Source organism: Capricornis sumatraensis, chromosome 8 (genome assembly GCF_032405125.1).
Source record: "Capricornis sumatraensis isolate serow.1 chromosome 8, serow.2, whole genome shotgun sequence".
NCBI classification, from domain to species: Eukaryota; Metazoa; Chordata; class Mammalia; order Artiodactyla; family Bovidae; genus Capricornis; species Capricornis sumatraensis.
The window spans coordinates 257,567-391,887 of record NC_091076.1 but is presented as its reverse complement, the minus strand read 5'-3'; the positions used below and the strand labels follow the sequence as shown (position 1 = coordinate 391,887).

Below are 134,321 nucleotides of genomic sequence, written 5' to 3'. Positions count from 1 at the left end.
CCAGCCCAGCATTTCGCATGATGTGCTCTGCATAGAAGTTAAATAAGCAGGGTGACAATATACAGCCTTGACGTACTCCTTTCCCAATTTGGAACCAGCCCATTATTCCATGTCCGGTTCTAGCTGTTGCTTCTTGACCTGCGTACAGATTTCTCAGGAGACAGGTAAGGTGGTCTGGTATTCCCATCTCTTGAGGAATTTTCTGCAGTTTTTTTGTGATCCACACAGTGAAATGCTTTAGCATAGTCAATGAAGCAGAAGTAAATGTTTTTCTGGAATTCTCTATGATCCAGAAATGATCCAATGGATATTGGTGATTTGATCCCTGGTTCCTCTGCCTTTTCTAAATCCAGCTTGAACATCAGTTTTCAATTCACATACTATTGAAGCCTGGCTTGAAGAATTTTGAGGATGACCTTGCTAGCATGTGAGATGAGTACAATTGTGTGGTAGTTTGAGGATTTTCTGCAATTTCCCTTCTTTGGGATTGGAATGAAAACTGACCTTTTCTAGTTCTGTGGCCACTGCTGAGTTTTCCAAATTTGCTAGCATATTGAGTACACCACTTTAACAGCATCATCTTTTAAGATTTTTATATAGCTCAGCTGGAATTCCATCACCTCCACTAGCTTTGTTTGTAGTGATGCTTCCTAAGGCCCACTTGACTTCACACTCCAGGATGTCTGGCTCTAGGTGAGTGATCACACCATTGTGGGTATCCAGATCATTAAGACCTTTTTTTGTGTAGTACGTCTGTGTTTTCTTGCCACCTTTTCTTAATCTCTTCTGCTTCTGTTAGGTCCTTACTATTTCTCTCATTTATCACGACCGTCTTCACATGAAATGTTCCCCTGGTATCTCCAGCTTCCTAGAAGAGATCTCTGATCTTTCCCATTCTACCGTTTTCCACTATTTCTTTGCAGTGTTCATGTAAGAAGGCCTTCTCACCTCTCCTCGCTATTCTCTGGAACGCTGCGTTCAGTTAGATGCTACTGTTGTCAGTATATGTGTCCCAAGGCCCCTTACCATGGCTCTAGTGCTGTGGGTGAGCGCCAGGAGGGAGGCTTCTGTACTGGGGGTTAGGCAAAGGCACAGCAGTCAGTAAGGCAAAGGGGCGGGGGAAGGCATGGAAGGGGGCCCGCTGCTGGCCAGAGCGCAGCAAGCCGCTCTCCCGGGTCCTCAGGGCTCTCCCCTCCCTTCCCCCAGATGGCTGGGCCCCAGTGAGGTCGCATGCTTAACAGAGCCAGCCTTCCACCCTGTGGACACGCTCACAGAGCAGCAGTGCCCCCAGCACCCGCCGACTGCCATGGTCAGCCAGGGAGGGCCCACGGGAGCCTCCCCAGGGCTGGCTGGGGCTGTTGAGCTGAGCGGGTGATGGTGGCAGGCCCTGTGGGTCACTCTGTGTCCCCTGGGTCTGCTGAGGTTAGCTGGGCTGTCGGTCAGCCCCTCAACAGCTTCTCCTTCAGGCTAGACAAGGATGGGGCCAGAGTTCACCTGGGGCCCTGGTCTGGGTCTCCCTGGAGGCTCCTGGTAACAAACAGCCCCTCCCCTCTGTCTGCTGGTATCCATGGCAACCCTGTAGAGCCTTTCTCGCCCCAGGCCTGCTTGGACCTCAGGCCTCAGGTGAGTGTTGGGGAGGACCCTGGCTCTGAGGGGACAGAGCCCGCACCAGTGAAAGACCAGCACCTTTGGGGGCCCATGCTCTAGGCTGGGGGAACAGGCGCCCAGGTCCTGGAGGCAAGGGTGACAGGGAAGAGAGGACAGGGAACGGCCGAGCACCCACCGACGTCATGCCAGGGGTGGGGGTGGCCTGCTGCCTTGGCCTGCTCAGAAACGCGCAGGTGTAGACACTCAGGCGACTGGTAGCGTGCCATTCACACGCACACTCACACACACGCACACCCCTTCTTGGAGAGTGGCACCCCGTGAACCAGCAGTGCCGTCTGGGGCCGGCATACACAAGAGTGGCTGCGTAAGGAGAGCCCTGCAGGGTGCAGGGCAGGCCCGGTGCAGCCCCAGCAGCCCTCCTCCCAGCGCCCCCAGCGGCATCAAGAATGGCCCGCAAGTCTTGTCAGGAGGCTGAAGACGCTGAGGAAGAGGCTCTCCCATCCCTGGTGGACCGAGAACCAGTGAGTGGCCACATGGGGCCTCCAGCAGGCGCCGCTGCAGACCTGGTGGCTCCCACACGCCCCCAGAACGCCAAGCCCAGCTCCACCAGGATGGTCTCCTCCATCAGCCTGCGGTAAGGAGGGGCGGGGTGCGGTCGGCGGCTCGGGTCAGGCCAGCCAGACAGTAGGGCCTGACCGAGCAGCGAGGGGGGCTGGTGTTTCAGGCCGGCCTTGGAGTCCCTGGACCCCCGCGCCCTGCGGCTGCTCTGGGGGCAGAGGGAGTTGGAGATCCAGGCCCTGCGGTGGGCCGTCCAGAATCAGCATGCAACCCGGCGCTGCCGCATCCTGCAGGAGGTGGCTGGGCTTCCAGCCGAGAGGTCAGTGGTGTGCACTGGTCCCCCACCCACTCAATCCCCGGCCCGGCCCTAGCCTGGGGTTTATGTCTGATTCCAACGTCAACTACCAAGCCTGACCCCAGCCCTGACCCTGACCTACGCCTCTGACCCCAGTCCTTACCTGGCTCTGATCCCCTGCCCTAACCTTGCTGCTGCTGCTGCTAAGTCGCTTCAGTCATGCCCGACTCTTAGTGACCCCATGGACTGCAGCCTACCAGGCTCCTCCGTCCATGGGATTTTCCAGGCAAGAGTACTGGAGTGGGGTGCCATTGTCTTCTCCGCCCTAACCCTAAAGAAGTTAATACACTGTGAACCACCCAGACCCTAGCTCCTAAGCATGTCGATGGGTGTTGAACCCAGCCTAGACCCGGCCTCTGACCCAGACCTCTTCAGGGCCTGACCCGCCTGCCTGGCCCGGGCACCCTAATGAGTGATGAGGCTGCGGACCCAGAGGTGGGGCTGCTGAGACTACCCCTCCCCCAGGAGCTCAAGAAGTCAGGAGAAGTTCCTGCAAAACCAGGTCCAAAAGCTGACTTTGGAGTTGAAAGCACAGAAGGAAAAGGCCCAGCTGGTGAAGGGCAAGAGGGATCAGGGAAGGGGGTGGGGTGGGGGGTGAGGCCCAAGCCAGGGTGGGGCAGGCTGGGGTCGGGTCGGTGGAAGGCCCCACCCACTGCTGACCCGTCTGAGCAGGAGAAGAAGCGCCTGGAGGAGCGGCTGCAGCAGGCCGGGGCCGCGCTGCCGCCGCTGGAGGCCGAGCTGCAGCAGGCCGGGGCCGCGCTGCCGCCACTGGAGGCCGAGCTGCAGCAGGCCGGGGCCGCGCTGCCGCCGCTGGAGGCCGCGCTGCAGCAGCTGGAGGCTGAGCTGCAGGCCTCCCAGAAGTCCTGCCTCCTGCAGCTGGCCCGCTCCTCCTGGGTGGGCCGCGTGCTGCGGTCCTCCACGGGCAGCGTGGAGGTAAGCCTGGCTATGGGCAGCCCCCCAGCCCACCCTCCTTGGTCGGCTGGCTGTCCCCTTCAGACTGGTGCTTCCACTCAGGGGCCTTGGCCTCCCTGGAGGCCTGCCTCCTGGACCAGGGACGAGCAACCGAGCCTGTGGTCCCTCCCACCTGGCTCTTAGCAAGCGTGTGCCTCAGGTGTGGGGAGGCTGGAGGGCAGAGTGGCCTTGGGCAGAGGGGTGTGCTCCCCACCCCCAGTCCCTGCCTGCTGGCCTCCTGTCCCCTTTGCAGGTGGTGACCGCAGAGACCCTGATGGACCTCAGCGACTTCTCTGAGAACGATCAGGCCCCCACTGCTGGGGAGGTAAATGAGGCCCTCCAGGTATGTTCTTGGACCTGCAGTCCTGCAGGAGGGTCAGGTCACCTGCCTGTTGCTCCCTGGCCAGGGTTTCCGGCTGGAGGACGTGGACTGGAACAGCATTGCCCACCGGTACCCCAACCTCTTCACCAACCTCGAGTCCAACTCAGATCAAAAGTAATTGCCCTGGATGGGGACCCCTCAGGGGGGAGGGAGAAGAGGGGAGGGCCTGCCTTGGCTGGGACGAACCAAAGTCCAGGTTCCATCCTTTAGTGTCCATGGACAGGTCATCTAAACCTTCCAAGCGTCAGTTCTCTGACCTGCAGCTTGTAGTCAGGGATGAAGGGAAATCGTTCTGGGGCCATCTCTGTCTACCCATGAGCCCTTTGCCCAGGTGGGGTCCTAGGGGCTGAGGCCACAACTTGGTGGGCCCTGCCCCCATCTGAGCCAGAGGTCTGGGCAGCAAGTTGGTCATGACCTGCAGGCATACCCGGACCCCGCAGCTCCCAGCAGCCTCACCGCCTGACCAGTGGAGCTCAGAGCTGTGCTGTAGGCACCAGGAGCACAATCTCAAGAGTGTCGAGTGGAGTTCCCTGCCCTTGGCGGGCACCAGCAGCTCCGGGGGTGCCGACTCCGAGTCCAGCAACAGCCAGCTGGTGGCGCATAATCGCATGCCTAAAGTCACAGGGGACCGTCCCCCAGTGCCTGGCCGCACTGCCAAGCAGGTGGAGGCGCAGGCACAGAGCCTCTGCAGGGATGGTCAGGCCACATCTGAAGGTGGAGCGGGGCGGGTCTCCCCTGGTTTCTTCCCCTTCCCACGCCTGCAGGACTGTGCTCTCTGCCCCAAGCCCCGAAGGACACCCCCTAACCTCCTGGCTTCCAGGTTCCCAGCTGGAGGCAGCGACCTCCTGGCTTCCAGGTCCCAGCTGGAGGCAGCGACCTCCTGGCTTCCAGTCCCAGTTGGAGGCAGCGACCTCCTGGCTTCCAGTCCCAGCTGGAGGCAGCGACCTCCTGGCTTCCAGGTCCCAGCTGGAGGCAGCGACCTCCTGGCTTCCAGGTCCCAGCTGGAGGCAGCGACCTCCTGGCTTCCAGTCCCAGCTGGAGGCAGCGACCTCCTGGCTTCCAGTCCCAGCTGGAGGCAGCGACCTCCTGGCTTCCAGGTCCCAGCTGGAGGCAGCGACCTCCTGGCTTCCAGTCCCAGTTGGAGGCAGCGACCTCCTGGCTTCCAGTCCCAGCTGGAGGCAGCGACCTCCTGGCTTCCAGTCCCAGCTGGAGGCAGCGACCTCCTGGGTTCCAGTCCCAGCTGGAGGCAGCGGGGACCCCAGCCCTGTCCCCGGGTTAGGGTGGGCTCGGAGGGCTCCTGCCGCTGCCTCGGTGCCCTGGCTCCAGCCCACTTGCCACCCCAGCCCCCGCCAAGTGCTGCAGAGTGTCTCTCTGCTTCTCCCAGGGGCCGGGGCCCACCACCCCTCCTGCCCGGACCTGATCCCTACTGCTGCTCCTCTCCCACATGGACCTTTGGGGCACTGCGAGCCGGGTCCAGCCTCACAGGAGATGTCCTCGGTGGACCCTGGACCCTCCAAACTGGGGTTCCCCTCCCAGGCAGTCCACCTCCCCGTGCATCTCCAGAACACCCACTCAGACGAGCAGGGCGAGAATGGCCAGAAGCCTGAGTCTGGGGTGGACTCCCATCTCTGGCATTCCAGGCGCTGTCCAAGGTGAGGAGGGGACCCAGCTGGGACTGCAGGGTCGGGTCTCCTAGAGGGACCATTGGCGGGAGGGACCCCACTGACTTGGCACAGCGCCCCTGCCTGCGCTCCAGCCCCAGCCCCACGGGCTCCTGCCTGAAGATCATGGCGGTTAGCCGCCGCCAGAGGTTCGTGCGCATCCTCAACCAGTCGCTGGAGGAGACAGTGGACCTGGGCGGCTTCGTGCTGCAGCAGCTGGTGCTCGACTTCCCCGTGTGCCTGTACCGCTTCCCACCCAGCACCCTGCTGGCTCCGCGGCACCACATCACGGTGCGCCCCGCTCCCCGCTCCCCCCGCCCCTCAAGGCCCAGCCCTCCAGCGGCCAGCCCTTCACCCAGTGCCCCCTGCCCCTGGCTCTTCCCAGGTGTGGGGTGAGGGGCCCTGCAGTACCAGGCGGCAGCAGCCCTCCTCCTTGGGCCAGGAGCCCGTCCACTTCTACTCCAGCCGAAGTTGCGTGACCCTCCTCCTGAACCCCCAAGGCGAGGTCAGAGCGGGTCCCAGCGCGGGTGGGGGAACGGGGGTGGGGGAACGGGCGGCTTTGTGGAGTAGGGGTGATTTCCGTGTTTCCCACGGCCTCTTAGGTCCTCAGCGAGCACCAGTCCCCACACTGCGTGACCCCAGTGTCCAGGATCTTCGCAGACAACACCGACTTGTCCATCGACTGTTTCCCACTCTCAGAGGCCCGGCCTGGAGCTGACCTTGCGGAGCATCAGCCCCAGCCTCGACCCCTGCGCAAGGGTCGGGTGCGGGAGGCCCGGGCTGGGCGCCGGAGGCCGGGGTGGGGACCACGGGTCCCTCGGTGCCTGCTTCCTCCCCAGGCCCGGACTGGCAAAGACCCCAGACTCCCTGCTGGGACTGCCCCCCACCACCCCAGGTCCCACCCTTCCGCCTGTTCTGCACTCCCCTCAGGTCTTCCACCGCCCCAGGCCGCGTCTGCCCCGGGACCACCCCTTCCCGCTGGCAGGCTGTCTCTCACGACCCCTCCCTACCTCGCCAGGCCAAGGGTCCAATTGCCCCGCCTGAGTACCATCAAGCTCCTCCGCCAGCGGGAGGCGCCAGTATGGCCCGAGGACGTGGCCCAGACCCACCCAGAGCTCTTGCCCGCCATCCCCATCCCCGGTGAGTCCGCAGCTGGGAGGAACGTGGAGGAGGGGCGGCCGGCAAGGAGGGGGCGCCCGGCTGACCCCACCCAACTTCTTCCCAGCAGAGGTCGGGGTGGGCCTCCAGGACTGCCAGGGTAGGAAGGAGCACAAAATCCGGGTGAGTGCTCCGCCCTGCCCCGCCCTCAGGCCCCGCCCCATCGCCGGGCCCCGCCCTCAGGCCCCGCCCCTCCGCCAGGCCACGCCTGCCCTCAGGCCCCGCCCCTCCGCCAGGCCCCGCCCTCAGGCCCCTCCGCCAATCCCCCCTCCCTCATACCCCTTCCCACCCTCCGGCCCCGCCCCTCCGCTAGGCCCCGCCCCTTCCCATCCCGCGGCCTCTCGGGCTCCGCCCCCCGCCAGGTGTGCCGGAAGAGGGTGGACCGTGGCTGTCCCATGGTGGCGCTGTCGGTGCAGAGCACGGCTGAGAGCAGGTACGGCTTCCGCTTCCTCAGCTGCCCGCCCATCACCGCGGACACTCGCTGGCCGCTGTAAGGCCGGGCCTGGCGGCAGTATCGGCACCTGCGCCCCCACGTCTCCACGACTGTGGCGGTGGGGCAGGAAGAAAGCACGGGAGGCAGACGGTGCCGGCTGTATAATTTACTGAATGCCGCCTACTAAGTAAACCGCATTTCTGTATACCTGAGAGTCGAAAATGATTCCTTTGGTTTCCGGGAGGAGGGAGCTGGTCGTCCCATCCCCACGCAGGGAACCCCACCGGTCCACCAGGGTTGGCCGGCGGCAAGTGCCTCTACTTGGGACCGCAGCAGCCCAAGGGTGGCTTAGAGCCCTGGGTGGCTGGTGGGCTGGCCAAGGACTGGCCAGGGCCCAGTTCCAGCCACCTTGGCCAGGGCCCAACCTGCTTTCTCTCAGGCCTGCTCCTCAGGGAAGGCCAGGCCTCACGGAATAAGTGGGCGGCTGGGCCAGTGGTGGGGACTTGTGCGTTCTCTCCTGGGCTCAACCTCTTACCCCCTTGGTGGTCCCAGCTCCTGACTTCCCTCCACCAAGAGGGTCCTCTCCTGTACCAGGCCCACTTCTCCCCCCCAAGCATGCTCGCCCAGGCGCTCTGGATTCTGTGAGGCCAGAGTGCACGCTGGGCCTTCCATGATTGCCCTGGGGCCCTTGGCCACTAGGCAGGCCGGCCTGGCAGTGGGTAGGGGTGTACACGAGGGTGGGGTCGGGCTGGGGTGGTGAGTGTCAGGTGCGGCATGCACCGGAGGCTGGGGGTCTGGCTGCTGAGTCTGGGGCTGGCTTTCGGCCTGGAGATCCCTCTGCTTGAGGACTGGGGCCCAAGGTCAATTCTTGGGCTCTCAGAGCAGTCACTGGAGCCAGCCCCTGACCCAGGCCAGGCCCCAAACTACGCAGGGTTCTGAGCCTACGTCCCCGGAACTGTAGATCTGCGGACCCCCAGGAGTTGCGGCCCTGGTCTGGCATGAAGGACTTGGGGGGGCAGGGGATCAGGTTGTACCCCGAGGTCCTGGAAGACTCTGGGAAAGGAGGAAAGACAGCAGGTTAGACAGAGCCACCGGGGTCACCGGGGCCGGGCTGCACAGCAGGGCCGTAGTGTCTGCTCACAGGCAGGTGGCCCCGGGGTCGTTCCCAAACCTCCCCCAGGCAGCGAAGCCCTGGCACCCACCTGAAGGCAGGCTGGGTGGGCGTGTTCGTGGTCACCCAGTGCCCACCTGGACCCTGACTGGAGTAGGAGGTCCTAGCACCTCTCAGTCCCTCACTGGCTGGCGCGCCTCCAGCCACTCCTGCTGGCTGCCTGCCCGCGCTCCCCTCTCCTCCGCCCTCAGCTCAGCGGGCTCAGTCAGGTGCTGAGGGCCCTGGCTGTCTCAGGACTGCCTTCCCCAGCCCCTGCCCCAGGCACAGCAGCAGCTCAGTGAGTGCAGAGCTTCGGCCCTGTCCCTGCTCTGTCCTGGCTTCTTTGGTGCGCCCCCCCAAAGCTCCCTCTCCGCAGGGTCATCCAGCCGACCTTGCAGCCCCTGCTCACAAAGGCCCCCTCCCCAGGGTTGCCTGCCCAGCTGTTCTGCAAGTCGGCCCAACCCTTTCCTCCAGGAAGCCCCCTGCGGCCCTTCTCTCTGCCTCACAGCCCCTGCGTTGGCTCTGCTCAGCCACGGTTCCTCGAGCCAGTGTCCCTGAGGGAGGGTCTTGCCCGGCTTAGTTCTGTCCCAGCCCAGGACAGGCCCTGTCTGCAGAGGAAAGGCAGTAGCTGCCACCCGCCAGCCCCCACTGTGGTCTCCTGCCCACCACCTGGGGGCCTTGCTCCCTTCGCTGGGCTTGCACTGTGCTCCGGGGAACCTCTGCTGGTCTGCCCCGTGTTGGCCCTGGCCCCTCCCCGGGCCACTGACTGTCGTTCGGGGCCCCTGCACTGCCCTTGTCGGGAGGGCCTGCCCTCTCCCTCTTTCAGCCGGCTGACCCGGCTGCCTGGCCCCTGGGCTCAGGGGAGGGGAACTTCAGCCCCCACCCCCAGGAGAGGCCCTCCCTGCCCCTCCCGCCTCAGCCCAGCGGTGCTGGCTCTGTGGGGCAGGCTACCTGGGGCCAGGCTTAGGGGGCTGCTGTGAGGCTTGGGCCCAGCCTTGTCCTCTTGCTCTTCAGGGCCCCTCTGTGGGCCCCAGGGGGCTGCGGCCCTCTCCTCCCAGGACTCTGGGCACCTACTGGGAAGGGGGCTGGGGTGTGGGTGGGGGAGGTTGCAGCCTACTCCTCCTTTGGAGCAGATCCCAGAGGAGTGTGACTTGGGGCAGCCTTGGGCTCCCGTGACCCGACCCTCCAGCCACCCAGGGACCAGGGACCACTCAGCCAAGGCAGGTCCCAGCCACAAGCCCCGCCCCCCCCACCCCGATCAGAGCACATAGGGTGGCAGGGCTGGGGTGTGGGGCAGGGGGCACCCACCGCAGGCGCAGCTCCCTCAAAGCCTGAAGCCCAGCCCAGGCCAGGAGGTCGCGATCATCGGCAGGGTCAGGCCTTGAGGCGGAGGCCCTGGGAGCCAGCTGTTCCGGCCTGGGAGAGGGCAGCTTCTCTGGGTGCACCCCAGCCTGAGAAGGGAGAGGGCTGGCTCAGGGCACGGCCTGCCGGGGCTGGGGGCTGGGTGTCGCCTGCCGTGGGGGCAGGCTGTACCTGGCGCCGGTGCTGACGCTCCCGCAGGCCTTTGGTGGGATTCCCACAGAGGACCCGGCCGGCGCCTGGAGAAGAAGAAGTGGCTGGGCCTGGTTTGGGGCTTCAGGGCTTTAGGGCCAGCTTCACACTCTTGGTGGGTCACCTACCGTGGGTGAGGTTGCTGGCGTCATCCTCTGGGGCCGGGCCCTTGGGAAGGAGGCCTTCAGGCAGGGGCACCCCGGGAACCAGCAGGGAGAGAGGCCAGCGCCTGGGGGCCCGGGGCTGGGTCTCAGGCAGGCACAGCTCAGGGGAGCAGTGGGTTCGATCTGCCCAAGGGTCAAAATCAGAGGTCACCAAGGCGCACGCCAGTTGGTCAGCCAGGAGTCCCCCCAGCTGAACCCCATCCACAGAGCCCACCGCCCTGCGTCAGTGTGCCTGAGGCCCCAAGTCACAGGGTGGCAGGTTTCTCCCTTCCCGCTGCGGATGGCGGGGGAGGCCTGCACCAAGGCTGCTCCCGGGGAGGGTGTGCTGGCCTGGGATTGTGTGTGTGCAGGACTCTGGGGACAAAGGGTCAGGTCTGAGAAGGGACGCAGAAGGCGGCCTCCGAACGGGACCGGGGTGCGGCCCCTCCTGGGGCTCTCAGGGGAGGTCCGCAGGCCGGGCGGGGTGGCCCCAGCCCGAGGCCCCTGGGCGCGGCTGCGTGTACCCGGCCTGGGGAGCAGGCTGTCTAGGGTGCAGCCCTCCTTGATGGCCTCCTTCACCAGGAGCCAGTCCTGGTCCAGCTTCCGAGAGGCCAGCAGGCCCGTGTGCGCGGCGGGCAGCTCGTCCAGGACCTGCAGCTGGGGGATGAGCTTCCTGACCTCTGCCCTGTAGTTGTAGCCCTGGGGCACCTGCGGGTGGGGGCGGGCCTGAGTCAGGCCAGCCCGGGCCTGAGCTGCTCCTCCAGCCCCTCTGTGGGCAGGGCAGGGGAGCCGGGATTTGCTGGGGCCAGGCCTGCCTGGGTCACTCTGGAACCTCGGGGACTGCTGGGGCCCTGGGCTGTTGCCCACTCGTGATCACACTCTCCGGGCTCACTGCCAGGGCCCAGGGCTGCCCTCTGGCCTGCAGGGCTGCCCTGAGTTCACAGCTTAGCCCCGTGGGGGGCAGAAGCAGCCGGGTGGGTGGAGGGAGCTCTGGCTGAGGTGGTGTGGCCCCCAGCATTGGGGCACCTCTGAACGGGGCCTGCAGGGTGTGCACACCCGACTCCACGTGGAAACTGCGCTCTGCATGGCGCATGCATAGAGCTCTCCCAGGAGCACACGTGAGCCAGGGCCTGGCCCGGGTATGTGTGGCCCTTTGGAGTTCAGTTGTGCGTGGCCCAGGGGGGTGTGGGGGTGGCCGCCAGGCCCCCAGCAATATGAGAAGGAGCTCCCGTGAGGAGGCCCTGACGTGCCCTGGGTGGGTCCCCTGGGATCTGCTGAGATCTGGCCCATTCAGGCGGGCAAAGCGGTTCCCCAGTCGGCCAAGGGGCTGGCACACAGATTGCCTCCCGCCCGGCGGTGCGCACCTGGTGAGTTGGGCTGGAGCCTGGCCGCAGGCAGAGTGGGTTGCCCTCCAGGGTGAGCGTAGCCAGCCTCGGGCACAGCTGCAGGTAACGCAGCTGCCCCGGGTCCTCCACGCAGTTGCCTTCTAGGTCCAGCACCTCCAGCTGCTCCAGCAGGCACAGCGGGCTCAGGTCCCAGATGTTGTTGTAGGAGACGTAGAGCTCCTGGGGGGCCCGGGAGGGGAGGGGTGCTCAGCCAGGGCCGCCCCGCCTCCTGCCCCCTGTCTGCTCCCGCCTCCCCCCGACAGGGCAGTGCAGGCCCACCTTCAGGGCAGGAAAGGAGCTGATGCCATCCAGGTCGGCCAGGCCGCAGCGGGCCAGCCAGAGCACCTGCAGGCGGCCCAGGGAGGTGCCCAGGTCCCTGCAGAGGGCGGGGCGGAGTCAGTGCTGCCCGGGGCGGGGGGCTGTGTCGGTGACTGCCCAGGCCCTGTGCCCTGCCTTGTGCCCACCGCCACCCACATCTGCTGTCTCCAGACGCAGGGGCCGCTGGGACCAGCTTGTGTGGCCTCCAGGCCAAGGAGGAGCCCCAGAGCGCCGAGCCGCCTGCCTTCCCTCCTGGCTGCAGGCGCTGGAGGGCCCAGGCCTGGCTGCAGGTCGCCCTTGTGCTAGACGGCTGCTGCGGTGGACCTGGCCTCCCCAGCGGGGCCAGCGGGGGCCCTCCCTCCCGCTCCCCCCAGGCCTTTCTTGTGGCCCCTCCCCAGCCCAGCTGTGCCTGCAGGAACACCCCTCCCTGCCGGGACTGGTCTGTGCCACCTCCCTGTGGTGGCCGCTCCCCGTGGGCAGGCAGGCCAGGGCTCTCCATCGGCTCCTGGGACGCACTCGTCTGTGCTTCTCTCCCAGCGTCCCCTACTCTCATGTCCGGAGCTTGGCCTCGGGCGTGTGGCCTCGTCATCAGCCCTTCTCTCTCCTGTTTCCAAACCTGCACCTTTCCTCTGCTTTCTGGGAGGTCCCCTTGTCCTCCCACGTTGCTGTTAACGTCACACATTTAATTCCTAAGCGCCCTTAGCTGTCCTCTCATCTTTTCCCGTAGAATACTGTTTTTGTTTTGAGGGTACAGAGAGGGCGCATGTTCTTTTGCGCCTCTCAGAACGTTCCCTGGAGGCACCTGGACAGCTTGCTCTCCCTTGGCACTGTCTGCAGCCACTGAGCCTGCGGCCGCGTGCCGCATCTCCCGAAGCCCGCGTGCCCAGGAGCCCGCGCCGGGCATCAGGAACCCACTGCGGTGAGAAGGCCTGCACACCTAGAGAGCAGCCCCTGCTCACACCAACTGGGGAAAGTCCGCACACACACCTAGAGAGCAGCCCCCGCTCACGCCAACTGGGGAAAGCCCGCACACACACCTAGAGAGCAGCCCCCGCTCACGCCAACTGGGGAAAGCCCGCACACACACCTAGAGAGCAGCCCCCGCTCACGCCAACTGGAGAAAGCCTGCACTCAGCAAGGGAGACCCTGGCAGCCATAAATGAGTTATCAATTTTTAAAGTTGTTGAAGATGTCAGAAAAATACTAGTAATAACTAGAAAAATCAGAGAAGATGAACAGAGCCCAATGCTGACTCTTCAAAAGCTTACAGACAACCCTTCGGCAAGACTGATCAAGGATGAGCAGAGGGACCGTGCAAACTAATGTATCGGACTTAGAAAGAGGGATAGTTATGGTCTTGGCAGCAATTTAAAATAGCAAAAGACCATTAAGAACCACCTATACACCAATATCCTTGAAAACCCAGAGAGCTGGCATCGAAAGACAGAAAACTAGGGCGTTCCCTAGCAGTCCAGTGGTTAAGAATCCAATTTGCAATGGAGGAGACAAGGGTTCAACCCCTGCGCCGGAAACTCAGGTCCCACCTGCTTCACAGCAACTAAGGCCACACACCACAAATACTGAGCCCACACGCCCCCAACTAGAAAACCAGCACGCCGCAACGAAAAATCCCACGCGAGGCAACAAAGATCCCATGTGCCACCCGAGGCAGCCAAATAGGTGAATACTTTTTTAAAAAAGGAAAGAAAGTACATTAATAGCTGCTAAAGAAATTAAATCGTCACTAACACCCCTCCCTCCTCTCTGCCCCTGCCAAGTCCCCAGATTTGGATCAGTTTTAAAGTACATTCTATTATGGAATAGTCAACATCTTCTACAATAGTTTCTTATACAGAAGTTTTTTTAAAGACAAATCAGGCAATTGAAAAGAACAGTGAAAGTGTGGGTCTGAGTCAGTCCTCGATTCCAGGACCAGAGAAGTACCAACTGGACCATCAGCGGGCTGTAGCTGACAAAGATAGATGTGAAAATTGTGGAGCGAAGATTGTAATGTTACAGATTTAAAAATAGCTTGTCAAGTAGTGTTCCTGCAGGACTGTAAGGATGAATTGCAAAATCTGTCAGTGGAATCCAGTACACAAGCAGACTAAAGGAGAAATATCACTTTATGATCATGTCAACAGATGGAGGAGAACCCAGACACATATCCGTTAAGATCAGGAACAAACCAAGGACCCCTGCTGCTGTTATCGCCACTGTTTAAATCATGCTGGCTAGCAGGTCCTGGCCAAAGCATACGGCAAGAAAGAGAAGCAGGAAGGTTAAAGTGGAAGGCAGTGCTCGTAGCTTGCTGACGACGTGACCATCAGTATAGAAACCCGACTGAATTAACAAACTATCTGACTAACAGGAGAGTTTGGCAATAACGTTTAAATACAAAGCAAAGGTACAAGATTGCCAGAGGTAATAGGCTCGCTTATGAAAATCAATTGCTTTATTGATTAGAAAAATCTATCCCCCCCCAAAAAAGAAAAATCTATCCCAAATCAGCATAGTGTTTTTCTAAATTTGCAATGACCAAACAAGATACCGCAGAGACAGGGCCTCATCCATGATTTTATCAAAACACTATGAATATGTGGGAAGCGATTCAGTTCTGGTTTCAGGGAGCCTAGCCTTCAGGGGAGGCTTGTGTCCTGCCCTGTCCCAAGTGGCAGTGGGGTGCTCAGGCGGGGGTCCTGGTTAGCCCACTGCAATCACAGTTCCATCCCCTGGAGAGTGGCTAGTGTAAGAAAGTGCACACCACACACACAATTCTGGCCGAAGAAACACAGGAAGAACGCTGGGAACCTTCTTGTTCTTACCAACCGATGGGCACAGAAGGTCACATTTCCTGCTGTGGGATGAGCTGCGTCCCTGCAAATTCGTGTGTTGAATCCTGACCCTCAGGACCTCAGAATGTGCCTTGCTGTGGAAACTGGGTCTCTGCAGATGTCATTAGTAGAGACGTGTGCATATGTGCTAAGTTGCTTCAGTGGTGTCCAACTCTTTGCAACCCCATGGACTGTAGCCAGGGGGCTCCTCTGTCCATGGGATTTTCCAGGCAAGAACACTGAACTGGGGTGCCATGCCCTCCTCCAGGGGATTTTCCTGACCAAGGGATCAAACCTGCATCTCTAATGCCTCCTGCCTTGGCAGGCGGGCCCTAGTCGAGGTGCTGCTGCTGCTGCTAAGTCGGTTCAGTCGTGTCCCACTCTGTGCAACCCCATAGAGGGCAGCCCACCAGGCTCCTCTGTCCCTGAGATTCTCCAGGTAAGAGCATTGGAGTGGGTTGCTGTTTCTGTCGCCAATGCTGCTAAGTTGCTTCAGTCGTGTCCGACTCTGTGCTACCCCATAGAGGGCAGCCCACCAGGCTCCCCTGTCCCTGGGATTCTCCAGGCAAGAGCACTGGAGTGGGTTGCCATTTCCTTCTCCAGTGTATGAAAGTGAAAAGTGAAAGTGAAGTCGCTCAGTCGTGTCCGACTCTTAGCAACCCCATGGACTGCAACCCCATGGACTGCAGCCCACCAGGCTCCTCTGTCCATGGGATTTTGCAGGCAAGAGCACTGGAGTGGGTGCCATTGCCTTTTCCCTAGTGGAGATGAGGTGGGCCCTAATCCAGTATGACTGACGTCCTTTTAAAAAGGGGAAACTTGGATCCTGACACTAGGAGAAGAAGGCTATTCGAGGTGAAGGCAGGGACTGGGGCCAGGAACGCCAAAGGTGGCCAGCAAGCCCCCAGGAGCAAGGAGCAAGCCAGGTTCTCCTTCTGCCTCAGGAGACACACCTTGATCATGACCCGTGACCCCCAGACCTGAGTCAGTTTCTGCTGTTCAAGTTGCCTAGTTTGTGATGCTCTGACGAGGCAGAAATAGCCTTTAAACATTTTCTTTAAAGTTTATCAGTTGGAATGCTTTCAGCTGCAAGTTACAGAAACCTGTGTCCAGTTGGCCCTAAGCAGTGAGAAACCATTTATCCCTTCAGTGGGCAACTCAAAAGGGAGGGGGGATGTGTATACGGGGCCTTCCCTGGTGGCGCAGTGGTAGAGAGTCTGCCTGCAGCGGAGGGGCTGCATGCAGGAGACACAGGCTTGCTTCCTGGGAGGGAGGCGTGGCAGCCCGCTCCAGTGTTCTTGCCTGGAGAACCTCATGGACAGAGGAGCCTGGCGGGCTACGGTCCATGGGAACACAAAGAGCGGGACACGACTGAGGTGACTTAGCGTGCACGCACGCGTATACAGAAACCTGATCCACGTTGTTGCGCAGCAGAAACTACCAGCCCTGTGAAGCAATCACGCTCCAGTTAAAAACAGAGCCTACGAGAAACACAGACGCGCGCAGGAACGGAGAGCCGCGCCAGAGTCGCGGGTGGATGTGACTCGAACGTTGACTGGACACGTGCCTTTAAAAAATCCTCCCCTCCCCTCCAAAAAAATGCAGAAGGATTAGGACGTGTGAAACTCAACCAAGTGACTGTAAAACTGCAAGGCAAGAATAAGTGTCCAGGGACAGCTAGGTCAGCTCGGAGAAAGGAAAGCTCCGAGGAGGGTCGCGTGTCGCGCAGAAGCACAGAGCCACACCACGAAGACAGAGCTCTCAGCTCCCCCGCACGCCCATGCGGCCTGGGGAACACGGGGCCACCAGGCGCTGAAGAACAGAGCTGGGTCTCACACCAGGAGTGGGGGCAAGCTGGAGACCAGCAGGATTAAAGACCCAAAGTAAAAAGCGGGCGCACAAGTGAGGAGAAGAGAATAGAAGGCTGTCTCCAAGAACTTGCAGGGGAAGAGGTGGACGGGCCTCCTAAAAGGCTGCCCTAGCGCCCGCCAGAGCTGGTAGAAAGTCAGAATGAAGGGCTTCTGCTTGAGTTAGCAGGGGAGCCAGGGTGGAGAGTCGTAACGTCTCCAGGGCACCCAGGCTACACAGACAGCCACAGACACGGACAAGGAGAGGGCAGGACTCACCTGAAAGGGCAGCACAAGGGGACACACCCCTGGTCAAGGGGTGTGAAGAGCATCCCTGCGGTTACTGTAATCGCCCCCAAGTTAGTTGTGTTACTGGGATTCCCCACCCAGCAGTTCTGGCGAAGGAGGGGCGTGTTGGATGCTGCAGAAGTCGGCCCCGCCAGGCCTCATGTCAGGACACTCTCAGGGGCCGAATTCTCCCTTAGCTTCGGATGGAGTGGCAGTCACCACACAAAGGCCATCTCCCAGCCTCGTAACGCCACGGAGGCTCTACAGCCTTGCCACCCCGGTGCCAGCTAAGCTGTAGCGCCGCTCCACTGGGCCGTCGTGCGGAACCAGGCCCCTCGCACAGGCGTTAGTCGCCATCACACCAGGGAGATGTGCAGACAGCTTTTGGCCAAGTTTCGGGATTTGATAACAAAGCTTTCTTCCATTTTGCACTATTGTCATTAAGGAACAGAAGGCGTTTTTACATAAAATTTACGACGCAATTTTTCCTGGAATTGATTTTTCTTTTCTTTTTTTGTTTTCCTTGAAATCCAATATTCTGCTTTGTCACGAATGCGCATCGTATTTGATTTTCTATCTTCCACGTCTCTTTACAGGTTCCATTCTTCATAGGTTTTCTATGTATTTTTGTTGCTCTTTGAGCTAATGTGTGAGCCTTAATGACGGAGGAAGTATGACTTTTTCTCTCTGCTAACTTACAGGATTGATGTCTTCGTCACAATTTGGCTGAAGGTGAAGTGAAAGTGAGAGTCACTGAGCCGTGGCCGACTCTTTGCGTGGACTTCATAAAGTCCATGGGACTCTCCAGGCCAGAATACTGGAGTGGGTAGCCATTCCCTTCTCCAGGGGATTGTCCCAACCCAGGGATGGAACCCGGGTCTCCTGTATTGCAGGCGGATTCTTTACCAGCTGAGCCAGACGGGAGCCTTATATGAATAGCCAGCAGTATAAATAGGCAGTTGCTCATGAGTTACTTCATTTTCTCCCCTGAAAATAACTGGACACTCACAGCCCATTTAAAACATCAGGAGAACTTTCTAGATTTGCGGCTGGCCTCCTGTTGCCTCAGGACAGCTGTCTAGCTGCATAAAACACTCCGTTTGCTCAAACACGCAAATAAACTCTGATATTACTTCAGGATCATCCTTTCCAGCCCGACGAAGTAAGTAAAAATTTTACCCTGTCCTTCATTTTGCACTGTGACTTTTACGCTAATTATCAGGATGTTCCTGTGTGTCACGTGGGGCCTGAGGCCCGGCTGGTGCTGAGGGGTGGGAGTGTCCCATATCCCGGAGCCGGATGGTGATGCACCCTCCAGCCTCGCGGGTGGGGGTTTCTTTGCCGAAGGTCGGTGGGCATTTCTGAGGACCACACAACCTGGAGTGACCAGCCCAAGCCAGCCCGCAGGCTCCAGGCAGAGTGCGTCAGCCTCAGCGGGGCCAGGAGGCGGGATTAGAGCCAGAGACGGCGGGATGGCGGGGGACCCCAGGCCGAGACCACCGGGGCACTCACCTCAGGGAGCCCAGGCAGCTGCCGTTCAGCTTCAGCTGGCTGAGGTTGGGCAGGTGCAGCCCTGTGGGGCACAGGGGGAGAGGTCAGCGCCGGCACTGCCACCCTGGCACCCTTCGGCAGCACCAGTGCCCCGGTCCCTGCTGCCTGTGGCTGCTGAGGCCTAGGGCGGCCTTGGGGCCACATGCTGACGCCTGAGGCCCTGCTCGAACGAGGCGGGCCAGGGTGTACAGGGCGCCTTGAGTGGGCAGGGCCACACAGGAGGCTGTGGAAGCCCTGGGCTCTGGCGGGAGGGGTTCCGGCTGGCGTCCACGCACCACGCGTGGGTCTTGCCCCCAGGCCACTCCCACGACTGGCCCCCGGGCCCTGCAGGCATAGCCAGGCCACAGCCTCCATCGGCTCACACCCTGGGCTCTAGAGCAGGGGACCCCAGGGCCCCGGGGGGAGGCTCTGAGTCCAGACTGCCTCGGAGAACAGGACGCCGACACAGAGTCTCTGTCCTCAGTCCCCGGAGAGAGGTGTGCAGGGCGGGCCGTGCAGAGGGGCCATCCAACGACCAGGGCAGGGTCCGAGCAGGCAGGCCCTCCAAGTGCAGCCTGGCCAGGATGGTGGTGGGTGTGTGTGGGGAGGGGCTCTCACCGAAGCTCCCCAGGCTGTTCTCACGGGTGTTGACACACATCTCCAGCACGCTCACCAATCGGAGGTCATCGACCTGGGCCAGGGCCTGCTGCAGGGGTCAGGGGCGTCAGCCCTGGAGCCTAGACCATAGTCACATGCTCTCCATCCCAGCCTCCCAGTGAAACTCCTGCTTTTGGCCACAGGCTGGAGCAGGTGCGGGCGTTTGCCTGCCTCACTCACGTCAACTCCAGCCACGGTCGGCTCTGGCTGGCCCCTAAGTGCGATGTGGCAACAGTGGTGGGGTGGACGGCCACTGCCTTCTCCAACAAGAGTGGAGATGGTGACCCCACGTGGCTGGGGGGCCTTTGCCAGAGAAGGGCCTGGCCGGCGGCAGGGGGCTGATTCCAGCGAGACCCACGGAACAGCCCCAGTGCAGCCTGGGGCCTGAGCCTGGCCCCACTGAGCACGGCCAAGCCCTAGCCTCCCTCACACCCGGGGAAAGTACCCTTATACTGTAAGCTGTTGAGTCTGGGAACTGTTTGTTACACAGCATCACTATAGCAATAGCTGACTCATACAAAACTTGAGACGTCGATGAAGCTCCAGCAGCGGGCTGGGCACTGGTGGCAGCGCTGGGGCTGGGGGACCACTAACGAGAGTGTTGCTGAACGTGAGCAACGTCTAGTGACAAGAGTGTCACTAAAACTGGGAAGACGGAGACACAGGTCAGGGGGTGGTGCGACTTTTTGGTAAAGAGTTTCCAGTAGAAACCCGGCTGGCAGAAAGTGCACAGAGCGGACTCGTGGCGGTGGGGAGAGAGGTGCCCAGCAAGATGTGGGCAGAGTGAACCGGCCACGGCTCACTGCGTTTGATGAGGTCTTGCAGGAGGCAAACTTCAGCTGGAATGGGGAGAGCTCAGGTGTTCTGAGACCTGTGACTTGAAAAATACAATGGCTTCTCAACTCAAATCAGTGAAAAGAAAAATGAAGAAAGGCTTGGAGTTAGAAAGACCCTGTGAGATTTGGGAGAAAGCGGTTGCCAGGCACTTGCTGCCCTTGGGTGGTGCTAGGAGGACCGAGGCCTGAGGCCCCTGGTTCCAGTGATCGAGTCAGCAGGGGCAGAAACGCTGCAGCAGCCACCAGGGGGGCGGCTTTGGCACGGTGGGCGCTGGACACAGTGTGCTTGGAAGCACGCCCGCCAAGGGCCACGGCCCGGACCGAGGCTGAGCGTGGCCGCCAGAGGCCAGGAGTCCAGGCTTCTCTCACACAGGCGGCGAGTCTCCCCAGCCAGAAGCTGGTGGAGGACGGTAGGTTCCAGGGTGGGCGGGGTGGCCCTGGCCAGGGCAACCGCCCAGCGCAGGGGCTGGTACAGCAGCTGGCCTGACGTGCCGGGTCCATGCTGGACCCAGACCTTGGGCACGGCTGTGCTGCAGGCCCGGCTGGAGGGCAGACACACAGGGGCCATGGGGGGTGGGGAGGGGCACACAGGAGTGTCCCATCCAGCAGCAGCGAGTAGACAGTGTGAGCCCTTCACGTTGGTCGGAAAGGTGGGTGGGGTCCCGGGCGCCCAGGCTCCTTCTGCAGAGTTCTGGTGGTTATGTTGCCCCGGGGTCGCCAAGGCTCCCCTCCCGTGCGCCTCCCACACGGGTGCAGGCGTGTGTAGGGGTGGAGGGCACTGGACCGCACCGAGCCCTCAGCATGGCCAGCGGTGGGTAGGTGAGCGTGTGGCCAGGAAGGGGGCGGCCCCGCTGCCCGGAGTGCAGGGCTGTGCCCTGGGGTCGCAGGCGGGAGCTGCAGTCAGAGGGTCTGCGGGGCCTGCGGGCCCTCAGGGTGCGGGGTGACTGCCATGAGCACCCCGGGTTTGGGAGGAAGGCTTCCACAGCCGGGTCAGTGGGGCGCTGAGCCACCCCACCGGAGCAGCCCCCACTGCCCATCCCTGCTTGCAGCTGGTGAAGTCTGCATGCTGTGCGCTCCAGGGGCCTGCCACCCTGTATCCACAAGGATGAGGGCCCTTCTATCTGGTTCAGGGTCCCTGGAGCCTCCTGCACAGCAAATCTCTGGAAGGGCCTGGCTTGGGCCCTTCTGGCCTGAATGCCGAAGGACTTCTGCGCCCCCAGGCACCTGGGCTTGGTCCCCAGGGGCAGCAGGGCATCTGGCAGCCAGCCGAGCCCAGCCCCGCACTCACCAGCCTGGCGGGCGACAGGTACTCCTCCGCCAGCTGCTCGCTGTGGCCATGCCCACGGTGGCCTGGGGCCTTGCTCCAAGGCTGGGGGTTGTGCAGGCCTTGTGAGCTCAGCTCCCGCACTTGGATGCTGGGTGTGCTCGGCCGAGGCCCGCGGTCTCCATCCCAGGCCTGGTCCATTCACACCCAACCTGCTGGGTGTAGGCAGAGAGTGAAGCCGGTCAGCCTCTGCTTCTCCTCTGACCCACAGCCCAGCGGAGACCCTGCAGAGCTGCTGACGGGTTGGTGCACGCAGCAAGCCCCCAAGCCCCCCTCTGGCCCAGAGAAGGCCCGACAATGAAGCCAGAGCCTGCCTGGACCCTTACAGTCCCTCCCTCGGCCTGGACTCGTGCCCCGGCCTGGGCAGGCTGCCCTCCTGGTGCCTCTGCCCACCCTTCAGGGTCCTGGGGGGGTGGGTGCCGGTGCCAGCCTGCCCCTCTGGAGCCCCATGGAGGTCGCGAGCCTGGGGCGCTGCCTCCAGGTCCCGTTTGCTCCTCTGCCATTGGGAGCAGCAGCCAGCTCTGCCTCGGGCCTCGTGTTGGCCTCCACCGATGGTCTCTGAGCCTGGGGCCTTCAGGACCAGGGTCTTGGGCACTCCCCCCGACCCCTGTGCCCACCGAACCCCCTCACCAGGAGGCAGCTGCCTTTTCCCACCGAGGGTCAAACATCTGGGCACGAGGGTGGCATCTGGCCCCAGGCGGCGCCTGCGAGAGAGTCGAGTCGGCCTCCCGGTCAGGTCACTGTGCCCAAAGGACCTGGGACAGGCTGGGCCAAGACCACAGGGCTCAGAGTGAGCAGGCGCAGAGGCGGTGGGGCTGTCAGCCTGGGCCCTGGCCCCTAGGTCCTTTCAACGATCCCAGCTGATGGGGGAAGACAGCCGTGTGGGTGGCAGGCACCGGGGTCCCTCTGGGTCCCTCCAATGCAAATGCTTGGTCTTCATTCAAATCCCCACTTCCCTCCATCCTCAACTCCACTCTCTCCAAAAGGGGTGCTTGGCCTGTTGCTCTGGACCGTCCCTTGTGGGCTGGTCTCCCTAGGACCCTGCCCATCTTTGGTGTTACCCCCCAGGCTGCAGAGGAGGGGGCCCACCTGCACCAGCCTCAGCTGGCATTGCCCCTTCAAGACCCAGGTGCCTGTACCTGGCTCCAGACCCTGGAATCCTCTCTGAGAGTAGAGCCAGAAGGCTGTGTGGGCCATCTCGGCCACTGCTGTCCACCCGGGTCAAGGTGTCCCCCACGCCTGTGTTCCCTTCTCCCTTCCTGGACTTATTCCCATAAGACAGCCCTTCCTGCAGCCCTAGGCGTTTTATGACTCAGTCAGTTGAGTGAGTGCCTTGCCCGAGACAGTGTGGGCTCTTGTGCGGGTAGAACCTGGCTCACCTGCCATGTCCAGTGTGCAGAGCAAGGGCTCTGGAACGTTCCCCCCACATCAGTCAACGCGGCAGATGCAGCTTCCAGCCACTGCCTGTGGGTGGTCACAATTCACCCTCCACATCGCGTCCGGAACCACCCACCCCGGCCAGGGTGGTGAGGGGTGTCACCCTTTGCCAGAGAGGGTGGCAGGCAGTGATGGGCCTTGGGAGAGGTTGCCTGGGCTACCAGATGCCCGCGTGTGAAGACTGACCACACCGAGGACCCAAGGAGGTGAAGCCACGCAGAGGAGCCTCAGGGAAGAGATTCATGAAATCTCTGGCCAGAATTTCTTTTCAAAAGTTCTTCTGCTGCCCGCTTTTCTCCAGCTGGTGAAAGGCCTTGAGCCTCAAAGGATGACCCCAGCACCAGGCCCCCCGGGAAGATGCTGCCCGGCCCCCCACCCGGGATGCCAGCCTGGGGCTCTGGGAAAGGTCTGGGCTGGCCAGGCTGCAGCTTAGGAAGCCAGTGGGCCACCCTCTTCCCTCTGTGACTGGGAGCAGCTGACCTGAGGTCCTGCCCACGACCTGGCCCAGGGTATGGTCCCGTTTAGCCAGAGGTCCTGTGGTCCAAGGAGCAGGGCCTGGGTAGGAGGCTGAGGCTCTGGAGACACTGTCCCCTCACATCCACTCATTGGCCTCGACCTGTCCACTCTGTTGATGGCCTTGATCCCCTCCTGCCCTGCCACTCCCTGAGGCCCCAAGCTGGAAACCTGGGGGCCTTTCTTCCTCTATGGCGCAGGCGAATGTCAGCTTCTGGCCAGACTCGCTGCCTCTCTTGGTCCCCTCCACCTGCCACCCCTCTGAGGTCAGGGCTTGGGGTTCCTCCTGTCCTGGTGACCTCAAGATCCTCAGCAGGGCCAGGGATTATGGGATGGGCCCCAGGGAAGCAGATCTGACATGTGGGGCATCACAGGGACCCCCCTGCCGTGGCCGCTCCATCCTCGGCCTCCGTTCTCCCCCTGGCATGGGGAAAACCGTGGCCCTGCGGCCCCAGACCCAAAGGTGCGCTCGGCTCTCACCTGAGGGGGTCGGCCCCCGTGCCCCGGCCGAGGCCCCGGGAGCCCTCCTCTGCCGGGCGTTCCCTTCGACTCGGTAGTTCTCGCGGCTGCGGGGTTGAGGGGCCTGGGCGCCAAGGCAACGGGGGCGGGGCCTCAGCTGAACCTGCAAATATTCATGGGCCAGCGGAATCCTCAGGCTCCGCGCGGTCGAGCCACGCCCCTTAGCGACGGTTGCTGGGGCGCGGGGGGCCAGCCTGGTGGCGGGGTTCGCGCTGGTCTCGCCCCGCGCGGGCGCGCGGCAGGGCCCCTCCCACAAGGAGGGACGCTGGGGAGCGGAGACGCCGTCTAGCCCGCGGGGCGCAGACGAGCCCAAAGTCTGCACCCACAAAGGTGGCGTGGGGTGGAGACTCGCGCCCACCTTTCTCAGGTGGGAGGCGCCCCTGTCGGGCGGTCCCTGAGACCAGGGCCCTGCAGGGTTCACCTCCGCCTACTTGTGTGGCCCACGCCACGACAAAAGGACCCCCTGAAGACGAGGGGACTGCACACCTGGAGGGGGAGTCCAGAGTGTCCGCGCCGGCGAGGGGCGGGCCACCCGCTGTCACTTATGCGCCTTTACTGCGCGTCTACGGCCGTCAACGGGACACGGAGGCGGGAGCGGCCCCCAGGGTCCCGCCGGGGTCGAGGCCGGTAGCGGGATGAGCTCCCGGGAACTGCGCGGAGCCGGAGCGGGAGGGGGCCGAGAGGCGCGGAGGGTGGGGCTGCCAGCTAGTGCCTGAGGGGCAAAGGTCAGGGCTCACGTGAGACGCACCGTTCTTTCCTGTAAATACGGAGGATGTTTTTATGCGTTACTGTGAAAATCTTTTTAAGGTTAAAAACATGCATTTCTGAGCGTCTTTAAAGGAGATACAATGTGCACACTTACGCCTGGGAGGCGGTAGACTTCAGTTTAGCCCTCCATAGCAACTTCGGGGGTGAATTTGCTGGGCATGGGTTGTTAGCTAAGATTCCGCAGGGCTGGGACCTGGGGCTTCGGGGAAGCTCGATGGGGAGGGAGTCTGCAGGGGCTGCCCAGGTTTTGGGAGGCTAGCGGTGATGCTCTGCGGAGCCCGCGGCGGGGCTGCGCGCTACGTGAGCGAGAAGCAAGACCCTGGGCACTGGCTGGAAACACGGAGCCGGACTCGCCGTTCCGCGGGCTCAGACGTCCCCGCCCAGGCGAGGCGCCCGCAAGGCCGAGCCGCTCCCAGGACCCCGCAGAAGCTGCCAGGCGCCCCTCCCGGAGCCACCTGCGCCTGACCCTCGTCTGGACAGCCCCTCCGCCCTTCTCCGGCCTCAGGTCCGGGGCATCCGCGGGGTTGAAGATGCGGGCTCCTGCCTCCCTGAGGCCTCGGGCCGTCGCCTCCGTTCCGGGCCCTGCGAGGGGCGGCGCGGACCCGGGCCGGGGGCGGGGTAGGCGCAGCGGTGCCCGGCGGGGGTGCCCGGGGTGCGGCGCGGGGCTCCGGGAGCAGCGCCCCGCCCCAGTCCACACCCGGCCGCGGACTCGCTTAGCCACGGGGTCTCTATCTCCCCGCGAGGCCCGCCTGCCCCAGGGAGAGCCCGGGCCTCCCTCGGGGACGCCGCCCCCCGGGGCCCGACGCTCCGCGCAGCCAGCCCCGCAGGCCGCGGCCCGCGCCGGCCGCCAGAGCGGGCACCGCCCTCGGCGAGGCTCCCGGAAGCCCCGCCCGGCCGGGGCTCTGACGGGCGGGCCTCTCGGCCAACCGGGGCGGGGCGAGGCGGGGCCCGGCGCGCTCGGCCAATCGCAGGCCGCGCAGGGCTGACGGACGGGCGTGGGGCGGGGCGCGCGCGGCCGGGGCCAGTGTGCGCCGCCCGCCGCCGGAGCCGCACCCGCCGCGGACGGAGCCCATGCGCCGGGCGAGCCCTGCGCCCCGGCCCCGGCCCCTGCCGCCGCCCCCGCCCCCGCCCCGGCCCCGGCCCCGGGGGCAGTCGCGCCTGTGAGCGGTGAGTGCGGCGGGAGCGGTGGGCCGGGCGGGGGGCCTGCTGTCTGCGCTGGGCGCGCGGGGGCGCAGGTGAGCCGCGGGCGGCGGCGGGCGGGGCGCTGCGGCGGGGGCTGCGGGAGGCGGCGGGTTCGCGCCGCCGCGCCCCGGCCAGCACCTCTGGCTCCGTGTCCCGGGCCCGGCCTTACGGGCTCCGCAAGTGACCTGGGTGTCCGCGAGCAGAGGCGCTAGGCCGGGTCTTCCACCCGCCGGAGCCGCACGGGCCCCTCCGGAGAGCTCGGGCATCCGGCGGCCATCACACGCCCGGCGAACCGGGGGTTTAGAAAGTCACTGCTTGCGGTCCCCGCAAGGGCGCCTCTTCTTTAAGCATCACAAACCGCTGACATCCCAGCTGGGAGCCTAGGGCCCAGGCCCTGTCCGGTTCTCACCTGTCCCCTTGCCCCCACGCCTCTTTTGGGTCTTTTCCTGTGGTCTGCTTCCTGGAGCCTCGGCCCCCTGTCCACCTCCACAGCTACTTTATAGTCTCCAGAGTTCAGGCAGTGGGACCCGTGGGCTCATGCGGACTTTCCCGTTGGAGTGTCGCCCACACCTGCCAGGGCAGGGGTTCTTCTGTCCCCGTGCGCCTGGAGCAGCGCCTGGCATGCAGTAGGTGCTAACTGAATACTTCTCAGATGCACCAGCATGGCCTGGGGGGAGGGCTGGAGCAGATTGTCGGTTGCCACCAGCCTGTCCGGGCACGCTGCTGTGCCCGCCACAGTGGCAAGACCTGTTCTCGTGGGGGTGCTGGTAACCTCAGCCCAACGCACCTCTAGTTTAGGCTTTTTGCCTACCCAGCAGGTTCTAATTCGGGTACGTGCTTGGAAGACGCTCCCAGCTCCCAGCCTTGCCTCTGAGGGGCCTGCTCCTTGCTTTTCTCGTACAGTCATTAGGGGCAGCTGGAGGCAAGACCCCCTCCCATCTCTGGGCTGCAGGTGCCACAGGTGAGGGCTGGACCACCTGTCTGGCTGCTGCCCCTGTCATCTGGGTGGATAGGCCCAGGGGGCAGGCCGGAGCTGGCCAGGCTGGTCCAGGCCCTGCACGGTCCGGCCATGCTGAGTGTGGCTCCCTCAGCAGGTGGGACCGCCAGCCACCGCAGCGCCTCGTGCCGCGGTCTCCTGAGGAGCGATGACGGAGTATAAGCTCGTGGTGGTGGGCGCCGGCGGCGTGGGGAAGAGCGCCCTGACCATCCAGCTCATTCAGAACCACTTCGTGGACGAGTACGACCCCACCATCGAGGTGAGTCCACCTGGCTCCTGTCCGCTGCTCAGCTTCTGATGTGGGCTTGACTCGCACCTCCTCTAAGAAAGGGTCCCCGTGTCACAGGCCCCCGGGGCGGGGCAAGAGAGGAGCGAGGGAGGTCTCCCCCCGGGAGGGCCGGCTGTCTCTGAACAGTGTCGTCCCTAGGACTCCTACCGGAAGCAAGTGGTCATCGACGGGGAGACGTGCCTGCTGGACATCCTGGACACGGCGGGCCAGGAGGAGTACAGCGCCATGCGGGACCAGTACATGCGCACCGGGGAGGGCTTCCTCTGCGTGTTTGCCATCAACCACACCAAGTCCTTCGAGGACATCCACCAGTACCGGTGAGCTGCCCGCCGGCCCTCAGGGGCCCCTGGCCCTCTCCGTGCCCTGAGTGCACCCAGGCCCGCGGGCCGCCTGCCAGCTCAGCCTTTTCTCCTTGCAGGGAGCAGATCAAGAGGGTGAAGGACTCGGATGACGTGCCCATGGTGTTGGTTGGGAACAAGTGCGACCTGGCCGCGCGCACCGTGGAGTCTCGGCAGGCCCAGGACCTCGCCCGCAGCTACGGCATTCCGTACATCGAGACCTCCGCCAAGACCCGCCAGGTGAGCCCGGCCCCTGCCCCGCAGCCAGCCAGGGCCCCGCCCCGCCCGCCCGGGACAGGGCTCACTGCCCCCTCTCCCTCGACGCAGGGCAGCCGCTCTGGCTCTGGCTCCAGCTCCGGGACCCTCTGGGACCCTCCGGGACCCCCGTGACCCAGCTGCCCCTCTCGCTGTAAGTCTCCCCGGATGGCAGGGCAGCGAGGGAGGCCAGGGCCCGGGTCTGGGCTGAAACAGCTCCCGGGGGAGGTGGAGGTGCCCGGAGAGAGCTGCCCTGAGCCAGACCGGAGCGGTGACCCTGGGGCCCCAGCCCCCCTGCCCCCAGAGTGCCCCGAAGACTCAGTGGGCTGGCCCCTGAGGACAGGCCTCCCGACGAGGCGGGCCTGGGGCCCAAGGCGGGCAGGACCCGGCTCCCTGTCTGCTGGGTGGGGAGAGGGCTGGGGCCCTGCCCGCGGCTGAGGCGGTGGTCCTGCCCTGACCCGGGCCCTTCTCCTAGGGCGTGGAGGACGCCTTCTACACCCTGGTGCGCGAGATCCGGCAGCACAAGATGCGCAAGCTGAGCCCACCGGACGAGGGCGGCCCCGGCTGCCTGAGCTGCAGGTGCCTGCTCTCCTGACGGCAGCGTGGGCGCGGAGCGCTGGGTGCCACGCAGGAGGCGGCACAGCGGGGAAGGAGGGGGGTGCCGCCAGAGCCCGGCCCCCCAGGCCGGTGGACAGAGTGCCCACGGGCCTCCCGGGACGCTTGGCACAGACTCTGGTGAACTGACGCCGCTGGCCCCCAGCCTCGCTCTCCTCCAGCCCTGTCCTGGCCCAGCGGGCGCAGGCCGAGTCGCAGTAAATTATTTCATGGTCTTGACCTGGCGTTTGCCTGAGGCCAGGAGGCCGCAGCGCGTGTGGCCTCCCAGGAGGCAGGGAACTGCAGCTTCGTCTGGGCGGCGGCCGCCCCGCCTCCGGGTGGCCCCTGGCATGTCTGTCATAGTTCTCTGGGTGCGGCCAGAACCGGCCACCTGACACACGGGAGTTTTTCAGCCTTTAATCAGCAAGGGGCGGGGGGGTACTGAGGCCAGATACTGTCTGTGGAGGTCAGAGAGGAGCGGGCCACTGGGGCAGCTTTCGGGGCACTGCCCGGCTCTGCTGGGGCCATGCTGGTCCCGGCACCGCGAGGGGCGCTGGCTGCAGGTGCCCCGGGGCAGGGGAGCCCTCTGAGCCCGGCGCCGCGTCTCCAGCAGGGTGGGTGGAGCTGGTGTCTGGGGTGGCTCAGGCAAGAGCTGAAGGGGATGGATCGCGTTCTGCCTCAATGCAGGCAGCCATTCGCCTGTGGCCTCTTGGTTCACCGGGAGGTCTGGGGGGATCCTGTCGCTGGGGCCGCTGTCCCGAGGGCAGTCCTGGTTTGGGGGTCGGCGGGCCAGGCATGGAGCCCGGGCTCCCAGAGGGAGGCCTGTGGCCGTGGCCCCTGTCGTGTGGCTGCTCCGGCTTTGGGCCGGCCTGGTGGGGCAGGGTCCAGGCTGCTCGCGTGGGGCCGGGGGGCCAGGGAGGGCCAGCCTGTCCTCTCTGGGGAGTGTCTTGATACTGGGAGGGGTGGGGGTGCCTGGGGGCAAGATCCAGCCGCTCACTGGGAATGGACGGACCAGGTCGGCTTCCCCCCCAGGCCAGGTGACCTGTGCAGGGTGGGCCTGTGAGGCCTATCTGGCCACCCCGGCCCGACACTGGGAACTGCCCTTAAGCCCGCTGGCCTCCGGCCTCTGCAGGGGCTGACACTGCCCAGCCCTGGCCGGGTCGGCCGAGTCTCAGAGCAGAGGAGCAGACGGATGGGGTGAGGAGGAAGCCCCGGGATCCCCATCCCTCATTGCCCCGGGGTGACTCGGGACCGCTGCTGAGCCTGTCTGGGCGGGGGGAGATTCCCTTTCATCCCGTGCAGCTCAGCCATTGAGAGGCTTGCAGGACCCGGCCTGGGGACAGCGTGTCCTGCAGCAGCCAGCTCCTGCAGGCCTTCCAGGGGTGGGTTCTGGGGGGGAGAGTGCCATCCGGCCAGTGGGGCGCCCCCCAGGAAGGCCCGGCCCCCCACCCCGGAGCACCCCCTGTGGGAGCGACATGTCCGCTGTGCGTCACGCCTGGGGCTCCAGCTGTGCCTGGCGTGGGCTGGGGTCAGAGGGCACGCTCTGGGCAGTGGGCTGGCTGGGTCTCCAAGGCCTGCTCGCTCCACACAGGCGGAGCAGGGTCAGAGGGCGCGCTCCGGGCCGGTGGGCTGGGCGGCTCTCCACGGCCTGCTCCACACCGCCACTGGCTTTATGTACCTGAGGACCTGTGGCCGTGAGCACGCGCTCGCCCTCCAGGATGTAGGTGTCTCCAGGCTTCATGGTGACGACGAGGGGGTCTGTGCGGACAGCAGGCCCGGCAGGGTCAGCTTGAGCAGGGCACGGTGGGGGTCCCAGCACAGGGTACAAGCCCCCCAGTGGCCTCTGGCCCCTGCAGTCCCCCCGGGCTGTAGCAGACCAGCTCCTGCGGGTCCTCATCTGGGGGGCTTGTCCTGGTGGTCTTGGCTCTTGGACTCGGGCTCCCGAGTGAGCGGCCAGCTCTCAGGACTGAGGGACAGTTCTGCAGGTCGTCCCAGCCCCGCCGGGCAGCATGCGGGCTTGCCCGCTTGTGGCTGACCCAGCCTTCCTGACAGGACCCCCACGCCTGCAGGGGGGCTCTGGGCTGCCCTTGGACACACCCTGGTGGGGCAGGGGCCTGGCGTGTCAGGAGGGGAGCTGGGCCCCCCCTGGCATCCGGAGCGGGCAGGAGCACTGGAGGACCCACCTCCTGGCAGCCTTGCCCAGGCGGGGGAGCCCTGAAGGGACTGCTCGATGCTGTGGGTCCTTGTGGATGGCTACTCCTCGTGACGGGCCGCCTGGGGGTCAGGCCTGCTTTGGGCCCGGAACCAGCCCTATCTCAGGGCCCAGGGCCCCCGGAGCTGGGGGGACGTGCTGCCACGGGCCTGCCGCAGCCCCCCTGCCCCACGGGAAGAATGAAGCCCGCGGGAGGCCCGGCTGCCAGTGTGGCACAGTGACGGGCTCCGGGGGATGCGTCTGCGTGCTGCTGCTTTGGCTTGGGGGTGCCCCTGCTGAGAGTGAGCTGGTGATGGGCCTGAGATCGTAGCAGTTTCGGGAACCCCATATGAAGAAGCCTGAGGAGCCCCCAGACCCCACAGGTCAGGGCTGCCCCCATCGAGGGTCAAGTGCCGCCCTGACCCTGGCCCTCGGGGCCTCTCAGTCCTGGCTGGACACGCTCTTCCCAGGCAGGACACCCTTCCTGTGGAGGCGGGGCTGGGGCAACGCCCTTTGGCCCAGCTCTGCTGCCGTCCTGGGCTGAGGGTGGGCTGGGGACCGGCCCTGGCGCGTGTCCCAACCACAGCAGGGGTTCTGGGACTGAGGGGCAGGGAGTGTGGCCCACGGGGTGGCTGATGGGGGCGTGCTTGATCGTCTCCTGGGCCTGGGAGTCAGGCTGGGCACGTGGTGTCGCCACCTGGGCCCCACCTGGCTGTGGCCTCAGAGGGCACTGGGCACCTGGCGGGCATGAGGCAGGGATGGGGGGCCCAGAGGCCAGCGTGGGGAGCCAGTGCCCTTCACTGATAGGAAGATGGGCTTGGCAGGGTCCCACCAGCCCTGCTGCTGGGGGAGCTCTCCCAGGAGACCCCTGGCTCTGGGGCGCTCCCAGCAGTCCAGGGCAGTCACCTACCACGCACGGCCTGCTTCTCGTCAGTCGTGAGCTGGACCAGCGCCAGAAGCTGTCCTCCTGGTCCAGGAGCGCAGCAGGATGGCTACAACCTGGTTCACGCCAGGCTCTTGCCAGAGCCAGACACAGAGAGAGGGCCACCCAGAGGCTTCCTCGGCTCCTGGACGGGCTCCTGGCTGGCGGAGCTCAGTGCCCTGGAGGGGCCACCTGAGATGCCCTCGGGACTGGTGCGGGGCCAGCCCACCTTGGTCCCCTCTGAGATGAGGTGAGTGCGGCGATGGGAACCTCCTGCTGTGAGGGCAGGCTGGGGGCTTCACCTGGGAGGGCACATGGCTAGGGGCTGGCCCAAGACCCCAAGGTGGGCAGCCCCTGGGGCCCTCTCAGCTGGTGTTCCTTGAGGGAATGTTCTGAAAAGAGGCAGGCAGAGGGGGAGCTGCGCCTCGGGGGCCCTACAGGTACCTGGGTTCCTGGGAACCTTCGTTCCTGCCAAGCTGCTGATGAATGATGCGGCGGACTGAAAGTCCCTTCACAACAGTGATGCTTATTTGGCCGAGTTCACTTGTGTGGAGCGCTTCCCCTGGCAGCCCTGCCAAGCACGGGGTCGTTCCAGCCTGGAGTCGGGTGCCTTTCTGCCCTGAAAAGTGGAGCCTGCTCCCAGTGTTTCTGCCTCAGTCTGAGGTCGGGGGGCCCTGCACCACCTCCTGACCAGCTCCAAGACGCCCCTGGGCAGGGCAGGGCCTGGGCGCGGGGGTACTCCCGGGTCGTGCCTGGAGCAGGCCTCCAGCACGCGGACCAGGGGCTGCTGTCTGGGAAAGGGACACGGAGTGCGTGTTTCACGCTGATCTTCATTTCATACTGTCTGACAAACCTTCGCGACAAAATAGGTGTGTTTCAGAAGCCGAGAAAGCAGTGACGTCGCACTTCAGTGTTAGACGGTTTTCAGGGGAAGTCTACACGCAGCGACTCAAATACCCCAGGTGTGCGCTTTGACAAGGCTTTATTGTGTCAGCTTGCACATGTTACGGCTCAGTCTCTGGGGTGGCAGCCCCGTGGGTTTTTGCACACTCTGACCTAGGCTCCCTGCCCATGAGCCTGAGCAGCCGCTGACACTTGTCCTCCCGGGGCGATGCCTCTTTCAGAAGGTCCTACGAGTGGATTCACAGGTGGGGCTGGGTTCCTTTTAAGACGCACAGGTCCTGTTGAGCGAGTCAACGTCCTGTTCCACTTGGTGGAGCCCCGTGGTGCATCCATCCCCTTGTGGAAGATCATCTTGGTTGCTTCCAGTTCTTAATGATCACAGATAGAGCAGTGAACGCTGTGTGCAGGCTTTATGTGGATGTGGGTTTCAGCTCATCTGCGTGAGTACCAAGGAGCGTGATGCTGGCCACGTGGTGAGGGCGAGTGTGCTGGGTGAGAAGCCGCCGGCCGTCTCCACGGTGGCTGCGCGTCCGCGCCCCGCCGCCCACTCCCGCCCGTGCTGGATGCTGTCCTCGCGCACGGTGGCTCCTCCTCTGGGCGAGTCCTTTATTAGGTTCATGATCGGTGAATACTTCCTCCCACCCTGGAGCTTTCTGTTTCACTCTAACAGTCTGGTGCAGAATTCAATGTTATGTGCAGACACAGTTCTCACAGGTGCCCTGTCTCTCACCTGACCGGCCTCTCCCCTAGTGCCCGTGGCCTCGCCCTGTCCTGACATTCTGGCTTCTGATGCCACACGTGAGGCCCCTGGGGAGGGGACACGGGGAGCTTGTTTCACGCTGATCTTCATCGCAAAGAAGCCAGAGGTTTAAGATGGAGCCAGCGGTTGGCACAAGCCACGCCCACTGTGCCTCCAGCAGGCAGGGTGCATCCCCGGACAGCAGTGGCCAGGCCCTCGGTCTCGGATGCTTACCAGCTGCCCTGCTCCAGGAGACCTCGTTCTGTGGCAGGTCTGGGCTGGCAGGGGTGGCGGGGCTGGCGGGCCCCACCAGGCTCAGCCTCACACCTGGCTCCTGTCCGCACGAGGCCTGCAGCCTGGTGGCCCTGCGGGGCTGGCTGTTGCCTGGCTGACGCCCCTGGACCTGGCGTTAGAGGTCAGCAGCATCACAGCCACTGTCTGCGGGTGAAGGCAGTTGTGGGACCACCTGGCCTCAGGGCCGAGGAAGCCCCTCCATAGAGCTCTCATCGTGAGAGGAGTCGGGTGGCCACTCCACACCTGCCTTGCCGCCGCGGTGCCGCCTGGGCTAGACCCCTCTGCTCTCCAGGGTCCCGGCTCCGAAAGCACCTCTTGGTCCGGAGCGAGCGCGATCTCTTGGCTGTGCACGTGTGCCCTGCTTCTGTCGTCGCAGAACCTGCCCTCCCGACCACCCACACGGCCTCCCTGGCTATCAGGGTCTTAGCCCTACACCCACGTCTGCGGACTGGAACAGGCTGTTCCGAAAGCAGTGAGGCGCTGGAGGCCCGACGTTAGGGGATTACAGCAAAAGCTTCCGGTGTAGCAACCGGGTCACGGCCAAGCATAAGAAGAGAATGCCTGGGTGTTTTCGACTGCATCACAGGGCTTGAGGAATCTTAGTCCCCTGACCAAGGGTGGAACCCTGGCCTTCCGCAGTGACGGTGCCTAGGCCTAACCATTGGACCCCTGGGGAATTCCCAAGAATCCCTGTTTTTAAAACTCACGCTGCGAGCCTATGGACAGGGTGTGGCTGGACATTTTGGGTTCACTGTAAAACACCCGTGAGGGTCAAATGTGTGGTGAATACGGACAGGACAGCGTTGCTGGGGTTGGACCTGGCTGATGAAATTCGGGTGGGTTGTCACACTTTAAAAATGAAAGACAGCAGCCCCATGGGTTGCAGCCCACGAGGCTCCTCTGTGGGATTCTGCCGGCAGGAATACTGGAGTGGGTTGCCATGCTCTCCGCCAGGGGATCTTCCCATCCCAGGGATCAAACCTGGGTCTCCCGCATTACAGGCGGATTCTTTACTGAGCCACCAGGGAAGGCGCTAATAGTAAAGAACCTGCCTACCAATGCAGGAAACGTAAGTGACCTGAGTTTGATCTCTGGGTTGGAAAGATCTGGAGGAGGGCATGGCGACCCACTGCAGTATTCTTGCCTGGAGAATCCCATGGACAGAGGAGCCTGGCAGGCTACAGTCCTTAGGGTCACAAAGAGTCAGACACGACTGAAGCGACTTAGCACGCAGATGCACACACACTTTAAAAATAATAAATGATGGAAATGGTCTGAAAAAGCAGAAATGTACGACGTAAGGGCGGGCATCATTTTGACCGCTCCCCCTGGCATTCAGTCCATCTGGGCTGGGGCCGGTCTGGTCTCTGATGCCTGGCGCCTGTCCCGCCCGCGGGGCCCTCTGGGGCCTGCTGAGCCATCCCACCTGGGCCCCCTCTCCCCCGCCCACTGCGCCGCGGCCCCTGCTCCTCCCGCGCCCACTCTCCCCCCTTGACGCTCTCCCCGCACAGCCAGGAGGGAAAGGCACCTCGCTGCCCAGCCGCAGGGACCCACTTGATGCTGCAGGGCGCCCGGACCACGACGCGGTTTTAGAAAGTGCGGCTCACGCTCCGTCATCTGCTTTGCGTCTGGGGAGTGGAGTCCGGCCCGCGCCTGCCTTCTCTGTGGGCGCGGCCAGCATCAGGCCTAACCCAGAGCCGCTGCCCGCCGCTGCGTGGCCAGCGGAACAAGAGCTGTTTCTGCAGAAACCTCTGGCTTCTTTCTGAAGCCAAGGCGGGTCACCAGGGACGCCCGCGTCTAAAGCTCAGGCCCCTGCCCGTTAGGGTGGCGCCTTCCAGGCCAGCTGGACCCCTCCTCCGTCCCCTGAAGGGGGCCTTCTAGGATGACCGCGCCTGGGGGGCTGCGCCTCTGTCCTCTGACCCCTCCGCAGGAGTCACACCGGACAGGAAGGGACCGGCGGGGCCGGGCGGGGCCGGGGACAGGAGGGGCGGGGCCAGGGACAGGAGGGGCGGGGCGGGGCCGGGGACAGGAGGAGCGGGGCGGGATGGGGCGGGGCCGGGGACAGGAGGGGCGGGGCCGGGCCGGGGCGGGGCGGGGCGGGGCGGGGCCGGGCCGGGCCGGGCCGGGCCGGGCCGGGCGGGGCGGGGCGGGAGGGCCTCGGCGGCAGCTCGCTTCCTTCCCCTCTGATCGTCTCCCGCTCCTCGCGTCCTCCTGCGCGCGCCCAGCTCGGGGTCCGCGAGGACTGGACGGCTGCTGAGGGCTCAGGCTCCCATCACCCTAACCTAAAACAGCCCAGGAGGAGTGCGGAGCCCCACGGTCCTGACAGCTCCCTGTCAGACCCTGCCTAGGGTGCAAAAGTTTATCTTTGGGGCTCCCCATAGCCCTAACAGACGCGCACGTTTCCCGTTTCAGAGCTTCCTTTTGTTCATACGGTGGAACACTCTTGGCCTCCGCACATTATCCTGATTTCTGCATATACCTGCCTGGTTTGGGGGCCCTTTCAGGACTGGGCGTGATGCTGCTGTGGCCCCTCAGTGGCCAGTGGGTGTCCACCACCTCACTAGCCTCCTAGGTGCCCTCCTCCGGCTGCGGCTCCCCCGCCGGGAGCACAGGGCACCCTCCGCGGCCGTGTGACCTGGGGTACCCTCGCGGAGAGGGGCTGGGCAGAGGGAACGGACCACGTGTAGGGACCTCACTGAGGAAGGCTTTCTTAGCTTTCTGTGCTAATCTTTGGAACTCTGCATTCAGATGGATATATCTGTCCTTTTCTCCTTTGCCTTTCGCTTCTCTTTTGTCGCCTATTTGTAAGGCCTCCTCAGACAGCCATTTTGCCTTTTTGGATTTCTTCTTCTTGGGGATGGTTTTGATCATGGCCTCCTGTACAATGTTATGAACAGGAGTTCAGGATTGTCCATAGTTCTTCAGGCACTTTATCAGATCTAATCCCTTGAGTCTGTTTGTCACTTCCAATGTGTAATCATAAGGGATTTGATTTAGGTCATACCTGAATGGTCTAGTGGTTTTCCCTACTTTCTTCAATTTAAGTCTGAATTTTGTAATAGAATGGGAAAGACTAGAGATCTCTTCAAGAAAGTTAGAGATACCAAGGAAACATTTCATGCAAAGATGGGCTCAATAAAGGACAGAAACGGTATGGACCCAACCGAGGCAGAAGGTATTAAGAAGAGGTGGCAAGAATACACAGAAGAACTGTACAAAGGTCTTAAGGACCCGGATAACCGTGATGGTGTGATCAGTTACCCGGAGCCAGACATCCTGGAGTGCGAAGTCAAGGGGGCCTTAGGAAGCATCACTATGAGCAAAGCTGGTTGGAGGGGACGGAATTCCAGCTGAGCTGTTTCAAATCCTGAAAGATGATGCTGTGAAAGTGCTGCACTCACTATGCCAGCAAATTTGGAAAACTCAGCAGTGGCCACAGGACTGGAAATGGTCAGTTTTCATTCCAGTCCCAAAGAAAGGCAATGCCAAAGAATGCTCAAACTACCGCACAATTGCACTCCTCTCACATGCTAGTAAAGTAATGCTCAAAATTCTCCAAGCCAGACTTCAACAGTTCATGAACTGAGAACTTCCAAATGTTCAAGCTGGATTTAGGAAAGGCAGAGGAACCAGAGATCAAATTGCCAACATCCATAGCATCATAGAAAAAGCACGAGAATTTCAGAAAAATATATACTTCTGCTTCATTGACTATGCTAAAGCCTTTGACTGTGTGGATCACAATAAACTGGAAAATTCTTAAAGGGCTGGTAATACCAGACCACCTTACTTGCCTCCTGAGAAATCTGTATGCAGGTCAGGAAGCAACAGTTAGAACTGGACATGGAACAACAGACTGGTTCCAAATAGGAAAAGGAGTACGTCAAGGCTGTATATTGTCACCTTGCTTATTTAACTTATATGCAGAGTACATCATGAGAAATGCTGGGCTGGAAGACGCACAAGCTGGAACAAGATGTGTGGGAGAAATAAATAACCTCAGATTTGCCACCCTTATGGAAAAAAGCAAAGAAGAACTAAAGAGCCTCTTGATGAAAGTGAAAGAGGAGAGTGGAAAAGCTGGCTTAAAACTCAACATTCAGAAAACTAAGATCATGGCATCCGGTCCCATCACTTCATGGCAAATAGATGGGAAACAGTGGAAACTGTGACAGACTTGATTTTCGTGGGCTCCAAAATCACTGCAGATGGTAACTGCAGCCATGAAGTTAAAAGATGCTTGCTCCTTGGAAGAAAAGCTATGACCAGCCTAGACAGCATATTAAAAAGCAGAGATATTACTTCGCCAACAAACAGCCATTAAGCCATGTTTTTTCCAGTGGTCATGTATGGATGTGAGAGTTGGACTATAAAGAAACTGAGTGCCAAAGAATTAATCTTTTGAACTGTGGTGCTGGAGAAGACTCTTGAGAGTCCCTTGGACTGCAAGGAGATCCAACCAATCAATCTTAAAGGAAATCAGTCCTGAATATTCACTGGAAGCACTGATGCTGACGCTGAAGCTCCAATACTTTGGCCACTCGATGCGAAGAACTGACTCATTGGAAAAGACCCTGATGCTGGGAAAAACTGAAGGCAGAGGAGAGGGGGACGACAGAGGATGAGATGGTTGGATGGCGTCACCGACTCGATGGACATCAGTTTGAGCACACTCCGGGAGACGGTGAAGGACAGGGAGTCCTAGCATGCTGCAGTCCATGAGGTCGCAAAGAGTCGGACAGGACTGAGTGACTGAGAGGAACTGAAGGGACCTCACTGGGCAATAGGAAAAGACCCGTTTCTTGTCCCAGTTCAGCTCTTCAAATAACACAGGCCTGTGGTTCCTCTGGTGTGGCTGTGCCTTCTCTTCCATGTTTCTCTGGGTGACTCCTTGCTCTTTTCCCCCGGTCTCTGCCCCTCGCTGGGTGTCCATGCCCCCCCTGGTCTCTGCCCCTTGCTGGGTATCTATGCCCCCCCCAGTCTCTGCCCCTTGCTGGGTGGCTCTATCCATGCCCACCCTGGCCTCTGCCCCTTGTTGGGGGGCTCTGTCGATGCCGCCCCCACCCCCAGCTGTCAGGCGGGCTTAGTTTGATCCCAGGTGGCATCTATCCATCTCTGGACCAAGTGTTTGTACCAGGCCAAGCAGAATGGGCAGTGGGGCAGGGGTGTATGGGGCCCTCCTGGCAGGCAGGCTGGGGCCGTGGGCCTGGGAGGTGCCAGGAGAGTGCGGGGGGTGGGTGAAGGGCCCCGGAGGCGGCCCGGCCTGTGGGCGCTGCCCCACACGGGGGGAGAGGCCTGGTCCCGCCCTCTGTTCTCTACCTTTACCTGCTCCAGGTCCAGCAGCAGAGACCACACCTGCCCTGGCCCCAGTGGAGGTCCCCCCGCAGACCCAGCGGCACGTTCAGGAGGGAAGCCTGCCCTGAGGCTGGCACGCGCGGGGGACGCCCAGGAGGAGACGGAGGCAGGGGCCCTCCCTCAGCTAGGACGGGCCGGGGCCCTGCTGCTCTCTCCCTGCGGGGCCCCAGGCTGGGCTGGCTGCAATCGTGGCATCAGATTCTCCCGGGGCCTGGTGAGGCGCCCGGGCCAGTGCCCTTCAGGTTAGGGTGCTCTGTTGCGGCCCTGGTATTTACTCCAATTCCTCAGCATCTTTACTCACTCATTGGCTAACCCGATCTCCAGGGCCTGTTGCTGGAAAATGGGGCATGGTGTTGGCCCAGCTGCCAGCTTCCTAGGGAGGCCCTGAGGGGGGTGAACTCGACAGGGCCCGGAAAGGCCCAGACCCCTTCCAGCCCGAGGATGCCTCGCAAGTCTGGGGCTAGGGCAGCAGGGAACAGCAGCTGTGCCTGGCAGCTCCCCGCCCTCCTGCTGCTGCCGCGTGGACGGGCTCTCGCTTTTGCTGAGTGGAAGCTGCAGCCATGGGTGCTGAGGCCCTGAGTGCTGAAGCTGGGCAGCCCCTCCCGACCAGAAGGCAGCGGTAACAGGGTGAGGGCCTGCGCCCGGCCCCCACGGACCCCCAGGCCTCAGCCCGGGAGACTCCGGACGGGAGGAACGACCCCAGGAGGGTGCTGGCTTGGGCTGGGCTGCGTCCCCACAGCAGCCCAGGAGGTGCCCCTCCGCCTGCCAGTGCCCATCGCCCACTCTGCCCTGAGCTGGCCAGCCCTGCCAGGAGAGCGGAGGCCTGGTCAGGCTCAAGAGCCTCAGGTGAGTCGTTGCCCAGGCTCTCGCCCGGTCCAGGCCACCCTCCTCCAGGAGCCCAGCACCCTCAGCCCCACCTCTGGAGCTCCGTCCCTGCACACGCACACCTCCTCCTCCTTCCGCTCTGGGGCCTGGCCTGCCCTTCCACCCCCAGACCAAGGGGTCTCTCCGCCAGAGAGGTCTTTGAGCACCGGGAAATGCACCCCAGATGGGAAGGAGGGGCGTCCTGATGACTCACGGCAGAAGTGTGGCAACTTCGTGCCGCCAGAGGTCAGCATCTTTTCCAGGTTCCACTGGGCCCCATGACTGGCCCTGAAACCCAGAGGGGCCAGGGGTGAAGACATCGTGGGGCAGGAGGCCTCCCCTGCCCTGCGTCCCAGGGGCCCAGCACGGACCTGCCTGCACACCCGGCTAGGATCCTGCCTGGGCCGCCTGGTCCCACGTGCTGGTGCCCTTACCTGGGCCACCCCCACAGGGAGTCAGGGACCCAGTCAGAGCAGGTGCAGCCCCGGGCAGAAATCACAGCAGCCGAGGCGAGGATCACAGCCCCCAGGAGCAGGGGCGTCCCAGCGGGGACCAGAGCTCCCTGATGAGGATGTCCACCCAGACCCTGCCTGTTCAGTTTGGCTGTAGCCCTGCCCTGGAGCACAGCTGCTCCTGCTGCCGATGGCCCCGCCTGGGCGCCCCTGCTGCTCCTCGGCTCTGATCCCTGCTGGGACGTCCCTGCTCCTGGGGGCTGTGCAGATGGGAGGTCAGTCCCCGCCTGGCTGCCCCCGCCCTGATGGCTCTGATCCAAGTCTGGGGGCCCCTGCTGCTCTTCGGCTCTGATCCCCACTGGGACGTCCCTGCTCCTGGGGGCTGTGGTCCCTGCTGGGGCGTCCCCCCTGCTGCTCCTCGGCTCTGATCCCCGCTGGGACGTCCCTGCTCCTGGGGGCTGTGGTCCCTGCTGGGACGCCCCTGCTGCTGGGGGCTGTGGTCCCTGCTGGGGCGTCCCCCCTGCTGGGGGCTCTGGTCCCCGCTGGGACGTCCCTGCTCCTGGGGGCTCTGGTCCCCGCTGGGACGCCCCTGCTCCTGGGGGCTGTGATCTTCGCCTCGGCTGCTGTGATTTCTGCCCGGGGGTGCACCTGCTCTGGCTGGGTCCCTGACTCTGAAGAGACACATTCAAGCCTCACCTGATTCACCTAAGATCCCCGCCGGGACTCACCTGCCTGTCCTGGGCTCTGACCTCTGCCAGGCCTCACTTCCTCATATTTGGCTGTTATTTCCGCTCAGTCCAGGGCCAGCAGGGTCTCCCGCTTCTCCATCGTCCAATACTGCGAGACAAAAAACCCAGACACCCCAGGGCACCAAAGAGCCTCGGAGATCAAATGAGTGAAGCCGGCTCCCTGTTTTAAGCGCTCTGGTCTGTCTGACCAGCAGGGGAGAAGACCACTCTGCCCAGCTGGGTGGCACCCCAGGTTGGCGCGTCACAGCTTGCATGCACACTCCTAACACTTCCACTTCCCAGCTCCCCTCCCAGCCGCCTGAGAGATCCTGTCACAGTGAGACGACAGAACAGGAAGGGAGCCAGAAGGCCCAGCAGGAGTGCCGACCACAGTGCAGCGTACCGTGCGCCTGGCCCTGAGTGTGAGGAAAGGAGAGGCCAGACGCGCGCTGGGCAGGGAGCCCTGAGGCTTCCGGGAGCACGCCCTGCTTACGCGGATGCCTGAGCGACAGGGCACTGCCCTGTGGCCCCGCGGTTAGGGGGCACGGGTTCGATCCCTGGTCGGGGAACTAAGATCCCACATGCTGCACAGCGCAACCAAGGGGAAAAAAAAGCATGAGCAACAGAAAAAAATGGATAAAGTAGACTTTATCAAAATGAAAAGCTGTGCTTCAAATGACCCCATCAAGAAAATGTAAAGACAGCCCACACAACGAATAAGACATATTTGTGAATCACCTGTCTGGTAAGGGGCCTAGTATACAGAATATATAAAACTCCTAACTCAACAGTGAAAAGCAGCAGCTCAGTTAGAAAACGCACAGAGGATGTGGACAGACTTTCCTCCAAAACCCACCCAGCTCCCGAGGGCAAGGCCAAGGGCACGGGCACATCCGGGTCACACGGAACGGCTCCTCCCAGCAACGCGAGTCCGGGGAGAGCCGGCAGCCCTTCCGGACCGCGGACCGGAAGTGCTGCTCCGCGGAGGAAATCGGACGCTACACGTGGGTGCCCACGCTGCTCCGCGGAGGAAATCGGACGCTACACGTGGGTGCCCACGCTGCTCCGCGGAGGAAATCGGACGCTACACGTGGGTGCCCACGCTGCTCCGCGGAGGAAATCAAACGCAAGAGACCACAGACTCCGTGATGCCACTGAGCCGAAACGTCCCGCGCCGCCGGGTCCACAGACTGAGACCGGGTTAGTGGCGTCCAGGGCTGGGAGAGGGGCGAGGGGCAGGTCTGCTGGTGAGTGAGGGGCTCTGAGGAGGTGCTGAAATGTGGACAGAGGGTGATGGCTGCGTAACCCCGTGAATACGCTAAAACCACGGAGTGGGATATTTTAACACCTGCCTTTGGCGCTGTGAGAGCTGAAGGAAAGCTCTCTGACCAGATTCCCACCGTCTCAGCCCCAGGACCCCCACCCCCAGGAAGGCCCCACTCGGAGGACCATGGGGCTCTAGCACGAGGCGCTCACGCCTCCATTCGACTCACCTTGCAGCCGGTTCTCGCTGGTGATCTGCCCAGGGGACACGCTGGCCGACCCTGAGGGCACTGGTCGGGGGAAGGACACGCGCGACCTCAGGGGCCTGCGTGGCCGAGGGTCTCTCGTCCACAGTTCTGAACACTGCGCAGGGGAAGCGCCGCATCGTCCCGTTCACAGTAAGTGTCCACTCAGGCCTGGAGACGCACGGGAGGCCCAGCCAGTTGGGAAACGGCTTGGGTGTGTGAGACTCATGGAGAGGACCGGGGGCAGGGCACTGCAAGGGTCGAGGGCTGAGGCCCTGCATCCCCACCTCGGCCCCCAGGGAAGACAGACTCGCGCGGCCTGTGTCCCTGACCTGGGGCAGGAGGAGAGACACGGGAGGGTCCCGGACACGAGCGTGGGGCCCTGGAGCGGCTGAAGCTCTGCTTGCCACACGCCTCCGCCTCCCAACTCCTCCGCCCTTTGCCCTTCACCCCCTGCCCCTCCATCCTTCTTCCTCCCTCGGCTGTGGCTGCAACACTGCACCCACCAGCGCCTCACCCCCTCGCTTTCTCCGGCCTTCTCCGCGTTTCCCGATCCAGACCACTGTCCATCCTCCTCGGCCCCACTCCGTCCTCCCCACTCCCTCCTCCCCCCAGCACTACTTCCTGCCATCCCCCCTCTCTCACCCTGCCTCACCCCACACCCCTCTTCCTGCCGGATCCACCCCCCTCCGGCTCCACCTACCCGCCTCCGCTCCCTCCGGCATCCTCTCTCCCGCCTCCTCTGGGCCAAGAGTCTAAGCTCTGACCTTGGGCTCCTTTCAAGGACATGGGCACCCCTGGCAGCAGCTCTCCCCACATGGACTGCTGAGGGGTCCACATGGATGCGCCTGGCCCGTGGTTGGTGCTGGGGGTCAGTGTTGGCCCGGCTGGAGCCCAGGGGAGTGAAGTTACCCACCGTGGCCACAAGGCTCAAGGGCGGCGATGGTGCTCACCTCTCTGACCTCGAGCTGCTGGAGCTGCACCTTGTCTGTAACGATGGACCAGGGTCGGGTTGGGTGGGTTTTAGCAGGGCAGTCAAGTGAGGATCAGAGACCCGTGAGGGCTTCCAACTGCCTGCAGACATGAAGCAGAGTGGGTGCCAGCAGTGGGCGGAGCTGTGGGGTTGCTGCCCCTCCAACCCACGGTGGGACCCCAAGTCAGAGGTCAGGGTGGTTCTGAGCCGCTTACCTCGCAGGTGTCTTGCCCGCGGGAGAGGGTCGTGACGCCCTGTGGCCTCAGCTGGGAGGCCTGTGCTCTCCCACCACCCCTGGGGCCCCTCCCGGGCCCAGGCGCCCCCTCGAGAATGGAGGTGGCGCGCCATGGTTGCCCGGTATGGCCACCGTGGCTCACATAGCACCACGTCGCGCCCTTTGCACTTAGCAGTCTCCGGAATCTTCCTCACGCCCTCCCAGGGTGTGTCTTTGTTAAAGGCTGTGTGACCTGCATTTAGTGGGTGCGTCATGCTCCACCAGGGTTCCTTAGTGACAGGCACCCCTGTTCTGGTGTGACGGGGGCTCCAAGCACTTGCTCCTCCCGCCTCGGCGGGTGCGGTCTGTCTCCTCTGTGGAACCCACAGACCCCCGGCCGGAACCCTCCCAGGTTCCCGGGCCCGCAGACCTCCCCCTGTGGTGAGCAGTGCCCGGCGACACTGCTCCGCTCCCAGTCTGCGCATCTCTCAGTGAGATGCGCAAGCGCGTCCTAGCAGCTTCCTTTCTACTGCGAACTGCCTGTTCGTGTCATTTCCCGCCCTTCTGCCCTCTAAGAGATTGACCCGTAGGAACTCCTCACACATTAAGGGCATTAGAACTGGAAATATTTCCCCACAGTTTCCTGTCTTCCTCTAAGTTTGATTTGGGTTTTCCTCCCCAAGCAAATACTTGATTTTCCTGTGGTTGAGTCTGTCATAAGCAGCATGGAGGATTCTGTGTGATTTGGAAAGGCTTTCCTCAGTTACAGCAGCGTGAGTGAGCTTTCCCTGTGACTTGCGGCTGCTGCGGCTAGTCCCTCCCCGACTACCCTGGTGCCACGCGGTTGCTCCTCGGCTCCCGCGCACCTTCCGCCCGGGGGCGGCTGGGGGCACGGAGGGCGGCGCAGGCTCCAGGGCTGCCGCAGAAGGGCAGGCTGCCGCAGAGCTCCCTGCCGCTCACTCCTTCCCTCTGTTCTCGTGGGCGGGGCTCAGAGGCCGGGCCCTCCCAGTGGGAAGGGCCTGAGCCGGGCGGGCCAGAGTGGGCCCTCTGTGCCGGGGCTGCTCACCAGGCCCAGGGCCAGGAGGGCAGGGGCCTGGGGTGTGAGCTCAGCGCTTGCTGTCACTTCTGCCCCCAGGTTAGGGGTCAGGTGGGGCCCCACCAGAAGGGAAGCGGGAGGGCACAGGGGTTGACTGGGAGCTCAGCCAGCGCTGCGTCCACAGCCTCGCTCTGCACGGCCCCTGACCCGCAGGAACCGGCTGGGCAGCGACACTCAGGGCCTCACCCGCAGGCGGCATCCTGCGCAGCTGGGCCCCGCCTGCCTCCTGCTCAGTCCATGAGCCTCAGGCCGGCCCCAGCACAGCAGCTGCCCTGGACTGGAGCACCCCTGCCACAGGGCCGCCCCATCCACCGCGTCTCCCCGGGTGTCCGAGCCTCCTCCCCAGACTCAGGAAGGCAGCCCGCCCGCCCGGCCTGCCCCCAACTCCGGGCTCGTTTTCTCCAGCACTGGGCACCGGGAAGCACTTGGGAACGTGGTCCTGATTCCCGGTTTCCTGAAGTCCACAAGGCGAGCTGCGGGGCAGTTAGGCCGCGCGTCACAACCGCGGAGCTCCTGGCCCCGGAGCCGGGCTCACAGGCAGGCCCGTGGAGATGAGAGGCTGCGCCCCCAGCCAAGAGCAGTCCCTGCCCACTGCTGCTGGAGGGCCTGCGTGCAGCAGCGAAGGCCAAAGAAACTAAGGCTTTTCAATTAAAAAATAGAGATTGAGGGAGAAAGTAAACAAACAGGGAAATAAGAGCAGTTTTGATCAGCACGCAGACAGTAGGGGGGGGAGGGCACGCTGGCTGGGACACTGGGGACACGCCGCACGGAGATGGGGCCCCAGGAAGGGAGGTGACCCAACCGTGTTCCTCTCACAACCTCAACAAACGCAAACCCATGGAAACTGAGAGGGACGAGGCGCCCCGCCGTCCCGCGTGTCATAACCAACGTGTCCTACGGAAATGAACCAGTCCACAGAAGCCTCGACACATGGCTGACGGGCTTGACCGAGGGGATGCGTGGAACCAGGGGCTGCCCGTGCCGCTTGAGCGTATGTGCAACGCACACGAGGGGGAGGGCAGACCTCGGGAAGCGCTGCCCGAGGTTTCATGAGGAACAGGCTCTGCCACTAAGTCGGAGCCGGAAGCCCGTTACGGCCTGACCAGGGGCCGGGCGTGTGTGAGGCGCGCGGACGGGCTTCTGCCCCTGGCGGCAGGAGGTCCAAGGTGGGGCCGAGTCAGAGCCCGTGATTCGGCCTGACCCGTGAATGCTGGTGCTTTGGGGGCCCGGGGGCAGCCTTGACCCACGCGGCACCTGGACGCAGCTGCGCCCTGCCTCCCCCTGCACGTGGGCACAGAGGCCGGCCACTCGGACCTGCAGCAAAGACCCCTGCCGGGCTCCAGGCTCAGCTCGAGCCGTCGGAGCCAGGAGAGGCCCGTGGCTTGGTGGCCAGGCCACCCGGGGACCAGGGGCAGCAGCTCCTCCTAGGTGAGCCCCACGGAGCCCTGCCAGGGCTGGAGGTGAAGGGCTCCGTGCAGACATCCCAGCTTCAGGCAGGGAAGGCTCAGGAGGTGGTTCTCCCAGGTGTCTCAGCCACCGGCCCACCCTTCCCAGGAAGCAGATGGACTGGGTGGTGGGAGGCACTGCCCCCATGAATCCTGCCCTGATAAGGGGCAAGGGTGGGTGGTACCCTCATCCAGCCCTGGGTGTGGTCTGAAGAAACCCTGAGGGCTTCCTGGAGGAGCTGGTCCTGTCAAGCTGTGAAACAAACCTGTTTGGTCGCGAGGCACGTGCTTCATGGGCCTGTGACCGTAAGAAAGGGTTATGAAATGTGTATGTGCCTGTGTGATCTGATGTTTGAGGGAAAAACAACAAAAGCTTGAGAACATTTAAAAAATACACGTGTAGCAAAAACACACCGAGCCTGGGGAGGGCCCTGCTGGGCGCGCCCGGAGCCCAGAGACACTGACACGCACACAGGCCTCACAAAGTTCCTGTTGATCATTAACAAACAAAAGCAACCTCGTACATTTGGAAACAGCTCTAATAGTTAATGGTTCTAAGAAGACATCATAAGGAAATTAGAAATACTTCAAGCTGGCAACGCTGACAGGCACAGGAGGCGGCAACCACGTGTTTCAGCAGAAATGCCAGCCTTCATCTGATTTAAGAGTCACCGAAGACCCTGGAAATGGTGGGCGGCTGGGGCGGCGGGAGGCTGGTGGCAGAATGGGGCAGAGCCTCTGAGTGAGAGAGGAGGAGGAAGGAGGTCACAGGAGGCCTGGGAGCTGGTCCTTCCAAAGGCCTGGAGCTCACGAGCGTGTCTACCAGCAAGCAGGCAGCTCAGGGACCCCAGGGCAGGGACAGCCCCCAAGGAGCCAGGGCACGGAGGCAGCAGCCTCTCCACTGAGTGAGCGGCCAGCAGGCTGCCGCATGAGCTGCTCCCCAGACCCGGCTGAGTTCCTCGCCACCGCTGGGCAGCCTGTCCTCACTGTTGGTCTCCGCTGACTGTGGTTGGCACAGCAGGCGAGGGTGCCGAGAGCGAGGGCAGCTCAGGGCCACGAGAGATGTGCTGCACAGCCACTGCGGTGGGCGAGGGCGCGGGGCCACGCCTCGGGCACCAGCCCCTCCCTCCTGGCCCCCTGGCAGCTCCTCACCGACAAGACATGGCCTTGTGATCGCACACCTGGATGAGCGCCCCAGAGAAATGAAAGCACACGTTACGGCAGCCCCTTCCCAACAGCCCTATGTGGGGATGAGGCGCAGGTGTGGCCCTGCAGCACGGGGGCCATAGCCATGACCCGACGGGGACCCTCTCCAGAGAACCAGGCGGCCCGCCAAGGCCAGTCCCCTGCCTCGCACCGCGTGCACGATTTCTCCGCTGCAAGGGCCAGATGCCCACAGCCGGCCCTTGGGGCACGGGGGCCGTTTCCTCACAGGCCCAGATCGTGGGCCCTCCTGTGCCAACAGTCACCTGCCTGCACATGACATGCCTTCCAGCCGTGCATCTTCTTACAACGTTTCTCTAACCTGCTTCTCCCTCCCCGATGACACAGACTCATGGGAACAAGCGCTAATACAACCTGAGCATCCTAACCTGCTTCTCACTCCCCGATGACACAGACTCATGGCGACAAGCACTAATACAACCTGAGCATCCTAACCTGCTTCTCACTGCCCTGATGACACAGACTCATGGCGACAAGCACTAATACAACCTGAGGAATACAAGACTGCATCCCACACCACTTTAAGCCGAGTCCTGGCAAAGAGCCGCCCACGTGTCCTGTTTCAGAGGTAATCCTGGGCACACGGACTCCTTGTCCTTCAGTGCTGGTCATTTCCTCAAACTGCAGGACAGAAGGAAGAGTGTCTCCTCCCAAGGGCCGCGTCTACAGGGTGCAGCGGAGGCCCGACACTGATGCTAGCAGTTCTGAGGCAGAAATGGGTCAGGCTGAGCTAGGAGCTGCAGGCAAGCTTTCTATTTATAGCCTCCTTGAGGAAAGCGGTGTCTCTGAACGTAGGCCTTTGGGGGCTAGGTGGTCCTGTATTGTGGCACCAGAGCTGCCCCTGCCCGGCCCCCGGCCCGAGATCTGGGAGCAGAGCTGGCCCCCAGCAGCCTGTCCTGGACAGGGCGTCTACCTGCTGGTGGGGGACGACGCTGGGGACAAAGGGGCTCCTCTCCAGACTCCACCGGCTCCTGAGACTCACTCACCAGCTGGCCTCCAGGCTGCTCCTCACGCTGGTGGCCAGCCCCGCGCCCATCCACAAGGCGCCCCGTGTCGCCTCTCGTGGACCTTCAGCTGCCTGGCACCCTCCTGCGGGCTCCTCCTGCCAGCCCGTGCCCGGGAACGACGACACCCAAGGTGCCCCTCGTTCCTCCGCACTCGCTCGTTGCTGCTGTTCAGCCGCTCAGTTGTGTCCAACTCTGCGACCCCGTGGACTGCAGCATGCCAGGCTTCCCTGTCCTCCACTACCTCCTGGAATTTGCTCAGATTCAGGTCCACTGACTTGTGATGCCATCCTCTGTCGTCCCCTTCTCCTCCTGCCTTCCATCTTTCCCAGCCTCAGGGTCTTTTCCAATGAGGCAGTTCTTTGCATCAGGTGAGAAAAGTATTGCAGCTTCAGCTTCAACATCAGCCCTTCCAGTGAGTATTCAGGATTGATTTCCTTTAGGAACCACCTACTAATATGTGTCCAGACACACTGACTGTGGAAATAAAGGTTTTATTCTAAAGACCCTTCTCCTCTTAAAGTCCTTCAGGGCCCCTGAGCAGAACGAAGACCCTTGTGGTTGGAGCAGACCCTTCCTGACAGACACTGGGGGGCACCACATCTGAGGGCTGACCAGCCAGGAGGAGCAGGCTGGTCTCCAGGTTCCCAATCACCCCCCCGCCCACATCATCCTCACAGCCAGGGGCCACAGTGTCCCCTGCTCCAGTGAGACCCTGGGTGCCCCTGGCCAGCACCTGCAGCAGCCCAGATCTCACAGTCTTCATTAATTCCATTCCAAGTGTCCACCCACAGGTGTGCATTTGTGGGTACGTTAGGTGTGATCTTTCTGAGACCACGACCTCAGGAATCTCCTGGCAACCCAGTGGTTAGGACTTGGCACCCACTGCCAGTGGCTCAGGTTCGATCCCTGCTCGGGGAGCTAAGATCTCACAAGCCACACGCAGCACAGCTGAAAAAGCAAGCAAATAGCAGCAACAAAACCTGCCTTTTCCCTCCGTTGTATGAGTTCATGTCATGGAGCTCCACACTGTGACTTCCACCTCTGTGCCCAGCAGGACCCCCAAGCAGGCCCGTGAACCAGCGTCTCACCTCTGCTGACACACCTCCTGCATCTGCGTGGCATCCCACGAGCTGCCGCGCTCAGCCTGTGCACACACGGCTGTCGCTGGTCCACACCTGGCTCTTCGCTCCACATGGCTCTGCCCCCTCCTCCTTCTTCACCCTTCTCCCCCGCTGGAGCCCTCTCTGCTGTGCTCCCGGGACCTGGAGCTTGGGGTCAGCCTCACACAGGGCTGGGGCTGTGCTAGTGGGAGTCCAGCACAGTCTCCCCATGAGCCCGTGTTTCTGCCACCACAGGCAAAGCTAAAACAGTCTCCCCGTGTCCTCCTTCTGTGGGATGGCCTGATTTCCGGGAGAGAAAGTTCTAGGTCAAAGGTCACATATCATTTCCGCTTTGCCAGACTGCTTTCCAAACAACCATCCCTCCAGACAACACCACTAACATCAGGACACACATCTTTGCTTCGATGGAGTTTGCGTCTCATGCGAAGTCTGACTGCAGGGCGATCAAGGCAGTGAATTCTAAAGGAAAGCCACCCTGAATTTTAAGTTGGGTAACGTGATTCTCACACTTTAGTCTTCTTTTTCGAAACTGTGTAACTTACTCTTGTTCGTTGCGTCTCCACATGTAAGTTTTAGAAGCAGCTTGTCTCTATCTACAAAAGACTTGCTGGGATTTTCACTGGAATTCTAATTAATTTGTAGATCAACTTAAGGAGAACTGAGATCTTCACTATGTTGAGTCTTTCTGTGAATGGACATGTATGACTCTCCATTTATTTGTCTTAAAATTCTTCCCTCGTGTGTTACCTGAATCTCTGTGCTGCAGCTGAAACTCACACGACATTGTGCACCCGCCCCACCTCAGCCCCTCTTGGCGGCGCTGGGTCTTCACTGCAGCTTGTGAGCTTCCTCTGGCTGCGTGCAGGGCCTTCTCCCTCGGCGCACAGGCTCTACAGCACACACGCTCAGTGGGTGCAGCACGTGGGCTTACTTGCTCTGTGGCAGGTGGAATCTTAGTTCCTGGACCAGGGATGGAACCATGTCCCCTGCATTGGAAAGTGGATTCTTAACCACTGGACCACCAGGGAAGTCCGTCTTTGTAAGTTCTTAAATAGAATCTGTGCGGCGCTCAATCAAAAGTAAAGAGGTATATCAGGAAATAAGGTGCATTCAAAGGAGCAGGCGGCAGAAACTGACCCAACAGAGGGGAAGACAGTGGAGCTATTTGACAAGGACTTTAAAAGAAATACACTGAATCGGCTCAAGGAGTGAAAAACAAGATGAACGAATCTGGGGTCGGGGAGACCTGGACACAAACAAAATGAAGCTGCTAAGGAGAAACAGAATAACTAAGCTCAAGAGCTCAGCGGTGGCTGTAACGGCAGGCCTCCAGGTGAGACAGCGAGTTAGTGAAGCAGAAGGCAGCTCGGAGGGGGCCGTGCAGACTGAGGCAGAGCGCGAAAGCGCGTGCAAGCTAGTGAAAAGCACAACAGACACTGGGGTTCAGCGGAAAGGTCAAGAATATTTCTAACTGAGTTCTAGATGAAGGGCAGAAAGAGAATGAGGCATACAAAACACATGAGGAAATGCGAGCTGAGACTTTCCCCAGACGGACGAGAGAAGTCGGGCCACAGAGTCCAGGAGCACAGTGAGCACCGAGCCACAGATTCCAGGAGCGCAGTGAGCACCGAGCCACAGATTCCAGGAGCGCAGGGAGCACCGAACCACAGATTCCAGGGCAGTGAGCATCGAGAAGGGGAGACACAGGGAAACACACACCCAGGCACAGCACAGCAAACCTGATGACTGAGAATAAAGAAGAAAGCTTAGAGCACCTGGGAAGACATGCCATCTTCAAAGGAGTGATAGTAAGAATGACAGAAAGCATGGAAACCAGAAGACAGTGGAATAACATCCTCAGAATGCTAGCAGAAATAAAAGCCAACTTACACTTCTACACCCAATGAAAATGTTCCTGAAAAAATAAAGAATGTAAGGAAGTTTTCAGAGAAAAAAAAACTGGCAGAATCCATCGCCAGGAAGCCCACACCAAATGAAATACTAGGTGCTCTCCAGGGAGGGGAAAAAAAAGGGACCCCATTTGGAAGTTCAAAATGCTAGGACTGAAGAGGGCCTGGTTTCAATCCCAGGTCAGGGAACTCAGATCCCACAAGCCACATGGTCAAGAAAGAAAGGTAAGGACTCAACCAGGTGAATCAGGAAAGTTAAAACTGACGACAATGACATAACTCCCAGTGAACTCCACAGGCCCCTACTGTGGCCAGCACACTCTGGGAGGGGTCCAGCGCATGCGTGGTGGCGACCTGCTGTACTCAGCTTTGTGGGGTCTCTCAAAATCGCCAAGCACAGGTGAGAAGCGCGGGGGAGGTCCTTCTAGACCTTCCTTTCCCTCCTCAGGAGTTTTACTCAGATCTCCATTTCATCTCCTTCAGCTGGGCACCACTTCTTCCTTTCAGTCTGCAGACAGCTGGCCACGCTCCTCACCAGCTCCAGTCTGCAGGTCACCCTTCTGGGCCTGGCCTTCCCCTCCATCAGGGAGTTTCCTTCCATGAGCGATTTCTGTCTGTTCTGCTCAATGTTGAATCCTCAGCACCTACAACACACTCAGGCATGCAGGAGTCAAGGAATACATTTAGGTTAGACACTGAATTATTACCATTCATTGCCTATGTTCGGAGAAGGCAATGGCAACCCACTCCAGTACTCTTGCCTGGAAAATCCCATGGACGGAGGAGCCTGGTAGGCTGCAGTCTTTGGGGTCGCTAAGAGTCGGACATGGCTGAGCAACTTCACTTTCACTTTTCACTTTCATGCATTGGAGAAGGAGATGGCAACCCACTCCAGTGTTCTTGCCTGGAGAATTCCAGGGACGGGGAAGCCTCGTGGGCTGCTGTCTATGGGGTCGCACAGAGTCGGACACGACTGAAGCGACTTAGCAGCAGCAGTAGCAGCATTGCCTATGTTAGATGAATAGATGACACCCATAGATTACAGATTTTTTTAAGTTACAAAATTGCCTCTTTCTTTCAAAACCACTGTCTCTGTCTTACTCTCCAGCTCCAGTTGTCAGAATCCTGAGATCCAGACTTTGCTCCAAGTCAGAGAACTGACCCGCTGACGTCCCGGGCCCTGCGAGGCTTCATCCTCCCTTCACGTGTGCTGCGGGCCTGAGGATCAGGTCCAGCCCACTGGGGGCGTGACTAAGTCGGCCCCGCCCCCGACACAGCGTGAGGCCCGCCCAAGGCCCCGCCCCCGCCTGGTGCCGCGGACGCGAGGCCCCGCCCCCACCCTGCGCCCCGCCCCAGCGCGGGCCCCAACACTGAGGATCGGGTCCAGCCCCGCAGGCCCCGCCCCGACGCAGCGTGAGGCCCGCCCAAGGCCCCGCCCCCGTCTGATCCAGCGGACGCGAGGCCCCGCCCCCGCCCTGCGCCCCGCCCCAGCGCGGGCCCCAAGGCAGCCCCTCGGTGGGAAGTAGCAGTGTTCCTCCGGGCGTGCAGGCTGGAGACAGTCCGTCGTCGTGTCTAAGTCAGTCACTCCTGCAGTCTATCAGCAGGTGGGCCAAACAGATGACTGACCGGCCCGAAGTCAGTTCCCACCGACGCAGCTTTGGTCTTCCTGTGTGTGGACGTGCGCCGGGCGCCACTGAGGTTACGCAGCCCGGGGAGACGCGCGCTTGCGAGAAGGGGCTAAGGGTTCGCTAGGTCGGGTGCCCCCCCGCGACTGAAGAACTGACGCTTTTGAGTTCTCTCGGGGCGGGGCCCGTGAGGCGGACCCCCGCGAGAGGAGCGAACACCGGCGCGCTCCGATGACGTTACGGCGCCCGAGTGCGCCCCACGCGTGCGCGCCCCCTGTGGGCCCTCCTCCCGGGGCACGCTGGGAGCCCCGACGCGCGGCGCTCAGTCTGCGCCTGCGCGTTGCCTCTTGTCTTGCTCCCGCGTGATCGTGGGATCCGCTCTTTGGGATCCTGCAAGTTACACAACCGAGGGCTGGCCAGTCATACTTTCCTTCTCAAGTTGAGTAACCCCCGACCTTATTCCCCGCAGAACCGACCCTGGGAAGGACAGACAGCCCTGGTAGAGCGCACTCGCCCGGGTGGCGCCCAGCCTTGTGCTGGGCCTTGGGGTAGCCACCCGGCCTCGTGCAGCTTTGGCCCGAGGCCCTGGGAGGTGGGCGGGCAGCTCCCGTGGGGAAGAGAATGACGTAAGTGGGACAGCGCCTCGGTGGCTCTGGGCTCAGGTTGTGACAAGGGCTAGCTGAAAAGTGTCAGCCTGTGGAGATTGGTTGCGGATATTGAATACGTCTGAACAGTTGTTACAGTTAAACGCTCCGGGAAACAAACTCACTCAGAAGGACAGCGTGGATAGTGGAGTGCAGTTTAGTACACCAGCGGTCAGAGGCAGAGTCTCCTCTTTAGCTAGGGACCCTGCTCGACTTCTGTGAAAACCTTATATATCTTAAGTGTACTGCTCAAGCCCACATCCCCAAATTCCTTAACCCTAGCCTGGACAGTGTTAATGGGAGATACAATCAGGTTGCAGCCATGATTCATAATCAGAAGGGGCAGCTGGTTATACACTGTGCTGCCGCTGCTGCTGCCAAGTCGCTTCAGTCGTGTCCGACTCTGTGCGAGCCCATAGACGGCAGCCCACGAGGCTTCCCCGTCCCTGGGATTCTCCAGGCAAGAACACTGGAGTGGGTTGCCATTTCCTTCTCCAATGCATGAAAGTGAAAGGTGAGAGTGAAGTCGATCGGTCGAGTCAGACTCTAGCAACCCCATGGACTTCAAGGCTTCTCCGTCCATGGGATTTTCCAGGCAAAAGTACTGGAGTGGGTGCTGTTGCCACACCAATGGGGCCGTAAAGATTACAGAGGCGATTGACTACATAGGGGATTATTGCATTCTTTTTGGCCATGGGAAATCTTGGTATAGAATCTGGTGTTTATCAGTCCGGGAGTACAATTGGGCCTTAGGTATGTTATCCCCATGGCTACCAGGCACATAGTCCAAAGTTCACTGAAAATGCAAGATGGAGTTTCCTTCTTTCTCAAGATGGAGTCAGCTCGGCGTGTCCCTCTCCTCCTCCACAGTGACGCGCGGTGGCCACGGCGTTAGCTGCTTACGTGTCTGTCCACATACTTACGTATATCCATGTATACGCACCTGTTCTTTGTTGTGCAGTTGCTAAGCCGTGTCTGTCCCTATGTGACCCCGTAGGCTGCAACACACCAGTCTTTCCTGTCCTTCACCATCTCCCAGAGTTTGCTCAAACTCGTGTCAGTTGAGTCAGTGATGCTATCCAACCATCTCATCCTCTGTCTTCCCCTTCTCCTCCCACCCTCAATCTTTCTCACCATCAGGGTCTTTGCAATGAGTTTGCCCTTTGCATCATCAAGTATTGGAGCTTCAGCATCAGCCCTTCCAATGACTATTCAGGGTTGATATCCTTTACTATAGATTGGTTTGATCTTGCAGTCCAGGGGGCTCTCGAGTCTTCTCCAACACCACAGTTCAAAAGTATCAGTTCTTCAGTTCTCGGCCTTCTTTATGGTCCAACTCTCACATCCATTCATGACTACTGGGAAAACCATAGCTTTGACTACACAGACCTTAGTCAGCAAAGTAATGTCTTTGCTTTTTACTACACTGTCTAGGTTTGTCATAACTTTCCTTCCAAGGAGAAAGTGTCTTTTAATTTTGTGGCTGCAGTCTTTGTCCGCAGTAATTTTGGAGCCCAAGGAAAGAAAATATGTCACTGTTTCCACTCTTCCCCTCTATTTGCTATGAAGTGATGGGGCCGGATGCCCTGATCTTAGTTTTTTGAAAGTTGAGTTTTAAGCCAGCTTTTTCACTCTCCTCTTTGACCAGCAGCAAGAGGCTCTTTGGTTTCTCTTCACTTTCTGCCATTAGAGCGGTATCATCTCCATATCTGAGGTTGGTGCTATTTCTCCCAGCTTGTACTTCCTCCAGCCTGGCATTTCACATGATGTGCTCTGCATAGAAGTTAAATAAACAGGGTGACAATATGCAGCCTTGCCATACTCGTATTTGGTATGTCACAGACCCTCCCGTGTGTGCCCATGAAACTTTTAGCCAAGACAGAGTCTGCCACCGAGCCCTGTGAGTAGCTTAGCATCATTGCCCTTTGACCTCCAAGGAGCCTTTCTGTTCGTGTTAGGGGCGGTCTCTTGGCTTCTAGAATGAGGAATATGTGGTTTAGGCGGGGGCCCAGCCTCCTCCCTTAATTGTCCTGCTTTTCTTGTCTTCCAGTTTCCTCCACAGGGAATGAATCTCCAGTTGCTTTACCCTGGGGGTGGAAGGGGGGCATCTACCTTCTTGCCGTGGTCAGAAGTCTGAAATGTGCCTTAGGGGGTTAGAATCGAGGCATCCACAGGCGGATTCTTTTCAGATTCCCAGCTCGGCCTTTTCCAGCTCCTAGAGGCTGCCTGTCTCCACCCTCAAGCCCTCAAGGCTCGGCGACTCCAGCTGCTGCTTCCGTTGTCGCTCTCCCTCTCTGATTTTGGCTGGTCTGCTTCTCTCTTATGGATCTTTACGATGACGTGGGCCTGCCCAAGTAGTCCAGCATAGTCTCCCCATCTCAGGGTTCTTAACTTGGTCGCATCTGCAGAGACCCCTTTACTAAGGTGACTTGCAGCTTTGGGGATTAGGGCATGGGCGTCTCGGGGCTGTTATTCTGCCTGCTGTTCCTTCTGTCTCCTTTTCACTTGTAGAATGGAACTGTGTGCACAGGAGCAGTGGGAGCGCGCGCACAGATGTCAGACCGTTTTCTTCTGGAGGATGAGAGCTTGGGTCTCCATTCCCTAGGCTGCTGTGCTCGACCCTGGCAAAAGCGGAACCCCATCCGCCTGCCCTCCCCACCCCGTGTCCCCCCCACCCCCTGTGTGTCCCCACCTTACTGTGTCGCCCCAGGTATGCCATGTGAACTCCAACGCACGTGAGTAATAAACACACCGCCCTGAAGTTTCCTAACGATCTTTGCTGAAGGCTGCCGTGCAGTCACGAGGGTGGGCCAGGTCATGACGCGCGTGGTAAGGCCAAGAGGGGAGTGAGGCAGGTGTGTTGTGACGCTTCTACCGTTTTCCTGATGGACGTTTAGACTGTTGCAGGTTTGGACAGTTGCAAAACGCTGTAGACACTTTGAACGTCTCCTTGGCTCATGCGTGAATATTCCTCTTGATTGACACGCAGAAATGGAGGGGTGTGTAGTGCTTACCTAAGCCACGCTCCACATTTGTTACCTGAAAATCTGGGCTTGCTTCATGGTGGATCTCGAGCCAAAAGACACAGACAAGCCAAAGATGGGAGCAGAAAGGCTCTGTTATTCAGAGCGAGTGAGGAGGACCCCGGTGCCCTTTCCCATAGCGCTGTCTCCCGCCAGGGTCCAAGGCTTGTGTGATTGGCGTCAGGAGGGTCGGAGGAGGTCATCTCCACCCCTTCCGTCCAGTAGGTCCGGTGGCTGAGACCGCGGGCTCGTCGTCACCAGTGAAACAGAACCGAGAGTCTTTACAGCTGGTGTACCGCCTTCGCTGCTGTTAGTTCTCTCGCCTGATAGCAGTGTTGGTTTCCCCTTAAGACCAATTACTAAGACCTGTTTAAGAGCCAGGATCCTGCCCAGGCTTAGATCACGAAATGGCTTTGGCCAAAATGGCTTCTCGTGTGTCAGGAAAGCCGTGCCTGTTTCTCTTTCCCGGGACACCCTACCATGTCTGTGTGTGTGCGTGTGTGCACACGCGCACCCCCCACCACGCCTGCTTACACACACGCGCATTTCACATGCATTTCATCAGCCAGGACAAATATCTTTTACGAAGTGTACCAGGCATGTGATTTCCGTGCTCTGGGAAACGCCCACGTCCGCCTGCGGGAGGGAGGAGGCAGAGGGAGCCCCCGTCGCGCGGCTCCGCGGGGTGGTCGCGGCCCCCCGCGCCTGCGCCCGCCTGCTCGGGCGCTCCCTCCCCGCGAGGCGGCCTGCCCCGGTGCCGGGCGGCAGAGTGGAAAGTCAGCCAGGGACGGCGGGTTCCACCCGGGAGCTCAGCGGGAAGCGGCGCAGCCTTGCTCGGGGGCACAGGCTCGGCGCGCGTCTCGGAAGGACCCCGGGCCGGGCGGGGAGGGCTGCGGGCCCGCCGTGGGGTTTCGCGTGGGCGAGCGCCGGCCTCGGGGCAGCCCGGCCCCGGCGCCGCCAGGCCCCGCCCCCGGGGCCCCGCCCGGGCCGTGACCCTCCCTCGCGCCTGGCGGAAGAGGCGGCTCGGCCCTCGAGTCTGCGGCGGCTGGAGGTGAGATCCGCGGTCCGGGGGGAGCGGGGCGCCGCGGCATTTCGGGGTCCTCCGGCCACCGACCGCGGGGCGGCTGACTCCTGGGCCCGAGGAAAGGCGCGGGCCGGGGGCGTCGGGAGTCCTCTCCCTAGGGTGGCCCCGGCCCGCCCCTGCGCTCACCCCAGGCCCCCGGACACATGCGGGGCCTCCGGCGGGCGTGGAAGGCGGCGGCGGCCCTGGGTGGCCCCGCACGGGCCGCGGCGCGCCCCCGCTCCCTGCCGCCCCCGGCGCCCCGCAGAGGTAACCGCGCGGCGCCGCGGGGAGGCTGGGCCGTACCCGAGGCGGAAGGGACGCAGGCCTGTGTCCGGCGCCGTCTTGCGCAGCAGCTTTTAAGTCGCCGCGCTTTTAAGCGTTAATTCGGGGCCGTTGTTGAGGTCGTGGGCCGTGACTCGGCCAGGGAGCAGGCCGGCTGGTGGGAGTCCTGGTTCCCAAGGAGGCCGTGGGCGGGACGCGTTCTTGTTCCTGCCCGGATCAGGCAGCCTCACCGGGGGCTTGTGAGGAGGCTGTACACACAGCGTCTTTGGGGATGTTTATACTTTCTCATGGATTTTCAAAGGGATGGGTGTCCATTGGAGGCTACGAAGCCCCGGCGTCAACGGAGGAATACTCAGCAGAAGTCGGGTCAGGGCTGGGGCGTCTCAGCTGCTGGGATCTGCTTCCTACCAGCGAGAGGCGAGAGCCCTCCTGTCAGGCTGGGAGCCAGGCAGCTGCAGGGCGAGGGCGCAGGTGGGGGAGCAGTGTTGGTCCGTGGGGCCTGGGACCGCCTGCTGGCCCCCTTCCTGGGATGACAGGACTCTGAGTCAGGGCTGGGCCGGCCACACCCTGGGCTGGGGGTGGGGTAGGTCTGGTTTTGCTCTGGGCAGTGAGCTGGGTGGCCTCTCCAGGGATGGCCCGTCCCGTGATGACGTGTGGAGTGGCCCGGCACCCGTGCCCTGGCCTCAGTTTCTTAGCAGGTTCCCTGCCAGGACGCGCAGACACGAGTCTGTGACTCTTGCCTGACTGTTAGCGCTAGAGCTCTCCCAGCAGGAAAGGAATGAGAGCCTTTGCCTGAGCTGGCTTTCTGCCCACTGTGGGCTCCGTCAGCCTGCAGATGGAGGGGCGTCTCCCGTTGAGCCAGGCCGGGGAATCTCACATGGGCCTGGGTCACCCTGTTTCCGGAGACCTGGGAAGGCATGGGTTCCAGGCTCTGGTCTTCACTGAACGGTTGCTCTTTGTATGAAACCCACTCCCTGCCCCGAACCCAGGCAGCCCCCCAGCTCCTGGCTCGCCATGGGCTCCTCTCCTGCGGGCCCCGCCTTCTGGGCCACAGGCAGCAGCAGCTCTGCGTGGCCCTCCTATCCCAGACCTGCTGGCCAGAGGCCTCCCTCTGCTCAGCCTCCTTGGTGAGCTGGCTTCTCGGGGGCAGGTCCCCGGGCTGAGTCAGAGTGAGGTGGAGGGCATGCCCTGCACCGATTGCCAGCGCCCGGAGGGATCGTGGGAGTAGGCGCCCCGGGTGGCTCCTCGAGTGCACCCTCGAGTGCAGGTCACTGGGCCTGGGGTCCCCATCCCACCTGTCCAGGGCCCCTGAAGCCGGTGCCCCTGAGGAGCTGCTGGTGACCACAGGCGCCTGCCCCCCCGTGCAGGGGCTTCGGGGTGGGGAGGGCCCAGGTGCGTCCTGGGAGTCGGCTCCAGCCCCTGTGCCCCCAGCTGAGTCTCCAGGCCTTCTGGCCCACAGGCCCCCTCCTCCCCCCTGCCCTGGCTCAGGCAGGGAAGAGGCAGAGCTTTGGGTGGCAGGCTCGCGTTTCCGCTTCCTCCTGTGCGGGTGGTGCCCAGGAGGCTGCGAGTGGGGGCTGGGGTATGAGAGCCGCCTCTGCTCCCGCAGCGGCGCCCCGAGCTCTGCGGCTTGTGGTGTCTTTGCCAGGGAGCCCCCTCCCACTCCTGATCCTGGCGGTGAGGTGGATAGAGGCATGGAAGCAGGGAAGCGCGGCAGGCGGGAGCCTCTCCTGGGGCCCTGTGGGGTGCTGCCCGCCAGTGGCTCTGGCCCGTCAGACCTTGAGAGCTTGGCTGAAATGTTTTCCTATTTCCCCTGCCTCTGCCAGGAAACCCTTCACTTCACACCATGAAGCTGGACATCCAGTGTGAGCAGCTGAGCGACGCCCGCTGGACGGAGCTGCTGCCTCTGATCCAGCAGTACGAGGTGGTCAGGTAAGACCGCCGTGCCCGCCGACCTGGGGGCCCACCCTTCCGGCCGAGCTGAGGCCCCAGGTCACGCCATTTGGAGAAAGTCGAGGTGTCAGTCGCTCCGTTGTGTCCAACTCTCCGCGACCCCGTGGACTGTAGCCCCCCCAGTCCTCCGTCCATGGGCTTCTCCAGGCAAGAATACTGGAGTGGGTGGCCATGCCCTTCTCCAGGGGATCTTCCTGACCCAGGATCGAACTTGGGTCTCCCTTGTTGCAGGCAGACTCTTTACTGGCTGAGCCACCAGGGAGACCCTCGCGCTTGTAGACGCGTGATACAGACCTTGCGTGTTTTTCTGCGGCGTGAAGTATTACTCTCTTTGTACTTTTCCAGCCATTTGAAGGTAAACTCTGGAGAAGGCGATGGCACCCCACTCCAGTACTCTTGCCTGGAAAATCCCATGGACGGAGGAGCCTGGTAGGCTGCAGTCCATGGGGTCGCTAAGAGTCGGACATGACTGAAGCGACTTAGCAGCAGAAGGTAAACTCATTCTGGCTGGGCCTGCAGGTCAGAGTGTCCCCTTCCCCTGAGCATGAAGGTGCTGCAGCCTGCTCCTGGGGCAGTGTGCCCCCTGCCCTCCCAGGCTGTGGCCGAATCTGAGCCCAGACTCGCCCTCTAACCCAGAAGTTCCTGAGGTCTCACAAGCAAGAGACAAGAGCCTGTCTGCTTCACGTTTCCCTTTTGGATTCATTGAAGTAGTCTTAGGTTTACGGAAGAGTCACCAAGACGAGGCAGGGTCCCCTGTGCCCCATCACCTGGGGCGCTGGTCAAGGTGAGGCGCCGACACGGCCTGGGCTCACGTCACCGGCTTGTCTGAGTGCGTTGTGCAGCCCCCACGGCCCCTCCCATCTGTGATGGCCTCTCTGTCCCCCTGGTCTTTGGCTGCCTGACGGTGGGGTCTGCCCGCTGGGGCTCTGCTGAAGGTCCTCTGACGCCTTCCTGTGGTTGAGTCACGTGTCTTTGGGAAGACAGCACAGTGGCAGTGTGTCCTGCCTGGCATGCTGTGCCGCGGGGGCATTGTCCGGGTGGTGCCACACGGTCACGCCCGGTGGTCGCCGTGGCTGCTGATGAGGGGGTCTTGCCGGTTCTCGGGGTGAGACACCTTCAGACTCTGCTGACACTTTGCTTCTGCTCAGAGCTTTGCCCACGTGTCTTTGCATCTGTTGGTGGGTCGTGCGAGACAGCATTACTGGGACTTTGTCCAACTGGGGTTCTGATTTCTGCATCCCTTCCACACTTATTGATTGTCTTTTCCGGGTGAGAGCTGGCATCCCTCCCACCTGTGTCGACTCGATTGTTTTCGTACTTGCGTGGCAGTGGTGCTGGGTCGCGCTCTGGCACGTTCCGCGCTGGCCTCCCCGGGACCTGCAGCGGGGCCGTGCCCTCGAGCTGTTCCGTCTGGAGGACTGAGAAACCTCCAGGTTTGTCTCCTGGAGGTGGACAGGCGCTGTACCCACTGCCTGTGGCCCGTGGAAGCTGTGGAGGCACGCGTCCCTCCGTGTGCCGTTATCTTCAGTTACCATCAGTTTCACGAGATGATCCACTCACTTTTTTCTCTCTCATCGTAAGATGTGTTGTGACCTACGTTGTTCAGTGTTGGCCCAAGTGAAAGGTTGTTGCTGAGCCGTGAAAGATGCCAGGATTCTTGGCCTCCGCAGGAGAAGAATTCAATCCAGGGCCAGTGACGAGGCTTGATCACTCAGACCTTTTGTGTGATAAAGTTTTATTAAAGCACAAAGGAGACAGCTTCTGAACAGACATCAGAAGGGGGCAGAAAGAGTGCCCCCCTGCTAGTCTGTAGCCGGATGTTATATAGCTACTAGCAGTCTGCTAATTAGAGAAAGGGCTTCCCTTGTGGCTCAGCTGGTAAAGAATCCACCTGCAATGCGGAGACCCGGGTTCGATCCCTGGCTTGGGAAGATCCCCTGGAGAAGGGAACCCACTCCACTGTTCTGGCCTGGAGAATTCCATGGACTGTAAAGTCCCTGGGGTCGCAAAGAGTCAGACACGACAGGGCGATTGTGCCCTCCAAGAGTCTGCTTCCCAGTCCTGTGTAGGTTCTGGCAGCTCAGTGGTGGGGTTGATGGTGACCTCCTCCGAGAGGGCTCACGCCATGCCCAGGCCTGCTGCACCCAGACCCCCTGTCCCTGCGGCAGTCCACTGCTGACCTGTACCTCCAGCGAACTAAAATGGACTGGAGTGGGTGAATTTAACTCAGATGACCATTATATCTACTACTGTGGGCAGGAATCCCTCAGAAGAAATGGAGTAGCCATCATGGTCAACAAAAGAGTCCAAAATGCAGTACTTGGATGCAATCTCAAAAATGACAGAATGATCCCTGTTTGTTTCCAAGGCAAACCATTCAGTATCACGGTAATCCAAGTCTATGCCCCGACCAGTAACGCTGAAGAAGCTGAAGTTGAACGGCTCTACGAAGACCTACAAGACCCTTTAGAACTAACACCCAAAAAAGATGTCCTCTTCATTATAGGGGACTGGAATGCAAAAGTAGGAAGTCAGGAAACACCTGGAGTAACAGGCAAATTTGGCCTTGGAATGCGGAATGAAGCAGGGCAAAGGCTAATAGAGTTTTGCCAAGAGAACGCACTGGTCATAGCAGACACCCTCTTCCAACAACACAAGAGAAGACTCTACACATGGACATCACCAGATGGTCAACACCGAAATCAGATTGCTTATATTCTTTGCAGCCAAAGATGGAGAAGCTCTATACAGTCAGGAAAAACAAGACCGGGAGCTGACTGGCTCAGATCATGAACTCCTTATTGCCAAATTCAGACTTAAATTGAACATAGGGAAAACTACTAGACCATTCAGGTATGACCTAAATCAAATCCCTTATGATTACACAGTGGAAGTGAGAAATAGATTTAAGGGCCTAGATCTGATAGATAGAGTGCCTGATGAACTATGGAATGAGGTTCATGACATTGTACAGGAGACAGGGATCAAGACCATCCCCAAGAGAAAAAAATGCAAAAAAGCAAAATGGCTGTCTGAGGAGGCCTTACAAATAGCTGTGAAAAGAAGAGAAGCAAAAAGCCAAGGAGAAAAGGAAGGATATAAGCATCTGAATGCAGAGTTCCAAAGAATAGCAAGGAGAGATAAGAAAGCCTTCCTTAGCGATCAATGCAAAGAAATAGAGGAAAAGAACAGAATGGGAAAGGCTAGAGATCTCTTCAAGAAAATCAGAGATACCAAGGGAACATTTCATGCAAAGATTGGCTCAATAAAGGACAGAAATGGTATGGACCCAACAGAAGCAGAAGATATTAAGAAGAGGTGGCAAGAATACACAGAAGAACTGTACAAAAAAGACCTTCATGACCCAGATAATCACGATGGTGTGATCACTCACCTAGAGCCAGACATCCTGGAATGTGAAGTCAAATGGGCCTTAGAAAGCATCACTACGAACAAAGCTAGTGGAGGTGATGGAATTCCAGTTGAGCTATTTTCAGTCCTAAAAGATGATGCTGTGAAAATGCTGCACTCAATATGCCAGCACATTTGGAAAACTCAGCAGTGGCCACAGGACTGGAAAATGTCAGCTTTCATTCCAATCCCAAAGAAAGGCAATGCCAAAGCATGCTCAAACTACCGCACAATTGCACTCATCTCACACGCTAGTAAAGTAATGCTCTAAATTCTCCAAGCCAGGCTTTAGCAGTACATGAACCGTGAACTTCCTGATGTTCAAGCTGGTTTTAGAAAAGGCAGAGGAACCAGAGATCAAATTGCCAACATCCGCTGGATCATGGAAAAAGCAAGAGAGTTCCAGAACAACATCTACTTCTGCTTTATTGACTATGCCAAAGCCTTTGACTGTGTGGATCACGATAAACTGGAAAATTCTGAGAGAGATGGGAATACCAGACCACCTGACCAGCCTCTTGAGAAATCTGTATGCAGGTCAGGAAGCAACAGTTAGAACTGGACATGGAACAACAGACTGTTTCCACATAGGAAAAGGAGTACGTCAAGGCTGTACATTGTCACCCTGCTTATTTAACTTCTATGCAGAGGACATCATGAGAAACACTGGGCTGGAAGAAGCACAAGCTGGAATCAAGATTGCCAGGAGAAATATCAATAACCTCAGATATGCAGATGACGCCACCCTTATGGCAGAAAGTGAAGAGGAGCTAAAAAGCCTCTTGATGAAGTGAAAGAGGAGAGTGAAAAAGCTGGCTTAAAGCTCAACATTCAGAAAATGAAGATCATGGCATCTGGTCCCATCACTTCATGGGAAATAGATGGAGAAACAGTGGAAACAGTGTCAGACTTTCTTTTTGGGGGCTTCAAAATCACTGCAGATGGTGACTGCAGCCATGAAATTAAAAGACGCTTATTCCTTGGAAGGAAAGTTACGACCAACCTAGACAGCATATTCAAAAGCAGAGACATTACTTTACCAACAAAAGTCCATCTCGTCAAGGGTGTGGTTTTTCTAGTGGTCATGTATGGATGTGATAGTTGGATTATAAAGCTGAGTGCCGAATAATTGACGCTTTTGAGCTGTGGTGTTGAAGACTCTTGAGAGTCCCTTGCATAGCAAGGAAATGCAACCAGTCCATCCTAAAGGAAATCCTTCCTGAATGTTCATTGGAAGGACTGATGTTGCAGCTGAAACTCGAGTACTTTGGCCACCTGATGTGAAGAACTGACTCATTGGAAAAGACCCTGATGCTGGGAAAGACTGAGGGCAGGAAGAGAAGGGGACGACAGAGGATGGTTGGATGGCATCAGCGACTTAATGGACATGAGTTTGGGTGAACTCCGGGACTTGGTGATGGACAGGGAGGCCTGGCGTACTGCGGTTAATGGGCTTGCAAAGAGTCGGAGACGACTGAGCGACTGAACTGAGCTGAATTAGAGAAAGGTGTCCCAAAACTCAGAGACTGGCACCAGGCCCCTCACCCACAATATGCATTGTGAGAGAACGTTGGCACCTGGTGAGTCATCCCGAGCCATAAAACAGTTAACAGAAATCTTGAGGAAAGGCAGGTTTCCAAGTAAGGACATCGTGTCATCCACACAGCTTAAGAGAACCTTCGTGTGAGTAACACATACTGGTGTCAGGCAAGTGGGTTCTGAGTCTTAGGCAGAACCAACTTGAAGACAGTCTCGGGTGAACACAGTTCATTAACATAGCTCAAGAGAACATCTGCGTGAGAAAATTGCAGCAGCTCAAGGCTGAGAAAAGTCCTGCAGGAACCAGGTGTTGTCATAGCAACACAGAGTTTTAAAAGTGACCTTTTGTAAAATTTGTGTGAAGGTGAAGTCGCTCAGTCGTGTCCGACTGTTCGGACCCTGTGGACTGTAACCTACTAGGCTTCTCCGTCCCTGGGACTCTCCAGGCAAGAACACTGGCGTGGGTTGCCATTTAATCTGACATTTGCAGTTTGTTTCCTGCTGCCGCTTCAGAGAGAGAAAAAATGTCTGACCCTTGCAGCCTGTTTGTTCTGTTCAGAGCCCCGTGGCCTTCCGGCCTGTTGCTGTCACAGGACGCTCCCCGTCCGCTGTGTGCAGTGACGGTGTGTCTGCCCACAGGCTGGACGACTGTGGCCTCACGGAGGTGCGCTGCAAGGACATCGGGTCCGCGCTGCAGGCCAACCCGTCCCTGACGGAGCTCAGCCTGCGCACCAATGAGCTGGGCGACGGCGGCGTGCTCCTGGTCCTCCAGGGCCTGCGGAGCCCCACCTGCAAGATCCAGAAGCTCAGGTGCGCCGCCCGTCATTCCTGCCCTGGGCCCCGAGTCTCCCACAGCGGCGGGTGGCTTGTCTTCGTAGGGGGCTGGCTGGCTCTCGGGCCCCCTGACGCCCCGTGTCTCCAGCCTCCAGAACTGCTGCCTGACGGAGGCTGGCTGCAGGGTCCTGCCGGGCGTGCTGGGCTCCCTGCCCACCCTGCGTGAGCTGCACCTCAGCGACAACCCACTGGGGGATGCCGGCCTGCGGCTGCTCTGTGAGGGGCTCCTGGACCCCCAGTGCCGCCTGGAGAAGCTGCAGTGAGTGTGCCTTCCCCGGGGCCCTGCATGGCCTCACCACCCCGGGCACCCCCAGCCATTGTGTGGCGTGTCTGCCCTGGGCAGGCTCCCTCCCAGTTCATCACCTGCAGGGAGCTTTGAGGCAGCCCAGTGGCCCTGGGGAGCCTAGATGGGGTCAGTGTCAGTTGGAGGAGGCTGAGCCCGACAGGCCCAGCTGGGCCAGGTCTCTACCAGGGAGACAGCCCCCGGCCCCTGTGCTGTCCCGCTTGGGAGCCCACCAGCCTCTGCTGTCTTCATCACGGGGGCGGGGGTAAATGAGACCCAGACGGGTGTCCTCTGGGCCAGGCTCAGGGCTGACCGCTGCCCGCCCCCAGGCTGGAGTACTGCAACCTAACAGCTGCCAGTTGTGAGCCCCTGGCTGCGGTGCTCAGGGCCACGCGGGACCTGAAGGAGCTCGTGGTGAGCAACAATGACATCGGCGAGGCTGGCGTCCAGGTGCTGTGCCGGGGCCTGGCAGAGTCCGCTTGCCAGCTGGAGACTCTCAAGTAAGCTGTGGTTGGGAGTGGAGCAGGGCGGGGCAGGGGCGGGGCGGGGGCTCCCCAGCTCCCGGCGCCTCTTGTGCCCCCAGATTGGAGAACTGTGGCCTCACGGCGGCCAACTGCAAGGACCTGTGTGGGATCGTGGCCTCCCAGGCCTCGCTTAAGGACCTGGACCTGGGCAGCAACCGGCTGGGCGACGCGGGCCTGGCGGAGCTGTGCCCCGGGCTGCTGAGCCCCAGCTCCCAGCTCAGGACCCTGTGGTGAGTCCGTCCCCGGGCGGGGCGGGCAGACGGGCACCCCTGAGCGTGTCAGGGTCTCTGTGTTGACGGGGACCCCACCCCGCAGGCTCTGGGAGTGCGACCTCACCGTCAGCAGCTGCAGAGACCTCTGCCGCATCCTCCAGGCCAAGGAGACTCTGAAAGAGCTGAGCCTGGCGGGCAACAGCCTGGGGGACGAGGGTGCCCAGCTGCTGTGCGAGAGCCTGCTGCAGCCCGGCTGCCAGCTGGAGTCCCTGTGGTGAGGGGCCGCGGGTGCTTGGGGCCGAACGGGGCGGGTATGGGGGCCGACAGCGCTGGGTTCCGGGGGGGCTGGCCAGGAGGGTGCCGTGGTCGCCCGAGAACGGGGCGCGCTCGGGGGACCCCAGAAGTGCGGTCCGAGGCAACTGCAGCCCCTGCCGCCCTCAGGGTGAAGTCCTGCGGGTTCACGGCCGCCTGCTGCCAGCACTTCGGTTCCGTGCTGACCCAGAACAAGCGCCTCTTGGAGCTGCAGCTGAGCAGCAACCCGCTGGGCGACGCGGGCGTCCACGTGCTGTGCCAGGCCCTGGGCCAGCCGGGCACTGTGCTGCGGGTGCTCTGGTGAGTTGCTGGGGGGGGGATATGTCCACCGGGGCTGACGGTGGGGACGCCCAGGACCTAGACCCCCTGGTGCCCCACTCTCGGGTGGCCGCCTGGGGGCACGCCCTCCACCTGACCGCAGCTCCACCCTCTGCCCAGGGTGGGCGACTGTGAGCTGACGAACAGCAGCTGTGGCGGCCTGGCCTCACTCCTGCTGGCCAGCCGCAGCCTGCGGGAGCTGGACCTGAGCAACAACGGCCTGGGCGACCCTGGCGTCCTGCAGCTGCTGGGCAGCCTGGAGCAGCCTGCCTGCGGCCTGGAGCAGCTGGTGTGAGTGGCCGTGGGGTGGGGGTGGCGGGGTGTAGGTGGGCAGGGACAGGCAGGTGAGGTGTGAGGGGGGGTGGGGCGCTCGGCTCCTCTCACCCCGTGCCCCTCCCCGCTCCTCCCCTGCAGCCTGTATGACATCTACTGGACCGAGGCGGTGGATGAGCGCCTGCGGGCCGTGGAGGAGAGCAAGCCCGGCCTGCGGATCATCTCCTAAGCCCGGTCCCCCACCGGGCTTTAACTGAGAAAAGGTCAGATCAGCTCATTTCTGGCAGAGAACTTTAGGCACTTTATTAAAATCCCTTTTTTGGCAGCAGGCGTCTTTGTCCATACTTGGCCCCATGAGGTGCTGGTGTAGAGTGAGGTTCTCACGACCACTTGTAGTGGCTTGAAGCCAGTCAGGGGTCCAGGGTCCCGGCCAGGAGTGTGCCTGGCAAGCTCCTCCACGGGGCTCTGGTCTGAGCTCCCAGGCGCTGGCAGGACCCCTGCAACCCACCCAGGCCTTCCTCCAGTTTGTGAGAAGAGCGTCCCACCTGCACTGAGGGGCCCTGGAAGGGGGTCTGCCTCGCCTCCGCCGGCAGCGCCCCCGGCTGCCCATGTGCGAGCTGCTCCTGGGGCCTGGCTCCCAGCGGTGGCCAGCTCCTGAGCGCTCTCCGGGTAGAGGCTGGAGCCCTGTGGGCAGAAGGGCAGGGTCCCCCCCGTCGAGCTGGCCTCGGTCGTGCTGTGGGTGAGCCCACAGGGCTGACCTGCTTTGAGCAGCACAAACAAGGTGTAGACGCTGGGCAGCTTCCAGAGGGTCTGAAGGCTGTGCAGTTCAGTTCCTGCCTTCACTACAAAGCCCTTCACGGTGCTTCTTACCCTCCCCCAGAACAGGCTCCATAGAGAAATGGGTGGTCCCAGTCTAGGTGGGAGATCCTCAAGGGGCCAGAAACAAGGGGTCTCCTGGGGACGGCAGAGGCAGGGAGGCGGGCTGGGACAAGAGTGACCCCGAGCCCGGGGGGAGCTGGGTGGGCAGGACGCTTCGTGCTCCTGTAACAGCGGGAAGGCATCAGCCCTGAGCCCTGATCAAAGCTGCATCAAGGCCCTCTGTCTCCTCCCAAAGTGAGGAAGCCCAGCGAAGCCAGAGGCTGAGAAACAGTTCAATAACTCAATGCTCGAGCGCATGGGTGGGTACAGGTGTGAGGTCGATCCTTCACTCTAGGTTTGAAATTCTCCCAAAAAGTAGTTACAGGCAAAAAAAAAAACCCAAGGAAATGAGAGCTTTAAAGCAGTGATGCTCCAAGAGCCGGGCCTGCCCCGCCCCTGGGCATGTCGGGGGAGCCCTCGCCCCTCTTCATCTGTGTATGAAGCGTGAGGCGTGCGCCCGCCTCTGGGGGGCAGCACCGCCCACATCCCACCGGAGTCTGCCGGGACTTGGTCCAGGGGGGCGGGGCGGGGCGGCACAGGGGAGGACGGCTGAGGGGCAGCGAGGAGACGTGGAACTGCAGGCCTCCACCATGGCTTTTATTTGCTGTTTGCTTGTGGAGGGGACCTCAACTCGGCCACAGAGACCCTCATGACCTACTCGTGACGGTGGGGACCAGGCCTCGGAGTCTCTGCCTCCCTCCAGCACCATCCACGCACCCTCCAGCTTAGAGGGTCAGATGGAAAATCCCGAGAAGGAGATGTGCCCCCTCAGCCTCTTCAGGGTGTCCCTGGATGACTGTCCTTCACACAGGCTGCCAGGGGGTCATGGGGGACTGGCGGGGCCCAGGGAGCAGGCGGGCACCACGATGCCACTGCTTGGGCCAGGCCATCTGGGTGCCGAAGCTTGGGGTCGCGGAGACCCCAGGCTGACTGCACAGAGCGGCAGGGGCTCTGGCTCCACAAGGACTGGCAGGCCCAGGGGGAGCCCTGGAGCCCACACTCAAGCACGCGCACACACACCGCGCACATACCCAGGGCCGCCGTGCACACGGGAGAAAAGGGGAACAGAGCCTTGAGGGCTGAGGCTGCTGGCAGGTTCATGGCGAGAATCACCAAGGACCGGCAGCCCAGGCGTCAGTGTGGGGCCGGCACCCCTTCTCTGTCGGCCTCCTCGGACCCCGAGGCGTCATCAGGCCCGGGTGTGCGCCCGTCCGCGCCGCCGTCGGCCCTGCCCGGGTCGTCCCGGCCCTGCTGCTTCTGCCGCCGAATCTCCTTGTACCTCAGGGTGATGTCCCTGCGGGCAGCGGGGGCGGGTCACCGCAGGCCGGCCCGCGGGGGGGGGGGGGGGGTCCCTGGATCTCCCCAGGGCCTGGGGCGGCAGGCAGGACACCCCGGGGCCGCGGCGCTCACCGCAGGAAGAAGCGCCAGACGGTCCAGGTGAGGGCGAGCACGGAGCCGAGCGTCCAGCACTGGGCGATGTAGAAGGGCAGGGACAGCGTCAGCGTGTGCGGGTCGTACTTCACCACGATCAGCAGCTCCGTGGCCGTGATGGCCGCCACCAGCCAGGCCTGCTGGCCCAGCTTCTTGTGCAGCTTCCTGCGGAGGGAGGTGGGGCTGCGCCGAGGCCGAGGAAGGCCCCGGCCCCGGCCCCGCCCCCGCCCCGCCCCGCCCCGCCCCGCCCCGCCCCGCCCCCGCCGCCCTCACGGGTCGTCCATGAAATCGTAGATCTCCCGCATGGCCACGCCGCCCACGTTGACGAAGAAGACAAGCCGCAGGAGGACCAGGTAGTGCTCGGGGGGCAGCCACAGCACGAACTTCAGGTAGAAGGTGTTCAGCTCTGCCAAAAGAAACTGGGGGCAGAGGAGGGTGGCGGGGAGCCCGGGCTGGGGTGCGCGCGGAGCCCAGCCTCGCCGGCCTTACCACCAGGATGATGCCGCACACGGCCAGCCAGCGGCGCAGGCTGGAGGCCGGCTTCCACTCGAAGCGAACCCAGCTGTAGGGCGTGAACTGGAACACGATCCTCTTCATCTTGCCCCTGGAAGCAGCGCCCATCAGCTAGGGCAGCGCGCTCGGGGCACGCCGGCCTCCCGGTCCCCCGGGCCTTTTCCTCGGCTGTTTCTTTCCTTCTTCACAGAGGGAGGCAGCCGGGGAGGGGTGACCCCAGAAGGGCTGGCAGGGAGGACAAGGGGCTGGGTGGCCAGGATGGGCTGACGTCCTGGTCGCCGTAAGAGCAATGCCCAGGGTCATATCCCAGGTGGAGTTCACAGGAGGCAACATCCTCGCCCGCGGCCCCTCCCCACAGGCCCCGCAGGCCCCACACCAGAGCCCAGGCCCGCAGATCAGCAGCTCTAGAGACGTACTTGTAGGTCGGAATGTTCCAGAGGCCCTGCCACTTGTACGTCTTCAGGGACAGCCACTCGAGGGTCTTCATGCCACAGTAGATGCCCAGCCCGTTGCAGACGAGCACGTCCATGATCCACTAGGGGTGGCAGGCAGGTGGGAGGTGGCGCCACGGGCCCCCAGCACCGGCGGCCCTGTCGGGGGCGACCGGGAGCTGCCCTCCTCCCCCCACGGTGTGCCCGGCGGGGCTGGGGCGTGGGCGGGGGGTGTGCCCGGCGGGGATGCGGCGTGGGCGTGGGCGGGGGGGGGGCGCCTACATGGTCCCACCAGCACTCGCTGAAGTTGGGCAGCTGGTGCTCCAGGCTGTACTCCAGGAACTCGAACATCACGCTCACAATCGTGCACATCCACCAGTCGCGGATCATCAGGGTCTGAGGCCGAGGCCAGCGCATCAGCTCTCCGCGGTGGGGCCTCCAGGGACAGTCTGCCCCTCCCCGCCCCACAGCCCTCAGGGACACAGAGGCAGGGGGGCCGCTTCCGCTCCAGCCGCCCCGACTCGAGACGCTGAGGCAGCTCTCAGGCGTGCCCCAACCTAGGGCTGTGAGCGACTAGCTCCGGGCTTATCCCACCCAGGGACCGGAGGCCTCCGTGGGTCGGTCTCCCTTGCTCTCTGCTGGCTGCTGCGATGCCCAGGACACGTGAGGTCAGGTTGGGGCCCCGAGCCGAGCAGCCTGCCCGTCCAGCACTGTGTGCCCCACCCACTGCATGGCTGGAAAACAGCCCAGAGCTTAGGGTGGGCCTGAAACCAGGTGTCCTGTCCAACAAGGAGGAACCTACCTTCAAGTACCAGCCGATGAAGTGTGCAGGCACGAAGCCGTCCAGCTTGTCCTGTGGGGACAGGTGCAGGCCTCGTGCTTGGTTCCCCAGTGCGAGCTGGGAGGGGACCCTGCCACCGCCAGAGGCACCCTCACACGTGAGCTGCTCAGCCCCCACGTCCCCCACCCCATCCAGTCTGCAGAATGACTCAGGTTCCAGAAACACCCACACCCGGGGCAGCGCCCAGGAGCCTGTGCAATAATCCGCCAGGCTTCACGCCCAGGATGTGGTACAGACTTGCCCGGAGGAGACCCCATAGCGTGAGGCCAGGCAGGTGGCCTCTCCCGGGCACTCACCCAGATGTTGTGGAAGGGATCGGTTTTGTTGTCTGCATCGTAGATGAGGCAGTTTCCTCCGTAGTCCCTCTCTGGCAGCGGGACCCCCAACCTGGGGTCCACGTACTTCAGAAACTGGCGCCCATCCTGGACGGTCTGCAAGGCCAGTGCCCGAGTCAGCAGGGCAGGTTTGCAGTGTGCAGACAGCGCCCACCAACCGGGAGGGGAAGCACCCGTCTCAGTGTGGCCCCACGTGGGGCCGGGCAGAATGGGGGCGTCTCAGGGCCGAGGGCGTCCCCATGCCCCCACGGGGTCACAGGTGTGCCTCCCCTGGAGAGGCTCGATCACCAATCTCCCCGTCTCCTACCCTAGTCTGTTCGGGCTCCAGACCCCACACAGAGAAGCGGCGTCGTGGGGTCTGCCTCTTCACACGGTGCCTGGGCAGCCTTCTCCTGACACGAAGGTGCCAGCGTCAGCCAAACATGCCCCTAGACCCAGCACAGAGACTCTGGGTGTCACCCCCAGTGGGGAGGACCCCCAGCAAGAGAGCCCTGTGCCTCCCTCTGCCCCTCTGGCCACCAGCTGGGGCCCCAGACACCTGTCGTCAGGACCCCGAGTACCGGCCAAGGGACACACGGGAGGAGGTTCCAGGCGGGGTGACGAGATGTGGTCTGTGGTGTGCGGACAGATGACACCCAGACCTGCGTCTTGTCACACGACTGAGGTGATGGCACGAACAGCTGCCACGTCCCCACACGTGCTCTGGGGACCTGGGGTCTGAGGGCCAGGAAGCAGGGCAGCGGCTGTCTCACTGCATCCCGAGTCAGCGTGGCCCCCGGGCTCTGAGCCCCGACGCTCAGGCCTCAGAAGGGAGCAGCGCAAGCGCACCAAGACTCTGTCTCAGGGCATCCGAGGAAGTCGCTGCCGTCCCAGCCTCGGGCTCATCAACCAAGCCCAGAGGCCAGACCAGGAACCTCCACTCCAGTGAGGGCTGAGGAGGCCGACTGGCCCCTGGACCCTCTGGGACAGGGCAGCAGCCGGGCGGGAGAGCTGCACACAAAGGCCAGGACCCACATGGCTCCTGGTGCTGACTGACAGGGCCCACACCTAGGTTCCTGAGCCATTCTAAAGAAACCAGGCTCCCTGGAGAAATGGCTGACTCCAGGGCTGGGGCAGGGGCCCAGGATGGGCCTGGGCGCAGGTATCTTCCAGCACCAGAAGGAGGGGGGCGCTCAGAAACAGGAAACAGAACACCAAGACCCCACACAGACGGGGCTCGTGAGCGCTCCCAGCCACCAAGCCTGGACGCTGTGAGCACAGATCAGATACTGACTCATAACCCTGAGGAGGAAGCAGATGACCGCGGGGGGCGCTGATGTCAGAACCGAGCTGGGGAGAAGGCGCCCCCCACAGGCTTCCCGCAGGGCGGCGGAGCCGCTCCCACTCCCGCGGGGGCCTCCCTCCTGAGGGCCGGGGCGGGGAGCCCGACAGACACGCCTGCCAGGGATCTGGACCTTCACCAGCGGCCAGGATGTGCGTCGGAGCCTGAAAGGGCTCCAGTCACACCCGCTGCAGCCCTGGCAGCAAAGCCAGAAAAGCACACGCCAGGACAACTACAGACGGCGCCCCTCACGAAGACAGTCGCAAAGACCCCCGGCAGAATCCCGGGCAAGTCAGTCGGCAGCATACACGAGGGCCGTACCCCACGACCCAGCGGGTTCATCCCAGTGCTGAGCTGGTTCAAAATAAGGGAATGAATTAACACGTCATGTTAATAAAGGGGCAAACCCACAAGACCATGTCATCTGATGCAAAAAAAAGAGCACACAACCAACAAAATTCAACAGCCTCTCATGATAAACACACTCAACAAATTAGGAAGAATGGAACTTCCTCCACTGATAAAGGGCATCTAATGAAGGCTCCCTACTGAGAAGTTGGGGGTGGGAAGGCTGGTGCCGGGCAGTGAGGCCAGAGATGGACAGACAGACACTCAGGCTGGCGAGGAAGACGTGAGCCCCTGCATTCCTGCAGAGACCCCCTCAGAAGCCCCCTGAACAGCAGCAGAGCTGTGAGAACGAACGAGTCAGGCGCAGCTGACAGCGCAGAGCAAACTGGCTGTGCTTCCAGACGCCCAGACCAGCAGAGCCACATGGAGCCGAGATGAGCCCGCTGAGGACAGCATCAGGAGAGAGACACTTAGGGACACACTCTGAAAACCACAAAGCGCCGCTGGGAGCAGTCAGAGACCCACGTGCGGGGAGAGTGCGGTGCCACAGAGAGGAGGGTAAGCGAGAGGAGGTGTGGGCTTCACTCAGTGACTGACTGTAACAGCCGGCCACGCCGTGTAAGGTGTCCGTAACAGGAGGGAGTTGGTGAAGGGCGAGCAGGGCCTCTCTGCTTTGAGATGCAGGTTCTTTTAAATAAACAGAATATGGACCATTAATAAAAATCAACCAGAACAAAAACCGGTCTCCCCAAGACATACCGACGTCCACAAACACGTGTCACGAGCAGTCGGGGGCGTGCAAGCAAACTGCGGGAGCCACGCCACCACCTCACACCAAGAGCTGGGGGCGCGGAGACACGGAGCTGCGGCGGCTGGCGGGGCTGTGATGTGGGCACGGCTGCCGTGGAGTGCGGTCCGGCGGCTGCTTAGAGGCTGACCAGGGCTCCTCAGCTGTCCCACTTCCAGGCGTGTCCGCAGGGGAAGGGAAGGCAGGGCTGCACAGACACACGCCCACATCCACAGCAGCGTCACACAGTCGCCAAAAGTGGAGGCAACCCAAGAGCCCGCTCAGCGCCGGTGAGCACACAGGCGTGGCATAAGCACCACGGGCGCTGCTCAGCCTCCAAGAGGCAGGAAACCCTGACAGGCTGCAGTGAGGATGGACCTCGGGGATGCGCTGCTCAGAGAAGCAACCCAGCCACAGAGGGACCGGTGCTGACTGGCTTCCCCAGAGGATGTCCTGCAGGGGTCACATCCGTAGACACAGGACGTGGACGGGGGCCAGGGGCTGGGGCCGCGGCGGGAGGGCAGTGAGTGTCCGTTTGGGAAGATGAGCAGGTTCTGGGGACGATGGTGGCGAAGGTAACACAGGCTGGTGAATGCTCTAGGGCCCCAAGCTGGAAATGGCTGAGATGGTAAATTTTATGTTACGGAATTTTTTTTTACTATAATTAAAAAATATTTATAATTAAATGCACTGCAATAAACCTCCCCCAAACTGTACCGAATTCTACACCCACGTGTGTGTGTGTGTGTCTGTGCTCGCGTGCACAAGTGAGTAAACTGCTGTCTGGATTGCACCAGCATCTATTTCTTGGTTTACACTGTCTTATACATCTGTTTATTTTAAACTGAAGCACAGCTGACTCTAGTGGCCGAAAGTGAAGAGAAACTAAAGAGCCACTTGCTGCCAGTGAGAGAGGAGAGTGAAAACGATGGCTTAAAACACCACACTCAGAAAACAGACCACGGCACCCAGTCCCGTCGCGCGTGCGTGCCCAGTCACTTACGTCCAACTCTCTTCAACCCTACAGACTGCAGCCCTCCATGCACCTCTGTCCACGGGGCTCTCCAGGCAAGAATCCTGGGGTGGACTGCCATGCCCTCCTCCAGGGGGTCTTCCCGAGCCAGGGCTCGAGCCCAAAGCCGCCTATGCCTTCTACATCCCAGGGGGATTCTTCGCCGCCGAGCCACCGGAGAACCCCCCTGGTCCCGTCACTTCATGCCAAACAGAAGGGGAAAAAGCGCAAGCAGTGACAACCTTGATCTTCCTGGGCTCGAAACTCACTGTGGGTGGTTCCACTGCCACGGAACTGAACGGCACTTGGTCCCTGGAAGCAAAGTGATGACGAGCCCGACGGCGCGTTAAGAAGCATCACTGTGCCGACAACAGTCAGTCGAGTCAGAGCTATGGTTTTCTAGCAGTCACGTGTGGACGTGAGCTGGACAATCAAAAAGACAGCAAGTCAAAGAACCGATGCCTTCGAACTTGCTGCTGAGAAGACTCTCGAGAGTCCCTTGGACTGCAAGGAGATCAAACCAGTCAATCCTAAAGGAGATCAACCCTGAACACTCAGTGAAAGGACTGAGGCTGAAGCTGAAGCTCCAATCCTTTGGCCACCTGATGGGAAGAGCTGACTCACTGGAAGAGACCCTGATGCTGGGAAGGACTGAAGGGAGGGAAAGGGACAGAGGATGAGAAGGTCAGACAGCAGCACCGGCTCAGCGGACACGACTCTACTCTGGGAGACAGTGAAGCACCGAGGAGCCTGTCTTGCTGCAGTCCATGAGGTCACCGTGAGTCAGACACAACACACTGACGGAACGATAGCTGACTCACAACATTGTGTTAATTTCAGGTACACGTGCTATCTTATATTTAGGCAAAATACTGAGGAACTGGGTAAAAGAACACAGAACCTCCCTGTGTAATTTTTTCGCAACTTCCTGTGAATCTAATTATTCCAAAACAAAATGTAAAAAGAAACTCAACATGAATGAACAATCTCGGTGTAAAATATAAAACCAGGTTTTAACAGAAAACATAGGAGAAAATCTTAATAAATTGGTCTTGGACAAAGAAGTCTTACACATGACATCAAAAGCACAAAAAGAGAAGACACCTGGCCCAGCACTGCTAAAAGAACAGGCCCAGCTGCAGCCTTGGGGGAGGAACGTGCAAGCCGCCGGCCGAGGGCCCTGCGCCGGGACAGCATGAAGGCCCTAACCCCACAGCAACCAACCGCCTGGTTTCTCAAAAGGGCAAAAACAGACACTTCACCAAAGAGGGTGTCTGCTTCCTGGGTCATAAATGCAGAAGTTGGTGAACATCACGAGCCCTCCTAGAAATGTAGTGAACCCCCTGAAAGACACTGGCTAAAACAGAAGATTCTGATGACGGCAAGAGCTGCGAGGGCCTGGCCATCGGGCCAACCCGCCAGGACACAGGAGCCCTCCCGGCGTCAGGCACACCAGGGCCCGTGCCGGCGGCGCCGAGCTGCTCCTCTCACACCCGCCCCACGCCAGCCCACACTGCTGGAGGGACAGACAGACGGCGGGGCCTCCACCAGAAACACCTTCCATGGCAGGGGAGCACCCGGGTGAGCTTCAAGGCCGCGAAGGCCACGCGGCTCCACTCACACGAGTGTCCGAGACAAAGTGCAGGGGTGCAGGGGGACAGACCGCAGCTGCAGGGCGGGACCGTGGGGGGCCGGGCTCTGCGCCGACTCTGGCGTGTACACACACACACAGACACAGACACACACAGCGTCACGATTCCCGGCCCTGTACACCTTCCCTAAAGGCAAACTTTCCCACGTGATGATAACTCACTCAGCCATCGCTGACGGTTCTGAGACTGAATTCTGAAGTCACACTTGCCTAACCCAGCAGACCAAGGCGTGTTATCAGACAGATGTCAGCAGCAACAAATCCTGATCTGAGATTTCCTAAGGAGCTGAGTTTCCAACCTCCTCCCGCTGACCACCTTGCCGAACACGTGCCAGAAGGGACCAACGCACACGCAGCCACACTTGTCCCCAGACTGGAAGCGAGGCCACGGCAACTGGCCCGGCCCACCGCTGACACTCAGCGCCCCGTGTCTGCTGCCAGAGCCTCCTCTGCCACCTCACACCCACCTGAACCCCCCCATTCATGCAACCGAGAGAAACCTCTTACCTGGAAGAGTATGAAGATGAGAAACAGCTCGTAGACCACACTAACGCAGAGCCAAAATCTCCAGTAAGCTGCGGAGAGAGAGCAGAGGGTTAGGGGTGCTCGCCCCGCGGCCCTGCAGACCCCCACGTGGCTCCTGGACAGCCGGCACCCTGCTCCAGGCCCCGCTCGGGCTCCTAGCAGAGACCTGGAAGCAAGCTCCAGCCCAGGGGTGGACACACAGTCCTCTCCGGAATGCTTTCCCTTCCTTTTCTCCCATTCCTGCCCCTAATCTTGCATTTCACTTTGCCCCCTTGCTGCAGCAGAGACGGCCCACAAACCACGGGACGCGAGCAGCGACGGCAGAGGTCCCTGTCTTGTGTCCGTGGGGACGCTCCCGACCCTCATCGCTAGGTAGGTCTGCAGGGTTTTGGTAGACTTTTCGTCAAGTTTAAGAAAATCTCTTAATCCCAGTGTGCTGTCGAACTGGTTCCATCGTGAACGAATATGAGAACCTGCTCTTCTGCCTTCACGGGAATCCGTTTTTCACCTTCAGTGTTAGTGTGATGAGTGACGTGAACACATTTTCTAACATTAAATGGTCCTGAATTCCTGCGATGACTTGTTTAAGGAAACTGTCCTGAGTTCCAGCCAGCATGCTTCTCCAGCGGCGACACTTGGCACGCACATTATATACTTTGAGTTGCTGAGCGTCCACTCCAAGTGTTCTCACCGTAAAAACAGCTGAGGTCACACGAGGCTGCGGAGGCGCCAACTGCACTGCAGCAGCCATTCTGCAACAGGCGCGCGAAGTCGCCGCTCAGAGCCCTCAACTCACGCCACGCCTCGGCTGCATCCCAGCAACGCGGGGAGGGGCAGCCCTCACCGCCCGCCTCCCCTCCCTCGAGCTCAACCTTCCCCGGCAGATGAGACAGTGCGAAGGGGAAGGCCTAGAGCTGCTCGAAGAATCTCCATGAACCTGTTTAGTAAGGCCTGAGACACCTGCTTTCCCTGTGGTTATGTCTGTGGGGAAATAAAGCCCACCCCCAGGCTTCTTTTAAAAGCTAATTAAGAAAGAAGCTGTGCACACACACTCGGCCACGGTTAGTCCAGCTACTCCAGGTCAGCTGTGGCCACGGCACCTGCCCGGCCACCCCGAGTTTCGCACGGGCCAGGCCGTGCGCAGGCGAGCAGGGCGTGTGCGCAGGCCTGCTCTCCGGAAGCGCGCGGGACGTGTGCGGCGCTCGTCTCCTGGGTCTGAGTCCCTTGGCAGCTGCCTGGGCACAGCTGTGCACACACTGGGCCCTGGGGTGGCCCGGCACCCTTGGAGCTTGTCCCGCATCTGTTTGCCAGGAGATCTGAGAGCCCAGTCGCGCACAGGCAGAAAACACAGGCTGCTGGATTCCTGGGAAATCGGCTATGTGCTCGGAAGGAGACAGCCGAGGCCACATTCTGGGAGAATCGGCTATGTGCTCGGAAGGAGACAGCCGAGGCGACATTCTTCATGCCTGTGAAGGTGGGACGCCTGGAAAAGTCTCCCTGGTCCGAGGCTCCACCAGCAGCCCCGGGACTGTGGGGGGGCGCCGCCGTGGTGACCAGCCGCTGCCTGTGAAGGCAGCTCTGTCCCTCCTCGTCCACACTCACGTGGGTCAGAAAGGCTCCCCACCTCCCGCCACTGGACTGTGGAGCCCACCAGGAGTCCAGGCCTACCCACGCCCACCCCTGGTCCTCAGAGGCCCTTGTCCATCCCCCGGCCAGGGTCTCCACACGCCCCCCAGCCCCACCCCGCGCTTCCTGAACCACCCAGAGGCTCCTGAAGCTGGTTCCCTGAGTCTGCCTGCCCTGCTCCCCAACCGAGCACTTTTATTTTCTTCCTAAACATCAGCGCTGGCTTCCTCAACAGCACTGGCAGTGTGCCCACTTACTCCAGCTTTCAGAGAAAGCCACGCGTGAAAATAAAGACCACGAAAGAGAGGGGGCCTTTGCAACGGGCCAGACCCAATTCCAGTTTCCAGATAAATCGGCTCCCCAGACCGGTGGGCCTGGAGCCTTGTGTCTGCTCCCCCAGGAGCGACCTGAGCCGGGCCCAGGAGGGCGGGGGGGGTGGAGACCCCGAAACACCTCCTCACGCTGTCCTCCCGGCCTGCAGATGCAGCCTGATTTCAGGATTTGAGGACTTCCTGCCGAGCACCAGGTGAACAAGACGCCTGGCAGGTGCCCCCGTGGTAACTAACCGAGGCTGGCAGAGAGACAGGGTCACACACAGCAACTAAAGAAGGGCAAGGCCACAGTCCGAACACAGACCAGACACCGCAGAGGGGAGGCCGGCCGGGGCCCGCCTGGCCCGGAGCCGCAGACGGGCTCAGAGCACTCGGCCGCGGCCCGCCGGGTGACCCGGGCGGGCCCGCCTGTCCCGCCGCTGACTTCACCCAGGCCTGGCGCCCCGTGGCCTCGCTGCCCCACCCTGGACGGGCTCCGCGGGGGTCTCCAGTGCTCGTGCTCTGCCTCCCAAGTCCCTCTGACAAGGACGGAGCGCACCTGGTTTCTCACTGCTTCTGGTTTCTGACACTCGAGCTCACTCCTCCACTCTCTGGCTAGGAGTACACACCCTTCTGGGCAGCACTGGACAGGCCCAAGCCAGAGGAGGAGGCCCTGCAGCCCGCGCTGGGGAGGCCAGGGCCATCACGCCGCCCCATGCCCCGGGCAGGGACCACGCAGGCTTCACCCACACCAGCATCTCGAGGGGCCGAGCAGCAGGTGAGGCCCCGGCTCAGAGCCCCCGGGCACGTGAGCCCGAGCCCCCCCTTCCGGGGCGAAGCTGGGCAACAACCCACATGGGCCCTTAACCTGCCACTTCCACAGGTAACCGGGTAGAGACACCCACGTGGAAATTTACCACAGCCTAGCTTATCGCCGTGGAACGGGAAACCCCCAAGTACACCGTCATTCCAGGACAGGACTCGTGCGTGTGGTACGTTCAGATGAGGACTGAGGCCACCAAAAACCCAGTTCTCAAAACGTTCACCACGATGTGCTTGTGTGAAGCCTGAAGTGAACAACGATGATACGAAACTCCAGTGCAGGCCTCTGCTGATGCTTCTACAGCTGTGCGTGTATACACGTGTACAAACACACTAAAGCTTAACGGTGGTTATATTCATGGGTGGTTTTTATTTTCATTTAAAAGCACGACCCTGGGATGGAGGCAGGACGGTGGAGACAGGAGAGCCGGCTGCGGAGGGCTCCCAGGGGCCCCCCCACACCGTGAAGGGCAGGGGGCCCTGCAGCGGAAAGCAGAGCCACCTGTGAGAGGCCACGCCGAGCGCCCTGCACAGCCCCAGGGCCCCTCCGCCCCCAGGCAGACTTCCCTGACTAGCACCCGGTGGGCAGCAGCGGGACACGAGGGCCCAGAGTTGGGGGAGTTGGGGGAGAAGAGGGGCTTCCCGGCGCCTGTGAAGCCCGTCTCGCCCGCCCTCCTTGCTGACGTCTGCAGGCCGGGGGGGTGGGGTGGGGGGGGCAGGCCACTCACACGCAGCAGCACAGACACTCTCGAGCCTCAGGACAGCACCGCCACTCGGCACACACGGAGAGAGGAACGGCAAGTTACCTGGATGAGGTCTGGAAAATGGCCCGTCTTTAGCTTGTGTGACTCCAAAACATAAGAAAACCAAAATACTGGCCACAATACCTCTGCAAATAAAGAACAAACAGCCCTCAGTGTGTGGAAGCGTGAAGCTCTGGGTCTGCTCCTCCCAAGCAGGAGGTGCGAGGGAGCCTGGGGCACCCATGGTGGGGACAGCCCCGACCCCCGGTGAGGCAGAGCTGAGGCTCAGCTGTGGTGAAGCTGGTGGCCGAGCACCGCTGCCCTGGCCTGCACGGCCCCGAGGCAGCGCCACGCCCGGAGAAGGCCCTGGCCCTGGCTGGCTTCTGTGCACCACCAAGTGCTAAGGCAGGCTGCACGGTAAACACACACACCACAAACCAACCAACCCCTCCAGGTCCACACACGGCAGGCCAGGGCTCATAAGGCCCCAGAGGGAAAGACGCGGTCAGGGTCCCAGCGCTTCCCGCTCCAACAGGCAGGCCCCTTGGTGGCTCCCTCGGCCCAGGGCTGCGTATCCAGTCTGGGCAGGAGCCCCCAGGAGACAGCGGAAGGCACGCAGACACACACGGCAGCCCGCCCGCCAAGGAGCCAGGCCCCGCCTTGCGTGCCAGGCTGTGGCTGCCCCACGGGGCCCCGGAGCAGGCCTAAGGACCCCGAGCCCCGGCCCCGGCGGTCAGCACGGACTGGCCGTGGGAAGCATACGAGGGGCGGCCCGGGGTGGTGGCCACGCTTCCGGGCCCTCCTGCCCCAGCGGGCCTACCTGAGAGAACCTGTCCACCAGAAGCACTTTTAGAGGAAAGCAAATACATTACACTTTCAAATAATCTTTGAATTTCGGAACAGAAAAGTTACAAAGACAGCACAGAACGTCCCACGCCCATCAGTTTGGGGCCTGTCACGACCAGTGAGCCGATACAACAACTGAAGCCCACAGTATTTCTTTTCCCCAGATCTGCTCGGTTTCTAGGCTAACGTGCTTCTCCTGCGCCAGGCCCCCCGGCCTGACACGACACTCCTCTCGGCTCTGACAGGCTCTGACGGCCCGTGTCGATGGCCTGTGCGGTTTGGAGGTGCTTTGCGGCTGCCCCTGAATGAAGGCTGTTGCTGCTCATGACTAGATCAGGGCTACGTGATGACTACAGATGTTAAGGAGACCACCTTCCCGTCGTATCAAGGTACATGCCACGGACACAAGCCGGACCACTGGTGCCGACCTGGCCCCCGCAGGGTGCCTGGCAGGTTTCCCCGTCGCCCTTGGGAGGGAGGCCCCTGTGTGGGGTGGAGAGCAGCTCCACAGCCCAAGAGGAACCCTTCTGTGCAGGAGGTGTATCTTCTCCTGACTCATTTCTGGCATCAGCACGGACTCAACGGCATCTACACTGTACTCGGTTATAATTCAGCACTTGATTGCTGTCTTTGCTTCAACTCTTCCAGCTTCAGCTGCTGGGAGCTTTCATTCAGCTCCCGTATCTCTTTGACATACCCTATCTTTGTGAGGTTTTGTATTTTTTTTGGCATTCCCTCCTTGCTGGTGCTGGAAGATGCCCCAGGCTGCTCTTGGAGGCTCCCTGTCCCAGCCGTGGGATCGGCCACTTTTCAGGGCGCTTGGCTCCTCTACTGCAGAACGAATGGTCTTGGGCACCGAGACCTGGGCGCCCACGTGCTCCTTCCCTCTGGACCCTCTTGGCCAACAGAACAAGACGTGCGTGTGCCAGCCTTGCACACACGCACACTAGACACACCAGTGTGCCGCCCGGCTCCACGTTCCAGTGCGCCCGAGTCCTCACCGACGCCCAGCGGCATCTCTTATCCACGGTCACTCCCCCCTCGGGCGCCCGTGACCGCCCCCCAGCGCTGAGGCTCTCGGCCCCCACCCGCCGCCTGTGTGGTCCCAGGGCTGGCACAGCAGGGACCCTGCTGCTGACCCACGCCCGTGGGAACCAGCTTCGCCCCAGGGCACAGCGCTCTGTACACGTCCCGGGCCTTCACGCCTACAGACCCCACTCCCGTCTACGAGGCAGCTTACTGGGGTTTGGCTGGGACCTCACTGACTCTATAGGCCCAGAAGAAATGACACCTCACCAATACTGAGACCCTATCGGCGAACATGGACTATCGGTCCCCTGATTCAGATCTTTGATTTCAGTCTTCAGAATTTTGCAGGTTTTCTCACGTGGATCCTGTACGCTTTTTTTTCGATTTACACCTGAGCGTTTAATTTTCAGGTGACTGCGGCCAGCGCCTGCTCCCCGGCCCCTCCTGAGGCACTGCGCTCACTCTAACTAAGGCGGGGCTTCTTTCACAGCTGCATTCCCGCCTGGGGTCCTCCGCCTGCTAAAGAGTCTTGACCAGTTGCACACTTAGCTTGGTGTTGTTCAGTCCTGTATCTACCATTACGACATCAACACGACAGCTTCAAGGCTCCAAAAATTCCCCCGCTCCCTTCTGCACACTCCCCGCGCCTGGACAGCGCTCATCTCTGCCCTTACAGCTCCGCCCCGTCCAGAGGTCACAGCGCTGGGCTCACAGGAGAGGAGCCTCCCCAGCTGGGCTTCTTTCACAACAGGCATTTAGCCTTCATCTCTGGCTCCGTGGCTTGGCAGCTCATTTCTTTTCACTGCTTAATAATATTCCATTGTATGAATGAATGCAGTCCATTGTTCACCCATTCAAGCACGTTTTGGTGGCTTCCAAGCTTGGTGCTTCCAAACTAAGCTGCTGTAGCGGTCCCCATGCAGGTTCTGTGTGGCCGTGAGCGTTCCGCTCCTCTGGGTAAAACACCAAGGTGCAGCTGCTGCTTCCTGCTTCGTCCTGTGACGGACGCTCCCACTCCCACTGGCGACGGACGCGCGCTCCTGCTGCCCCGGGCGTCGCCGCACCTGGCGCTGCCCGCTGGGGCCGCTGGGCCCATGGGTGGCGGTGCTCTCCGCGGATGCACGGGGCTGCGTGTCCTCTCCCGCGCTCACGTCCTTGCTGGTGTCCATCCAGATCTCCCGCCAGGCTCCTCTGTGCTGCTGGGATCCCCGTGCGGGGCTCTGGAGCTCTCTGCACAAGAAGACAAGCACGCTGTCAGGCACGGGTCTGGCGCGGGTCACCCACCAGCTGCGGCTTGTCTTCTTGCTGTCTCAGCAGCAGGCTCTGTAGAGCAGAAGTTTTTCATTCTAATCAAGTCCAACTTACCAGCTTTCTCTCCCACGGAGCGTGCTCTTGGCACTCTATTAAAGGGCCATCAGGCCTCCCTGGAGGTCTAGTGGTTAGGACGCCTGCTCCCCTGCAGGGGGCGCCAGATCGACCCCTGGGAACCACGATGCCCCGAGCCGTGTGGCACAGACGGAAGAGCCATCTTCAAACCCATCACCAGATTTTCTCCTGTGTTTTTTTCAACAAGTTTTAGTTTTCCATTTTACACTTAGGTCTACAGTCCACTTTGAACTAATTATTGTGCACAGCGTACGGGCTCCGGTCACTCCAGGGGCGCGCGCCATCGCTCTTTCTCCGCCAACGTGCCTTTCTCCTCCGTCAAGGACGAGGTGGCCGTGTGGTTCCGGGCTCTGCTTCAGCTCCTCCAGCACCGCTGTGCAGCCAGCCCGGCAGCCGGGCAGCCTCCACCCTCTGGCTCTGCTCCTCCTAACCGCTGTGGGCACGTTGCATTTCTTTCTGTTACGGACAGGCGACATACATCGCTACTGTGCATTGTATTGGTAAGTCCACACATTTACAAGGGCGTAAGTCCATCCTAAAGGAGACCAGTTCTGGGTGTTCTTTGGAAAGACTGAAGCTCCAATACTCTGGCCACCTGATGCGGAGAGCTGACTCATTTGAAAAGATCCTGATGCTGGGAAAGATTGAAGGCAGGGGGAGAAGTGGACGGCAGAGGATGAGATGCCTGGATGGCATCACCGACTCAATGGGCGTGGGTTTGGGCGGACTCCGGGAGCTGGTGATAGACAGGGAGGCCTGGCGTGCTGCGGTTCATGGGGTCGCAGAGAGTCGGACACGACTGAACGACTGAACTGAACTGATGTGCACATGTACGTAAGCATCCCAAATGTCACCGACAGATAATGAGCCAAGGGACTGGGGCGTGGCCACACGGTGGACCACCCCTTGGAAACGGACCAGAATGGCTGCTGACAGGCACGGCAACACGGGTGCCACGAAACCACCATGCGGAGCAGGAGGGGCCAGACACGAGGGCGCAGGCCGAACGAGACTCTGCGACAGGCAAGAAGGGCCTGCGGCCAGCCGTGCACACTGAGCACAGCCTCAGAAGAAGCCCAGCGCGCCTCCACCTCGTGGCAGCCTGTGTGATAGGTGCGTCTTATATTAAATGACATGTCCATCAAGGTGGCTGAAGGAAGAAAATCTACTCTCCTGAAGTGACAGAACATTCTAGACCCATAAAAAGAGGCGGACTTGAAAGTTTAGGGAAAGCAAACCAATTTCCTAAATTTTTAACATAAATATTAATAAAAAAAATAACCATAACCTTTGGGAAGCAAGCATCAAAAGCTCTGACATAATAAAAAATAAAAATATGTGTGCCCTAGCACCCTCCAGAGACACGAGGGCCTCGTCACAGCCCAGGCTGTGAGGTGCTGACTTGGAGAGCAGGGGGCCCCCTCCGGGGTCTGAGGGGTCCTGCATACTCGCTGGTCCCTGGGAGAAGCTGCAGAGTCTCCGTCAGGTGCAGAGGTGGGGCCTGCAGGCTTCCAGGACGGGCTCCAGGCACCATGGCAGCCCCAAGGGCCTGGAGGGAACTCTCTTGCCCTCAAGTGGTTGAGAGGGCACAGGAGCACCCAGGGCCCCAAACTTCTACCCACCTGCTGTCCCCAGCCCCACCTGAGATCACACGGGGGAGCCGGCAGAGACCCAGATGGCCCCGTTGGCGGCCTCGGTGCCCTCGCTCAGACACAGACAGCTCGGGAGAAAGGCCAGTGCAGGATGAAGAGCTGAGGACGTGCCCACAGTGGTCCCGGGGCGGCCAACAAGCCCCCTTGACACTGGGGGCTGGGGTGGGGGTCCCTGGCAGCCAGGCTTTGTGACTCACCCAGCAAGCCCCCGGGATGGTGTTCTGAGACACTCTGTATGGGTTTGGGGGGCGGCTCTTCCCTGGGACTGTCCTGGCCCGGTGGCATCAGGACTGCCCACCTCTGGCGCAGCCTCACAGCCACACGGGCCACCTCTCCAGTCTAACCAAGTTCTGCTTTCCGGCTCCCTACACGGGTGCGCCCAGCAGATGGTGCAAACCCTCCACTCAGGGCTAGCACACAAATTCACAGCGAAGACCAACTCTCAGTCAGAAACCCCCTGGAGCAAGTGCAGGGCCCCCGCCAAACTGCCTCACTACTTCCCGAACCCTCAGGGCTCCCTGTGGTGGCGGGGGGACAGCCCCAGGGGCCCACCCGGGGGTCCAAGAGCAGCGCAGCTGCCTCCTCGGCGCTGGGCCCCACTCCCTGTGTGCCAGCCTGCAGCGTGACCGTGGCGGGCTGGGGAGGACTGGGCGCTCAGAGGTGCTAGACTTGGGGGCTGACACGCAGAGCTTGGGACGAAGAGGAAGACCCAACAAAGCCAACGGGGAGACAGGAGGCAGGCAGGGGGGCCCCCGAGTGCGGACCCAGGAGCCCGGGCAGGAGGCCTGCACCTCACGGGGGAAGGCGAGGCGTGCCTCCCGTGTCCTGGTCCCTGGTGTCCACGCCACAGTCCAGCCAGAGGGCAAGACCCCAAGGGTGAAGGAACGCCAGCCCAGTCTCCCCGCTGATGATGGCCAACGGTCTCCCGGCGCCTGTGGGCTCTGGGCGGTGCCCCCGCCTCTGTTCCTGCCTGGCCTCCTCCAGCTGCCCTACCAGAGCAGCTGGGGGCTGGGCCCCAGGACTGGGACAGCAGTGGGGGCTTTGTGGGACCAGAGGGGAGAGGTGAGTCCACCCAGCGTAGCAAATGCAGAGAAATGAGTTCTAAAACCAGCTAATCTTCCCCACGCACTTCTGAGGCTGGCCGCGGGATCTCCCGGATTCAGGCAAAGGCCACAATCCTGCCCACTAGTCTCTTTCTGAAGATAAGAGAAGATGGGCCACACTCCCCACACGGGGCCAAAACTTTCTAACAGCCTCTTATCAGCACAGTGCAGAGCACGGCGCCAACTGGTGGAGCCACTCCTGGCCTTCCAGAAAGCCCAGACACTCAGGCTCACAGCCACTGTGATTCACAGCGAGAAATGCGGATTTGGCCTTCCTCTGTGTCTAGCCAGAACCCCTAAAACCCCCGGAGTTCCCCAGTTGCTGAGGGTCACAAAGCTGTCCTCGGTTATGTTTCGAATCCCACCTCCAGATGGGAGGTCTGCAGGGGAACCAATCACAGGTCCCCCAGCTCTCTGGGGGCGGGGAACAACGAGCCCACCACCAGTGGCCCGCCTCAGTCGATCGATCACGCTGTGTGAGGAGCCCAGAGGCCGGGTGAGCGACCCCCCCGAGGGCCTCCGAGACGCGTGGGCACCCGGCAACCCTGCCCCACTACCCATCCCCATCTGGCTGTTGCTTAGTCTTCTTATGGTGAACCTTCTATAATAAACAAGCAAAATGTTCCTTGATTGCCGTGAGCCACTCTAGCAAGCTAGCTGAACCCACGGAGGGGCATTGGGCGACAACGGCTTTTGCCACTGGGGCCTAAGTGGGCGGGTGCAGCCTGGAGGGGCTGAACCTGGGGCCACGTGGCCTGGCGCTGCCCAGGGGGACAGCATCAGCACTGAGCCGACCTGCCAGACACTCAGGTGAGGCCTGGGGTGCCAAGAGTTGGACAGGTGGGGAAGCCGCCCCGCTGAAGCTGACCCGAACCCCTGAGCCCTCCCTGGAGCCAGGTCGATAGTGCCAGGGCTGGGCCGGGCAGAAGAGGGGCTGAAAGTGCCGCAAGGCCCCAGAGCCCCAGGAGTGCAGACCCTCGCCCACTGCCAGGCCGGGCGGGTACCTCTTGGTGTTGTAGGCCGTGTCCCTCGGCGTCTCCTCCAGCAGAGTCACGTAGCCCAGCACGCAGGTGAGGATGAAAAGCACGGTCAGGGTGTGGGCCCGCCTGCAACGCAAACACAGCCCGCATCAGCGCGCGGAGAGCACGCAGTGACCACACAGGCGACACGTCCCTGAAGGAGCGCACTCCGTCTTCGACCTGCAGCGCCAAACCCACTGACCGCTGGCTGCCGGTCTCGTGACGCTCGGACGGTCCTCTGCCTGCGTGTCGGCTGGGCGGGTGGGCGGCGGGGAGCAGGGGGCCAGAGGGACTGGCCCACAGGTCACACAGCTCAAGTCACAGAACAGATCACGCCGAGAGACCAACCTCGCAGTTTATGCCGTGACCCCGGGAAAGAGCCCCGTGAGGGTGGCGCAGACACAGGCGCAGAGAGAGGCCCCGGGACCCAGACTGAGGGTGTGGGGCGCAAGCACTGCCGCCCACCCGGAGACCGGGCGGGGATGGAAGCCCGGCCGGACTGGGAAGCGGCCCCTCCCGCTACCGGGCCACCCGGCTGAGGCTGCAGAGCCCCACGTGGAAGGAAGGAGATGGCTCTCGGCAGCCAGCAGGCCTGCCTGATTGGAAACGCGGCCACAGCCACCGCGCTGTGCCGAGCGCCACACGCCTGCCGGAGGCCCTGCCTGCTAACAGCTGTCTGCAAAGGAGGCAGAGACCCAGCTTCTAGACAGAAGAGAGCAGAGTGCGTCCTTGGAGACACACCTCCAGCCTTGAGAGGTGTCCTGACGACCAGGCGGACAACACGCGGGAAGCCCCGAGCCCAGGACTGGCCGCCGGGCGTCAGTTCCCTGCTGCCGTCAGAACTCCGTGACACAGGGAAGAAACCAGAGTCAGTCACGAGCTTGGAGAAAACACTCACAGCGCTCACGCCTGGCAGAGGCCTCTGTAGCCAGAACACACGAAGAGCTCTCACCAGGAAGGACAAACAATCTCCTGAAAACGCAAACAAGACTCGACACACACTTCACAGAAAAAGGCGCGTAACTGGCCAGCCACACACGGAAGGCGCGCAGCTTCGCCGGCCAGAGCGAGCGGACGAGCCGCGAGGCTGCCCTCGCCGCGGGAGCCCCCGCCCTGGCCTCCGGCAGGCCCGCTGCTTCCCCGCCCCGACCGGCTCGCTCGGTCTTCTCCCATCTTCACTCAGCAGCAGTCTGACAGCTGCCACAAAAGCCGCTATCGGGAGCCTAACTGGAACTGCAGGCTTTCGGTTAGTCCAGGAGGAACTGATACGTGCCTGACGCTGCACGCGAGCTCCCCCGCCCATAAGAAAGGCGCTCTCTCCCTCCATCGCGCTGCTAGCTTCTGCTCTGAATCGTGAAAACAGAAACAGCTGTGTGCAGGTAAGTCAGCTCCAAGCGAAGCAAGCAGAGACGGCATCCATTCTTCTACACTCCACAACACTGACGTTTAAAACTGTCACAAGTGGACAAACTCCTGCTTTAACTGTTTTAATAAGATTCAATATAACATAGTCACGTGTGAGTTTGAGGCTGCGCGGGAACTTCAGGACCTCAGCCTTCCAGCTGAACTCCACGCAGCGTCTCAGGCGCAGGCGACATCACAAGGCGCTGCTCCAGGCCGCCACTCCTGGGGCTCCCTGGAGGTGGTGACCCAGAAACTCAACTTCTGCGGGACACCAGCCTACACACAGGACTCGCGAACTCAGCTGCCTCTCCTGAGTCGAGGAGACGGCCCATCCTTTCCACCCGATGTGCACGGGGAGAAGTGGTCGCTGGGACCCCGCCAGGGCTGAGCTGGCAACGACGAGGCGTGGGGCTCTACCTCATCTCGGCCCTGAGGATGCTCAGAGCTGAGCCTCATTGCCAGGGTCACTCAGGTCGTGACAGGGGCCTGGGGCCTGAGCCCTGCCCAGGAGGGCTCCAGCACACCGACACCAAACCCTTGTTGTGAGGTGAGAAGACCCAGCGTGAGTACTCCCAAGTGGCACAGACAACACGTTGGCTAGATTACACCATGTGCCAGCAGACCTCAGGCCTGCCTTCCTGCGCACTCGCTCCTGGAGCAAGACAAACAGAGGGCTGGATATGGGGAAAGGTGAGGGGGGCAGGGGCGGGGCGCAGAACCAGGGAAGGCCTCACAGCAGGCCCGGAGATTCAGGTCCAGGCCTGCAAGGCAAGAGCTGAGGGCCAGCACAGGGCGGGCCAGCAGAGGGGGCCACGTGGCTGGAGGACTGGCAGGGGTGGAGCGCAGAGGGGGCTTGGGTGGAGCCACAGGAGGCCTGCTCGAGCCCGGGGCATCTGCAGCCTGCACCCCGAGGGAGGCAGACGCCCCTGCGCTCCAGAACGCCCAGCTGCCTGCCCCGGGAGGCAGGGGCCATGCTTACCCTGGTGAGCATTTTCAGAGGAAAAAAGCAAAAAACAGGAGTAAGTCAGAAATCAAGGTGTTAGAACTGGCCCCGAAGGCCCCTGCAGCAGAGACTCCTGGCCAGGCTCCTTTTCCGCTCAAACACCAAGTCTGAGCTCAGATTTCTCCTCAGAAACCACAGAGCCCAGAAGTGGGACAAAATCTGTAACGCAGTGAAAGAAACGTCAAAGCAGCATCCCCAGCCCTGCGGAGCGAAGGCGGACGGAGGGAGAAGGCAGGGACCCACAGCAGGCCTGCCGTGCAAGCACCACCACAGAAGTTCTCCCGACAGAAGGGAGGAGACATTCCAGGGAAACCCGGGGACCAGCAAGGAAGACACTCGGGCACTGTCCTCATGAACACTGACCGGGGCCACCAGGGCCTAAGTCGGGAGGCTGGATGGATCAAAGCGCACGCGACGTGGCCAAGCGCGGATGCCGGGCCTGGGGATGCTGCGGGACAAAGGCGACGCACGGGGCTCAGGACACAGGGCGACCCCATGCCCTCCAGACGCCAGAGCTCCCGGAGCATCGCCTGGCTGCCTGGCTGAGAGGAGACGTGGGGATCTGGGCACAGGGCGACCCCATGCCCTCCAGACGCCAGAGCTCCCAGAGAATCGCCTGGCTGCCTGGCTGAGAGGAGACGTGGGGATCTGGGCACAGGGCGACCCCATGCCCTCCAGACGCCAGAGCTCCCGGAGCATCGCCTGGCTGCCTGGCTGAGAGGAGACGTGGGGATCTGGGCACAGGGCGACCCCATGCCCTCCAGACGCCAGAGCTCCCGGAGCATCGCCTGGCTGCCTGGCTGAGAGGAGACGTGGGGATCTGGGCACAAGGATTGCTCGGCCGTGAATCCTGTGACTTGGCCACTGGGCCAGCGTGAGGGCGGGAGGACAGTGGGCTCCCTGCCACGGCCAGTGGAGAATGCCCAGCTGCCAGCCCCTCTCTAGAGAGGGCCAATCCACTATACTGTGTGGGCAGGGAGGCAGCCTGCCAAACCAGTCAGAGAAGGTACGAAGGCGTGGCTGTGAGAGGCCAAGACCAGACGGCCAGTCCTGGGCCTGCGAGAGGCACCGAGGGCCACTGACCAGCATGACCAAAAAGGCATCAGCTGGCAGCTCATGCTGCCCAGATGTGGGCGAAGCTGGCAAACCCCAACCCACAGTAACTGAGGAAGGCATTTCCTGGAACTTGGGGCATCTAAGATCTGCCCTGCAAATTCTCATACCTACTCTTACAGCATATTGCTAACAGTGGAGCCCTGAGAATCAATTTAGGACACTCACCCAAGGCTCAGTGTTGTAAGAGGTGAGCAGACAGCGAGTGCTTCCCAAGCGTCACAACCACCCACCTCTTCCCTGCCTTGAAGCGCGCTGACCCGGTGCTGACTCACTATCTTCCACCTACAGGTGGTACTGTTTAGGAGCACCTGTCAGGGCACTGGGTCTCTAAGAGTGATCGGAACAACGTTTAGGCATTCTGAGCTGCCGGATCTTTGCACACTTCCCCAGAGTCTGGGGTCCCAACGTTTCCCTGAGGCGCTCCCCACCAAAGGCACCACAGCTGCAGAAGAGGGGTCGGCACCACCGCAGACCCTGCTGGCCTCTGCCCCTTCTGGCCAGAAGCAGCCCAGACTTGAGGAGACCCTGCCGGCCTCTGCCCCTTCCAGCCGAAAGCAGCCCAGACTAGGACACCAAGGCTCAACATGAACTCCAAAGTCTGTGGCTGATAAGCTGACCCCCAAGCTTCTTTGAAAACAAAAACTGTTAAAACAAACTTTTGAACATGGAAGAGTTATTTTGAGAAACCGTGGAACATACAGTCACTTCCACAAATATATACCTTTTAGCCTTTAATTTTTTGGTAACATTCATTACTAAAATTCCCTAAAACAAAAAATTAAAATGAAAGAATTTTCAAAATCCCAGCACAGCAAGTCAATGATGGGAGACTCAGAAAGTGGCTGGGCCCTACAAGTAAAGTCGCCAGGTGAGCATCTGGTTACCTTACGGAAACATGAAGCTTCTTCCCCTACATAGGTGAGGGCAGAAGCCCAAGATGCAACGAAAACCACATACGCGGGCACCCCAACACCTATGGTGGAGAGGCTGGGGCACCCGCCCTGGAGGCAGGTCCCAGGAGCCGGCAGCCCCGGGGCACGCCCTCCTCAGAGCCCTCCGGGCTCCACCAGACCTCCCCACAGGACGGCCCAACCACGGCAGGCCTCTCTGCATCCCCACGGGCAGGGCCCCACGGGCTGGCAGTCTGTGCTTCTGAAGATGCCTGCTCAGCACCCCCTGGCCAGCACAGGGAGCCTGTTTGTGCCAGAGTCGAAGCTTCTTGTCCAGGCTGTTGTATGCTCTGAAGCAGCAAGTGGCAGCCCCTAAGACACGCACTGATGAACGGGAGAGAAGGAAAGCAAGCCGGGCCTCAGCCTCCCTTCAGTGGCCAGCAGCTCGGGTGTGGGAGGACTGCGCCCTCTGCCCTGCAGTCTGAAGGAGTCCTGCCCCACGAGCAGGACAGCCGATGGCCTGGTCCACGCACAGAAATGCCCAGCAGGGTCCCACAGTGCTCAAGTCACTAGCTCCAAGGCCGCACCCCCACTGAGGTGGGCACCCCATCCCTTCCCCCTCCCTCTGGCTTCAGGCCACTGGCGCGAAGCAGCTTCCCAAAGCAGGGCCGGTCGTCCGTCCCCCACCCCTCTCCCAACCCACCCCTGAGGCGGCTGCCTGCACCACAGAGGAGATAACACCGACCTCACCAGAGGCTGCTTCCCCACCACACCCTCAGGCCTCTCCTGGGTCAGATGTGAGACGCATGTGGCCGCACGTGCACCTCCTCTGAGGTTCCCCAGACCTGCTGAAGAAGCTGTTTCCACGCAGCATCCCTGCAGGCTACGGCCCAAAGCCACCACTGTCCCCAGGGCCCATCACGGGACTCAACTTCAGCTGGACCTGAACTGAGAAGCAAACGGCAGGCACAGCCCTCCTCTCAAGCACACTTTCCAGGGTACAGCGTTTGTCCCTCTAACAAGGAACGGAAGAGAAGCTCAGACAAGCAAAGGACAGCCCAAGGTCACTGGGTCAGTCAGGTGCATGAACCATGCCTGGGACCTGTTGACCCAAGGCTGGCTTCCTGGACCCTCAAACGCAGAAGCGCCCAACTCGGCCCACGCACTCTGCTTCTGGCTGCCCCTCCCTCCGTGACCCCCGTGAAGGCAGGCCAGAGGGCGGCCTGAGCCGAAGCGTGGCCGGGTCAGAGCGGCACAGGGCTCAGAGGACTGGCCTGGCGCGGGGCCACTGAGGAGAGGGGGCGCCTTCCCCCCACACTCGGCCGCTGGGCTCCCGGCGTGGCGTGCGGCGCGGATGTTACCCCACTCGCCGGGGGCGCAGGCTGTCACTTCACAGGGCATCCGCGCCGTCAGAGAAAGGGGCAGGACGCAGGGCAGCGGGGGACTGCGGGCAGCGAGGTCAGGAAAAGCCGCCCGGAGGTGACTTCGGGGCCAAGCCCTCCCGGGAGAGGGCACAGGGGTCAGAGGTGGGGGCTGGACACCGGGCAGGCCGCGTCCGGGGGGCGGCGGCGAGAGGCCGCTGCGGGGGTCCCGGGGCGCGCTCCACCCGCGCGGCGTGGCCACGCCCCTCCGGCCCCGCCGGCCCCCGGCGGGCCGCCGGCCCTCACCAGAAGAAGGTGTTGGTGCCGTCGTCGTAGACCTCGGACTCCGTGCTGCGGCGGCCCGCGGCCGCGCCGGCCGGCGGCTCCTCCGGCGAGGCCTTGCCCCCCGGCACCGGGGACCCCGGCCGCGGCCCCTCGGCGCCCCGGCGCTCGCCCCTCCGCATGGCGCCCGGGCGCCAGCCGCTCCGCCCCGCGCCTTGACCCCACGCACCCGAGTCCGCGCGAGACCGCGCGAAGAGCGCCGGGAAGGGGTCGCGGCGGCCGCTCCGCAGGGTCTCTGGAGAGCAGAGGCGGGGGGCGGCAAGAAAAGGGCGGGCGGTGTATTGTGGGACTTGTAGTCTGAGCGCCTGGGCGCGGGGTGTCCTGGGACTCGTAGTCTCCGATGTCATGCGTTAGGAACAGTGCCTGCTGGGAGGGATGCCACCTGGTCGCTAGGTAACTAGCGTTGCGTGAGTTGCGGGAGGAGCGACGTGTCCCTAATCAGGGGCGCCCAGGCTGCCCCAGAACCTCCTCCTGGGCTGTCTGCCCTGAGCCACGCCCCAGACTCTCCTCGCCAGGCGGCCTATCCGCAGGCGCGTTCTCCCAGTCTGCACTGGGATCTCCAGACTCTAGCCTTCTGGTGGCCAAAGAGTAGCTCTTAAGATCAGTAGCCATGCTGATCTTGGTTGACTCAGATTATTAATAGAGAGAGCACCCTGCAAAAATATTCAGTGAACCCCACTTGAAAAAGTCTGGCAGCTCCTCAAAGGGTGAGACAGAGTTGCCACGTGACCCGGCAATTCCGTTCCTAGGTATATATTCAAAAGAAATGAAACCGTGCAGAACTGTACATGGATACTGTCACGTTTAATGATAAATTAGCCAGTTATTTCACCAGCAAAGGGAGACTTATTTAGGAATAGCAGAGGAATTGCAACTCAGGACATGTGAGCAGTGGTGGACCACAGGCAAAGCCAGAGAACGAAGTGGGGGAGAAGAGGGGGTGGGAATCAGTTCAGTTCAGTTCAGTGGCTCAGTCGTGTCCGACTCTTTGCGACCCCATGAATCGCAGCACTCCAGGCCTCCCTGTCCATCACCAACTCCCAGAGTTCACCCAAACTGACGTCCATCAAGTCGGTGATGCCATCCAGCCATCTCATCCTCTGTCGTCCCCTTCTCCTCCTGCCCCTAATCCCTCCCAGCATCAGGGTCTTTTCCAATGTGTCAGTTCTTCACATGAGGTGGCCAAACTATTGGAGTTTCAGCTTCAGCATCAGTCCTTCCAGTGACTGGTTGGACCTCCTTGCAGTCCAAGGGACTCTCAAGAGTCTTCTCCAACACCACAGTTCAAAAGCATCACTTCTTCAGCATTCAGCTTTCTTCACAGTCCAACAGCATTGGACCTTGCTTCTATCACCAGTCACATCCACAACTGGGTATTGTTTTTGCTTTGGTTCCATCCCTTCATTCTTTCTGGAGCTAGCTGGGAATAGAGGCTATGATAACCAGAGTCCATTGGAGGAGCTGGAGATCCAAAGTAAGGAGGTTTTGGGGGGAGGGGGTTGGGCCTCTGCGGTCTCTGATTGGCTGGGCTATGGGAAGTGGAGAGAAGCTTCCTTTCTCCTGCTGAATGTGAAGGACAGATGCCTTCCTGTTGGGGGTATAGGGGAATGTAGGTCTTTTTCTGTTTGCACTACCAATGAAAATAAATATGCCATTCAATTTTGCTTAATTTTAGAACTGCAGTCTTCCAATTTAATCTTAAGAAAAACGAATTTGGGGAGATCAAGTTTCCCATAACGGCCGTCGTAATTACAGATTACTTTGTTTGACCCATTTAGTTAAAAAAATGGTTATGTGGGGAGGTCCCTAGATTTTAAACATGAAACCAGCTGGAGTCCCCAAAGGAGGGCTGCCCTCAGAGCATTTGAATGACTGGATCCCATTTCCCTAAGTTCTCCTGAAAACTCCAGAAAGTTGCCAGAGCCCTAGCCTAGATTCCAAAAGGAATAAAACCGAACTCTTAGATCACAGTTACTTCAGTCTCCCAAAGAGAACCTTGCTGCGTGCTCTCCAGAAAACAATTGAGTGCTTAGCAAGGATGAAACCACCATACCCGTGGAAAGGTTAGGGTTAGGAATAAAGTTGAGGGCTCAAAACGCAAAATGAGAAGAGCTCAGAATTCGAGAGGAGACCCATCAAATCGGAAGCTGGTGGTGATGCACAGAAGCGACAAGCACAGGGAGCCTGGTTCAGCACCTCAGTTGATTTCACCTCTTGGGGTTCACCTCCAGATCCCACTTCTGACACCACATATATGGACTTCAGTAATACAAATAGCCAGTTATTTCATCAGCAACAGTTGAGTTTATTCAGAAATAGAGAGAAGTTGTAATTCAAGATGGGTGAACCACAGTGGGCCACAGGCACATGCAGAGAGCAAGAAGAGGGGGCTTGCTACTATAGGGGACGGGGCGGTGGGATGGACTGTGATAGCCAGAGTCCATCGGGGGGGCTGGGGCCCAAAGCATGGAGGCTCCCTATGGGTGGGGGCACTGCGGCCGCAGCTGCAGTCAGGATGAAGCAGAGATCTTCTGCTTTCTACTGGATAGTAAACAGAGATGCTGTCCTGTCAGAGGTGAAGGGGGCATCTCTTACTGTTCGGGGTGATTGATAACGCACAGAGGGCTTGAGAGTCTCCCTGCAGGCCTGTCCCAGCTCTAACTTTAGCTGAAGTTGCTTTAATTAATTCCACAATATTCAGAGCAGCAAAATTCGTAATTCCCCAAAAGGAAGCAACTGAATGTCCAACAGATGAATGCATGCGAAAGCTGGTCTGTCCACGCGATGGAAAATTGTTCCACCATAAAGGGGAATGAGATTTTGATACATGTGTCAACATGGGTTATTGTCCATTTTGCTTGAAAATATTATGCTATGAAAGAAGCCAGTCATACAAGACCATAGATTATATTACCCCCCCTACATGAAATATCCAGAGTCCAGAATAGGCAAATCATGGGCGAGAACAGTGGTCACCACAGGCTGGGAAGGGAATGTGGAGTGACTGCTCAAGGGTACTGGGTTTCTTCTTTCTTCACTACTTGTTTATTTATTTATTTGGCTGTACCAGGTCTTAACTGAGGCAACATAGAATCTTTCGCTGTGGCCTGTGGGATTCTCAGTTGCAGACTCCTAGCTGTAGCTTTGTGGATCTAGGTCTCAGACCAGGGACTGAGCCTGAGCCCTCTTCACTGGGAGCGTGGAGTCTTGGCTGCAGGACCACCAGGGAGGACCCTGGGTTTCTCTTCAAGGCTGTGAAAATGTTCTGAAATTGACCGTGGCGATGGTTGCATCTATCTGTGAGTATACTTAAAACTACTGACCTATTCACTCTAAATGCAGGAATTATGTGGTGTATGAACTATATCTCAATAAAGCTGTTATTAATATACATATCTGTATTTTCCCAGCTCCCTCTTTGCAGCCCCTCCCAGCATGCACAGGGTCTGATTATAATGTGGAGCCTCAGCTCCTAACTACTAGCTGCCAACAGTCCAAGGACCAACAGACGTGCCAGGACACACTGGCCCCCGGAAGCGTGCTGTCAAGCCTTCCTGGGCCTGGCTGCTGCCCTCTGCCTGGCCCTGGACCACTCCCTGCCCCAGGCCAGGGCCCCGTCCACTGGGGGTTGCCAGGGTGGCCTGGGCAGCCAGCTTCACTGTGGCCATCCTCAAGGGTGTGTGTGAGGATGTGTGCCAGTGAATGGACGTGGGGCTGGAGAGGAAGACCATGGCTGGACTGTGATCTCCATCCTGAGGGGGTAGGGAGTTATGCTGAGGTTGGCATCACCTGGCTGCGTTTTAGGGGACCAGGACGTGAGGTCTCCGTGGCACTGCCCTGCCAAGATTGATGTGCTGGGTCTACTTTGCCCAGGGATGTGATGCTGGACCCATGAGCAGGAAGTGCCCAGAGCAGGCCAGTTCCCGCTGACACTGTCTATCTAGCAAGTAACCCACAGGCCTGGTTCCCTCCTTTCCTGCCCCCAGGGCCTGGAACCATCCTTCAAGCCCCTCTCTTCTGAGCCCAGGGCTGTTACTCACATTCCAGATGCATCTTGGTGCTGTCAGGATCATTTCCTGGATCTGGGTATTTCCCCCAAACTGCACCAAACTCCTCCTGAGGCTGAGTAGGGCCACCTCCACCTCCCCAGTGTGCAGAGGCCCAGTGTGGAGATGAACCCTGGGGTCAAGCATGCAGCCCCAGGCTCAGAACCAGTTGGGGGGGTAGGAATAAGGCTGGAGGGGTGGGAATGGGGTGAGGCGGGGTGGGGAAGGCACACTGTGCCAGTAGCTGGGGCCGTGGAGTTCTGGCTACAGGGCAAGAAGAGTTCCCAACAGCGTTACAAATGGTAACTGTTTTCATCTTTACATCCCCTTAGATTCTGTGTTCATCTCTGGCTTAGAGAGGAGAAACTGAGGCAGGAAAAGGCTGGGAACCCACTCACCCAGTGCCTTCCTTCCCGCTGGAGCCTGGAGCCTCTCCCCCTGAATCCCTGTACTCTGGAGAGACCTCTGCACCTGCAGCTTTGCACGTGGAGCCTGGCGTCTGGCACTCCCCTCCACCAAGCCCCTGACCTAACTACGATGCGTCACCCTGGATGCAGCCCTCTCAGCCCTTCTACCGCAAGACTTGGAGACTGGCTAGAGGTGCTAGAGGGCACCGAGGAGGCCCACACACTTCGCGGCTCAGGTGACCAGGTGGCAGGCATGAAAATTAATAAAGGGAGCGCTCCTTTAAAATGAAGTCAAGGACTTCCTGGTGGTCCAGTGGCTAAGAGTCTAAGAGCACGCCTGCCGATGCAGGAGAAATAGTCCGATTCCTGGTCCAGGAAGACTCCATGTGCAGAAGGGCAGCTAGGCGCCGGCGTCACAGCTGCTGAGCCAAGCCGCCGCTCCAGAGCCTGGGCTCTGCAGCAGGAGTGGCCGCTGCAGTGAGAAGCGCACGCACCTCAGACGGAGAGCGGCCGCCGCTTGCTGCAGCTAGAGAAAGGCCCGAGCGGCAACAGGGACCAGCAGAGCCAGAAACAAATAAAAAAATAAAAATAAAACATATGAAGTCAGACCCCCAAATAGCTAAAGCAATCCTGAGAAAAAAGACAGAAATCGGACTCCTTGACTCAGACTATGCCACAAAACTTCACTCATCAAAACAGTATGTTTCTGGTGCAAAAGCTGAAACATAGGTCAATGGAACAGGATAGATAAGCCAGAAATAAACCCACACACTTAGGATAAATTAATCAATGACAAAGGAGGCGAGAATATACAATAGAGAGAAGAGAGCCTCTTCAGTAAGTGATGCTGGGAAAACAGGACAGCTGCATGTAAAACCACGCACAAAAATAAATTAGAACACTCTCTAACACCATTCACAAAAATAAGCTCAAAATGGGTCAAAGACCTAAATGTAAGGTTGGACACTATAAACCTCTTGGAGGAAATCATAGGTAGAATATTTTTTCACATCAATCGCATCCTGATCTTTTTTGGTCCACCTTCTAGAGTAATGAAAATATAAACAAAAATAAGCAGATGAGATCTAACTGATCTTAAAACTTCTGCACAGAAAAGGAAACCATAAACAAAGCACAAAGACCACCCACAGAATGGGGGAATATTTTCAAAAGAAGCGACCAACAGGGGTTAATCTTCATAATATAGAAACAGCTCGTGCCGCTCTATGTCGAAAAACAGCAACCCAATCAAAAACTGGGCAGACGCTCTAAATAGGCATTCCTCCAAAGAAGACAGATAGATGGTAAAAAAGTGCATGAAAAGGTGCTCAGCATCACTGTCAGAGAAATGCAAATCGAGATCACAGTGAGGTGTCCCCTTACACCAGTCAGAAGGGCCGTCATCACCGACCCATTTTGAGCTTATTTTTGTGAATGGTGTTAGAGAGTGTTCTAATTTATGTTTGTGCGTGGTTTTACATGCAGCTGTCCTGTTTTCCCAGCATCACTTACTGAAGAGGCTCTCTTCTCTCTATTGTATATTCTTGCCTCCTTTGTCATAGATTAATTTATCCTAAGTGTGTGGGTTTATTTCTGGCTTATCTATCCTGTTCCATTGACCTATGTTTCAGCTTTTGCACCAGAAACATACTGTTTTGATGAGTGAAGTTTTGTGGCATAGTCTGAGTCAAGGAGTCCGACTTCTTGCCTACAAACAAGCGTTGGCGAGGGTGTGGGTGGGAACGTAAACCGGTAGCACCGCTACGGAGAACAGGATGAAGGCTCCTGTAAACACTAAACAGGAAACCACCACATGAGCCCGCAGTGGCACTGCCGGGCACATATCTGGCGAAACCGCAGTGTGGTCAGTGCGTGCACCCCGGTGCTCACTGCAGCACCGCTTGCAAGAGCCGGGACACGGGAGCACCTGAACCCATCGGACGGGGAGCAGGTGAAGACGTGTCACATACGCAACGGGATATTCAGCTCAGCTCAGTGCAGCTCAGCTCAGCCGTGTCCAACTCTGCGACCCCATGAACCGCAGCACGCCAGGCCTCTCTGTCCATCACCAACTCCCGGAGTTCACTCAGACTCACGTCCATCGAGTCCGTGATGCCATCCAGCCATCTCATCCTCGGTTGTCCCCTTCTCCTCCTGCCCCCAATCCCTCCCAGCATCAGAGTCTTTTCCAGTGAGTCAACCCTTCACATGAGGTGGCCAAAGTACTGGAGTTTCAGCTTCAGCATCATTCCTTCCAAAGAAATCCCAGGGCTGATCTCCTTCAGAATGGACTGGTTGGATCTCCTTGCAGTCCAAGGGACTCTCAAGAGTCTTCTCCGACACCACAGTTCAAATGCATCAATTCTTCGGCGCTCAGCCTTCTTCACAGTCCCACTCTCACATCCATACATGACCACAGGAAAAACCAAAGCCTTGACTAGACGGACCTTTCTTGGCAATTACTCAGCCATGAAAAGAATGAAGTAACATCATTTGCAGTGACGTGCGTGGACCGAGACATGATCACACTAAGTGAAGTGAGACAGAAAAAGGCAAATGACATAAGACATCGATCGTATGTGGGATCTAAAAAAATGGTACAAATGAAGTTAATCACAAAACAGAAACAGAGTCACAGGCGTAGAAAACGAACCTAGGGCTCCCAGGGGAGAGCCGGGGAGGCGTAAACTGGGAGACGGGAGCTGACATACACATGCTGGTTGTTGCCGTTGATCAGCCGCTCAGTCGTGCCCGACTCTCTGCGACCCCAGGGACTGCAGCACGCCAGGCCTCCCTGTCTTTCACTGTCTCCTGGAGCTCACTCAAACTCACGTCCATCGAGTCGGTGATGCCATCCAACCATCTCATCCTCTGTCGTCCCCTTCTCCTCCTGCCCTCAATATTCCCCAGCGTCAGGGTCTTTTCCAGTGAGTCAGCTCTTTCATTGGGTGGCCAAAGGACTGGAGCTTCAGCTTCAGCATCAGTCCTTCCAATGAATATTCAGGGTTGATTTCCTTTAGGATTGACTGGTTTGATCTCCTTGCTGTTAAGGGACTCTTAAGACTTTTCTCCAGCACCACAGTTGGAAAGCATCGAGTCTGCAGCACTCAGCCTTCTTTACGGCCTAGCTCGCACATCTCACATGACTGCTGGAAGGCCACAGCTTCCGCCCTAACTGCTCCTAGCTCTGTTGGTCTGTAGCTGAGCTTGCTTCTCTTCCTCCTGACTCTGGAGCTACACTTTGCACTGATCCTCCTTTGTGCTGAATACGTCCCGTATCTGGTGCTTACCCTTATAATACCCTTCTCCTGTAGTCACATTTCAGAAAGAAGGCCACCGAACCCCTGAACTGCCAGGCTCCATTTCTGGGTTACGGACTACCGATACCAGTCTATGACTGTCTTTGAGACAATGCAAGAGGAAGATATCAAGACCCTAACACCTTTGTTCCTCATCACTGACTTCTGACTACAACCCCTCATCTTCTATAAGCCCCTAGACACCTCAGGAACCAGAAATCAAATTGCCAACACCTGTTGGATCATCGAAAAAGCAAGAGAGTTCCAGAAAAACTTCTGCTACGCCAAAGCTTTTGACTGTGTGAATCACAATAAACTGTGGAAAATTCTGAAGGAAATGGGAATACCAGACCACTTTACCTGCCTCCTGAGAAATCTGTATGCAGGTCAAGAGGCAGCAGTTAGAACCAGACAGGGAACAACAGACTGGTTCCAAATTGGGAAAGGAGTACGTCAAGGCTGTTTATTGTCACCCTGCTTACTTAACTTATATGCAGAGTACATCATGCAAAATGCCAGGCTGGAAGAAGCACAAGCTGGAATCAAGATTGCCAGGAGAAATATCAATAACCTCAGATATGCAGATGACACCACCCTTATGGCAGAAAGTGAAGAAGAAATAAAGAGCCTCTTAAAGTGAAAGAGGAGAGTGAAAAAGTTGGCTTAAAACTTAACATTCAGAAAACTAAGTTCATGGCATAGATGGGAAAACAATGGAAACAGTGAGAGACTTTATTTTGGGGGCTTCAGAATCACTGCAGGTGGTGACTGCAGCCATGAAATTAAAAGATGCTTGCTCCTTGGGAGAAAAGCTATGACCAACCTAGACAGCATATTAAAAAGCAGAGACATTACTTTGCCAACAAAGGCCCATCTAGTCAAAACTATGGTTTTTCCAGTGGTCATGTATGGATGTGAGAGTTGGGTTATAAAGAAAACTGAGCACCAAAGAATAGATGCTTTTGAACTGTGGTGTTGGAGAAGACTCTTGAGAGTCTCTTGGACTGCAAGGGGATCAAACCAGTCAATCCTAAAGGAAATCAGTCTTGAATATTCATTGGAAGGACCGATGCTGAAGCTGAAGCTCCGATCCTTTGGCCACATGACGTGAAGAACTGACTCATTTGCAAAGACCCTGATGCTGGGAAAGATTGAAGAGGGAAGAGAAGGCGACGACAGAGGATGAGATGGTTGGATGGCGTCACTGACTCGATGGACTTGAGTTTGAGTGAGCTCCGGGAGATGCTGAAGGAAAGGAAAGCCTGGCAAGCCGCAGTCCGTGGGTTGTCAAAGAGTCGGACACGACTGAGTGACTGAACTGAACTGGTTGACCTCAGGCAGGATGGGAAACTGTCAGGCAATCCTCCTTGAAGATCCCATTGTCACCTTCCCAGCGAGCAGTTCTTTATACCCTGCTGCCCTGGTTCCCTCACTCCCTGAGGAGATCCTCTACAACCCCCAGAGGTTATGGAGACTGTTTACCTGGGTGGACTGGATCTGTCAGATAAGCCTCTGAGCAATGCTGATTGGGACCTGTTTCAGCAGGAGGGTCAGAGATATGCGGGGTGTACAGGAGCAATGAAGAGAAGTGAAAGGCAAAGGAGAAAAAGAAAGACGTAGCCATCTGAATGCAGAGTTGCAAAGAACACCAAGGAGAGAAACAAAGCCTCCCCCAGCGATCAATGCAAAGAAATAGAGGAAAACAACGGAATGGGGAAGACTAGATCTCTTCAAGAAAATTAGAGACACCAAGGGGACATTTCATGCAAAGATGGGCACAGTAAAGGACAGAAATGGTATGGACCCAACAGAAGCAGAAGATACTAAGAAGAGGTGGCAAGAACACACAGAACTGTGCAAAAAAGGTCTTCAGGACCCAGATAACCATGATGGTGTGATCACTCCCCTAGAGCCAGACATCCTGGAGTGCAAAGTCAAGTGGGCCTTAGGAAGCTTCACTACAAACAAAGCTAGCGGAGGTGATGGAATTCCAGTTGAGCTGTTTCAAATCCTCAGATATGATGCTGTGAAAGAGCCTCACTCAATATGCCAGCAAATTTGGAAGACTCAGCAGTGGCCACAGGACTGGAAACGGTCAGTTTTCATTCCAGTCCCAAAGAAGGGCAATGCCAAAGAATGTTCAAACTACCTCACAATTACATTCATTTCACATGCTAGCAAGGTCATGCTCAAAATATTTCACACTAGGCTTCTACAGTATGTGAACCAAGAACGTCCAGATGTGCAAGCTGGATTTAGGAAGGCAGAGGAACCAGAGATCAAATTTCCAACATCCACTGGATCATCGAAAAAGCAAGAGAGTTCCAAAAACACATCTGCTTCATTCAGTTCAGGTCAGTTCAGTCACTCAGTCGTGTCTGACTCTTTGCGACCCCACGGCCTGCAGCACGCCAGGCCTCCCTGTCCATCACCGACACTCGGAGAGCTTGCTCAAACTCATGTCCACTGAGTTGGCGATGCCATCCAACCATCTCATCCTCTGTCGCCCCCTTCTGCTCCTGCCTTCAATCTTTCCCAGCATCAGGGTCTTTTCCAGTGAGTCAGTTCTCCGCATAAGATGGCCAAAAGATTAGAGCTTCAGCTTCAGCATCAGTTCCCCCAGTGAATATTCAGGATTGATTTCCTTTAGGATTAACTGGTTTGATCTCCTTGCAGTCCAAGAGACTCTCAAGAGTCTTCTCCAACATTGCAGTTCAAAGCATCATTTCTTCAGTGCTCACCCTTCTTTATGGTCCAACTCTCACATCCATACATGACTACTGGAAAAACCATAGCTTTGACTAGACAGGCATTTGTCAGCAAAGTGATGTCTCTGCTTTGTAATATGCTTTCTAGGTTGGTCATAGCTTTTCTTCCAAGGAGCAAGTGTCTTTTAATTTCATGGCTGCGGTCACCATCTGCAGTGAATTTGGAGCCCCCCCCAAAAATGTAAAGTGTCTCACTGTTTCCATTGTTTCCCCATCTATTTGCCTTGAAGTGATGGGACTGGATGCCATGATCTTAGTTTTCTGAATGCTGAGTTTTAAGCCAACTTTTTACTTTTCTCTTTCACTTTTGTCAAGAGGCTCTTTATTTCATTTTCTGCCATAAGGGTGGTATCATCTGCATATCTGAGGTTATTGATATTTCTCCTGGCAATCTTGATTCCAGCTTGTGCTCATCCAGCCTGGCATTTCACATGATGTACTCTGCATATAAGTTAAATGAGCAGTGACAATATATAGCTTTGACTTACTCCTTTCCCAATTTGGAACCAACCTGTTGTTCCCTGTCTGGTTCTAACTGTTGCTTCTTGACCTGCATACAGATTTCTCAGGAGGCAGGTCAGGTGGTCTGGTAGTCCCATCTCTTGCAGAACTTTCCAGTTTGTTGTGATCTACATAGTCAAAGGCTTTGGTGTAGTCAATAAAGCAGAAATAGACATTTTTTCTGGAACTCTCTTGCTTTTTCGATGATCCAACAGATGTTGGCAATTTGCTCTCTGGGTCATCTGCCTTTTCTAAGTCCAGCTTGGACATCTGGAAGTTCACAGTTCACGGACTGCTCCATTGACCGTGCTAAAGCCTCTGACTGTGTGGGTCACAGCAAACTGTAGAGCTGAAGAGTTACGTGGAACTGTCCCCCCTTCATGCACAGCTGCCACCGGAGAGTTTTCTCAGGGTTGATGGAGGGACTTGAAACAGCAGGTCTGTAAACTCAACCGAGAAGGGCTCCTGCTCCCTAGGAAAGGAAGCAGGAACCAGTGGGAATGTGAAAGTCCCAGAGGCCTTGGGGGGAGCAGCAGGAAGGCAGGAGCGTCCCTCGGCTGAGGACGTCAGCGGCCTGGGCCTCCAGTCCACTGCCATCCTGGTGTGGGAGGCAAGCGCCCGCTTCCTGCAGACCAGAGGAGGGGGCCTTGGGAGTTGGGCGTGTGTGTGGGACTAGGCTGGGGAGGACTCAGGAGGCTCCAGCCTCAGCCAATCCGACCGTGCTGCCTCTGGGGAGGGTCCCCAGCAAGATCCCAGAGGATCTTTGTCCACGTCCAGGGTCCAGGCCATTGGGGCTGGGAGACCAGGTTGCCCAGGTAGGAATGAGCCTGAGGCTCTCTTGGCTGACTTGTCACTCGGACCTCTTCCGTGGGGTGGCGCCCTAGAGACAGCAGGGACGGGGCATCCGCCTCCTGCCGCACTTTGGCCCTGGGAGGGAAGACAGCAGGTGGACAGCGTTTTCTGCAGTGGGAGAAGGCAGGGTCCAGGGTTCACAAAGAAGAGCAGGAAGCCCACGTAGACCTCAACTGAGGTTCTCCGCCCAAGACAGGGCAGAGTCAGCCCTGCCAACAGCCAGGGTGTGGCTTCTTCACAGGACGTTCTCAACACCAAGGCCCAGAGTGGGGCCGAGTCTGAACAAAGTTCCTAATCATAGACTTTCACACGACAAAGTGCATTCAGTAATATAAAGCTTACGAAAGTGGCGTGTGTCGGAGGAAGCAGACTACCCGACGAGAAGCACGGTTCCTCCACCCACGTGCTTGCTCGTGTGACCGCTCAGTCGCGTCTGACTGTTGGTGACCCCGTGGACTGTGGCCAGGCTCCTCTGTCCATGGGCTTTTCCAGGTAAGGATACTGGTAGCCCTCTCCTCCTTCAGGGGATCTCCCCAACTCGGGGGTTGAACCCGCGTCTCCTGTGTCTCTTGCGTGAGCAGGTGGATTCTTTGCCACTGCGCCGCCTGGGAAGCCCCTCTGCCATCCACAGGAAAATATAAATATCAAGCATTAAACCCACTCTGCTGGTGTCTTACTGCATTTTAACTTGGTTGAGATAAAAATGTATACGTTCACAGTTATGTCTTTTTCACTTAACAGTATGAGAGAAGCATTTTCTCATGTTGTCATAAACTCTTTGGTTTGAAAGCACCATTTTTAATGGCTGCGTAAGCAGCATGCGGATACACCACGTTTCCTCAGGTACTGCTCTACTTTTTAACGTGTTATCACTTATCCTTCTATTTGGCTGCACCAGGTCTTAGGTGGGGCATGCACAACCTTTCATCTTCATTGTGGCATAAAGGATTTTTAGTTTTGACGTGTGGGTCAGGGGCCTAGTTCCCTGACCAGGGATGGAACCCAGGGCCGTCGCAGTGAGAGTGTGGAGTTTCAGCCACTGGACCACGAGGGAAGCCCTTTTGCTATTACTGATCATGTAAAAGGTTCCCACGCTGCCCTGGTGGCTCAGCTGGTAAAGAATCCGCCTGCAATGCAAGAGACCTGGGTTTGATTCCTGGGTTGGGAAGATCCCCTGGAGAAGGGAAACGCTACCCACTCCAGTATTCTGGCCTGGAGAATTCCATGGACTGTATGGTCCATGGGGTTGCAAAGAGTTGGACATGACTGAGCGACTTTCACTTTTGAGTGGTTTATACTTTTTGCTCAAAGGACATATTAATACATACTTTCAATATTTTGGATTTTTGTTAGGATAGTTTAGAAAAAGTTAATTAATGGACCAAAGTATCAACACTCTTTTAGGCTTCAGATGCTTATTGCTGGACTGCTTTCCGAAGAGCCACACTGCTTTCCTCTCCAGGAAGGCCTGGATGAGATCGCCCTCACCCTCTGTCCTTACTGAGAGGGACGTCCCTGGTGGTCCAGGCCAGGGCTCCTCCTCCTGGCCCGCCCCCCGCAGGAGATGCTGCCTTTGCCCCGAGGGGCCACAGGTGGAGGTGCCTGAGCAGCAAGGCTGCTGGACGCAAGTTTCGCTTCCCTCAGACCCTTGTAAGGCAGGAATGAGAAGAGGCAGCGTTCCTGGAGGGTTGACACTGGGAATACCGAATGAGACCAGTGAGAGAGAGGGCAGCTTGCTGTCGCTTGCAATGACGTCTGAGTGGGCGAACTCGTCTGTGCTGACTGTCCTGAGCAGGTTGAGTTAGGGTTAGGGTCCTTCCACCTTCCTCCTGGGGCTCCCCCGGCAGCTCAGCAGTAAAGAATCTGTCTGCCAATGCAGGAGATGACGGGTCCATCCCTGGGTGGGGAAAATCCCCTGGAGAAGAAAAATCCCCTTGCAGTATTCTTGCATGGGAAATTCCAGAGACAGAGGAGTCTGGTGGGCTACAGTTCAAGGTCACAAAGAGTTGGACACGACTTAGTGACTAAACAACAACGAGCTTCCTCCTTAGGAAAAGTGACCACACCTCCCAGGCTTCCGTGCAGTAAGCTGTGGTGAGGTGGCTAGCCAGGTGACTAACCACAGGCGGCCGGGATACCCTCCTTCATCCTTTGCGCCCTTGCTGGCTGCAATGTCGTGATGCCTGGGGCGTGAGCAGCCATTTGGAACCATGTTGTGGATCCATGTGCTTTCGGTGACCAACAGGTTACTAACCGGTCCAGTAGCACAGCCTCCAGATGCCACTTATGGGAGAGAGAGGCACACAGGCTTGTTTCAGCTGCTGCTTCGTGGGGTCTCTGTCACACGCATCTTAACACACTTGTCCAGACTCCTCCTCCAGAGCCTCACGGTTCCGTGCTGCCAGTTCCTTCTCTTGCCTTTGCCACCTCAGGGTCCAGTCCCTGCTGCAGCCACAGTCTGCCGTGGGGGCCCCCAAACAGACGCGTGGGCGGGGCCGGGTTGTCCGGGGACCTGAGGAGCCGCCATCCGGGTCTGCTGGGTGGGTTGCCTGGGCTGCACAATGCGGTACTCCAACCTCCTGACCCCCGCGACACCGAAGTGGGACCTGCTCTCCTCCAGCTGCCCCCGTGCTGCTCAGCATGTCCGCCTGTTTTCTCCCCTGACCCCCTGCCCTGCCGCTGTCCGAGCTTGGACACCCTCCCTCCCTGTTGGGCGCAGTCCACCGTCCCCCGGGACAGTCTCCGTCAGGTGGCCCAGAGCCGCCTCCCGCTGCCGCCCTGACCACGGGTGGGGTACGGCCCCCCTCAGTCCTTCGTTCCTGACCCCCCGCCTCCTCCGGCTAGCAAGTGGCCCCAGGACCCCCGGGCTCCCCCTCCCTGGGCTGGGGTGCACACAGCAGGGATTCTGGGTGGAGCAGGCTCTTTTCTTTCTGGGGTCTGTCTCATCTTCCGTCGTCCCGGCCCCAGTTTCTCCTCCAAGGGACGCGACACTAGGCGTGGAGGGTGGGAGGCTTGGTGCCCCAGGGGGGCCTGGGGACGGTGCGTCCAGGCGCCAGGAAGAGTGAAGGGAGCAGGGAGCAGGGTTATGGGGCGCTCCCCTCCCTCTAAAGGGTGCCGATCTAACACTTAGGGCAGGGGAACGCGCCTCTGCAGGTGAGCTGAGAGCCTCTGGTGGGTGCCGGAGGCCCCGGAAGGCGTCCCAGGCCCCGGGGGAGAGGGGTGTGCCTTCCGGCCGGCAGGCACGGGCCGCTCCCCACGGCGGCGGCACAGGGACCCGAGGACGAGGAGGGCGGGGAGGAGGGAGGGGTGAGTCCCACGCGGAAGTCAGGTAGGACCGCTGGGCGGTCTCCAAGCCACACTCGGGTTCCCAGCGGCGCTGGGGCTGCCTCACCTCGGGACCCTCCGACCCTGCGCCCAGCGCGACCACGCCCGCCGGCATGCGGGTGAGTCCGCGCGGGGCCACGCCCGCCGGGACAGGCGCCAGCCTCCCGCCCCGCGCCCCGTCCCGGTCTCCCGCAGAGTGGGAGGGGGCCGGCAGGGGGTCGTGTCCCCGGCCCCCGTCCCCCCGCTCCCCGGGGCTGGGGCAAGACGGAAGAAAGGGCTTGCCTCCTGCGCCGGGAGCCCCGGGGAGAGCGGGGTCGGGCGGCGTGGCCACCCCCGGGCGCTGAGCCAGGAGCCGGACCCCAGACCTCGCGGCTGCGTCCGGCGGGCAGGGGGCTGGGGAGACCCAGGGTGGCCGGCAGGGCCCTCCGCTCCCTGGGGGTTCTGCCTGGGCCGGGGTGGGAGTCGCTGAAGGCTGCTGGATTCGGAATCTGGGCGCAGAGCAGGAGAGCGTCCGGGAGGACTTCCTCTCTTTCCTCCGCCAGGGACGAGGTCTCGAGGCCCGGGCAGCCGTGGGTGGCCGGGAGGAGACCCGAGCTGAGGTGGAGAGCGAAACCCGCCTCCCCGTCGCCCTCCTCTGGGCGCTCCCAGGTGTGGGCCAGGCAGGCGGCCTGGCACTCCGCCTCGGCCGCCCCAGGGCTGTGGAGCCTTGGCAGCTGAGGCTGGTTCCCAGGCCAGCCCTGTGCTGGGGGGAGGTGGGGGGCCTGGGGCTGGGGGGTGGTGGCCTGGGGATGGGGTTGGAGGGTGGGGAGGGAGCTAAGGCGAGAAAATCAGCCTTTGGGCAAAGACAGACACAGACAGCAGAGAGCGAGCTCGGGCCCAGCCAGACCTAAGCATCCCCTTCCCCTGCCACATCCCTTCCACTTCCCACCCCCCACCCCGGGCCCCAGCTGCAGTCCAAGCCCACCGCTGCCTGCGCAGCCCTCTGGCCTCAGGGCAGTTCAGTCTCTCAGGCGTGTCCGACTCTGCGACCCATGCCCTGCAGCACGCCAGGTCTCCCTGTCCATCACCAACACTGGCAGAGCTTGCTCAGACTCATGTCCATTGAGTCGGTGATGCCATCCAACCATGTCAACTTCTGTCGTCCCCTTCTTCGATCTTTCCCAACATCAAGGTCTTTTCCAACGAGTCAGTTCTTTGCATCAGGTGGCCAAAGGACTGGAGTTTCAGCTTCAGCATCAGTCCTTCCAATGAATATTCAGGACTGATTTCCTGTAGGATTGACTGGTTGGATGTCCTTGCAGTCCAAGGGACTCTCAGGAGCCTTCTCCAACCCCACAGTTCGGAAGCCCTCTGGTCTAGCTTCTGCTAACTGCTGGTCTCACCTGCTGGCGGCCGCCCTCTTGCCGTTTACACTTCTGCAGAGCTGAAGTGCTGAGCACCGAGGCTCTGGAGCAGGTCCCTGGACACCAGCTGTGTGCTGACCCTCAGGCCCTGTCCACACTACCGGGGTGGGGGGGAAACTCTGGGCTCCCTCCCCTGCCAAGCAGGTACCCACCTCTCCAGGCCCGTGTCCACTCACGCTGGGCACTGCCTGTGAGGGCTGCACTCACAGCAGGCCGCATCTGGGGTGGATGACCAGACAGACATGTGACCTGACAAATGAGATGGATGGACAGAGGGAGGCATGGTGGGAAGGAAGGCCAAGGGAGCAGGGAGGCAGATGACAGGGCTCGGGGACGAGGGAGCCGGGGCCTCCCTGGCGGCCCAGGGGCCAGGAGGTGGCGCTGCTGCTGCAGGGTGCGTCGGTTTGATCCCTGGTCAGGGGGTAAGATCCTGCATGCTTCATGGCGTGGCCCCCGAAAGATGAGGAAACAGCCAGGTGGGGGATCGCACGCGTGGGCAGGCCTCTCCACATCTGAGCGTGGGGCTGATGAAACTGCTGCTTGCTGGTGGGGCCTAGCCAGGGGCGCGTGGAGTGCTGGCTGGGCTGCGGTGTGACCCTAAGCCTGAGGCGGGCCATGGATGGTCGGGGGAGGCCCCTGCCTTCTGCGTGCGGCTGGGGTGATGTCATTGCTCCAGGTAGGCTGCCCGGCCAGAAGGGTCGGGAGCTGGGGGGCAGACACACCTGCACAGCAGTCCCCGTGCCCTGCCGGGGACCTGCAAGCTGCCTGGGGATGGACAGGCAGAGTGTGGATCCCCAGGCCTGGCCTCCACGCCTGGGCTGGTCTCCCGGGTAGCTGCAGCCTCTAAAGAAGTCAAGCAGGGAGTGGGTGTGTTGACTGTGGCTCTGGCCTGGACTCAGTCCTGGGCCTGGCCCACTGGGTGCATGGCCTGCAGGGAGTGGGGGCTGGAAGCCCCATGGAGGACTGGAACTTCCCCCATCCATGTGCGCAGACTTGCTGGGGAGCTGCATGTGGTGGGGCTGGGACCCCCAAGGCCAAGTGGGCCCGGGGAGCCTCTGCCCCTGGCTGGGCTCTGGGAGCCTGATGGGCACACGTGGCTTCCTGGAGGTGGGGCCTGGTGAACGGGGACAGCGGAACTCCCGGATACCTCGCCTCAGGTGCACCAAGCAGTCGGGTTGGCTGGAGGTGGGGGTGACTTTAGGGGAGCCTGGTTCTAATCCGTGAAGGCCTCTCTCCCTGGAGGACAGGTGGGCAATGGACAGACTGATCCTGGAGCCTGGGGCCCAGGCAGGTGGCCTGGGGATGGGGCCGCTGGGCACAGAGCGTGTGGGCACCAGACGTCCAGACGTCGAGCTTGGGGTGGCTCGACAGGACGGGGCAGGGGACTTAGGCCTGGCTGCTGCTGCTCCTGCGCCTGCCGGCCCTTTCCCTGGGGGGACCAGGTCATGACCGGGGCGGGGCTGTGTCCCAGTGATGGGGGTCAGTGCCCGTGGGACCCCTCTGGTCCAGGTCATACAGCAGCCTCCAGGGAAGGCTGACTCCCCTTTTCCAAGAGGCTCTGGGTAACGCCCCAAAGTCATGTGATATCTCTGGGGAAAGACAGCTGCCCCAGCCTCATTTCTGGGGCCACTTGAGCGTTAGCCTCCCGCTGCTGCCTTTGGAAGTCCCTCAGGCAGGGTCCACCCCAGGCTCCCTCCTCCTGTCTGGATCCCCGTGCCGTCCCTCCCCGCCCGGGACCCCGTCTCCCTACCCGGGGACCCCATCTCCTCACTCAGGTACCCCATCTCCCCACCCCAGGGACCCCGTCTTCCCGCCCCAGGGACCCCATCTTCCCGCCCCGGGGACCCCATCTTCCCGCCCCGGGGACCCCATCTCCCCACCCCAGGGACCCCATCTTCCCACCCCAGGTACCCCATCTTCCCACCCCGGGGACCCCATCTTCCCGCCCCAGGGACCCTGTCTTCCCACCCCAGGGACCCTGTTTTCCCGCCCTGGGGACCCCATCTTCCCGCCCCAGGGACCCTGTCTTCCCGCCCTGGGGACCCCATCTCCTCACTCAGGTACCCCATCTTCCCGCCCCAGGGACCCCATCTTCCCGCCCCAGGGACCCTGTCTTCCCACCCTGGGGACCCCATCTCCTCTCTCAGGTACCCCATCTCCCCACCCCAGGGACCCCATCTTCCCACCCCAGGTACCCTATCTTCCCACCCCAGGTACCCCATCTTCCCGCCCCGGGGACCCTGTCTTCCCGCCCTGGGGACCCCATCTCCTCACTCAGGTACCCCATCTCCCCACCCAGGTACCCCATCTTCCCGCCCCGGGGACCCTGTCTTCCCGCCCTGGGGACCCCATCTCCTCACTCAGGTACCCCATCTCCCCACCCAGGTACCCCATCTTCCCGCCCCAGGGACCCTGTCTTCCTGCCCCAGGTACCCCATCTTCCCACCCCGGGGACCCTATCTTCCCGCCCTGGGGACCCCATCTCCTCACTCAGGTACCCCATCTCCCCACCCAGGTACCCCATCTTCCCACCCCAGGGACCCTGTCTTCCCACCCTGGGGACCCCATCTCCTCACTCAGGTACCCCATCACCCCACCCTGGGGACCCCGTCTCCCCAGCTGGGACGCCGTCTTCCCGCTGCTGGTCCTGCGCACTCTTCAGCCTCAGGCTCATGTGAGGTAGCCTCTCTTTTTCAGCCTCAGTGGGCCTCCGGCAAGGGACCCTCAGAGGGTCGTCCTGCAGGGGGTCCCGGCCCAGCAAGTGTAGGCCTCCTCCTGGGTCCGAGGTCGAGTACGTGAGCACCCATTTCACTCACGAGTTTGTCCCACATGATGCTTTGCTCCTATAGTGGGCAAGTCACAGGACTGGCTGCTGGTGACGGGAATGCACCAACGTCCCTTGTCCCCACCTACGTGAGACCTGACTCCCTTCGCTGAGACAGGCGCCTCAGCCCAGAGCACACACGCACAGCCCGGCCTGAGGAGGTGGCTTTCTCCTCTGGCCCTGACCCCACTGCAGGTCCGAGGGCTGGGGCGGTGCAGGGTTGGAGCTGGGGCAGAAGGGGGCAGGCCTGCGGAGGGGGTGAGTGCTCGCGGGGCAGACGGCTGGGCGGGGGCTGCACTGGCGCATGAAGACCCTGGCGTCCCATAGCCCGGAACCGGCTGTTTTGTGGCTGAGACAGAGGGGAGAGAGGGGGCAGACCCAGGCCTGGCTCTGGGCCCAGTAGTTCCGGGTGTGTCTGGGGGTGGGCATTTGGGGTCGAGTCCTGGATTTAGCGAAACAAAATAAAAAACAGGTCCCCAGTAAGCTGAATTTCACACACACAACAGTATTTTTTTTTCAGTATAGGTTATGTCCCATGCAATAATTGGGACATACTTACACTAAATGGTATTTGTTGTTTATCTGAAATTCAAATGTGATGGGTGGCCTCTGTTTTCTCTGGTAGCCCTCAAGGGCAGACTGGCTGGAGCAGTCCAGTGAGGCTTTCTGGAGGAGGCAGGAATGCGCGGGGAGGAGAAGGGGAGTGGCGGGGGGAGCCGTAGGGCAAGGCCTGGCCAGGACGCCAAGTACTGGGCGGCTGCGATGCACGGGGGTGAGGGGTTGCAGGCTTGTGAGCCAGGCGGGGCTGCCCAAGGGCAGTAGTGGGTGGTGGGCTGGCGGTGGGCCCACGGTGGGATGGGGAGCCACCAGGCCCTTCAAGGAAGGCTCTCAGTGCCCTCAGGCCCTCATCCCTGGCTTCCTGTCCCTCCAGGGGCCCTCGTGCTCCCTGGGGAGCTGCTGGCTGGGGCACGGCTGGGGCCCCACTCACTGCGCACACGGCCTGGCCAGCCCTTTGCCAGGGCGGCAGGATGCTGCCCGCGTTGCATCAAGCCCCCCAAGGCTGGGAGAGGTGGGTTCTTGCCTGAGGACACAAAGCCTCAGCACCTGCTAGGCGCTTGGCTCTGGAGGCGGTGCCTTTCCCCCACCTCGGCCCCGGAGGAGGCGGTGCCTTTCCCCCACCTCGGCGGCCCCGGGGCTTCCCCGATGACCTTCCTGCCTGCCTGCTCTGCTCCCCATCTCCTGTGCCCCCCACTCCCTTCAGCCCAGTGGCTCTTCCAGAGCAGGGGCCCCGGGTCACTTTGTCTCCAGCCTGCTAGCCTGCTGTCTGCTCTTTGGGAATCAGTGAGGCCTAAGACGGCCCTCCCAGCTGGGTGCCAGTCCCAGCGTTTCCGCTCCCCCACCCCTGTGTGTGCTGAGTCGCTCGGACCCTGTGTGGCCCCATGGACTGTCGCCCACCAGGCTCCTCTTTCCCAGGCAAGAGTACTGGAGTGGGTTGTCATTTCCTCCTCCCGGGGACCTTCCCGACCCAGGGGTGGAGCCCACGTCTTTACCACTGTGCCGCTTGGGAAGCCCCCAGCTGCTGCTTGTACAGCTTTTGCAAATCTGTGCGTTTTCCTAAAGTGTCACGAAGACAGTGCAGGGCCTGCCGGGCCTGTTGCCTGGGGCGCGGTGCAGGTGCAGAGCCTGACTCGGCCTGGACTCACGTCACCGGCTTTTCCGAGTGTATCATGCAGGCCCCCCACAGCACCATCGCCGCGTCCCCACGGCCCCTCCCGTCTGTGGCGGCCTCTCCGTCCCCCTTGTCCTTGGCCGCCTGACTCTGGGGTCTGCTCGCTGGGGCTCGCCTCCTGCTGGGACGGGGCCCTGGGCTTTCGGGACCATGAGCTGCTGCGCGCCATCACCTGGGCCATCGTCTCCCGGGTTGGGGGCCTCTGCCAGGCCTCTCCTCTGTAAAGTGACTCGTTTCATACTTTCTTATGAAAGTTAGCCACTGAGTCCAGGCCACCCTCAACAGGGAGGATTTCACCTCCCGGAGGGAGGAGCATAGAAGGACGTTCGTTAGTGAAAGTGAAAGTGTTCGTCACTTGGTGGCGTCTGACTCTTTGCCGCCCCATGGACTGTAGCCCACCAGGCGTCCATGGGACTTCCCAGACGAGAATACCGGAGTGGGTTTCCATGTCCTTTTCCAGCGGGTCTTCCCAACCCAGGAATCAAACCCTCGACCCCTGTGTCTACAGCGTCGGCAGGTGGATTCTTTACCACTAGCGCCACCTGGGAAGAAAACTGACGAGAGCCTGGATTATTCCAGTTTTGGTATGAAATGTCCAGTACTCTTGCCTGGAGAATCGCATGGATGGAGGGGCCTAGTGGGCTGCAGTCCATGGGGTCGCTGGGAGTTGGATACAACTGAGCGACTTCACTTTCACTTTTCATTTTCATGCATTGGAGAAGGAGATGACAACCCACTCCAGTGTTCTTGCCTGGAGAATCCCAGGGACGGGGGAGCCTGGTGGGCTGCCATTTATGGGTTCACACAGAGTCGGACATGACTGAAGCGACTTAGCATAGCATATGCTAGTGTGCGCACCTTTGTCTGACTCCAAAGGAGGCCAGGGGGTCTGGGAGGTTTCTCAAATTCAGGCGCCAAGGCGTGCACAACAGCAGCACATGGGGGTGCTGCTGAGTCACCCTGGCTTTTTTTTTTTACACATGGCTTATTTTCAATATTATATGATTTTCAGGCGATTTACAGTATTATGTTCCATTCAGTATCTTTATAGATCACCAGGGTTTTTTTTTTTTTTTTTTGGGGTCACAATGTGCTTGCAGGGTCTCAGTTCCCTGACCCAGGACTGAAGCCCGGCCCCGGCAAGTGCCGGGAACTCCCACGCCTGGATGGTTAACACTGACTGTGAAAGGTTTGCTGCCAAGCGGGGGGACGGTGGTGCCTGGATTTTCCAACGGCTTCACCTTCGAGTTCCATGTTTTCACTTGGGCGCTCCTCTTCTGTGAAGTGTCCATTTGCATCTTGGCCCATTTTCACTGGGCTGCCGGCCTTTTCTTATGAATTCGGGGTGCTCTTTGTATGTTTCCAAACAAACCTTTGCCAGCCATTTGTGCTGCAGCCTCAGTGTGCACGTAGCCCCGCCGGAAACCATCCCTTTGGTGCCAGAGCACCCGGCCTGGGAGGCACGCTACTGTGGCAGCGAGTGCCAGCCTCTGTCCCGTCTGCGCTTCACCCCCCAGGGAGAAGAGAGTCTCCAGATCCTGGTGCCGACTGAGGGTGAGAGCCTTCCGCTGATGGACATCAATACTTGCGAGGTGAGCCTGCATGAGCCCCTCCTGGGCTTGGTCCCACGCCCCCACGCCCTGCACCCGGCCTGCTCTGGTTGCCAGCCCTGGGCCCCATGCCTCTTTCCTCTAGACCGAGGCCCCTGAGCTGTGGGACTATGTGTTTGTGGTCGATCGTCGCACCCAGAGAAACCCCGGGCAGGTCCAGCGGCAGCGGCGGTTCCTGGAAGAGCTTGAGAACCAGGGCTTTCGCTACAAGGTGGGCGGGCTGAGGGCCCTGCCTGGGTGCAGCGGTCACAGAGGGCTGGGTGGGTCCTAGGAAGGAGTCTGGGGAGGTTGCCTGTGGCCTCATGCCAGAGATGGAGGGGACAGACTGTTGGCCTTGGATGAAGGGGGAGGGTCCCAAGGTGGGGCAGAGGGTCTCATGCCACCCCAACCCTCAGGCAATGGAGGACCAGGAGAAGGAGTTCTTCGGGATCCGAGCTGACAATAGCATCTTTGACCGGTACCGGAGACTTACGGAGCCCGAGGACACTGTCCCCAGAGGGGAGCTGTCCAGGCCAACTTCCATCCAAGCCACCAACAGGTGAGAGACTGGCCCAGAGCGGGGCCAGGTGGACCCCTGCTCACCTACATGGTGGTCCAGACAGGCAGCAAGGCTCCCAGGTATGGTCCCGGAGCAGAGGCCACAGGGGGCAACCGTCTGTGCCTTCCTTACCATGCCTGTAATACTGGAAAATGTGCTTGAAGGTTACACCTGTGACTGTGTCCCCAGATGCAGACCAGAAGCCAGCCTTAAAGGGCGGCTGGCATTCGGAGAGGGTGGGAGGGCTCTCCTGGCTGTCCCTCCTGGGTTCTGAGGTTGTCGCCCTGGGTTCAGTCTCCACCTCTTTTCTCCAGACTGAATGCCCTTCTCTGGACATCTGTCCCTGCCTCCCAGGCACTGCACACCTCCTGTCTCTCTCTAGGAACCTGCTTCTCGCCACTCTGATCATTTAGCCACCAAGCCAGTCCACCTGCCCTCCCCACACCCTGCCTCCAGCACCTTCCTGGTCCTAGGCCAGCCCTCTGAACTCCCCGGGGGCCAGTCAGGGAGGTCAACAAGGAACACTCTGGGAGTTTGGATCTGAGGCAATGGAGGGGGGCTTCCTGTGAGCTCAGAACTGGCTGGCTTGGGAGGACACATGAGTAGCGGCAGCTTGTTGGAGCCTGGAAGGAGCAGGCTGTGGGGAGGGCCCTGGGACACCTGGGCGGCTGTGTCTCATAGGAAGGGTTCCAGAGGAGCAGGATCTAGTCAGGTGCCTGGGTGTGCCACCTCCTGGCTGTGTGGCCGTGGCCAAGTTACTCACCCTCCCTGAGTTTCAGCCTCCCATAGGCAAAATGGCTCACAGGGGTGTAAGGAGGATGTATCTGTGCACATAAAGGGTGTGCTGTGAACACACTGGGGCTCCAGGTGGGAGGTGTGATTGGAGGTGCAGAATCCTGGAGGAAGCTGGACTGCCAGTTGTAGGGCTGAGCACTTGGGCCTTGGGACGGGAGAGACCACCCTGAGGGAGGCCCACCCCGCAACCACGGCGCAGCTGGACCCTGGGAGCATTCGAGGAAGTGCGCTTCCAGATGAGTCCTGGATTCTGGGCTCTGGCCAGGCAGTCCCGGCTGGTCGTCTGGGGGTTCTGCCAGGATGAAGAGGAGCCTGGGACCTGGCCAGACAGAGGACCCTCCTGAACCAGCTGTTGTGTTCTAGAATCCGAATTGTCGACTTTGTCCTGAACAGCAAGACGGCAGCGGGCGGTAAGGACTGGATGGGCAGGTGGCCTGTGCCGGAGCGCTCCAGGAGGGGCGTCGCATGGGGAGAGCGGGACAGAGTCCTCCTTCATCCCCACCCCTTCTGACCTGAGAATCCCTCTGACCACCAGACACGCTCCAGGATTTGGTGAAGGATGGGGTCTTTGAGGCTGGGTTCCCCCTGCACGAGGTGAGGAGTGGGCCGGCTGGGAGAGGCCCTGAGGGCAGGACTTGAGGCAGGAAGCTCTCACTGTGTCTCACCTGTGCCCAGGGGGAGGCGCACCTAAAGAAGACATGGGCCCGGTGGAGAAGCATGTTCCAAAGGCAGCCAATTAGTGACATCAGGTACTACTGCCCTCGGGGGCACACCTGCGCCCCCCGCAGGCAGGCTGCCCCTCTGTAGATACACCGAGGCCTTCAGCAAACAGCTGTCTGGCGAACCATTCAGACACACACTTAGATGCCCTCGGTACACTCCTTGCCCCCAGCATGGCGAGCTTCACCCAGGCGTTGGCCGTCACCCCTGGTGGGAGTGGCCCTGACGGGACGCTGTGCCCGTAGGGACTACTTTGGAGAGAAAGTGGCCCTGTACTTCGCCTGGCTCGGCTGGTACACTTACATGCTGGTGCCCGCCGCAGTGGTGGGCCTCATCGTCTTCCTGAGCGGGTTTTCCCAATTCGAAGCCAGCCAGATAAGGTGGGCGGGGCCAGGGAAGGGGAGGGACTGAAGCAGGGTGGGTGGGGCAGGGAAGGGGCGGACTTGAAGCTGCGGGTGGGTGGAGTCATGGAAGGGGCGGGCCTGAAGCTGCGGGTGGGGTGGGGCCAGAGAAGGGGCGGGACTGAAGCTGAGGGTGGGCGGAGTCAGGGAAGGGGCGGTCCAGGGAGGGGCCCCTCGAGGGTCCACAGGAAAGCTCGGCGGCCCACTCGGTCCCTGCGCCCTCAGCAAGGAGATCTGCAAGGCCCACGACATCTACATGTGCCCTCGAGGCGACCACAACCGCAGGTTCCAGCGGCTCTCAGACACCTGCGCCTATGCCAAGGTTTGCGCGGGGTGGGGGGCCCTGCGGTCGCTGGTCCCGGGGAGGCGGGCCCATCAGGTCCTCCCGGGGAAGGGGAGGCCTGGGCCGGGGGGATGGGGAAGGCCGCCCCAGTCCCACGTGCCCCTCCCTCCAGCTCACCCACCTCTTCGACAACGAGGGCACCGTGCTGTTCGCCATCTTCATGGCGCTGTGGGGTGAGTCGCGCGGACCTGGGGTCACCTGAGCAACACACGTAGACGCCCCTGAGGCCTCCGCTTTCTGCCGCAGCCACCGTGTTCCTGGAGCTATGGAAGCGGGAGCGAGCCCGAGTGGTCCTTCAGTGGGAGCTGTACGGGTGGGACGAGGACCAGGTGAGGCCGGCCGGCGGGTGGCTCGGGCCCTGAGAGCTGCTGAGTCCGAGGGGTTCCGTGTCCAGGGGCTTCCCGTCGAAGGTTCCCGTGTCCGAGGGGGTTCCGTGTCCGAGGGGTTCCACGTCCCAGGAGTTCTGTGTCTGAGTGGGTTCAGTGTCCAACGGGTTCTTGTGTCTGAGGGAGTTCTCTGTCGGAGGGGGGCATCGTGGGCCCCAGGGGGTTCTGTGTCTGAGGCAGTTCCGGCGCCTGAGGCCAGCTGGGTGCCTTCCACAGGAGGAAATGGCTCTGGGGCTCATCACCTGCCCGGACTACCAGCCGCGGCTGCACCAGCACTCCTACCTGCGGAGCACCGTCATCCTTCTTCTGTCCCTCCTGATGGTACTCCTGGGCTCCCTGAGCCCGCCCACCCTGCCGCCACCCCGGAGGCTGGAGAGCGGCTGCGGCAGCTCCCTGAGCCCGCCCACCCTGCCGCCACCTAGATCTGCCTCATGATTGGCATGGCCCACGTCCTGGTGGTCTACCGAGTGCTGGCTGCCGCCCTCTTCAGCTCGGCCTTGCCCTTCCTGGGAGAGCAGGTGACCACGGCTGTGGTGGTGAGCGGGGCCCTGGTTCACTATGTGGCCATCATCCTCATGACCAAGGTAGGGGTCGGGCCAGGGGAGGGTGCGGGGCAGGGTGCGGCTCCGCCCAGGTCCAAGGTGAGCCCTGTCTCCCCTCCTGCAGATCAACAAATATGTGGCCCTGAAGCTCTGTGACTTTGGTGAGAGAAGGGCTTTGCGGGGAGAGGATTCATTGTGGGGGTCTTGGAACCCTGGGGTGGGGAAATGGGGCCCATGAGAGGCCAGGGCATCCCGCCTGGGAGACAGGTGAGGGTCCCAGGTGACCCAAGTTTTCAGGATATGGAAAGGCTGGGCGTGGGCTGTCACTGGGGGAAGAGCTGGGGGAAGGATGGCCCGCGTCTCATTCCAGAGAAGCCCAGGACCTTTTCAGAGCGTGAGAGCAAGTTCACTGTCAAGTTCTTCACTCTGCAGTTCTTTGCTCACTTCTCCTCCCTGATCTATATCGCCTTCATCCTGGGCAGGTAAGGGCCACCGGCTCTCATGTGCTCTCTGACCCTGGAAATGGAAACACACGCTCTTTTTAATTTTCAAAATGAATCAAGCTCAGAACACGTGGAAACCTAATACAGAAATGTGTGAAAGAAAAGCGCAGTCACCCCCAACTGTCCAGTTCACGTCCCCAGAGATGGCACTGTTTGTTGCGTCTGCCCAGATGTCTTTATACATCTAAGCACGCACAGATGCGCCTGTTTTGGAGCGTGTGTGTGTGCCTTGGCTGGGCCGTGGCCTCGCTGCTGTGCACGTGTGATGGTCTGAGGCCGCTCTCTAGTTGCCGCGTGAGGGCTTCCCCTTGCTGTGGCTCCTGCCGAAAAGCGTGGCTCCGGGCACACGGGCCTCAGCAGTCACGGTGCCAGCGTCGTTGGCCTGTGGTGGCGTGTGGAATCTGCCTGGACCAGGGGCTGAAACTGTGTCCCCTGCACTGGCAGGCGGATTCTTAGCCATGGGGCCAGCAGGGAAGTCCCAGGCACACCGCTGACATACGTGGTCTGTCGTGTAAATTATCCTCTCTGCCTCCCCCTGAAAGCACACAGTAGGCACCTTCCCTGTCCACAAGGGTGGGGAGGCTTTGTTTTTAAAGCCATACATGAGCATTCCTTTGAGAGATGTTCTTGAATTTATTTAACCACAGTTGGTGGCCATTCGGGTTAATTCCAGTTTTGAGCTTTGTAAGTAAAGTGGCAGTGGGCGTCTCATATACCAGGCACAGGCACACACTTCCCCTCACCTTCCAAATTCGTGGAGTTAACCTTTTGATTCAATCGACATTTTCTTGTCTTTTCGGAAGAAAGTAACCGCTCCACGTGTTCTCCGTGTTTGCTCAACTTTTGTAAGTTACACTGCTGTTGTTCAGGCGCTGAGTCATGTGCGATTCTTTGTGACCCCCATGGACTGCAGTGCGCCAGCCTCCCCGTCCTTCACCGCCTCCTGGGGTTTGCTCAGACTCATTAACCCCAAACTCTCTAGCAGAACTTTGAAAACAGAAAACCCCTCCCAGTTCAATGAAAGACATCGTGAGGTCCTTGGAGAGGCCTTCCTGGCGTCTGTCCCCGTCTCCAGGCTCTGCTTGGCCTTCCCATCCTGGCAAGCCCATCCCCCTCTGCCAGGGAGGACCTCAAGTTTTCCAGGGGCTTCCTGAGAAAGGGTGCGCAGGAGATCACCTGCGCAGATCCCTCTATTGAGGGCCTCGCTGCGCGGCTGCCGGGGGCAGGGTGCTGCGCTGGGTGTGGTCTTCCTCAGGCTTGAGGGATAGCTTTGTTGGCTTCCAGGATTCTGCTCCACAGGCCTGACGGCAACGCGGTTCTGACTCTGCGTCTTCTCACTATCCTCCGTCTCCGGAAACTTCTTAGCCGTGTGAGTCGGTGGCTGTTTCTCATTGCACGTTGCTTCAGTAATTCACGCCTCTGTCCTCCACACACCAGCGTTCCTGTCTCTACTGGACGGTCTCCACCACCATGCAGACGCGCCTGCGCGTCCCTTTCAAACGCCCTTCTCCCTGTCGTGCCCAGTTTCTGGCGTCCCCAGCCCCTGCTTCTCCCGCCCCACACCGGGGCCGCCTCTGGCCGCTGACTGCTGCCCTTCTCCTGGCCTCTAAAGAGCACTTGACCCAGAACCCTGGTCCCTCAGAGCCCGCTCCTGCCCTGTCTCCCTCCGTAGGCCTCACTCCTGCGCTGGCCAGGAATGCAGAATCCAGGCTGATCAAGTGGAAAGAAATTACCGGGTGCTCGCTGGGCCTGGAGCCTCGGGTCCTTCCATCTCAGTGATTTTCTGATGTGTCTGATAGCCCCCTCCTTTGGTTCCCTCTGTTCCCGTCTGGGAAATTCTTTTTGTTCGGAAATCGGATCTTCTGAATTTATCATCCAGTTTTCTTCGCTTTTTCCTTCCATCCTTGTCCCAGTTTCTCAGAACTTTCCTTGGAGTGCCTCACTTCTGCTTGGGTTCTTAGTTTCCGAGGACTCCTGTTGCCGTTTCAGGGTCTTCACAGCCCCCTCTTGGTGTTGCCGGGACACCAGGGTTTTCTCGTCTGAGAACGTGGCCTCTCTTTCTGCCACTCTGGCGCTGCTTCTGTTCCTTGCAAGTGTTTATGCTCTTTTGTTGACTGGTCTCTGATTCTGGTGTTAGAGACCTTCCTTCGACATCTTATTCTTGGACACATGTCTTTAACTGAGAAAGGCATGTGCCAGGGTGCTCTGGACCACGTGTCTCCTGGTGGGGCCTCTTGCTCTGTCAGTTCCCGAAGGGGAATCCCTGGTGTCCTGCCTGGAGGAAGGAGGATACCTTTGGTATGCTGGGAGCCCAGCTGGGGGAGGGACAGCGCGGGGTCTCAGTGTCCATTGGCTCAACCCTGAGATCTGAGTCTTTGGTTGTTCAACCCCCTGGAAGTGTCTCTATCTTTTCGCTTGTGTAGGGGGATTAGAGGTCAGATAGGAGGCCCAGGGGTTCAGCCAGGCGTGCATCCCATCCAGCGGGTGCCCCCGGCCGACCAGTGGGGCCCAAGTCCTGGGTGCTCCGGGCGAGGCGGGGCTGCCGGCTGTTCGGAGGGGCTGCCGGCTGTTCAGATGTCAGCCCTGCAGGTTTGATCCAGTGGGCTGCAGGCCTCTCCAGTTCCCTCCCAGCTCTGAGGTGATGCCCGGCCATGGGTGTCGGCAGCCAGCCATTTCAACTGAAAGTTGGGAGTGCACGTTTACACGGAGATGAGCATTGCTAAAGCAACCTCCAGAAGCGCTGTGGTGACTCACAGAGACACACGCTGTGCGTGTGTGCACACCCCCTGCTGATCTGACCAACAAACGCTTCTCATCTTTCAAGGCGCCTTATTAAAACCTATTAGTGAGAATCCAGCTTCTTCTCAGATCCTTATTGGTCATTAGATTTCCGTTTCTATAAACTGTTCATACCATCTGAGCATTTTCGTAATCTCAAGATCAAATGGATTCTCTTTTGACGCCCTTAAAATCATGCCACATTCTACTTTGCTTCTTTTTTGACCATTTCTTTGTCGTACAGCTCCGCATTGTTCCTGTTGTTCCCAGCTGCCTTTCCCCCCTTGTATGTCTGTGCAAACTGTCTGTTGCGTGGGGTCCCTTTGTCCATGGGCCTCCTTGGGAGCCCTGCCCTCTCCCAGCCTGGGCTGCTTGCTCTCCGCGCCTCCTGCACATCTGTCTTCTTGGAGCTTCCATTGCTGCTTTCCTGGGTGAGGACCATCACTTTCTGATTCCCAAGCCTCCTTCTTTCTTGGTTTTCGCTTTCATTTATTCTGAGAAGGTACATCGGAGAGGTAAACTTTCTGAATTCTTCTATGTCTCAAGGCGTCATGTTCTGCCCTGGCACATGACTGATAAGGTTGGGTAGTGAAGTCTAGCTTCCAAACAGTCTTCCCTTGTAGAACTTCAAAGACATGGCTCCTTTGTCGTTGAACGTGCAAAATGGGTGATGAGAAGGGTGCAGAAAATCTGAGTCTTGTTTTTTCCTAGTTGACCTAGATTTTTTCCCTCTGGCAGAGGGATCTTCTGTTTGAAGTTAGGGTCCTCTCTTTAAGCAGAGGGACACTCGGGGTGAGGCTTTTCTTCCCGCACTGTGCTGGGCAGTTGTCGGCACCTTCCAATGAAAGAGCCAAGTCCTGCTTAAGCTCGCGAACTTTTCTTCTTTTTAACCTCAGGCCTGTAAGCTTTCCCCTCGCTTCCCCTTCATGTGAGTCCTGGTCCTCCTGGGCTGTCCTCTGCGCTTCGGCCTTTCTCTCTCGTGTGGCCCGTCTCTCTGTCTCTGCACTCCACGTCTGGAGAAAGTTCTCTCACTTTGTTTTCTTTTAAGAATTTTAAGACAAAGTCTTAATTTCTGAGAGATTTTGGTCTTTGTTATCCTATGGTGCCCTTCTCTTGCTTCCACAAATACGGTACTCTCTTGAAGACATCAGCGTTCTTTTTACCCCTTAAGTTTTTTCTTTTACATATTTGTTTCGCTGCACCATGCCTTCGTTGCGGCCTGTGGGATCTAGTACCCTGACCAGGGATTGAGCCTGGGTCCCCGGGACGGGGGCTTGGAGTCCTAGCTGCTGGGCCACCAGAGGAATCCCGTTTCCTCTCCTCGTCTCATTTCCTAAAGGGTCCATCTTCCTGGTCCTTTGCTGCAGTCTCTCTCTCTTGTCCAGCTGCTTTTCCTCACGACTGAAGATTTGCAGCCCTCCACTGACTTTGGATAACGAAGGACTCAGTTGATTTTCCCTGGCAGGATGGAATATGTCTTTATAATAATAACTCACGTCACGGACACTCACACATTCTATCCTAAGTCATGTTCGTCAACATGCCCTACGGGGTAGGGACTCTAAACCCCATTTCACAGATGGGTTGATGGAGAAGTTAAGAAGCTCCTCAGGGTCACACAGTCAGCAGGCGGAGGAGCAGACGAGGCCGACTCTGCCTCCTCCCGTGCGCCGTCCCTGCAGGCTGCGCTTCCAGGCGAGGAGGCGAAAGCCTAGGCAGTCTCTCGTGTTCCTCTGAAGGCAGCTTCTTTTTGTTACGAGGTTTATCAGTACGTTTCTTCACAGTTCCTGTTTCTCATGCCACGCTCAAAAAGGCCTCCCCCTCCTCAGAATTAACAGTGTGTTCAGCTGTGGTTTCCTTTCTGCTTATGGTGTCAATAGTTTTAAACACTCAGATCTTTGATCCGCAGGAACTGGTTCTGCAGCAAGGGGCACAGGGGGGAAGCTTGTTTTGTTTCCAAGTGACAGCCAGCTGTCCCCAAACCGGCTGCTGACTATTCTGTGGCCACCACCACCTTCTGCACACCCCAAGCCCCATCATTTGCCTGAAGGTTTCGCTCTTTCTGTGAATTCCGGTCATTACAGTCTAGTATCTTACTGTGTAAATTTTACTCTGTTACGCTTTTCTGGCATTAGTTTTATTTTTCTCTTCTTTTTCACTTTTCCTTTTTTGTAGTTATTTACATGTCTATTCTTCTAGGCGAACTTTAATTTTTGTCAAACTCCATCAGAATTCTGTGGGGCTCGCCTTAGGGTTGCAGGGAAGTTACACACTCTTCTAGGGAGAACTGACCTAGATACTGCATTGATTTTCTTTTACCACAACTTAGTGCCTTTAAACAGTACACGTTGTGGACAGTTCTAGAGGCCGAGTCCAGAAATGGTCTTGCTGGACTAAAGTCAAGGTGTGAGCAGGGCTGCATTCTGTCTGGAGACCCCCGGGGAGAATCCGCGCTGTTGCTCCCTGCGGCTTCTGGAGGCTGCCTGGGGTCCGTGGCCCCTGGCCCCTTCCTCCTGTCTGCACAGCCAGGGGCGTCAGGCTGAGTCCCTTTCGTTTCGTCGTCCCCGACTCTCCTCCTTCCTCAGTTAAGGGCTCTGGTGATTAAAGTGGGCACACGTACATCACCCAGGACTCTCTGTCCGTTTTAAGGTCTGCTGACTGGCACCCTTAATGCTGCCGTGTCATATAACAAATGCCAGGAGTCACAATGTGGACGTCCTTGGGGGCCTTTCGTTCTGTCTCAAGCATACGATCCTAATTTTTTCTACCAAAGAACAAGGCTTCTCTGTTTGAGTCTTGTTTGGATGCTCTTTAGCTGGCTTGTGAACTCCGCTCTCAGCTCAGTTGCTCAGTCGTGTCCGACTCTCAGTGACCCCATGGACTGCAGCACGCCAGGCTTTCCCGTCCACCACCAGCCTCCAGAGCTTGCTCAAACTCACACCCATCAAGTCGGCGATGCCATCCAAGCATCTCGTCCTCTGTCGTCCCCGTCTCCTCCTGCCTTCAGTCTTTCCCAGCATGATTTTCTTTTCTAATGAGTCAGCTCTTCGCATCAGGTGGCCAAACTGTTGGAGTCTTAGCTTCAGTATCAGTCCTTCCAATGAATATTCAGAACTGATTTCCTTTCGCATTGACTGGTTGGATCTCCTTGTAGTCCGAGGGACTCTCAAGAGTCTTCTCCAATAACACAGTTCAAAAGCATCAATTCTTTGGCGTTCAGCTTTCTTTATAGTCCAACTCTTACATCTATACATGACAGTTGGAAAAACCATAGCTTTGACTAGACGGACCTTTGTCAGCAAAGTGATGTCTCTGCTTTTTAATATGCTGTCTAGGTTGGTCATAGCTTTTCTTCCAAGGAGCAAGCATCTTTTAATTTCATGGCTGCAGTCACCATCTGCAGTGATTTTGGAGCCCAAGAAAATAAAGTCTCTCACTGTTCCCATTGTTTCCCCATCTATTTGCCATGAAGTGATGGGACCGGATGCCATGATCTTAGTTTTCTGAATGTTGAGTTTGAAGCCAACTTTTTCACTCTCCTCTTTCACTTTCATCAAGAGGCTCTCTAGTTCTTTTTCGCTTTCTGTGCCATCTGCATATCTGAGGTGATTGATATTTCTCCCGGCAACCTTGACTCCAGCTTGTGCTTCATCCAGCCCAGCATGTTCTGTGATGTACTCTGCATAGAAGTTAAATAAGCAGGGTGACAATATGTAGCCTTGACATTTTTCTTTCCCAGTTTGGAACCAGTCTGTTGTTCCATGTCTAGTTCTAACTGTTGCTTCTTGACCGGCTTATAGATTTCTCAGCAGACAGGTCAGGTGGTCTGGTATTCCCATCTCTGGAATTTTCCACAGTTTGTTGTGATCCACACAGTCAAAGGCTTTGGCATAGTCAATAAAGCAGAAATAGATGCTTTTCTGGAACTCTCTTGTTTTTTCCATGATCCAGCAGATGTTGGCAATTTGATCTCTGGTTCCTCTGCCTTTTCTAAAACCAGCTTGAACATCTGGAAGTTCACGGTTCACGTATTGCTGAAGCCTGGCTTGGAGAATTTTGAACATTACTTTACTAGCATGTGAGATGAGTGCAATTGTGCGGTAGTTTGAGCATTCTTTGGCATTCCCTTTCCTTGATTGGAATGAAAACTGAACTTTTCCAGTCCTGTGGCCACTGCTGAGTTTTTCCAGTGTGTTGGCATATTGAGTGCAGCACTTTGACAGCATCATCTTTGAGGATTTGAAATAGCTCCACTGGAATTCCATCACCTCCAGTAGCTTTGTTTGTAGTGATGCTTCCTAAGGCCCTCTTGACTTCACATTCCAGGAGGTCTGGCTCTAGGTGAGTGACCACACCATCATGGTTCTCTGGATCGTGAAGATCTTTTTTGTGCAGTTCTTCTGTGTATTCTTGCCACCTCTTCTTAATATCTTCTGCTTCTGTTAGGTCCATACCATTTCTATCCTTTATTCTGCCCATCTTTGCATGAAATGTTCCCTTGGTATCTCTAATTTTCTTGAAGAGATCTAGTCTTTCCCATTCTATTGTTTTCCTCTATTTCTTTGCATTGATCACTGGGGGAGGCTTTCTTATCTCTCCTTGCTATTCTTTGGAACTCTGCATTCAGATGGGTATGTCTTTCCTTTTCCCCTTTGCCTTTTGCTTCTCTTTTCTCAGCTATTTTTAAGGCCTCTTCAGATAACCATGGCAACCCACTGCAGTGTTCTTGCCTGGAGAATCCCAGGGACAGAGGATCCGAGTGGGCTGCCGTCTATGGGGTCGCACAGGGTCGGACAAGACTGAAGCGACTTAGCAGCAGCAGCAGAACTATTTTGCCTTTTTGCATTTCTTTTTCTTGGGGATGGTCTTGATCACTGCCTCCTGTACAATGTCATGAACCTCTGTCCACAGTTCTTCAGGTACTGTGTCTATCAGATCTAAGCCCTTGAGTCTGTTTGTCACTTCCACTGTATAATCGTGAGGGCTCTGATTTAGGGCACACCTGAATGCTCTAGCGGTTTGTGTGTGCCAGCACGTGCCCACAGGCGTGTCTGGGCACAAGGCTCACATCCGGCCGCTGCTCACCTGTGGGGCGGGCCTGCTTCCCTCCCCTCCAGGGCCCACTGTGCCCCGATCCCACTCTTGTCCTGCCGCCTCCTTCAGCCTGGCTGTCCTCCACAGGATCAACGGTCACCCCGGGAAGACAGTGCGCCTGGCGGGGCTGTGGAAGCTGGAGGAGGTCAGCCTGTCCCGGGTGCCCTACTGCCCTCTTCCCGAACTGCCCTCCCTCCTGGCCTCTGCCGGTGCCCCGTGCCCGCGCGCACCTCCCGCCCTTGCCCCTGCAGTGCCACCTCAGCGGCTGCATGATGGACCTGTTCGTGCAGATGGCCGTCATCATGGGCCTGAAGCAAACGCTCAGCAACTGCGTGGAGTATCTGAAGCCGTGAGGACACCCCGCAGCCCCGCCCCGGGCGCCGCCCACCGCAGGGAGTCCCGAACCGCAGCACGCCCCGCCCCCGCCCCTCGCCCGGGCCCCCTGCCCCTCCGCGTTCTCCACCCGGTTCTCCTGACCCGTAGGTGGCTGGCGCACAAGTATCGCTCCTGGCGGGCCCGGTCTCAGGACCCCGATCTGGGCCACTGGCAGCGCAACTATCGCCTGAACCCGGTCTACACCTTCAGCCTGTTCAACGAGTTCATGGAGATGAGTACGCGGGGTGGGGCTGGGGGCCGAGGGGCTGGCAGAGGGGCCGGCGAGGAGGCGCAGGCTGACCGCCCCCCGCCCGCAGTGATCCAGTACGGATTCACCACCATCTTCGTGGCTGCCTTCCCGCTCGCCCCGCTGCTCGCGCTCTTCAGCAACCTCGTGGAGATCCGCCTGGACGCCATCAAGATGGTGCGGCTGCAGCGGCGCCTGGTGCCACGCAAGGCCAAGGACATCGGTCAGGGGCCGGCCAGGGGCGGGACGGCCAGCGCGCCAGTCTCCCTGAAACCCCAGCTCTAAGCCTTCGGGGCAAGAGGGGCCCTCACCCCGCGGCGGCCCCCAGCCCTTCCCAGGGTCTGCCTGGGTTGGGGGTTGAGCCCAGGCCCCAGGAAGAGGAGGGGCTGGCATGCCCCCACCAACCTACCCCGCCCCCCCCCCAGTCGGGTTGAAGGGCCAGAGCCGCTGGGAAGTGGGTGCAGAGAGGCTGGACTCTCAGAACAGGAAGCTGGGGGAGAGATGTCCAGCAGCTGGGGGCAGGCACTCGGTCACCTCGGCTGGCCTTGCCGGGGTGGATGGGGTCAGGGGTGAAGCAAGGAGATGGAGTGCTGGACAGGGCAGCAGGAGAGAGCCCTGGGAGGAAGGCCTCGTCCCGGGACCAGTAAGGGGGTCTGCCCCTGCCCTGGGTGGGGGAACCTAGGAGGCAGAGCAGGCCTGGGGGCAGCTGAAAGGTCCAGGCATAACGTGGGGGATGGAGACCTGGGCCTCTCACTGTCCGTGTCAAGAAGCAGGGTGCAGGAGAGTGGCGTGTGCCCTCTGCTGGCCTTGGCCAAGACTGTCCTCACCAGGCGCCTGCAGTCGCCACAGGCATAAGTGTGACAAGGCCCTTGGCCCTCTGGGCTCCCAGCCTTGGGGAATCAATGGGGCCGGGGGAGGAGGCTCGTAGGCAGACCAGGCCTCCCTCCCTCCGGTGGCCCAGGGGCCTGGCTGCAGGTGCTGGAGATCATCGGCGTGCTGGCGGTCATCGCCAACGGGATGGTCATCGCCTTCACGTCCGAGTTCATCCCCCGCACGGTGTATAAGCACCGCTACGGCCCCTGCCGGAGAGGCGCCCAGTCTGAAGTCGAGTAAGGGGGCGCTGCCATACCGCCCCTGGGGGAGTCTCCAACTGTCCAGAGGCCCCTGCGAAACTGGCCCCGCCCCAGGGGAGCCCAGGGCAGGGCTCGATGCTCCCAGTTTCTCCTGGGGTGGTCTGCTCCCGCCCTGTGCCGCCCTGCAGACCCGGGGTGGAGCCTGGGAGTGCGGACTGGACCCCAGGAGGGCATTAGTGTCCCAGAGCTAGCCATCTTCTGAGCAAGCGCCGTGGGAGTGGCTCCCCTTCCGAAGTCAGGCGCTTTGTGGGGTCTGCACGGTGTCCTCATCCAGCTCCTCCAGCCCTTCGGGGGGCTAGGTCTCCAGGGGTCTCTCCTAGGAAGGCTCCCCCAGCCCCTGCGAGTCCCTTAAGCCTCCCCGAGGGCCCATCTCCCATGTACAGAGGAGGAGGAGAGGGTCTGCACCGTGGCCCACCCTGACGGCCCCCACCGCGTCGGGCTGGATTCCAGCCAGCACCCCGGAAGCCTGAGGGGCCACACCAAGCTCCTGTCCTCTGCCCACAGCTGCTTCACCGGCTATGTCAACCACAGTCTGTCTGTGTTCTACACCAAAGACTTCCAGGACCCTGCCAAAATCGAGGGCTGGGAGAACGTGACCCAGTGCAGGTTTGGACCCCCACCCCCGGTGAGCACCCTTTGAACTTCTGACCCCTGACCTCATCTGCTCCCCACCCCAGGTACCGGGACTATTTCTCTGCCCAGGACTCCAGCTTCTCGGAGCAGCACTGGTTCCTCCTGGCGATCCGCCTGGCCTTCCTCATCCTCTTCGAGGTGAGCCCGCACGGCAGGGACCCTGGAGTGGGGCAGCTCTCTGACCCTTGACGTCCCTGTGCAGCCCTTCTGACGTCCCCTGTCTGCCGTCCCCAGCATGTGGCCTTATGCATCAAGCTCATTGCGGCCTGGTTCGTACCTGATGTCCCACAGTCCGTGAAGAATGAAGTCCTGAAGAAGAAGTACCAGAGACTGGGGCAAAAAAGGTGGAGAGGCAGGGCTGGCTGGGAGCGGGGAGGGGCTGGGGTGGGCCCACTCAACCCCTTTCCTGCCTCCAGCTGCAGCCCCAAGAGCACGGACGTGTAGGGGACCCGGCGCAGGTGGTGCCTGGAGGCCCACGACTCAGGAGCTGCCACACCGCCTCCCACCCCAGCCTGGCTGGCTGTGTGTGGGGAGCTTTAAGAAGACCCGAGTGCGTGTGGGGGCCCTGGGGGCCCGTGTGTGTTTGGGGTGTCTGTGGACTGCACCCTTGTCCGTGGTCTGCGAGGCCTGCTCCATGCGTTAGGGCTCAGGCTTGGCACTGTGACTTGAACTCTCAGGGACTCCTGCCAGCCCTAGAAGGGGAGGGCGGGCAGCGGCAGAGGCTCCCGCGCAGCCACAGTGCAGGGGGCCGCCCTCTCACTTCTGGGCCCCAGATCTTGCCCCACCCCCTGGCTCCCTTCAACCAGCAGAATTTTCTGTAATGAAATAAAATTTTTCTGTAGATTTCTGGGTCTCTGATGGATTATGTCTGCCCTCAGGGCTAGCAAGGTTATACTCAAAATCCTGTCACATGCTAGCAAGGTTATGCTAAAGATCCTTCAAGCTAGACTTGAGCAGTACTGAACTGAGAGCTGCCAGACCTACAAGCTGGGTTTTAAAGAAACAGTGGAACCAGAGGTCAAACTGCCATTTGTTGGGTCATCAAGAAAGCAAGGGCCCTCCAGAAAAGCATCTATTTCTGCTTCACTGACTACACTAAAACCTTTGACTGTGTGGATCACAAGAAACTGGAAAATTATTAATGAGGTGGAAGTACCAGACCACTGCACCTGCCTCCTGAGAAATCTGTATGTAGGTCAAAAAGCAACAGTTAGAACCAGACATACAACTGACTGGTTCAAAACTGGGAAAGGATTATATCTAGGCTGTATACTGTCACCCTGTTCATTTAACTTATATGCAGAGTACATCATGCAGAATGCGGGCTGGAATGAAGACTGCCGGGAGAAAAATTAGCAACCTCTACCACTTAAATGGCAGAAAGCAAAGAACTGAAGAGCCTCTTCCTGAGGGTGAAAGAGGAGAGTGAAAAAGCTGACTTGAAACTCAACATTCACAGAACTGAATGGCATCCGGTCCCATCACTTCACGGCACACAGAAGAGGAAAAGGTGGAAACCGTGGCAGATTTTATTTTCTGGGGCTCCAAAATCACTGCGGACGGTGACTGGAGCCATGGAATCAAAAGATGCTTGTTCCGTGGAAGGAAAGCTATGGTAAACCTAGAACAGAGCATTAAAAAGCAGAGACATTGCTTTGCCCACAAAGGCCCAAACAGTCAAAGCAGTGGTTTTTCCAGTAGTCATGTATGGATGTGAGTTGGACCATACAGGATACTGAGCGCCGAGGAAGTGTCGCTTTCAAACTGCGGTTCTGGAGAAGACTCTCGAGAGTCTCCTGGATTGCAAGGAGGTCACACCAGTCAATCCTAAAGGAAATTAACCCTACATATTCGTTGGAAGGACTGTTGCTGAAGCTGAAAATCCAATAGTTCAGCCACTTGATGCGAAGAGCTGACTCATTGAAAGACTGATGCTGGGAAAGATTGAAGGCAGAAGAAGGCAGCAGATGATGACATGGTTAGATAGCGTCACCGACTCAGTGGACAGGTATTTGAACAAATTCTGGGGGAAGTGGAGGACAGGGGAGCCTGACTCCTGCTGCAGTCCCTGAGGTAGAAAAGGGTGGGACCTGACTTATCGACTGAACAAGAACAGGGTTAGCTGGGAAACTGAGGTCCCGACGGGGAAAGGCCGGGAATGCAGTAACCTCCCGCTCTCCACGGGAAAGTGAGGAGTGCCTGCCCCTGTAGGGGCAGAGTGAGGCAGCTTTCCTGGAGGAAGAGGGAGGGCTTGGGCCGAGGGCCAGAACTGCCACAGGCGCCCCTGGGGGCGGCGGAATTTCCGAGGAGTTCCTGGGGCACCAAACCAGTCCGGGTTGGTAGGGCCGGTGTGGCCCCTGCCCCCAGGCCCGGCGGCCGCGACCCCACAGGGCTGAGCGCAGGACATTCTCGAACACCAACCAGCCTGCGGGCGCAAAGCGAGACACTAGGGTCCGCCCTCGCCCCGGCCGCTGGGCGGGGCCGCACCTGCCGCCGTCGCTGGGGCTGTCGCCGCCGCGCACCTGGCCCAGGTGAGCCGCTCCGCCCTCGCGGCCGCGCGAGCCTCGAGTCTGGGCCGCAGGTGAGTGGAGATCGCTGCTCCTGCCGGCGGAAGGGCGCGGCGGCTTTCGGCTCCCAGGAGCCAGGACCGAGCCTGGAGCCCGGGGGTGCCGAGGCGCCTCTTGGCCCGCGGAGCGTCTGGGCTGTGACCGGTGCGGTTCCGCAGGAAGCGACTCGGGGCCGGGCCCGCTGCGCGCGTCGCCGGCGCTTACCTGAGGCCTGGCCCCTCGGGGTCGCGGGGGCGAGGGCCGCTCTCCCCGCTCCGCCCGCGGCCCTCGGCCAGAGAGGGGGAAGCAGCGCCGCGGCGAGCGGAGCCCAGGCCCCAGGCCTCCCGGGGCGCACCTGTCTCCGGGCGGAGCTCCCTCCGGCCGCGCGGCTCCGCCAGCCCGCCCCCCGCGCCCTCCAGCCGCGCGCGCCCCGCCCGCCCGGCTCACCGCAGCCGGAGGGCCGGGTGCGGAGGCCGGGCCACCCTCCGGAAGGCGGGAGCGCCGTGTGGGGGGCGCGGGGCGTGGCACGGGCCTCCCGGCTGGCGGCTGGCGGGGCCGCGGCGCTTCGGGAGAGACGTCCGGGGAGGAAGCACGCGCCAGGCGCAGAGGGCCGCCTGTCCCAGACGAGGGGGTCGCCCAGACCCTCTGGGTGCCAAGC

The 134,321-nt window shown here is 60.0% G+C and overlaps 7 protein-coding genes across 12 annotated transcripts; 4 read left to right on the top strand and 3 right to left on the bottom strand.

The window, feature by feature from the left end:
- Positions 1–2,054: 2,054 nt before the first annotated feature.
- LMNTD2 (lamin tail domain containing 2) lies at positions 2,055–7,245 on the top strand. The gene is made up of 13 exons (XM_068976124.1): positions 2,055–2,242; positions 2,333–2,485; positions 2,987–3,074; positions 3,194–3,232; positions 3,338–3,454; positions 3,726–3,797; positions 3,880–3,968; positions 4,276–5,165; positions 5,463–5,806; positions 5,901–6,020; positions 6,118–6,655; positions 6,741–6,796; positions 7,036–7,245. Exons 1-13 carry the CDS (start codon positions 2,055–2,057, stop codon positions 7,165–7,167), a joined length of 2,826 nt encoding a protein of 941 aa, XP_068832225.1. The 3' UTR covers positions 7,168–7,245.
- A 296-nt stretch (positions 7,246–7,541) lies between these two features.
- On the bottom strand, positions 7,542–21,110 carry LRRC56 (leucine rich repeat containing 56). The gene is made up of 12 exons (XM_068976123.1): positions 20,934–21,110; positions 18,771–18,858; positions 18,135–18,195; positions 11,615–11,711; positions 11,315–11,515; positions 10,370–10,658; positions 9,936–10,094; positions 9,790–9,854; positions 9,565–9,707; positions 9,208–9,326; positions 8,052–8,159; positions 7,542–7,570 (listed from the first exon to the last, which is right to left on the bottom strand). Exons 1-12 carry the CDS (start codon positions 21,108–21,110, stop codon positions 7,542–7,544), a joined length of 1,536 nt encoding a protein of 511 aa, XP_068832224.1.
- A 5,377-nt stretch (positions 21,111–26,487) lies between these two features.
- HRAS (HRas proto-oncogene, GTPase) lies at positions 26,488–28,075 on the top strand. Of its 2 annotated transcripts, XM_068976995.1 has the most exons (5): positions 26,488–26,644; positions 26,813–26,991; positions 27,093–27,252; positions 27,340–27,421; positions 27,743–27,847. In XM_068976995.1, the coding sequence occupies exons 1-4, from the start codon at positions 26,534–26,536 to the stop codon at positions 27,400–27,402; spliced, it is 513 nt and encodes a 170-aa protein (XP_068833096.1). In that variant the 5' UTR covers positions 26,488–26,533; the 3' UTR covers positions 27,403–27,421; positions 27,743–27,847. The 2 variants fall into 2 exon arrangements, with proteins under 2 accessions (XP_068833096.1, XP_068833095.1); XM_068976994.1 differs by lacking the exon at positions 27,340–27,421 and having other exon boundaries at positions 27,743–28,075.
- A 13,037-nt stretch (positions 28,076–41,112) lies between these two features.
- LOC138084614 (uncharacterized) lies at positions 41,113–49,138 on the bottom strand. 4 transcript variants are annotated; one of them, XM_068978960.1, is made up of 4 exons: positions 48,865–49,138; positions 42,771–42,891; positions 41,803–41,988; positions 41,113–41,581 (listed from the first exon to the last, which is right to left on the bottom strand). In XM_068978960.1, exons 1-4 carry the CDS (start codon positions 48,968–48,970, stop codon positions 41,308–41,310), a joined length of 687 nt encoding a protein of 228 aa, XP_068835061.1. In that variant the 5' UTR covers positions 48,971–49,138; the 3' UTR covers positions 41,113–41,307. The 4 variants fall into 4 exon arrangements, 2 of the variants coding, with proteins under 2 accessions (XP_068835061.1, XP_068835062.1); XM_068978961.1 differs by having other exon boundaries at positions 41,113–41,526; XR_011145212.1 differs by lacking the exons at positions 42,771–42,891; positions 48,865–49,138 and adding an exon at positions 42,335–42,396.
- Positions 49,139–52,319: 3,181 nt separating this feature from the next.
- Positions 52,320–67,401, top strand: RNH1 (ribonuclease/angiogenin inhibitor 1). Of its 2 annotated transcripts, none has more exons than XM_068975870.1 (10): positions 52,320–52,411; positions 59,268–59,373; positions 64,984–65,154; positions 65,267–65,437; positions 65,791–65,961; positions 66,045–66,215; positions 66,301–66,471; positions 66,639–66,809; positions 66,948–67,118; positions 67,242–67,401. In XM_068975870.1, exons 2-10 carry the CDS (start codon positions 59,288–59,290, stop codon positions 67,327–67,329), a joined length of 1,371 nt encoding a protein of 456 aa, XP_068831971.1. In that variant the 5' UTR covers positions 52,320–52,411; positions 59,268–59,287; the 3' UTR covers positions 67,330–67,401. The 2 variants fall into 2 exon arrangements, with proteins under 2 accessions (XP_068831971.1, XP_068831970.1); XM_068975869.1 differs by lacking the exon at positions 52,320–52,411 and adding an exon at positions 57,118–57,150.
- Positions 67,402–67,412: 11 nt separating this feature from the next.
- Positions 67,413–93,988, bottom strand: PTDSS2 (phosphatidylserine synthase 2). The gene is made up of 12 exons (XM_068975868.1): positions 93,831–93,988; positions 87,736–87,837; positions 80,779–80,861; positions 77,196–77,263; positions 71,531–71,665; positions 71,196–71,246; positions 70,676–70,789; positions 70,379–70,497; positions 69,939–70,053; positions 69,723–69,868; positions 69,429–69,614; positions 67,413–69,312 (listed from the first exon to the last, which is right to left on the bottom strand). Exons 1-12 carry the CDS (start codon positions 93,986–93,988, stop codon positions 69,153–69,155), a joined length of 1,437 nt encoding a protein of 478 aa, XP_068831969.1. The 3' UTR covers positions 67,413–69,152.
- A 15,188-nt stretch (positions 93,989–109,176) lies between these two features.
- ANO9 (anoctamin 9) lies at positions 109,177–131,561 on the top strand. The gene is made up of 25 exons (XM_068976090.1): positions 109,177–109,182; positions 109,606–109,711; positions 114,222–114,359; positions 116,463–116,611; positions 116,715–116,840; positions 117,025–117,167; positions 118,326–118,372; positions 118,498–118,556; positions 118,638–118,711; positions 118,928–119,062; positions 119,309–119,405; positions 119,539–119,599; positions 119,673–119,755; positions 120,029–120,133; positions 120,235–120,396; positions 120,479–120,515; positions 120,725–120,836; positions 128,817–128,874; positions 128,981–129,078; positions 129,213–129,340; positions 129,422–129,574; positions 130,313–130,460; positions 130,989–131,090; positions 131,162–131,255; positions 131,352–131,561. The coding sequence occupies exons 1-25, from the start codon at positions 109,177–109,179 to the stop codon at positions 131,559–131,561; spliced, it is 2,631 nt and encodes an 876-aa protein (XP_068832191.1).
- The last annotated feature ends 2,760 nt before the right edge of the window (positions 131,562–134,321 follow it).

What these genes read in the sequence shown, in the direction of transcription:
- ANO9 (XM_068976090.1), top strand. An exon ending in TTCTTCTGTCCCTCCTGATG is followed by an intron (nt 120,134 to 120,234) that starts GTACTCCTGGGC and finishes GCCGCCACCTAG; the next exon opens with ATCTGCCTCATGATTGGCAT. An exon ending in CCTGAAGCTCTGTGACTTTG is followed by an intron (nt 120,516 to 120,724) that starts GTGAGAGAAGGG and finishes GTCTCATTCCAG; the next exon opens with AGAAGCCCAGGACCTTTTCA.
- LMNTD2 (XM_068976124.1), top strand. Translation starts at nt 2,055, where the DNA reads ATGGCCCGCAAGTCTTGTCAGGAGGCTGAAGACGCTGAGGAAGAGGCT. An exon ending in CCTCCACGGGCAGCGTGGAG is followed by an intron (nt 3,455 to 3,725) that starts GTAAGCCTGGCT and finishes TCCCCTTTGCAG; the next exon opens with GTGGTGACCGCAGAGACCCT. An exon ending in GCCCGCCATCCCCATCCCCG is followed by an intron (nt 6,656 to 6,740) that starts GTGAGTCCGCAG and finishes ACTTCTTCCCAG; the next exon opens with CAGAGGTCGGGGTGGGCCTC.
- HRAS (XM_068976994.1), top strand. Translation starts at nt 26,534, where the DNA reads ATGACGGAGTATAAGCTCGTGGTGGTGGGCGCCGGCGGCGTGGGGAAG. An exon ending in AGTACGACCCCACCATCGAG is followed by an intron (nt 26,645 to 26,812) that starts GTGAGTCCACCT and finishes TGTCGTCCCTAG; the next exon opens with GACTCCTACCGGAAGCAAGT. An exon ending in CCTCCGCCAAGACCCGCCAG is followed by an intron (nt 27,253 to 27,742) that starts GTGAGCCCGGCC and finishes CCCTTCTCCTAG; the next exon opens with GGCGTGGAGGACGCCTTCTA.
- RNH1 (XM_068975870.1), top strand. Translation starts at nt 59,288, where the DNA reads ATGAAGCTGGACATCCAGTGTGAGCAGCTGAGCGACGCCCGCTGGACG. An exon ending in TGCCAGCTGGAGACTCTCAA is followed by an intron (nt 65,962 to 66,044) that starts GTAAGCTGTGGT and finishes TTGTGCCCCCAG; the next exon opens with ATTGGAGAACTGTGGCCTCA. An exon ending in TGCCAGCTGGAGTCCCTGTG is followed by an intron (nt 66,472 to 66,638) that starts GTGAGGGGCCGC and finishes TGCCGCCCTCAG; the next exon opens with GGTGAAGTCCTGCGGGTTCA.
- LOC138084614 (XM_068978960.1), bottom strand. Translation starts at nt 48,970, where the DNA reads ATGTGGAGCGAAGAGCCAGGTGTGGACCAGCGACAGCCGTGTGTGCAC. An exon ending in AGCAGCTCGAGGTCAGAGAG is followed by an intron (nt 41,989 to 42,770) that starts GTGAGCACCATC and finishes GTGCGTCTCCAG; the next exon opens with GCCTGAGTGGACACTTACTG. An exon ending in CAGCGAGAACCGGCTGCAAG is followed by an intron (nt 41,582 to 41,802) that starts GTGAGTCGAATG and finishes TCCACATTTCAG; the next exon opens with CACCTCCTCAGAGCCCCTCA.
- PTDSS2 (XM_068975868.1), bottom strand. Translation starts at nt 93,988, where the DNA reads ATGCGGAGGGGCGAGCGCCGGGGCGCCGAGGGGCCGCGGCCGGGGTCC. An exon ending in ATTTTCCAGACCTCATCCAG is followed by an intron (nt 77,264 to 80,778) that starts GTAACTTGCCGT and finishes CTCTCTCCGCAG; the next exon opens with CTTACTGGAGATTTTGGCTC. An exon ending in TGGAACATTCCGACCTACAA is followed by an intron (nt 70,054 to 70,378) that starts GTACGTCTCTAG and finishes CGCTGCTTCCAG; the next exon opens with GGGCAAGATGAAGAGGATCG.
- LRRC56 (XM_068976123.1), bottom strand. Translation starts at nt 21,110, where the DNA reads ATGGACCAGGCCTGGGATGGAGACCGCGGGCCTCGGCCGAGCACACCC. An exon ending in AGCTGCCTGGGCTCCCTGAG is followed by an intron (nt 11,712 to 18,134) that starts GTGAGTGCCCCG and finishes CGCCCTCTGCAG; the next exon opens with GGACCTGGGCACCTCCCTGG. An exon ending in AGATCTACAGTTCCGGGGAC is followed by an intron (nt 7,571 to 8,051) that starts GTAGGCTCAGAA and finishes TTATTCCGTGAG; the next exon opens with GCCTGGCCTTCCCTGAGGAG.